The sequence below is a fragment of the Mercenaria mercenaria genome, chromosome 8 (assembly GCF_021730395.1).
Source record: "Mercenaria mercenaria strain notata chromosome 8, MADL_Memer_1, whole genome shotgun sequence".
Taxonomy (NCBI): Eukaryota; Metazoa; Mollusca; class Bivalvia; order Venerida; family Veneridae; genus Mercenaria; species Mercenaria mercenaria.
The window spans coordinates 34,920,550-35,038,420 of NC_069368.1; the positions used below are offsets into that span (position 1 = coordinate 34,920,550).

The 117,871-nt window shown below is 34.7% G+C and overlaps 4 protein-coding genes across 7 annotated transcripts; 1 reads left to right on the forward strand and 3 right to left on the reverse strand.

Annotated features, from left to right (window-relative positions):
* Positions 1–8,328: 8,328 nt before the first annotated feature.
* Positions 8,329–12,277, reverse strand: LOC123566603 (uncharacterized). 2 transcript variants are annotated; one of them, XM_045360870.2, is made up of 2 exons: positions 12,137–12,277; positions 8,329–11,140 (listed from the first exon to the last, which is right to left on the reverse strand). In XM_045360870.2, the coding sequence occupies exons 1-2, from the start codon at positions 12,164–12,166 to the stop codon at positions 10,214–10,216; spliced, it is 957 nt and encodes a 318-aa protein (XP_045216805.1). In that variant the 5' UTR covers positions 12,167–12,277; the 3' UTR covers positions 8,329–10,213. The 2 variants fall into 2 exon arrangements, with proteins under 2 accessions (XP_045216805.1, XP_053405690.1); XM_053549715.1 differs by lacking the exon at positions 12,137–12,277 and adding an exon at positions 11,653–11,691.
* A 4,846-nt stretch (positions 12,278–17,123) lies between these two features.
* On the reverse strand, positions 17,124–50,366 carry LOC123566602 (dual oxidase 2-like). Its single transcript, XM_045360869.2, has 32 exons — positions 50,216–50,366; positions 45,805–45,894; positions 41,882–42,043; positions 41,274–41,467; positions 40,350–40,578; positions 39,316–39,482; positions 38,880–38,976; positions 38,317–38,425; positions 37,607–37,706; positions 37,049–37,151; positions 35,502–35,731; positions 34,391–34,575; positions 33,438–33,559; positions 32,988–33,152; positions 32,475–32,585; positions 31,943–32,157; positions 31,383–31,568; positions 30,899–31,112; positions 30,566–30,659; positions 29,553–29,734; positions 29,210–29,224; positions 28,520–28,586; positions 27,121–27,329; positions 26,007–26,237; positions 25,579–25,672; positions 24,989–25,038; positions 24,430–24,711; positions 23,734–23,963; positions 23,251–23,475; positions 22,317–22,406; positions 21,842–21,970; positions 17,124–20,219 (listed from the first exon to the last, which is right to left on the reverse strand). The coding sequence occupies exons 1-32, from the start codon at positions 50,283–50,285 to the stop codon at positions 20,094–20,096; spliced, it is 4,773 nt and encodes a 1,590-aa protein (XP_045216804.2). The 5' UTR covers positions 50,286–50,366; the 3' UTR covers positions 17,124–20,093.
* An 11,483-nt stretch (positions 50,367–61,849) lies between these two features.
* LOC123566600 (uncharacterized) lies at positions 61,850–89,672 on the reverse strand. Of its 3 annotated transcripts, none has more exons than XM_045360865.2 (22): positions 89,533–89,672; positions 84,884–85,013; positions 83,612–84,286; positions 82,699–82,799; positions 80,511–80,657; positions 78,940–79,089; positions 78,113–78,255; positions 77,503–77,564; positions 76,958–77,140; positions 75,826–75,948; positions 75,083–75,157; positions 74,398–74,522; positions 73,525–73,614; positions 71,499–71,588; positions 70,982–71,083; positions 70,553–70,730; positions 68,935–69,087; positions 68,426–68,511; positions 65,288–65,358; positions 63,135–63,589; positions 62,842–62,986; positions 61,850–62,472 (listed from the first exon to the last, which is right to left on the reverse strand). In XM_045360865.2, exons 1-22 carry the CDS (start codon positions 89,560–89,562, stop codon positions 62,394–62,396), a joined length of 3,393 nt encoding a protein of 1,130 aa, XP_045216800.2. In that variant the 5' UTR covers positions 89,563–89,672; the 3' UTR covers positions 61,850–62,393. The 3 variants fall into 3 exon arrangements, with proteins under 3 accessions (XP_045216800.2, XP_045216799.2, XP_053405691.1); XM_045360864.2 differs by having other exon boundaries at positions 76,958–77,143; XM_053549716.1 differs by lacking the exon at positions 80,511–80,657 and having other exon boundaries at positions 76,958–77,143.
* Positions 89,673–89,756: 84 nt separating this feature from the next.
* Positions 89,757–107,649, forward strand: LOC123566601 (protein rolling stone-like). The gene is made up of 5 exons (XM_045360868.2): positions 89,757–89,876; positions 99,654–99,895; positions 101,343–101,553; positions 102,424–102,540; positions 103,681–107,649. Exons 2-5 carry the CDS (start codon positions 99,686–99,688, stop codon positions 104,061–104,063), a joined length of 921 nt encoding a protein of 306 aa, XP_045216803.2. The 5' UTR covers positions 89,757–89,876; positions 99,654–99,685; the 3' UTR covers positions 104,064–107,649.
* Positions 107,650–117,871: the final 10,222 nt, after the last annotated feature.

Here is a 117,871-nt window from a genome sequence, read left to right on the forward strand (position 1 = left end):
TCTCGAATGAGTTTATCTCCACATAGTAAATGTGTTATAAAGCCTGGAGGAAATGCGGGAAATAGCTTTGAACAAACCAGTCTCTTTTAGATTTTGCTCTAACTTCATTTAAATACTGTGTCCGATGCAACTTTAGTAATTTTCTGGATGACATCTCTACGGACTTAAGGCTCTCCTGTCTTAGTCCAAACGTCAATGTTAATCGAGTTTAACTTTTACGTACTAAATTGAAAACAAAATCTACGCTTGAAATACAATTTATTTTAAAGTGAATGGTGCGTGTTAGTTTAACATGTACAAGACCGAACGTGATTAAGAGTTTCCACATGTTCTGTGACCTTTAAGCATCACTTTTGAATACTTTGCGCAATCCTCAGTTTTAGATATACTATATTCCAATGGTATCTACAAAATACAGTTAGTATGATGATTAAAGGCAACGTAACCATGGTAATAGAAAAGTTACAAATAAAACTGAAAACACTCACATCATTCAAAACATCCTTTGGTATTATGCGTTCCGTTATTTACGGGTCAATCTTGATACTTCATCAATTAATTTACATGTGAATGTTACGGTCAGTACATGCAGATGTGGGCTTGACACTTCAGTTAAGGTATTGGACCCCTAATAGTTATGTTTAAAAATGGTATTTCCTCAAGCTCAAGTAGAGACAAATTGCAAAGTGATGGCCACTGTCCAAAACGTTTGCAGAGAATTCATTATACCATTAATTATATAAATAAAAACACCAAATTATTGGTAAACAATAATAAAACACAAAATGAAACTGTCAATATCATTTTTTTCTAGGGTGCCCCAAATAAACAGATTTAATGAGACAGAATTCTAACTCCAACATTGAAAAATTATGGTAGAGTCCTGTGGGCCTGTTTTAAATTTGGCTCACTTCATTTAAAAATATCTTGGGGCAGAAATAAAACCTACCTATATTTCTTCCACAATATGTAATCTAAAGATTAAAAGCAAAATAGAGACCTTTTACCGCATGTAACTCAGTATTTTTAAAGATGTCTAACTCTGCTCCCTTCTGTTTCAGAGGTAAATTCACTTTGACAGCAAGAAATTGCTTATCAAATGAAAACTTCCTCTTTTGTACAATAAATCAATAAGAAGTCTTGAAAAAATAAAAACTTACTAGAAAAGAAGGAAAATATGCAACAACAAAAATGGTCCCAGTGGGGCTTGAACCTACGCCCCATGAAAAATTTTAGCCAAAGTAGGTTTATTGTAGGAATTGAATACTCTTCAAAAAGGAGATACTCTATAACGGGTCTAATACCTTAATATGCCAGTGCATATATAATAACATATATCTTAAATGGTAATCGGTAAAATGTGAAATACCGCATTAAACTATACTGTCAAATAAAAAAGTGTGTCCTTCCAGAACATGTACTGAGCGTTTACCTTCGGATGTTTACCTTCGGATTGTTTTTGGAAGGCGCTGTCAATAAGCACCTGAGCAACTTGTCGAACCGCAACGTTTGGTACATTATAAACGAAGTCATGACTGGCGTTTGCATTAGGTTTAAAGCTTAAATCTGTATCTGTTACGGCTGGCTGAATGGTGTTGGAAGGTGACCCGCATCAACAGAACGAAAACAATCGATATCGGTAATACTATGCATATCAGTAATACTATATATTTACAAGTAAAACCTACTCGTAGAGATATATGTAGTAGTATGTGTTTGAGTAAATATATGTCAGCCCAAAATAGAGAAAGAATGTCCTTTACATTTTATTAGATACCAAAGTTTATTTAACTTTAAAACGCTCAGTTTATATGAGGTAACAACTTAAAAGGAATATCTTTTACAAAATGGTACCTTAATCATATTTTTGGTGCAGCACATTTTGCCCAGGAAATGCTCATCACGAAATGGCAGCTACAGCTAATCCACTTGTATACGGAAAAGATATTCCTTGTGAGCTGTTGTTGAAGAGAAAACCAGACTATTTTTAAGAGCTGGATAAAAGCAGAGGGAGTCTGAGGCGAACTTATGAAAGATATCAACTTGGTCTACAAAACATGTTAGCAATGCAATTGTAGGCCAAGCAGAAAACCCATTCTCCTCGATCCTCAAAGGATGACCAAAGCGAGAACAAAACTCCGGCTCGTAGTTTTGTTGAGTCAGCCATTTTCTGTCAAGGAAATCCGCTTTCGAATTCCTAGAAATTATGTGAAGTCACTCGAAGGAAATCCTAAATTAAACATTTCAAACATTTTTGTCATAGTCAAAATGTAGCATTCTTAATAAATAAATTATAAACATACAATTTATTGAACTCTAGTTACCCCAGCCACTTGCGGCTACTTATTACCACATACACACACGCAGCACTTGGCTGGAAAATGTGGACGAAAACTTATTTGTAAATTTATATTCAGCCGTTAATGGGTCAGTCACACAACACCGTATAGCGCTAACGGACACCCAACGTATAGAAACATTTCGGCAGAAAGTTATCCGATGACGAAAGGCAACTCCCGCTGCTGCTCGGTGCTCTCGCGATCGGTGTATGGGGCGCATAAAACGCACAATGACCGCAAGATCAACGCACATATATAGGACGAACAACGTTCAATTAACGGATATCATCGTACTAGTAACGAACTTGTACCACGTAAAACGTAAGCGCAATGCTTGAGAAACTTACAAAACGTTCTTGTCAGTTATCGTCTGTTGAACATACGTTACATCCGTTGCATGTCCGGTAGTAGTCCGGCCATGAATCAGATCAACCGGACAAGAACGGATGCGAACCGTACAAGTACAGAATAAGGAACGCACGAGTAACGAACAAAACGCATACCAGCGCATTGCTACCGTACATCTAACGGACAACATTGTCCGTTGGTGTACGTTCTAAATTTTGAACATGCTCAAAACCTTCCACCGGATGGAACGAACATCGCAGGACAAGGAGTGCAGGCGACGCATGAGAAACGAAAAAGAAACGCATGCGAACGGACACGAACGGATTGAAAACAAAAAAAATGTTATACGTTGGATGTCCGTTAACGCTATACGGTGTAGTGTGACTGAGACTTAAACAATGAAACTGTCCACGAACAGTTTCCACGAACGTATATATAACGTATACAGATCATTTCAGCTTTGACATCAAATAGATTCAAGTTACTGCCATTTTTATGCGTTCTGTTAGTTCTAACCTAATTTACTGTGCTAGTATAAACAAAAAATAAATGAATTCTAGCCAGAACCCTATCACTTCATTTCTTCAATAGGCCTTACAAATCAGTAACTATTAACTATTTACTCTAAATCTTTTGACCACTTACTTGTGTGTCGTCGGAGAAGACCTAAGGCTTTCAACTGTCCATCATTCCGTCCGCCACTAAAAGTAGCTTATGCAATAGACGAATTTACACTTGGCCAGTCCCTTAGTAACGGAAGTACAATTTTGCGCATGCACACTCTACATAGGGCAAAAAGATATGCCGAAGAAAGTTAACTACGTTAAAGTGATGTCATATTTCAATCAATTTGGTCCGTATGAGAATGTATAACTTCTTAATTAATAGTGCAGGGCAAAGAAAATACAAACCGCGTCGCAATCAACCGCAAAATAATATCATTAAACGTCGAATTTAGACATGAAAAGTTTAATCAATGGTAAATGATATTGCAGAACGTTCAGATTTTAATACAATCTGACTAAAGTACATCTCCTATTACACTACGCTTTGGATCTGAAGACGAGCTATTGATAGCCTCGTTCTGACGATCCTTCCGCTAGCCAGTCAAAGGCTTACTTACAACAGTTTGCAAGCTTAAAAACCTATATTTAGCCTTGGATTTTGATAATAACAATTGTTATATCGTAAATGGTCAGATAGCCGGTTAGCTCAGTCTGTAGGGAACTTGCTTAGTAAGCGAAGGGTGCTGGGTTCGAGCCCTGGACTGACTGCGCATTTTTCTTACTCTTTGACATTCGAACAAATCGTCTGATTGGTACAAATAAAAATAGATTTGCAAAAATAAAAATAGCAATATTGGAAATCCAAAATATACAGAAGACGAATGTGAATGGGTCATCCTCAGATCTTCGTTTTGGAGATCAAGTACTTTAGTCAGAATGGATTTTAATACTGCCTTGTAACATTAGATATACTTTTACACGCTGGACCATATGACCTATTATCGCGAACCTTTAAGGATTAAATCGCCACTTGTAATGACTATTACAGACCAAAGGCATATCGATCCTTTAAATGACAACAGCCGACCATATCACCTCTTGTAGTGAACGTTCTGAACATATAGTTTTCTAGTAGTGACTGTTATTAAGATATATCTAAGACTTCTTGTAAAGATCTTTGTGGATGATATCGCGTCTGGTAATGACACGTGTTGACCATATCGCCTCTTGTAATTACAATTGCGGACCATATCTTAAATAGTTATAAAATTGTTTTTGTAATGACAGACAAATGTGGACTATGTCATCTCCTGAAATGACTATTGAGAATCATTTCATATCTAGAAATCATTTCATATCTAGAAATGAGCGTTGTGAACCATATTGCCTCATTTATTGACCGCTGTGGACTATATTGCACCTGGTAGTGGAACATATCGTATGAAGCAATGATCGTAGGATGACCATATCTTCTCTTGAAATTGTGACTGTTAAAGATTCTTCTTATGAACACTGTAGACTGTATTGCTTCTTGTAACGAACAATTTTTGCTATTATTACTATAAGATCTTTTCTTTTTTTTTTTTTTCGTTTCAACAAAATGTGCTTGTAAATATTTCTCACAACATTTTGAATGCGCATTTTGAATTCACCTGAAGATGTTCACAAAAACTGAAAATTAAAATCAATATTACGAAATCAATATACAGATCAGCGGCTTATCTATAGCTTTCATTGTCTGTTTTATACTTCTGCTGAATCCCTCGTGTAAACTCATATATTAATTACAAAATGCATTGTTTCCATGCACAGACAGATAAGAATAATAACTACTTTCTTAGCGCCCTAAAATGCAGAATATATGAAATTAAGCTTTTGTTTTTGTCTGAAAGGGCAGGAGGAAGACTATTTCATAAAGCCCGCTCTGGTGTGTTTCATCGGGGTTGCATCGCTGTATTTATGTTATAAACTAACCAGATGAGTTTTGCTACTAACTGTTCAAAAGCGCTGCCCAACAGTGTTTCAATATTTGTTTGTTCTATCATTGTTGTCTGATTGTTGAAGTTTTGTGTCAATGTCAATAATTTACTCCCCATACAAACTTTTACGGACTGACCCTTAAGGTAAATAACATACCTACAAAATGTCAAATATGTATATTGTTGGCAGAATGTTGACTGTTGCTAAACAAAATATTGCTTCAATTTGTTTCTGAAAGTAGTCATTTTCAGGATATTCAGCTGTTAATTTAACAACTGAAATACTAAATTGCAACCAAAGAAATTATTAGTGCATTTTAACATTTTTATGCTGCATCCCGGGAAAAGCTAATTTGCTGGTTATATGTTTATATGAGGTCTTAGACCTCATATAAACATATAACCAGCAAATTAGCTTTTCCCGGGATGCAGCATAAAAATGTTAAAATGCACTAATAATTTCTTGTAATTAAAGTTTCCTGACTGGATATTCAACCTAGAGCGTGATAAAAAAATAGTTGAATGAATCTTCAAAAATATAACTTTCTCCAAAATTCATGTGTATAAACTGTTTCCATCTTTTCAGAATAACTGAAATAGTAAACAAACGGTACCTTTGAAATTTTACGAAGCATATTATCTCCGATCTGATGAATAAAAAATTGGATTTATCACAGGGAAAATATCAACAACGCGTTTATTTTAATACAACACAATGCCATATAATACGCTACATTTAAGGTTCATCTAGGTGTCACCAAAACATAATTGTAGCATAATACAAACCATAAAAACCTTTCTTAAATTCGAGAATATTATTTAGTGGAACAGTTAGAAAGTACAAGAATAATTGTACATGGGAATGTATTATACCATATAAAATAAAAACACACGAATCACAGTTACCTCCCTTGTAAATCAGCGCAAGCAGTCTGTGTGAAAAAGGGACAATAAAAACACCTTAACAACACATCATAGCAGATTCGGGTTGTTGTTTAAGCATAACAGTTAGATTAGTGTGATAAAATTTTGAATCTCGTTTCATGCTGAAACTTTGATGATTATATAATGGACATTTTAGTTGAGTTTATACTAATTTATTTTAGCTCGATTGTGATGAAAGCTTCAAGCTTATTTGACAACTCTCGAGTCCGCTTCCTGGGAAAACAAGTAATGGTGTCATATGAGAAGGCGTCGTCGTGACCCCAGTGGGTCTAGAACGCAGAGTGGCCGACACCTTAGTCACCAGACCACCGCTCCCTTTAATGGTACATGAGATTTATCTGTAACATATTCAGTACAATGGAAACTCAATACAACAAAGGATAAAGAAAAGGTTAATATATAAACTGCCTTTATGATAAAACTTTATACAAATGGTCGTTAAGTACGAATTCCTCCGTAGTGTATTGTCAAGAGTGTGGAAAGTTTTTATTGCCGTGGCAACAAGCTCGATTCAAACATGTTTTGTTACATTTTGAATTGGCATTCTTTAAGAACAAAAACTCCATCGTTCAATTTTATGACCAAACTTCAATTTTAAAGGAAGTTCATTTTAGCCAAACTCTGGAGTCTTGTTTGAACGTCACTTCTAGAAGTAGTTGAATGAAGGCAGTGTTGCCATTTGTGCAAGTCAGACGCTTGTAAACTACCCTTGGCTCTTATCAATATTTTCTAGGACTTGGAATATATTGTCCATACCCGCTTCAGAATATTTCCTAATTCTAAAACTCCATTCCGATACAGTCACCAGACCATTTAAACTGTATTGTGGTCATGCTTGTTTAAGTTATGTATCAGCAGTATAAGTTTGCTGTATCTGATTGTTGGCGTCTTTAAAGGTCCATTACTAAGGGAAAGTGAGTTGGCAATTTTCTTCGTAGCCAGTGCATAGACTTCTGCAAGACACTAAATAATGAAGATTGGCAGGTCAAAATTTACAGAAGGTCTTTGGAACTCAAAGAAATGTATGTGTATTATGTTGAAATTTCAATGAATCGACAGAATGACCCCCCAGGTCTTTTTAACTTTCTTCATACTTCATAGAAAAGTAATTGTACATATACTGCGATTTATTTTGAATTTCTACATACCAACTTTCATTTCCCAATAAAATGAAATAGTTTCTGTGCTTTTTAAAAGAAATTAAAACGTTCACTTTCCTTAGTATTAGACCTTTAACCGAACATTCCTCATATGTCGCAGTAGTATTTTAAAATTGGTGTTCTCAAAATGGTATTAAATAGCTCTCAAAATATCACATGATTATTGTTATGCTAAAGTTTACATAAATAGCACTGCAATCTGGCTCTGGTAGTATATTCCAAATTGAATGCAATATTTTTCAATTTGAAAACATTTCTATCCAAGTTATTCATAAAATGGTTAACATTATGCTGCTTCACCGTGCCTGTAAAATATGCAAACATTGACGCCCATAGTGACAGTGTTAACTAGAATACCTTGAATGTAATCAAACTTGCGATCTAAACCACCCACGCATTAATGCCACAATTGCTCCAGCTGCGCTAAAAGATAACCATACTCTTCTCCCTGTCACATGTACGAACTATTACCTCTTATTGGAGATCATATTTTACCAAAGGCCGTTTTTTCATTTACCAAAGGTTGTATTTACAACGTGCTTTGACTACATTTCAGAATACGCCGATTTGTAACAGTTGATGTACCTATATATGATTCAAAACTTAAATACTATATTTACACAGTTTTTAATATAGAAACATGGTTCATGTAGGTGTTAAAACGTGATTTTTGGCGCCGGTAAAATAGTTTTTGCCACTGACCGTTCCAAGGCGGTGCCTTTTGTGCTCTTTCTTTGTGTATGTTTGTGTCTATGTTATCATTATGTTCGACTGTGTTAATCAATAATGGGTACATGTACTCAGTCGCTGTATATGTGTATACACTTACACCTACCCATATTGCCATGTGGTGTATGTGAGCTGGGTTTTTGGAATGTGGTTTTCCTGTTTGGCTTTTGCTGTTGTCTCTTTTATAGTCATAAACAAAATGTACATACAATAATAAAATAAGAGGCTCAGCTCCTTTCTTCAACGAGTAGTATGCAGTTTAGAATGCAAAAATATGGCTGTGTTTCACTCCACCGACGTTTTAATATGATAAAAGTATTGCTTGTGTTTGGATAATCTCTGTTTTATTTCCATATTTGTTGAATGATAAAAAAGTTTAACATAATGATAACTTGATGCCCTCGTTATTTGCGTGACTTTATGTAATAGTTTCTTTATAGATGTATTTTTCTCATGTTCTTGAATGTAAATACAAATTAAACTGACAGTATGTGAAATCAACTTTAAACCTTAGAATTAAATTTAAATAAATATAAAATGATATCATTGACCGCAGTAACTCAAAAAATAGATGTCATTTAGGTCACCAAACTGGTAATATGTCGGAAAGTTATTAATATTTTTTCTCATAGCGTTTCTCAATTCATATGTACTTGAAAAATAGAAAAAAAAATAATAATAAAAATTTAGTTTTAATTTCATAGCGTTTCTCAATTCATATGTACTTGAACAGTGAAAAAAATCAAAATGTAGTTTTATTTTCATTAAAAGCAGCAATTTTGAGTAAATCAGCAAGACAAGTCACTCAGGGGAGGCGTCTTCATTCTTGAAAATAGACCTTTAATTTAAGCGACGACGCATAAGAACTAGTAAGTAGTAAAGCATTTTTCTGCTTTATAATCCTAAACATTCTAAAATTTATGCTATAAGAATCATTCTAACATGGTTCTAACATGGTCCGATTTGGTTTCCTATGAAACAACGAAGGCTGTGACGTTATTATGAAAACAGTCAGTTTGCACGTAAAAATTATTACATCATAGCGTCAAACATCTTAACGGCAGATGAAAACGAATGAATTCTACTCAAAACAGTCAAATGTTTGGTGATGTCGAGAAAGATGTAGGTATAGTAATCTTGGATACCCTCATAAAATTGAAATAAAATATCTCGTAATATTATTCGTTCGCATCTGAACTCATAACAATGGTTATCCAACAAAAAAATTTTTGGGATATATTGTTTCTAAACAATGATTAAGTTAACAGTGTAAATTTACCTGCCATAAAAGCCGACAATTTTTGCGATTTGCCCGTCACCAAAACCTGTAGTCTTTAAAAGACTAATTACATATCGACATCAAAGATTGCAGGATAGGAAATCCTTATCAAATAATTTTATCGTGACTAAATTCATAAACTAACTGTACTTGTAAATCTACAATGTGCATTTACAATTAAATGTCATGTATAATTGTCATCTGTTAAAAAAATTCAGTTTTAATGAAATTACACATCTGCTTAGCTATACATATATAAGGTGTTTGCTATTTTAAACCTGAATCAAAGTTCCGCTTTTACACACATATATGTTTATTGCATGTTGACTTAGACACTATGAAGTAATTTTCTATATTTCCAATAACTATTTCTTTTAAATGTGGAATTCTTATTCATTTATTATTTAACCTACAAAGTGTATTAGTGGCCAACGTACGCGAATTTCCCCTACTCAGAAAATGTAATGAATTTTATTTAATCATTAATTAATTATCTTACACAATCAGATTTCCTTGATCTGTTATACACTAAATTTAGCTGCATCCTATTTAAAGTTCACACTTACTATGCTGTGAAAAAAACATTCAAAGATTCAAGTGCATGTACTATAACATTACTATAGCTGTAGATGTAAACATAATTTACTTCACATAATATGAAAAACGGACCACTGAGTAGATTCGATATCGAATGTACAGTTTACATCTTTAAAACTTGTTTACCCACATAGAAAATAAATAATGAACATACATTGGAGACCTTTTCAAGTATCTTTAAGTATACCGAACATTTTTTTCTTTATGTACAAGGTCAAATACATTTCTATTCTTTACAGATGCATTTTTCGGTATATCAGTATTTGTGAATGTTTATCCCTTTGTGTTTGTGGCGTCTATAACATTCCCATGTTTGATCAGACCTATCTGGTTATATATCGTCAAAAATTGCACTAAAGTCATCATCGATTTCCTTCTCAATATCTTCAATATCCATTCCTTTTGTAAAATATGCCATTGAAAGAGCTTTTGATACCGGTAGTCGATTTTCCGGTTTAAATGCAAGAAGTCCACGTACAATTTCTAAATAGTCATGTTCAAAGTACAAGAACCGTTCCTCACTTTTTCGTAACTCAAACGATCTAACAGACCGCATTTTCTTTATGTACTTGGCAATTTTTGTCTGGTCCACTTCGCCAAATGGGAAACGTCCGGTTAGCATGATAAACAGAACTATGCCCACACTCCATTCGTCTATTGCCCGGATGTCGTAAGTGTCGTCTGCAGATGCGCAAAAAATCTCCGGCGGTAAATATTCTGGTGTTGTTGCAATATACGCAAAATCGTCATATGTTGCTTCAGAAACTCTAAGAGCTGAACCAAAGTCTATTATCTTGATATCCCCTGTCGTATCGATCAACATGTTTTCAAGTTTAAGATCACAATGAGCGATGTCCTTGTAATGCATATGTTCAACAGCAGAAACAATTTGCTTCGTATACTTGCGCCTAACTTCGGACGGAACTGGCCATTTTCGAATTATAAAATCATGCAGATCGCTTGCTGGTAAACGTTCAATTGCCATGACAACCACTCTGTTGCAGGCTATACAGTCAAAAACTTTCAAAATATTTTGATGTTCAAGTGATCGCAATATTTCATACTCCTTGAGAAGACCATCGCTGTACTTCCCGTCTGTTACTTTACAAGCATTTATTTTTCCATGACATTCCGCTTGGTACACACATGCTGTACCTCCGTGTCCGATTCGTCCATTTATAACATAATTCCCAAGGATCTTTCCGCTCATTCGCTCTTTTCTCCATTTTTTGCCTTTCGGTTTCTGTCGATCATTGTTCTGTAGATATAGATATATTGATCAGTTATTATGCATGTAAAAATCTCACTAAACAAACTTGTATGATCTACTTTTTGCATGAAGACTTATATGAAAAACTTTTGAACTTGAAAAAATGGAAATTACCTAGATTTAAAATGCAGTATTCATTCGAACACGCCTGCTTTAAACTCAGCTGTTATCAAATGTCTGAATACCAGCAAGCGTGTATTGTATGTTAATAAGAATATATTGATGTAGAACAAAACACAAAGCTGTACCAATAGGATTGCGTAACAGGCGCAACAGCCCACTTATGCTCGCCCCAGTGAAGAAGGTAAAGGAACCAAACGAAATTACTAGTGGTGCAGTGTCTCTTTGTTTATATTTTGTTTTTCGTTTGACAATAATATCAAGCTGCGTTTGCTATACTTAAGGATGTACGGAAAAATCGTTCTAATCGAAAAAAATACACACCAGCTTAAAAAAATCATGGAAAGTACGGAGGTAAAGTTTTTCAGTAGTTTAAATACTTTCACTTGAAAGGAAAAAACCATATCTGACAAGAGTCCCGATAAGTTAAATATAGATGTCACATGATAAGCATACTGTCAACGTTGTAACACATTTCAAGTCAAGTGATAACGATGTATACATATTCTTCCGTTTAGTGTGCGGCTTCAACAACCTTCTTCCGGAGTAAATGTAAGATGTACTGCTCCTTAACACAAAATGATTTTATATTTATCCAATAGATAAACATAAAATCTGTGTTTTTTGCCGATGCTTACAACCCTTTTGTTAAGATAAATTGTCTTGCGTGTTATAAAAATTAAAAAACATTCCACCTTTTTCATGTAGTTAAATAACAATTTGAAATTGGTTTCACGGACAACAAGATAAGTGCTTTAACAAACAATTAACACAACTGTCACCTAAAATAATACGAAATTAACTTGAACAGAAATTAAATTAAGTTAATCGTTACAGTTGGTTTTGTCAAAATAGTTTACGTACCAAAAATGTGTTTACATCCTCCAAGTCCATTGTTTACTAAGATATGAATTGTTTCAGTTTTCATCGCGCTAAACTTGACAACTACTTTAGTTACTTCCGGCGACAGGGGTAAGACTTGGTGACGTATATAGTCTATATTAGGAAACAAACTGTTTTGCTGGCTCAGTTCACAAGTACTTCGTAGTCTTGGCATTTTAAGAATGTTGAAACACCAACGCGTATTCTATGACATTGACTATACATGTTTATTTCGCAACAACATGTGCAATTCTATTTTTAAAAATCTATAAGAAGAAGCTTTGGAAGTGTAGAACGCAGCAAAACAAAATAAATGCAGACACGGTTTGAATGAGTCTGTTAAGGAGAGGTATTGAGTTACCCCACATGCCCCCCCCCCCCCCCCACCCCAGCACAGTCTAGGTTATATTCTATCCTATAGTTATATTAAATAGACTCCGTTACCAATGTAACAAGAAATGTTTATAAATCGATTTACTTATATTTTTAATTTCTGCTCATACAAAAAAGGACTTGGCGACTGTTATATTGACTTCGATTTTTTAAATACGGTTCTTGCAATGAGTATATGAGAAAACTGCGTATAAAATGTCACTTCTTTATGGGTATTTCAGTTTTTGATGTTTCCGCAAATATGTACTGATATTTTAGAGTTGTTACATATTTTTGTCCTTTTGCTATCATGGAATACTTCAATATCTCATATATGTACAATTGTGCTTGGGGTTGATTGGTGTTGCATACTTCATTACCTCTCGTACAGACGCTCAAACGAACTTAGTCTGCAACTGTTTTCGTATGTTGTGTGCTTCGAGAGAATCTTTTTACAGGAAAATATGTACTGTGTGTCATTATCTGTGCTGGTCTGTTGGGATAGTGTCATCTATATAACAGAATTAGGCTTATGCCAGGCGGGGTGTTGAATATTTCGTTACCTATCAGGTCCAAGGCAAAGTGTGGTATCAAAATCAAGATTACGTGTAAGTACAAATGAGCCGTGCCATGGGAAAACCAACATAGTGGGTTTGCGACCAGCATGGATCCAGACCAGCCTGCGCATCCGCGCAGTCTGGTCAGGCTCCATGCTGTTCGCTAACAGTTTCTCCAATTCCAATAGGCTTTAAAAGCGAACAGCATGGAGCCTGACCAGACTGCGCGGATGCGCAGGCTGGTCTGGATCCATGCTGGTCGCAAACCCACTATGTTGGTTTTCTCATGGCACGGCTCAAATGTTTATTGAGAAACAAGTATATGTTCATCGATATTTCAAAAGAAACACTGATCAATACAAATGTACACATAGAAAAGTATGATATAATTGCATATATCATAAAAACATAAACAATACATTATTACAAATTAATCAATTACATATAAAAAATGAATTTACGTTGCGTTGTAAATATCTTATATCTTCATTTACGGAATATCTCGTGAGTATTAACTGTTACAAAATAAACATATACTGAGAAAGAAAAAACAGCCAGCCTTATATTTGCTATTTTCTTATAAATTGCTAAGATAAAAGTTTGAAACTTAGCATACCTAAAGACATGTTGATGTTATACTATACGAACATTTCAAAAATATCAAAATACACAAGTATAGGATTTTGTTTATTTATTTGTAAACTCACAAGAATACACTGTGTATTTAAAAACGTGTGAAAAACATTTATAGAAAACAGAGACCAATATATTTATTTTTTAATAGAAAATGGTTGAATATCACACAGATAATATGAAATAAGTCACTGCCTCAGTCGGGAATCGATCCGACTTCAATTCATCCCATAACATTTTAAAAGAACTGTCTAATGACAGCACGAAAGGACACATTTTTTAATTCGATAGTAAATAACTCCTTCGATATATCGCATGTTACCCTAGAGTGGTCGATCCCGATTTTCGTCGCTACGCGTAGGATCGACTCCCTGTCAACTTAAAGGTAGATTTTGGAATAAAAACAACACTGCCCATCTTGTATTGTATTACAGGTAATTTCCGCCTCTTGAATAGCCGCACCCACCGGAGAGGTATATTTATTTATATGGACTTTGCTCACTACGTGCTTTTTTAATTCACAAGTGCACACTACGTGATATCCATATTTATACTGATGTGCAAGACGTTGCGGTTCGGACAAGTTATGTGGACGCTTATTAGGCACAAGGAAAAAACGTATTCTTCCAAAAAAATCCAAAGTCAGACGCACTGTCACGTGCCGGAAGTTCACGTTTTAATTCGATGGTATATATCTCATTCGGTATATCGCGTGTTACCCTAGAGGGATCTATCCCGATTTTCGTCGAGAAATCGATTCCCTATTAAGTGTTTATCTTTTAAAGCTCCATAATGCTTTACATTTTATGCTAAAATGGATGGATCAGGTGTCCAAATAGATTTTATGCATAAATATATCGCTAGAGAAGTGTCACTTTACTTTTCATACTGAACATTAACAGTCCGAGCTATACAGGGACCTAATTGAATAAAGCTTTCTAGCATGTTCATCAATATTTAAACCTTAGACAGATATTAGAGAAAACAATAATTGAAAATTGGAGTTAAGAAGAAATTGATATGTTTTATGTTCGTAACAAAAATTTGGCAGCCACATTTTAAACAATGGTTCTATGAGCCTTTGAGAGACGTTATTTGTTTTTGCTCGCCAGTATGTAAACTCTATACAGTTTAGTGTATGTGACTTTTCAAAAACTGGTTAAGTCGTAAAGTAAATACTAGTACATTTATATGACGGTATGGTTTGAATTTGTTGAAATTTTGAAATTTCATCAACAACATATTGTTCTGAGGATACGATAAATTTTTCAGAAAGTACTTTACGGAATATTCAAGATATTATCAAATTTAAAAAAGAAATGTGTAAGCAACAACAAGCAAACACAGTAAGGAACACAGCGGTGCACCGCTTTTTAAATTTCAGTTGGATATGGTTTACTGCGTGCAAACTCTCTTTTTTTATTCATCCCTGCCATGCTTAAAAGGTAAAGGACAATATAAATAAAGTTGGGCTTTTCAAACTTTGTCGTAAAACACTTGAATTGCAAGTATTGAGAACAGCAGTCTTACAAGTAGAGCATATGAAGTAGTGTGCTTACGCTCCTCATCCTTAAACAAAAATATTATATATAAAGGTCACACGTATGTTTATACAATATATATAACAAGCATACATACAATACACAGAGTTAATTATACGAGAATGACATCACGATTATTAAAGAACAGCATCAGTTAAGGGCATAGTCCGCCTTTTAAGTACATCAAAGTACACAAACACTCAAGATAAAAAAAAGCTTTATATATTGTAAATGGACTCGCAGTTGTAATTCATTCATACACGGGTCTGCATATACATTTTAATTGTACTTGTTATTAGTCCCCTAATGGTTGAAAACCAGTTTCAGGGACTATAGGAATGCGCTTTTTCGTCCGTCATTCCGTCCTTCCGTCGTTCCGTCATTCCGCCCTTCCGTCCGTCCGCAGTTTCTTGTCCGGTCCATAACTCTGTCATCCACGAAGGGATTTTAATATAACTTGGCACAAATGTGCCTCATGATGAGACGACGTGTCATAGGCAAGACCCGGACCCCTAGCCTAAAGGTCAAGGTCACAATTGAAGGTCAAAGGTCAACAGGGCTTTTTTCCTGTCCGGTCCATCCATCCATGAAGGGATTTTTATATTACTTGTCACAAATGTACCTCATAATAAGACGATGTGTCATGCACAACTTTCAGACCCCTAGCTCAAAGGTCTTACTTGGCAGTCAAGTGTGACCATGGCATGAACAGGGTCTGTTTCGTGTCCGGTCCATAACTCTGTCATTCATGAAGGGATTTAAATACCACTTGGCACAAATGTTTCCCATGATGAGATGACCTGTCATGCGGAAATTCCAGACCCCTGGCTTAAAGGTCAATGTCACAATTAGAGGTCAAAGGTCAACAGGTCTTTTTTCCTGTCCGGTCCATAAACCTGCCATCCATGAAGGTATTTTAATATTACTTGTCAGAAATGTTCCTCATGATGAGACGACGTGTCATGCCGAAAACTCAGACCCCTAGTTTAAAGGTCAAGGTCACAGTTTGAGGTCAACGGTCAATAGTATTTTTTCCTGTCCGGTACAGAACTCTGTCATCCATCAAGGGATTTTAATATTACTAGGCATAAATGTTCTCCATGAGGAGACGACGTGTCATGTGCAACACCCAGAACCCTAGCTTAAAGGACAAGGTCACACTTGGGGATCAAAGGTCAATGGGACATTTTTCCTGTCCGGTGTATAACTTTGTCATGAAAAACAGGATTTGATTATTACTTGGCACGGCACAAATGTTCACCACTATGAGACGGAGTGTCATACGCAAGAACCTGGTCCCTAAGTCGAAGGTCAAGGTCACACATAGAAGCCATAGGTCAGATACAAGAATGACTTTGTCTGGAACATTTCTTCTTCATGCATGGAGGGATTTTGATGTAACTTGGCGTAAATGTTCACTATCGTGAGACGGATTGTTATGCGCAAGAACCAGGTCCCTAGTTCTAAGGTCAAGGTCACACTTAGAGGTCAAATGCCAAATTCAAGAATGACTTTTTCCGGAGCATTTCTTCTTCCTGCATGGAGGGATTTTGATGTAACTGGCACAAATGTTCACCAACATGAGGCACCCTTGTTTTTAGAATTATGTCCCTTTGTTTTACTATAAATAGCTTATATTGTAACTTATTTATTACAGACCGTAGGGGAAAATCGAGACCAGTTTTCTGTGGTACAACATGCATGTTACATCCAATTGTTTGGTGTATTTTGACATATCTTTACCTGGTAAAGAGTTTAATGTGGTCTCATATTATATATATCTCATATTAATTTTTGTTTTACTATAAATAACTTATATGATACCTTTTTGATAATTGGCCAAAAAAATGCTATACGAAAACAATATTTTATATATACAAATTTTAATCCAAGTGTTTTATTATAACATATTGTATATATAGTACAATATTGTTTATATATTATTTACAGATATCAGTTCATTATGTTATACTGCAGTCGAGAAAATAAGGTACCTTCCAGTAGGGGACTTTGTATTGCATGGCAATACTCTTCATTCACTTGTTATCGAAAGAAGGCTGTGACATTACAATATGTTACTTCTTATGTTTAAAGCGCACTATATAAAACAAGCTAAATTGTTCAAGATTTGCACACACTTTGATGAAGAAGTTTAAATACACTAGGACGATCATAATAATAACTATCAAACTATCGTTTTCTAACATTTCTATACATTTTACATTTCAAAATTAAGTGAAACTTATCTTCAATAAAATTTGTTCTACAAATTTCACAACGCCTTTCACTTCTTTCAAGTCAATTTTGTCCAGATTTCCCAGTTTCAATGCGCGGTTTATGTGCAGACAGTCTGAACTTTGTTTGCAAAATTTTATATGTCTATACCTTTTAGTTGTCTCTGTACTCAGGTATTCCTCGTATTCAAAGTCTTGCTTCACATTTTTGTAGACAAACAATACACTATTATTAATCAAACCACTGTTCCAGTCTTGTACAAAAGTATCTTTCAACAGTTACTTAAAAAATGGAATAAAAGTGTTCACATCTATGTTTAACGGACATTCCCAAATGTAGCATATAACAGAGTTTTTACATTTTGGGTCCAGTTTTATTTAATTACAGCATATATTGTCTCCATTACAGATTTTTTCGTATTAAGAACTTTAATCCAATATTTAATGATTCTAACAAAGCGATTTATGTATAATGGGAAACGAGCATGTTCACCGTACTTGTAGATCTTATTTTAACATTAAGAATATGTTTATAAAATTTTAAGTGTAATCTTTCAATTTCTTTACACTTTGTATAACCCCATACTTCAGCCGAGTAATTAAGAATGGACAAACAAAATGAATCGAAAACATTACACATGGTTTTAGGTGTAAACTCAAAGGCTTTGGTATTGCATAATAAAGTGCTCATTGCTTTGAGCGATTTATCAATTAACCTTTGCGAATTCAAATCAAAACATCCGTTTGAATTAAAAACTGTGCCAAGATAATTAACGTTATCAACGACTTCTAACCGTACCCCGCCGTCTAAATACCAAAAGCTTAGTTTTATATTGTTCAGCTTTAATCCCCATCGGTCACAATATGTGCGGAGGTCATTCAAACTTTGCTGAAGGTCTTCTATTGAATCAGACATTAAAGCCATATCGAGAGAAAGAATCAAAGTAATGTCTCTGGTAATTATGAAAATAGAAAAAGTGTAAAAACAACAGGTCGCCCAACCCAACATAGACGAAAGTGTTGCAGGTTCGGTTCTTGGACGGTAGTGGAAGTGCAAGCTACCGTCCACGCCTTCTAGTCTCGGGTTGAGCAGAACTCACATTTACACATGTTAAGTACCACAATATAATTTACGACGGTGCACATGAAACCTTCAATGATGCACAGAATGCAATTCCATGAAACGCGGCGTATGGTCCCCAGTTAAACTATTGGCTTCGCCCTAAACGAGAAAACAATGAGCAGAACTAAATCTAAATAAGCTTGAATTTAGACAAGGGGTCTGAGGTTATGGAGCCTGCATATCACAGACGACTTAATAAATGAAAAAAAAGAAGTGTTCCAGATAATTAGATGGTGGTTGCGATTGAAATCTATGTAGTTTTAGAATACATTCATGTTGTCAAGTTATCTTTAATATTTACAGCAACTCTTGCTTCAATATTATTCTATATTATTAGTTTAGAGATTATTTTGATCATATGATTCCCCACAGTGCATACGTTACGATTACTTATGGAGTAGTCAACGTCTTTGCAAACCTAGACAATTTATATATCCGTTCATGGCAAAAATAAAATGAGAAACAAAAAGATATGCCGATCATATGAGAAGATATTACTTTATTTAAATGTTACTAATAAAATTCATCCCCTGTTTACCCCTTCTTTCTTTCTTTGAAACTAAAGTACCTCTCTATCCGGAAATTTGTTTCGGAAATAAATTTGAATTGCGCATCGTGAACTTTATATATACATACATTTATACATATATACATACGTACGGTAGTTTTAGATAAGTATATATCTGCCTTAAATATTTCCTTGTCGAATTAAAAATTAATATGTATGTGTCCGCTAGTTTCTACCGCGCATCTTCTTTTCCTGGTTTCGCTTGATGGTGTGGTTATTATAGCTATAATAACGGCCTATACTCATCAGCGTATTAAGTCAGCAATTTAGACTACCATGTTGGCTATAATTCTGTTCTCTAGATAATCACAGTTTTTTTCCCCAAGAAATAAATTCAAACGTTGAGACATTCTAACATGTTAAGCAGATGGTCAGCTATACGGATCACGGGGACAGGTATCAATCTGACTTCCATATGCTTAAAACATTTGACAATTGTTATTAAATGCTATTTTTCCCTACGACTCTTGTGATGTATATTTTACGCTGGCCACATGCGTTACATTTACATGTCCTAATTTTTGACTTAAGATTTTTATCATGATTGACAAAAGGTGGCAGAAAATCTGATGAAGGGGAGATAACTGTTTAAACTCAAATAAAGATTAATGTTTTCTATTGAGATAGCTTATGTAATAGGTGGCATCCATGTTTAATTTAAGTAAGAAAAAATTGTCTACTTAGTATTTTGATCACGAAGAAGTATAGTTACGTTATTTATTTATTTAATATTTATTTATGTACTTCGCATTAAATGTTTAGAACGGAATGTTGATTTTTAACATCTTGTTTTTGCTTTATCAAACGTATTTTAAAACCATAAGAATGAAAAATGTTCCTATAAAGATTTTGTTCATTTGTTCTGAATCCTCTGCACAGATCTATATCTTGATGTATTATTCTGAGTGCTATTAAAAGTTTTCAAAGTGGTGTGAATATGACGGAAAATTGTCATATTTGTTCATGGCTGAGCAAGCGCGATCAACATTTAAAGTCATCGGCGGAGGCCCACAACTGAACACGCCAACTTGTTTCACCTGAAATAGAAATAATGAAGTTACAGTGCAAGGATGTGTAAATATATCTTTCATAAATGCGATGAATTAATGAGGAATACCCAATTTTTAGCTCACCTGTCACAAAGTGACAAGGTGAGCTTTTGTGATCGCGCAGCGTCCGTCGTCTGTGCGTGCGTCCGTGCGTGCGTCCGTAAACTTTTGCTTGTGACCACTCTAAAGGTCACATTTTCCATGGGATCTTTATGGAAGTTAGTCAGAATGTTTATCTTGATGATATCTAGGTCAAGTTTGAAACTGGGTCATGTGCAGTCCAAAACTAGGTCAGCAGGAGATCTAAAAATAGAAAAACCTTGTGACCTCTCTAGAGGCCATACTTCTCAATGGATCTTCATGAAAATTAGTCAGAATGTTTATCTTGATAATATCTAGGTCAAGTTTGAAACTGGGTCACATGCCGTCAAAAACTAGGTCAGTAGGTCAAATAATATAGAAACCTTGTGACCTCTCTAGAGGCCATATTTTTCCAGGGGTCTGTATGAAAGTTGGTCTGAATGTTCATCTTGATGATATCTAGGTCAAGTTTGAAACTGAATTAACTGCGGACCAAAACTAGGTCAGTAGGTCTAAAAATAGAAAAACCTTGTGACCTCTCTAGAGGCCATACTTTTGCATGGATCTTCATGAAAATTGGTCAGAATATTCACCTTGATGATATCTAGGTTAAGTTCAAAACTGGGTCAAGTGCCACTAAAAACTAGGTCAGTAAGTCAAATAATAAAAAAACCTTGTGACCTCTCTAGAGGCGATATTTTTCAAGAGATCTGTATGAAAGTTGGTCTAAATGTTCATCTTGATAGTATCTAGGTTAAGTTTGAAACTGGGTCAGCTGCGATCAAAAACTAGGTCAGTAGGTCTAAAAATAGAAAATCCTTTTGACCTCTCAAGAGGCCATCTTTGTCAATGGATCTTCATGAAAATTGGTCTGAATGTTCACCTTGATGATATCTAGGTCAAATTCGAAACTGGGTCAACTGCGGTCAAAAACTAGGTCAGTAGGTATAAAAATAGAAAAACCTTGTGACCTCTCTAGAGGCCATATTTTTCATGAGATTTTCATGAAAGTTGTTGAGAATGTTCAACTTGATGATATCTAGGTCAAGTTCAAAACTGGGTCACGTGCTTTTAAAAACTAGGTCATTAGGTCAAATAATAGAAAAACCTTGTGACCTCTCTAGAGGCCATATTTTTCAATGGATCTTCATGCAAATTGGTCAGAAGTTTTATCTTGATGATAACTAGGTCAAGTTCAAAACTGGATCACATTAGCTCAAAAACTAGGTCACTATGTCAAATAATAGAAAAAATGACGTCATACTCAGTTCAAAACTGGGTCATGTGGGGACAGGTGAGCGATTCAGGACCATCATGGCCCTCTTGTTTTAGTTGTTTAAGCTCCGCTTCTCTAACAATGAACGCTTTATCATTTTCTCAAAGCTTTAAGAAGCGATGGAATGGACGTCAACAGTCATACGAAACAAAAAATCTTTAATGAACTTTGAAACGCCAAACTTAAATCCAAGACAAACACTGTATAGATCATCATACCCAGAAACTGAAGAAGTATTCAGAATATCACTTACAGTTGGATGTTCGTAATGGAGAGATTTGAAGAACACCTCAAACTCTGGTCTGCCAAAGTGCGTAGTCGCTCTCAATCCTGTAAATAAACTTTTACCACACACCTTCTGAAAATTGCGCTCACATATGTACTGAAAGTTTAGAAAAAACTTATTTTACGTAGACTGCAAAGAAAGCTTTTTAACTTACAGTAACTACTGACGTCAATATTTCAAACAAACAATTCAACTAAAATGGATCATGTAGTCATATAAATGTTTGCTGCAAATAAAATATCTATTATTGGATTTATGTTCTTTTTAAAAATTTCTAAATTCTCGGACTCATGGTCTATGTATCTACAAGTATAACCTTTCTGCTGCCTTTGAAGTTTACCAAAAGTTAAGTCAGTCACTTAATCGCATAAAGTTCTTGACCATAAACAATAAAATAGATGTTTTATATAAGCATGATACAATGTTTACGAAGTTTGATTACCAGCATAGTTGTTCTCAGGTCAAATTTCTGTTGAAACTGCGTTATAAATATGTGAACATTCACCAATCGTTTCTGGTCATTTTCTTCCACCTGGTTTAAAGCAATGAAAGTTAATCTATGAAGTGATTTTGTTGAGACTTTATTTGCAGAAAAAAAATCATGTTTTTTTTTTCTGTGGTATTTTGCAAATGGCAAACTAGGATCAATTCGTGTAAGACTGCTTTGTTTAAGAAAAAAAGATGACATTTAGTGGGGGTTTATAAGCGTTGCATTGTGCTACTTCCTACAAAATACAGTTGATATATCTACTTTACTATAAAGTTTCTATGGAAAACAAATCTCTATTTATGTGAATTTTAGGGACAATCAAGAATGGACATTTTAAAATCTAGAGTATTATAGAAACTTTAAAATTTTGCTGGCGGTTAAGGAAATTCTGCACGCTTGAAACGGATATTTTCTACAATGTAGAATATTATGAAATTATATGTTTTAAAATGTATCATATTATCAGAAGGAAATTCAACCAATAAAAAGGATAGGATCGTGTACTTGATTCTGTATTACACCGATTTGAAAAATATTGAAAATCCGGTCAATTTTGATAATGGGCTTCTTTGGCAAAATTACTCTTTTAGTGACAATTTCGTGCAATGTAGATTTTGATGAAAGTTTTCCTAGTTGTGTATATAACTAATTTTAATCATAAATTGTATATGTGTGTGCTTATCTATTTTTACACAGTTTGCCACAAATCATTTGGAGTCTTCATATTATTGTTTCTTCTATGTTATAATTTTGAATTATTTTATTGAAAAACCTTTTAATAGTCAAAATTAATACTAAGAAAAACAGTGTCGCTAGCTGTTTTACATTTAATACTCGGGACATAATAGATTCCTTGTAACACTGAAGCTATACATAACAAGTTTACCTCGCGGATGATATCTGTCAGCCATTCGAACTGTTTCTGTGTCCTTGTTACCCATAAAAAATAAACCCTCTCGCATGGAAATTTGACACTAGACTTAGACCTAAACACGATGTCCTTGAGGATGGATGCAAATGGTGTCACACCAATACCCCCACCAACTAGGACGGACACCTTATATCTGTACCAGTCTTGGTGACCTTCGCCAAAAGGGCCATCTATAAAAACCTTTAAAGAAAACTAAACGTTAATTCGTTACATAACATGGAATATCATGTTCTAATTTAAATTTTCTGTAAGATTTAATGTTCAAATGAACTGTATGTTTACTCTCACAAAGAATACAATCGTTTCCGTATTCGTCCACTATCAGGCTAAGCTGTACAAGAATACAGCTAGACAATATCAAAGATATTGCACAGATCATTTTCTTGAGATGAGAAACGAAAACAAATTCATATGATAATATGTTTTAATCGTAAATACCTTAGGGAATTCTTTGCCATCTCTGCTGTTGATATCGTAAGTCTTCCTCATGTTCATGGTCCAAGGTCCTACAGCCCGAATATGAAGACTAAGGTGTTCTTCATGAGGGGCGGAGGTCAAGGTAAACGGATGATATTCCTCTTCGCCTAATTCCAAACAAGCAATACGTACCCATTGGCCAGACTTATATTCGAAGTTCAGTGGTCGTTTAAAAGTTAACCCAAGCACATCTGTTTCATAAAAGTTATATGTGTTAAAGCAACAGGTCCGATACGTGTTAAATAATTCAGCAAAAGCATTTAAGCTAATATGATTTGTAACAATATTCAAGAACGAGATGCTAAGTCAGCTGGAGTAACAAAGTCTTAAAATGCATGTTGCTTTATGCAGTTCGTTTAAATACGGGTTTGAGAACATCATCATTATATTTTGTAAGTTCGGTATAATATGAGTAAAAACGTATAACTATTGTTTCATTTTAGTTAAGCGAAGGTGAGTGGTAAAGGTCTTTGATTTCAAATTACTTGCCCCTCATTGCTGTTGGTTCGGAACCTTGTTTAGGGGTATAAATTTTTTAAAATAATGTCAGGAAAGACACCTAGGGTATTTCTCAGCCAACAAAAACCGGAAAGCTGCGTGTCGGTGTTACATTAAAACCAACAAAAACAGTTGATATAGTAAGAAATACAGATATACCTGAAGGCAAAAGTTCCGCTTTTTCGACAGAAATCTTAACCTTCTTCCTGCTGAAACTGATCAGCTTGTCAATCACGTAAATCACAAGTGGGCCTATCAGAAAGTTCTGAGTCAGCGGAGGCTGCACGAGCCGTCCAGACCCGTGCAAAATCATAAATATATACAGGAGTATGTAGAAACTGTGTGTGAACCAAAATGCGTTGAACAAATGTCTTCTGGCGTATGGCATAGCAAAAACATACATTACGATAACTATTACCGTCAGAAATATGCCTGTAAGACCTACAAAATTAAATCATAAATCTGAAGATGTTTATAAACGTTTTAACAGCATATAAATAGATTGATAAATGACGCAAAATTGACCACTAGTGAACATAAATGCCAAAAGTAACGTTTTCAATAATGAGAAAATCAGGGAACAAAACATAGCCCGACATGAAAATATTTACCTCTTTATAGAATAAAAGTAAGCGATTTCTTCGAATAAAATTAAACGTACTCACACTTATAACAATGTACTTTATAATTATGCAAAATTGTACTCAGTTCTGCAAACCTGTGATTGTTGTCCATGCCCAGTAGTGAAAAGAAGCTAACTTGTCCGTTCTAGAAAGAAAACAAAATATTCGTCGGCATCTCACTGGGTGAGACTTTAACATTTTTTCAAGTTTTGGTTTACGTAAATGATAATAACATTATATACTTATTATTTACAAGGATACAGATGTGTAGATATTGACGGTCAAATATGAAACCGAAATTAAAAGAATAAAGAAGCTATTTTGATTTTGTCATCATTTTCCTGCCATATAACAAAAGCCATAATGTATTTGTATGTATTTTTGTAACTGACTTGAGTCAGTAGAATTATAAAATGATACACAGTATCACCCGATTTTATTTTGATTTTAATATGTCATGTCATTTACAAAATACTTTTCAAAATGCGTGGCAATGATTACCATTAGTTATGAAAGATAGTGTCAAGATATTGAGGGAGCGTTAGATGTTTCGTGACGCCTGTGTAAATATGATGGTTTGTGAACTAGTTTTGTAGCTACACATTCAAAGAACCTAACAAGTAGTATGAATATACGTGACTAATTTTAAGGTGCTTCTTGTATTCTTACAATGTGCTGAACTTACGCTCTAAAATATTCCCTGAAGACACAATTTAGATCTGTGGAAGGCCAGGTTGAGATGTGATACAAATTGAAACCATGTCCTACACAATGTGTAACTGAAAGAAATAAATGGTAAAAAGTCAGACGATTTTGCTGAATTGTTTTGTTTTGTCTCTTGTACTTGCGCAATTTTATGAAAATTACCATAAAACAAACCAGCATAAACACTGAAATATGATGAAAGATTTATTTGAAAAACAAAAAGAAAAACGTGCATTGCTTTAAAAACCTTGCAAAAGTCTATCAGTTTAATTTACAGAATTATTCAAAACCAATGTCCGCTTTGTAATTAATACAACTGATTAGTCAACAGAATCATTTCAAGACCTTTAAACCAAGATACGAGTTGAGCATATTTTCAACTGTTAAGATATGACGAACCACACTTACCTGTGAATATAAGAGCAAGAGCAGCAACAAACTTATGCATGGCATGAAAACTGTCAAATGGTATAAACTGATGTAGAAATGTTTCTCTGAGGAAAGTTATCGTGTTGCGGCTCATTGTTATTAAAAGGCACGAGTATGTCCACATCATACCACTGGCAGCTCCACGTGTCACTGTCACGCCATATCCGGCCAGACGACGCAATCCGGCATGCTCACGCTCAAAAGAATAATCTGACAAAATATCAACTTGGTGAAGCATTAATATCCTCACAGGCATTACAACGCTACATGTGACTGACATAACAAGAACAATCATAAACTTGACAATGAACTTAGCACGAGACCTGCAAAACACTTTCTCGGTCTCTGCTGGGCCCAGTTGTTCGAAACTTTAACAGTTGATTAAGCTAACAACCGATTAACTTTTAAAATAATACTTCAATATTTTAGAAAACTTAGAAAAACAAATGTATGACTTAAGGATTATGAACACTAAAACGTCTTTACAGTAAAATTAAAACATCATACTAGTGTTTCCCACTAAGACTAGTATTTTGAATCAAAATTTAACAGGCAATTAGTTTAACAGTCTGTTAAACTTTCGAACAACTGGACCCTGGTCTCTGCGATATAAGTCATTTAAACAATATTGTGCACTTTTTACACAGGGTTATTATAGAAATAGCTCGATCTTGAATGTTGTTTTTAGCACGACCGGATTTTACCAGGCTTGGATCACATAAGGCGCGAAGACGTCATGTAAGACCCGGCCTGTAAGCATATCTTCGAGAGCCGAATAATTGCCAAAAAAAGCTATTATAAGTTATAATGATCATTTTATTATGTTACTGTACTTATTCCTTGTTTTAATTTAGAAAAGTATCACAGACACAGTCTAATTACACAGTCAGATTTCAACTTTGTGCAATGCGGATTTTTATTTTTAACAGATTATATATATTTGTGATATTCCAGCCGTACTTTTCAAAATTCAAAGCTATATGATACAATAAAATAATCTTCAAGCTGACCACTTTAGATAACACAGTGAATTTACGAAGACTCCATATGGCTATTATTGTATCATTAAAGTAAGCTAAACACATTTACTTACAATATGCTCTTTCCACAAATATGCCAATGGAAATCAAAATATAGAGAGTAACCCAAAAGATTTGCCGTTTGTAATTTTCTACGTATTTGTTAAAACTGTACAGGCGTTTCTGCCATCCAGTCATTGGTTGAGCCTTCTGTTTTGTCTCTATTTTTAATTTTGATTTCTGCCGTTGCAATGTGGGTTGATCATTTTCAGCGCCGTCTTGACTGGGGAAAAGAACAATTCGTTTTATTTACTGAACAATGTAAGTTACGATGAGAATAAAACTGTAGTCTAAAGTATCCGTTTTGACGCAATCAATGAACTGATTGGAGCGAAATCATTTCTAAAGGCATCATTAGATTTTTGTTTGTTTGTTTTGGGTTTAACGCCGTCATTCGATTTTTGGAATTATCTAATTGCAAAAAAATATAACCAGTATTTTAAAATGTTATTAAGATGTACAGGTAAACGCAAATGATACAATATTTATGTTGACGCTGTCTTTCTTCTTTAATTATATTATTTAAAAGCTACATACTATGTTGTATATAAATTGTTTGTTACTACATAAACGTAATATATATCATTATCCCAGTATTAATTTCTTAGTAAATTACTTTCAAAACAAGAGCTGTCAGAAGGACATTGAGACTGTTTGCCAATACAGAAGTTAAGTCGACACGAAAAATATAGGTATACTGACGTATCAAGGGGATCGTGTGTGTAATTCGGTAGGGGGAGAAAGAGAGCAGACTCGATTCAAAGAGGAGAGTGCATGAAGGATGAAAGTTCAAATAATGTAAATAAATGAAAGGGGAAGTATGGATACTATGGAGAAACGCAAGAACGAATGTAATATATGGCAGAATGAAACAAAAAATAACAAAAGCGTGGGGATGTACTGTAATAATAAAGAATTCAAAACTTCAGAAATAGAAAGAAAAAGTGAAAAGCTTTAATAAAATGTCGGAGTGTAATGGTCATAGTGGTAGAAAGTTTATGTGCGGTTAAAAACAAATATTGTAAGATAAGGAAGCGGAAAACAGGTAAACAAAAAATTTAAAAATGCATTTTCATCATTTCGGATTTAATAAGGACAACAAAAAAAGAAATATGCCGCTATGTAAGAAAGTGAAAATGAAAAGCTTCTCTCAAAACTTTAACCAACACTGAAAGTATGTGAACCCATAAACCATAAAATTTGGGATACCTAATCCTAAACCAACATTTGTCAACAAGAATCACAGCGTATAGATGATATAATGGGGGCAGAAAATCAGAAGCTATAGTGGAGAAAGTTGAATCTGAAAGCAAATCAAAACCAACTATAACGTCAGGGCGATTCCAATAACCCTCTTATTCTCCGAATAGTCGAGCTTAAAGGGTTTTGCATTAAACACATGTATCATTTTACCCATAAGTCTCTATAAACGTCTTCCTTCTCATACTGAAGGTTTCTTTAATAGGCTTCTTATTTTGCCCTGAAAGTATACGGTACTAGATCTATATAGGGAATGTCCAAGTGTAACTCGGAATTATCGGAAATAAGTAAAATAACTATTTAAAAAATTCAGTTTTGAAAATTTCATTATGAAAAATTAAACCATATTTTTCTTAGAGATTAAAATACTTCTTTACAAAAATTCTTATGCAATTTTAAAAATACCAGAAAAGTCATTGCATGATATTCATCAACGAAATGAATCAATTTTATTTGCAATATAATATAACTGACCCCAACCGAAACATTTAATCTGTTCAATAAAATGAAGACACATACATTTTATAGAAAACGTCAATATTATATCTGATAGTGTTTATGATCTACTAAATTCAGGGTGTTTGCTTGGCGTCTTTGTAAAGTAAACATGAGTCCAAATTGTCATATACCTTTTGCAGTAACATTGATTAAGTCATATTAACATACGTGTTATTCCAAAGCCTAGGTTATCATACATATAAAATTTGACAAAATGATAAAACCGAAGCAAAATTACCTAATTCAAGTAATGAGCGTTTTGTGAAAGTTAATAAAAAAGAACGATAATGAATTTAGGCTCAACCGGACGCAGAAATAGACAAGATGTATAACTATAATACTTACATTGCGACTTTGCTCCTGTAAGTAAATATTTATTCATAGTTTACAATGTATCTATGAAATATGATTCTTTACATCGTTTTCATTTTTTCTATTTTTATTGGTTTACTTTGCTTAAATCTATATATCTACATCTATGGTGAAAATGAATGTATTTCATGATCCCAAAGGACCAGATAATAACACCGAATCAAAGTACGGGGAGACTTTGTACAGCCGCCACACGGTACTGAGACTGCTGTTGTGAATATAAATTCAATCTGAAAGAATGTCATTTGGAAGCATAAACACAATAATGCAAAATAAAAGCAAACTCTGTTTGGTTGAATAATAAGTTTAAGTGTACCTTTAAGCTGAAGTGTTGCCTGTTCCAAAGTATTTTCATACTCCTCTGAAGCAAAGATCTTTTTAAAAGCAGCAAGAGTCATGTTCTGGCCATGCGTTAGCCCAACTTGTTGGTATAACGTAGACACTAATGTACCGACATCACTATCGTCAAGACTCGAATCTGACAGATCAAGCATTGATCTGTTGTTTCAAACACATAGAAACATGTTGAGAAATTATCAATATCACGATTTCTTGTCTTCATACGGAACATTATTATACATGTACTTTCAAAACAATGAAATTGTTTATCCCTTTAAATAATAAAATATATTCATTTACCATTGATCTCAGTCTCAAGCCCACGAACAATAATTATAAAAAAATGTAGGTTATGAGCTATACAGGCATCAAAGATTTGGGCTTAAAGTGACAAATTAAGAAGAAGAAATCATTGGGTTCTATTAAATTTGATGTGTACTGGAAAACCTGACATAGTATTTTTAAACGAAGAAATTTCGTAATTTTTTTTTAAACTGTCCAAAACTGTTTATCAGAAAGGAATTTTACCCAAAAATAATTCTTAAAAAATATACCAAGGCGCACAGAAATGATGGGGCCTCCATGGCAGAGTGGTTAAGGCTCCTGAATTCTAAACATTTGCATAACTTGCCCCTCACCGATGTTTGTTTGAGCCTAACGTTGTGCGTAGAATTCTATATGTGAGGAAGCCATCCAGCTTCCTTAAGGAAGGTCGATGGCTCTACCCAGGTACCCGCCCGTGATGAAATAGTATCCGGGGGAGTGGGGGGGGGGGCACCTGGGGTCTTCCTCCACCATGAAAAGCTGGAGGGTCGCCATTCGACCTGTAACTGGGTCGGCGTAAACCCAACAAAAGCCTGGGAAGTTGTACGGACAGACATACAGACATATGGCCAAAGTGTAGAACAAAGAGATTATTATAGGACTTCAACAGGGTTTTTCCATTTAATACTAGGTTATGAAAACAAAGTTAAGAAAAGTTCAATTTACTTTATCATTTTCGTGAAAGCTTCTTTGCTGAGAAAGCCTTTCCGTCGGAGGTCGTGCATGTTAAATAACATTTTTGCTTTTTCGTCTGCTCCACCTGTAAGCACAGAAGGGTATCCTCATTTCTTAATATTTCGATTAACAGGAACAGAACTTTTCATATTCATGAATATTCTTTTTATATGATAGTGTGCCATGAGAAAATATATGCACATTGTGAATGCCAAATAAATACCAATCATGCCAGTTCTCCTAAGTATGCGAACCATTTGCAGATATTGTCAATTTATTAATTTTACTGAAACATAACATAAACCATTTTATAAATATACCTACCACTTGCAAGTATCGTAAACATTTCCATGAATTCCTGAAAGCTAACAAGTCCGTTTTTGTCCTTATCCACCATTAGAAACATATTACGTACAAACATAGACGAGGGTTTGAGTCCTAATGCGTCTGCAAACTCTGACCTGGTCAGCTGTATTTTTGACACTGAATTAGCTGTATCTCCGTCAAACTGTGGTACATCTGAGTCTGTCTTGTACGCCTATGGTAGTAATATGTTATAAGACGGACTCCCTTTGATATGGACTTAAAAACGGGCAAGTAACAAAGAATAATAAATGGTTTTCCATAGTATTAAAAATAATCTTATTACAACAGTCAAAATGTAAACATGTAATCATGAATGCATCTGAAGTAAGAACAAGGCTTCGCAAGACGACCCTTGGCATTACTCCTTTAAAAGAAATAGAAAATAGTGGCAGACAAATAATAATTTCTTATATTAAATCGTAAAAATCTTCTAAAACCGCACCTGAAGACACACAACTCTGATGAACTGATCCAGAACTTTCTTCCTCTGGTCTTTGGTGGTTGCATCTTTCATTATCATGTCCTCTTTCATGTCATGTTTGTTTCTGTTTACACCAATCTCAACTAAAAACCGCTCTAGCGACGTGATAAATTCACTTCTGTTCACTTGGGTAGCAAATTTCAGCACCTATTTATTACGTATAATGAAGCACATAAACTTACTGGAAAATCATATGTAAAGATGCCATTCAAAACATTTTATGAACAGACAAACCCTTCAGATGTTGAACTGCCGCAACAATAACAAAGAAAACGTATGTAAAATGAACAATTAAGCAACTATAAATGAAATTTCCCCTACAGTAATAGGAAGAAATAAAAACAGTAGCTGGTAAGAATATATATATAATTTATATATCTTAGCCTAAGGATTAAGACACCAAAGGCCAGACATGAAATGCTGTTAAAAATCCTAAAATGCAAGGTAACGAGGCGTCAGTATCATATATAATAATGAATGCTGTTTAGTTTTACAAGCCCATAAAACGGAACCTAGCTAACCAGATCAATTTCGCTTGGTACTCGAACTGACAACACTGTACATCCTTTGTCTGTAGATAACCGGAAGTGTACGCCCTTTGTTTTGTCAATAAAACGTAGATCGATCAAGCGCAGTGGTTTTCTTCCCCTGTCAGTAACGTGTAACTTCTTGCGCTCTTTATCAAATTTTACTTTGATATTTCGCTCACCATCTTTAAAACCAACCCATTCTACAGCTGAAATACAAACAGCAATGTTGAAGAAAGTAGAACAGTAAATTTGCAATACCATTATTACTTACAAATCTCTTTAATTCCGTATTCCATTCAAATAGCACTTCCTTCCAATAGTTCTATTAGTACACTACACATTCAATGTAGCCACTATATTGAATAACAATGTTTCACCTCTGGTTGCATGTCTTCATCATGCAATACCTTCGGCGTCTTGTCATTTTGGCTCATACACACATCTCGAGTGATATAAACGTGGAACAAACTACTGAGATATATCTTCATCCACTTTTTTTCAGTGTTCCGCCGACAAAAATTACCTAGGTGTGTATTTGGATCCTCCTCTTTCCGTCGTGGAGCCTGTCGTCGTCGGGCTTCAAGCATTTTTCTCTGCTTCATCCTTGCCATCAAAATCATTATCCCGATTGTACCTATAGAATTATATATAAAATGGATAAACACTTTTGCAAATCATAACAATAAGACGTATTTAGAATAAGTATTTCTTCCTTTACATTTTTTCTTTTCCCAAAATAGTGTTGTAACGACAGCAATCGTAATTAAGCCTAGCTTTCATAATAATGTGCAGATGCAATTCAAAGGCTGTCACCGGAGTGAAGACAACAATATATGCTTTGAGGCGGCTATTTGTTTCAAGTTCAGGACGACAAAGTAACAAAACTGACCAACCTGCTACAGAAAATCATTTTCTCATATTCAGATACCAGAGACCTATGTGAATAACTAGTAGAATATAACTGGGCTATGTTGAACCTGTGATGAACGAGAATGAGTAGTTTTACACTGCAATCTCGTAATCTTTAGTGATTTACCTGGTATACACAAGCCGAGAGCAGCAAAGGATAGAGCAAAAGACAGCTCACTGCCGGATAGATAATCGTAATGCTGCAGTGGGGTACATTGCTCTAAAACTGGAATGTCATCAAGTTGCTTCGAGGAATCTGCTTTCAACTGTTCCGGCTGGAAACACGGGTCGCCTGAAAAAGTACAGGAAAAAAGCAATGTACATAGAAAGTCTATGTAGTGCAAAGAAAAATAAATAAATGCATTTGAACGTTGATAGAAACAATAATATTGAAAATCTATGACGTCACTTAGAATGTGAAAATGAATAATTCCATTGTGAAGTGGGAGGTAATGAAGTGTTTAACTATTACATATAATATGCTAAAACAAGTTGTCATAAGTAATAGAAGAGATTAATTTACTCGAACGATAATGAAGGAGGTTTGGCTGACATAAGAGAATTCCATGTTACTTACTTGTACCGTTTATTAAAAACGGGTTAGCATTGATATCAGAAGAAGCTATGTTGGTTACAGCCAGAACAACATCCAAAATGGTAGTGTTCCATACTTCGTCAAATGTTTCATCATCAAATAATCTGTATTGAATTTTAATCAAACGTCTACACGTGTTTTTTAAACAAAATATACTCTTCATAGATCACGATATACAAGGTCGGAAGATAAACACTATGTAATACTTGCAAGTGGTTTTCTAGATTTCAATATGTTTTCTATTTGCATTTTCGTGTTTGTATTCCTTTTTTTTTTTGAGGCCCCAGCTGGGTAACCCGTTTATTTTCCTTTGCATAACATACATATGACATACAACTTCATATACAATGTCAATGATATATATAGTCAAAAAACATGAACTTAACATGTTTCGAATCTAATTCACGTCAGATTCAATACGAATATTATGCAAAGATTTTGTGAAGGTAAGAAAAAAGGAAGGAGAAGGGAGTAGAGAAGAAAAAAAGAGCTATGTCACTTGGGAGTTCTAACTTTTATAAATGAAAAAGTAGATTAAAAATGAGGAATAAGGGATGATCGTTGCCTGGTTTCAGTAGTAAGTACTCAATATGTGTACGAGAGTTTTAGGGATTGTAAAGTTTAGTTTAGTCAGCTATTATAGTTCATCGAACTTTGACCATTTTTCTTCATGTCTATCTAACTTGTTTTGCATCAACGCGATTTCTTTTTCAATTTTTATCCTAGCTTTCAAGTATTGTACAAAGAGTCAAATACTGGAATGTTTTTGCTGTATTTAGATTTAAATATAAAGACTGATCGGCAACAGAATTATTTTATTACTTTCCAAGACTTTTCGACATCCTATCAGATTCTCATAACTCGTTTCATTTTGAAATAGCAGCCTTTTTGATTGTCTTGTAACAAACAGAATAATCGTATTATGATATACTTACTTATTATCTCTATTTTCGAACCAAAATCTGTCCCCATGTCGTATACGGAGAAATTGTTCCAACATAATTTTCTTAAATAGTTCCCCCGGGCCGTCGGGAGTAGATTCCAGAATGCCACCACTGAATAAATCTAGATTGTCTGGGGCAGAAGTATTTCCATATAATATTTTCATTCTTTCAATCGGCTGAAATTATATACAATTATTGTCTTTAAATGAGGTCAATTTAAGAATATATCGACATGGAAAAAAGTGATACCGATCGAGGTTGATGTCGATAATTCCTCATATCGACCGAGCCTAAAAGACAATACTAGTTTTATCATTTAATCCAGCAACTCCAAGATTTCTTAAGAGATGTGTTAAAAAATCAAAGTATGTTCAAGGAAAGTTTATTTTTTCTATGGTGTTTAGTTTTAAATTATGTACGAAGCCACTTTGTTACGAGGTCCAAATATTATGACATCACTGCTACAGGTAATACATGCCTCTCTATGTTGCGCCTCCGAGTCAATGCGACGTTTGAACAATGGAAAAGACTACTAATGTAGTTTTGATAAAAATAAGTAGTTTCCCATATTGTTGATGATACAAACAATTGCATAATAAATATTTAAAAGCACACACTTTATATCGACACATAATTACAAACAAATCACGCTTTTAAAACATACATGTAAAGTCATCAGAGGCGTATTTTATCAACAGTCAAAAGATTATCACTACATTATTATAATTATATCAATTACAAATAAAATGAAATGTCATTCTAACAATGTAGTAGATTATTATAACAACACCAATATTGTATATACAACAGACAAAACATAAGTAACCTTTTATAACATAGAAATGATAGCGAATCTGGTGACATTTTCTGTATCATTTCATAATTATACCAATATACATGTATCAAAACTTAAACCTGCTCAATCGGGTAGCAGTATATATATAATAAAAGGGGAAAATAAAGGTTTCATATTGGTGGTATGCTTCGTTAATCGTAGACATTATGTTTATACCTATTTGTAGCTAGATATTGCTGTGTTGTTGGGATATAACAAGAACACTTTGCACATTTATGCCTTCAGAATTGTATTAGGAAACATTACCTCTCTCATGTACAAGTTATTTGTGTAATTATATACGACTGCATCGTGTGTGTTAGGAAAATCATCAGTAGATACAGTATAGTTATTGATGTCTTCCCAAGATTTCTTCCGTTCAAGTCCATATGCTTCTCTCACAGAATTATAATCCGGAAGTCCGTGGTCACGAGCTCGTTGGATATTTATAGCAACAAGATCGCGGCGGGAGAACTCAAGAGGACCAAACAAATGCTCTGAAAATAAGAGCATTTAGATTTAATATCGTGTTTTATCGTATTTTCTATTAATGTAACAATTATAAGCTAATATCAAAGAGCACAAGAAATAGATTTAAGGTAGTTCTGCACGTTTGATAAACAGGAAGTGATGGCGTAACGTCATTTATCCGGAGCTTGAATTCGGCGTACGGAAATGAAAATTATTTTATGAATTAATTTCAACATGTGAGTAAATTTATTACATTCAATGTCACTATTACTATATTTCTAAAGTCAAAATATGATATTAAAACATATGACACGTTATATAATTCAAAATAATGTCTTAAAATTAGCGTGAAATGTCCAGTTCACTTTAATCATGGTCACATATCTCAAAATAAGCATATGGACCTATAAATTTTATTTTACCGTATTATAGGCCATGTGTTTATTTACAACTGTGAGAAATTTCATCAAAATCTGCATCGTAGAAAATTTCCTATTCGCGAAAATGTTATGAAAGTTATGATTTTCCCATAGACTCCCATTATGAAGTACTGCATGAGGTCCAAATTTTTCAAATCAGTTTAGCACAGAATAAAGCATACGGTCCTATCTTTTTTATTTGCTGATGTTTCTAGTTATATTCTGAAGTTTTGAAAAATCAAAGTTTAATCAAATTCTACATTTTAGAAAAAAGTTTCGATTTAAATGTGCAGAATTAACTTAAGAATTGGTTTGAAGCAGTATTAATTTTGTATTCTCAAAAGCCTCAGTTGAGCTTTCTGAAATAATGATGAAACAGTAGCATTCTGTTTTATTTCTTAAAACATTGCCTACATTTAATATCTTAAATGTAGGCAATGTTTTGGAGAATGTACAGAAAAATAACACTAAAGTAAGAGATTACAAATATTGGCAACCATAGTATTTCGGGGTTATACTGATCATTAAGACATTTAATGCACGCATTAGAATTGTTTGAATATATTCCAATTCTTTATAATAATTGAAAGTGACATTTCTTTATTTTTGAAGTTCTTACTAAAAACATACTCTTGTAAGGGCAGTATTTGCCATGGCAATATCTAAATTAAACGTATATCTCGAAATAAAATAAAAGTTTTAAGAAAATCAAAAAATACTTTGCCATGGCAGAATGAAATTATTTCTTGCCATGGCAAAATAACTTTGCAACGACTTACTTGCCATGGTAAAAGATAGACTTACTATGGCAAGAACGGGTCTGCAATCATGGCAAATGCAATGTGAATACACATCTACAACGATTAGTCTATTTAGTGTTTTACACATATAATGGACATAGGATGTAATTAGTTCTTGATATACCTCTAAGATCAGGAACAACGATATGATCTTCTCTCTCTGCTCTTGTTGTCGCTAAACCCAATAACATATTATCGAATGCGTCTGGGGAAGAATTTAGGAACTCCTGAAAAATAAAAACATTACTTTAAACAGTTTAACCTCTATTACATATACCCTATTTCTCTAAATATTCACAAGAGTGTGCAGTTACTAATAATCCTGTGTTTAATTAAACTGTTTCGATGGTATAAGGGAAGTAATCCAACTCTTTGTTGTTTTATTTCTCTCACTCGTCTTATCTACCTTGTCATTTTTGCTTTCGGAAAGATTTAACGGGCGACTATTGATACTGTTTGTTGAAATGATGCTTTTTACATAACATTTAGTCTAAACCTACTCTTTTAAAGTTTGGTACGCTTATGATTGTTAGACATCAATGATACAGAAATGTGAAATTATGTGTATTTATTTAAGATGTTGTTCTTGCTTGCTTGCATTACATTGTATGATATTGATTTATTTAATGTATGGTGGAGAGGCGCAAGGGGATGAGCAAAATGCACGAGTTTCCATTTATACCTGTGGGTTCCAATATGCATTGCACAATCTGACGGCATGGGCATTGCCACTACTTCCTGGAGTTTTTATTGGTAAAACTTTAAAATTGCATTGCTTGTCTCTGTAAATGAAAACAATCGGTTAAAGTACGTATGTACGTACGTTTTATTTCAGATGGGACTTTTCCAACTTTAACCCAGATGCCCCTCTTGGCATCATTTCAGGCACGGTCGTACCTGTAGATAGAACCACCGGCTTTTCAGCTCAAGAAAAACGATCTTTATACAGAGGTGAGAGGCAAGTGATTCGAAGACATTGACCTTTAGGTAGTTATGTAATGCTGAATCTTGTTATTGCTTGCCGACAAGCATATCTCGGCAAACATATCACTTTCTGACCTCAATAACGTCAGAGACGTGCAGCGATCTTCGTTATCTTATGCTTTCTGTTTGTAATGATGTTTCGATAAGTAAGAAACATTTTAATGATATTTTCATAACATCAAGGTACTTTGGTGTGAATTTTTGTTGTTATTGTTTTTTTACATTATACACATGTTAATAGCTCCAGTGACATTACTTTTAGATCAACCCTCGTATATACAAATATTACGCTAATGTTGAGATGCATATCCTCTGTACAGGTTGAAAATACACCTTTTCGTAACGTAAAATTCGCAATTAAAATATACATCTGACGCATTTACATGGATTCTTTGAACACTATCTTACCTAATCCATGTGCCAGGCGTCACTAACGTGTGACCAAATCTCAGAGCTGCAGTCTGAAACTCCTGTGTAATACCCGGATGTATGTTGGGATCATAACCTTCAAACGGGTCTAAAGTATAATAAATGTTTAGGCATATTACGATACTAGACATACCGTTTATCATATAATGTAAATGTAATTGCAACGCAATCCGCGAAATTCTCGAAGGTAACGTTTAGTTGTAAAGAGGCGCTGCCAAAACATTTACCCGAGAGCTATTTATTCCAATCCGCACCTTCAGTTGTTACCACAGATCATTTTTCTTGGAAAAGGTGTGTTACAGATAACTGAATGAATGAAATAAAACGGATGAGTTTCTTTGCAACACTCTTTTTATTGTTCTACAGAACTTAAACGAAGAGCAGGAAAGTAATGTCCGTAAACCCATCAGGCATATGGGTGTCAAATGTTTTTTGGGTTTTTTTAGGTAAAATTATCTGAAATGGCAGTCCGACAAGTAAAAATGGTTTGATTAACATTGAGAAATACATGCAAATGTAAGACTTCATAAATGAATACTAACTGTTTTCGCTAGATTTATCATATGCAGGCATAACAAAGGGTTTCCCATTCTTGTCTATGTGCAGCCAGGCCGGTAACCAGTCATACATCACTATTTTCTGTAAAAAAAGAAAGATGTAACTAGTAAAAGAGAAGTAGTGCTCCCTCTCTACAACAAAACCCTTTGGAAGACGGAAAATTTGAATGTTGTTCGGAGGGAGTGGTTGTAGAGAGGTAAAATAAAGAACAATTTGCATATTTTGGAGACAGTAGCAAGTGTTGTTGCAAGGAGAGAATTGTTGTTCAGAGGGCCGCTTTAGAGAAGGAGCACTGTAATTACTGATGTCTTTCTCATCTTATCCAAAATATCATTACGTACATTTTGAGGTAGAAATCGTAAACGAAAGTCACAGCGCCAAGTTCCAGTGATGCGATAACGAGTACGAACTATTACTTACCTGGTGGACAGCTATGACTTTCTTCCTTGCAAGATTGAAAACTTGTTCGTCATTCAATTCAGGATGCTGCTTATGAATAGTGTCTGCCACATAATTATGGTAGCGGAACCAAAGAACACCGAACGCCAGCAAAAATGGGTTTTCATTGCCTCGCGGATTTCCAAGACCTGAAAAGTTCATTCAAATTATACACTTTCAAAAACTTGTTCAGGATAATTTGAATCGGCAGCAGCAAAAAAAAATCCCTGCGATTACCTAAAAACCTCTTACGGGTGAATACATGACTAATATGAACACGCAAACATACAGACAGAGTAAAACACGGAGACAGGACAAAAGGAGCAAACAAAGAAATACAATGTGGTACCACCTTAGAGCGGTCAGTGCTAAAACAACTAAAATTTTAATTCTGTATGTTTTAAGTATCATTTACATGTAAAGAAATGGTATCTAAATGCAATATTAATTGGTATCCTGTCTTACTTTTCGTTCTAGGGCAAACAGTTGTGTAAGATTCACACTGTGCTATTTAGTCTGCATGTCACAGATTGTTTTTAAATGGCATTTATCAGCCGATTATGATATTTCTATAACTCTATGTATCTTGTCTGTCACCTACAAAACCCAGTTTGAAATAGAAGCGGGGCTCATGCTTAGTGCTTACAAATCCAGCAAATAAACATTTGGTTAGCTAGGTTTTCACAAGTTTATTATGTGTACTTAAGGAATAAATTATTGTAGTTCTGTAGTAACCCTCTAGATACATGTATAATACACATCCTGAAACCATGAGCAGAGCAACCCACTTTGGTGTAAAATACGCGTGTTTCATATAACGACGTAACACATGTAAACAAGTGTCACATCTGGAATACATCGCCTTTTGGAGTCACAAGTTTAACTGGGTAATTGGGACTTTGGTGTGCTTCAGTAATATATGGTTCCATCTGTAGATATGCATTTAGACCGTAAAAAGAGATAATTACATACGACACATTAAGTGGTCAGAGGTTTCCACAAATGCGAATACTTACGCCAGAATCTCGCTACGGGCTTTAATTCGTGTTCTCTCGGAGGAGGTGGGTTTGCCAATGGCAACCTAATGTCATTGTCTGCAGGAAAACTTTGTGAAATTGGGGTATTCGGGTCTTGAGCCTTCAGCCTTCCGGGAAACTCTTCACTGAGCTCTCGAATAGCGTCTGTCCAAGCTTTGCCTACACCATACATCAATGTGCCGTCTATGAATGGTGTTATCTCATTCAGCTTGACAACGATAGAAATACTGTTAAGACACTAATACACCTTTCGTTAGCTTATGTTTTCATGACACTCTGGAACCAAAACTATGAAAATGTTATAGGCTATCTTCAGTACAACTTAACTTTTTATACCGGGTAGAATTAGCAGGAACATATTTTGTACTATTCTTTTTTTTAAACCTAGATACAAAGGTAAGCCGAATATCAATTCGTGTTTTCTGACTTGTCGTTTTACCTACATTAAACCAAACTACTTGTTACAATGTTACTAATTAACTTTGTTTGTTCATTTAAAGTATACTGAAATTTCAGTCTGATAAAACAAATGTTTTAACAATTTTTCATTTATATTTGTAAAACATTTTCATACACAATATTTACAGTGATAGTTTTTGGGGTGTATAGCGTCTAGTCCTATAGACTTGATCATCGTCTTTCGCAGAGAGCCTGTCTATCTTACTTTCTTCATCAAATACCTACCAAAAATGACAAAAAAAATGGAAAAGAAAATAGTTTTTTTCGTTAAATGCCAGTCTACCACCATCAGTCATAATTATATTGACTTTGTCCGCAATTTTACCCATAGCCGATACACATGTTGTACATGAAATATTTACTTGGGACCTCTCTCACATCACGAAAACATATTTGTAACCTATTTTCTTTATTTTATTCTGCGGTTTGCCAGTTTTATGTTACCTGCTGTCTGGGATTGTTCGGCGAGTACCCAGTGCGCTGATCGTAGCGAGAACGAAATAATGGTAGTTCAATATTTCCTTTACCATCGGGATCAAAGTTTGGCTTCTTTATATCTGGTTTAACTGGAATGTTGAAAAATTCCCTAGGACATCCTGGCCTTTGAGAATCAAGTATCTCCTCAACCACTTGTTGCCCTGAAATTTACAAAAGGTATGGGTAGATTTCCTAAAAGCACAGAGCACCCAAAACACAGCTATAGAGCAATGCATCACCAAGTAAGCCCAAAACAAAAAGAAGCTGTAGCGGAAAAATATTGTAGACTGGTTGTTTCGAAAATCCAATAAGTACATTTTAATAAAACATTTCAAAAATACTCCTTTTCAATTAGCTATAATGTAGGAATAACGCATGTTTTTTCGTGTTATAACGTCTGAAGAATCCCGAGGGAGTGGAGTCGGGTAATCATGTATTATATTTTAACATGCTAGAATTTATGGACTTTCCAGCAAGTACGTGAAAAACTTTACCATTCTATGATTCAAAACTACTAATGTGATGATATAAAGGAAAACAAATCATTTACTTCCGATTACAAAATTGTTACTAACCAAAGTAAACCATGAAGGCGCTCCGATTTCTGAGTGAGCCGAGACCGGGTGGTCCATGATGCCCTGCCAGACTGATTTCAAAAGGGTTCGGCCTGCCTTGACCTGACGGCATGTATACGCCATCACTATAGGCTACTTTACTCTTCCGCAGTAAATGACCATCTGAATATAATATTAAATTTATGTTACAAAAATATTGTACTATTTATTTGAACTGTCAAAACATGTTCCCGGCTTTCATTATATTCTGTTCACACCTATATATAAGAATGTTTTGACAATTAAAATAAATAGTACAATATCATGACGAAAAATTGAGAAATAAAATGTTTTCATAGCTTTGTTCATAAATCAAGTACATTAAACATTAAAACACCTTTGAAGAAAACTGGTTAAAATAATTATTGACTTTGATATACGAGGGTCTCGTATCTATGGAAGCCCTGGAGGGACAATTGATTTCCGTACTTCCCACTTCTGACTTCTAACTTTTGCACTTCTCACTTCCAACTTCTTGACTTCCTACTTCCAACTTCTAACTTCCGCACTTCTGACTTCTAACTTCCACACTTCTGACTTCCAACTTCCCGACTTTCGACTTCTGATTTCCAACTTCCACACTTCTTACTTCCAACTTCTTGACTTCTTACTTCCTTCTTCTAACTTCCGCACTTCTGACTTCTAACTTCCACACTTCTAACTTCCAACTTCCTGACTTTCGACTTCTGATTTCTACCTTCCACACTTCTTACTTCCGACTTTTTGACTTCTTTCTTCCCTCTTCTAACTTCCGCACTTCTGACTTCCACACTTCTGACTTATAACTTCCTGACTTTTGACTACTGATTTCCAACTTCCACACTTCTTACTTCCGACTTCTTAACTTCTTACTTCTCTCTTCTAACTTCCACACTTCTGATTTCTAACTTCCACACTTCTGACTTTTTACTTCCGACTTCCAACTTCCGCACTTCTGACTTCCAGCTTTTCCTCTTTGGAAGTTGGAAGTAAGAAGTGTGGAAGTTGGAAGTCGGAAGTAAGAAGTCAGGAAGTTGGAAGTCAGAAGTGCGGAAGTTAGAAGTCAAAAGTTCGAAAGTTAGAAGAAAGAAGTAAGAAGTCAAGAAGTCGGAAGTAAGAAGTGTGGAAGTTGGAAATCAGAAGTCGGAAGTCAGGAAGTTGGAAGTCAGAAGTGCGGAAGTTAGAAGTCGGAAGTAAAAAGTCAGGAAGTTGGAAGTCAGAAGTGCGGAAGTTAGAAGTCAAAAGTGCGAAAGTTAGAAGAAGGAAGTAAGAAGTCAAGAAGTCGGAAGTAAGAAGTGTGGAAGTTGGAAATCAGAAGTCGGGAAGTTGGAAGTCGGAAGTGTGGAAGTTACAAGTCAGAAGTGTGGAAGTTAGAAGTTGGAAGTAGGAAGTCAAGAAGTTGGAAGTGAGAAGTGCAAAAGTTAGAAGTCAGAAGTGGGAAGTACGGAAATCAATTGTCCCTCCAGGCCTTCCATACGTATCTTATAAACGTATATTTTACACATCCGAGCCAAATCAACTTCGATCTATTATTCAGGTTAACTTTTCAATTTTGTTTGATAAAGAATATATTATGTTTCTTATGCGCTCTGCATGAACGCCGCTCTCGCATATTTATTGCCTTTATTTTGAATGCTCTTTATATATTTACTGTCCTTGAAAATGAAAGAAAGTAATAAAAGCCTGTGCAATCTCTAGTTTATGCACCGTTAATTTTTTTTCAAACTAACCAGGAAGACAAAGTAAAAAAGACAGATATGGTAATGATATTCACGCACTGTCAATTAATAAATGGCACGTTTGAAGTGGCAATAAGTACCACATAATAATTATGTCTATAACACAGATATATTAACACAATATGACAGACATTTATGTTTTAGAAAAACGATAGAAGAATCCTTTTTATACGCCCGTTTGAAAAACGGGACGTATTATGGGAACGCCCCTGGCGGGCGGGCGGCGTCCACAGACATTGTCCGGAGCATATCTTCTACATGCATGAAGGGATTTTGATGAAACTTGGCACAGTTGTTCACCATCATGAGACGGAGTGTCATGCGCAAGAACCAGGTCCCTAGGTCTAAGGTCAAGGTCACACTTAGAGGTCAAAGGTCAAATTCAAGAATGACTTTGTCCGGAGTATATCTTCTTCATGCATAGAGGGATTTTGATGAAAGTTGGCACAATTGTTCATCATCATGAGAAGGAGTGTCATGCGCAAGAATCAGATCCCTAGGTCTAAGGTCAAGGTCACACTTAGAGGTCAAAGGATACAAGAATGAAAACTTTGTCCGGAGCATTTCTTCTTCATGCATAGAGGGATTTTGATATAACTTTGCACAAATGTTCACCACCATGAGGCGGAGTGTAATGCGCAAGAACCAGGTCTCTAGGTCTAAGGTCAAGGTCACACTTAGAGGTCAAAGGATACAAGAATGAAAACCTTGTCCGGAGCATGTCTTCTTCATGCATAGAGGGATTTTGATATAACTTTGCACAAATGTTCACCACCACGAGAAGTAGTGTCATGCGCAAGAGCCAGGTCCCTAGGTCTAAGGTCAAGGTCACACTTAGAGGCCAAAGGTCAGATACAAGAATGACTTTGTCCGAAGCATTTCTTCTTCATGCATGGAGGGATTTTGATGTAACTTGACACAATTATACACCATCATGAGACGAAGTGTCATGCGCAGTTCCCTTCTTTCGAATTACTTCCCTTTGTTGTTACTGTAAATAGCTTATATTGTAACTTTTTCATTACTAGTCATAGGGAAAAATCGAGACCACTTTTCTGTAGTACAATATGCATGCTACATCCAATTTTGAAGTGTATTTTGACCAGTCTCTACCTGGTAAAGATTTTTGTGAGGACTTACAATTTTTTTTTTTTTTTTTTTTTTGATTTTTCTTTTTTTTTTTTTTTTTTAAGATTAACTTCCCTTAGTTGTTACTATAAATAACTTATATTGTAACTTTTTTATAATTGACCGTAGGGAAAAACCAAGACCACTTTTCTGTGGTACAACATAGATGTTACTTTCCTATTTTAGGTGTATTTTAAGGTATCTCTACCTGGTAAGGAGTTTTTTTGTGGACTTAGAAAAACAAAACACTTAGTTATTACTAAACAACCACAAAGTTAAAATTCCATTTGCAAATACAGGTGCTAGAGTAAAGAAATTTGCTCTGACGGGCGTATATTGTGACATTCTTGCACTCTTGTTATCATTGCTTTATAGTAGTTCAAATTTCAGTTTGAAATGGCTTATTTTATTCAATATATTGTATTGGCACACAATCTGAGAGATCAAACAGATCTTCTTTATCAAAGGAAGTGCTCACTGGAGAATCAGACTATATAAATATATATACAATTACATACACTAACGACAATGATTGCCAAGCATAATTATACTGAACTCAGCATTCTGCTTTATCAACATATTTTATGCTCGCACAACACCAGGAAGACAACATATCAGACGTTCAACGACTAGTAAGGAATCAACTTGTGGCCTCCTTGGCCGTGTCATTAAGGTAGCTGACTTCGAATGACTTGCCCCTGCCGCTGCGGGTTCAAAATCTCACATGAGGTAAAGCATTCTATAGAAAGCCATCCAGCTGGTTTAAGGGTGGGCACTCGGGTTCTTCATCCAGCAGGAAAGTCGTCATATGACCTATGAACTGCACGGTATGAAGTGGAACCCAAACCAGAAAAATCCTATACAATTACATAGCTGAGAGAAGTGAAAGTTTAGTGGATTCCAAGACCTTATACTCAGAACTTCTATCCAGTAAATACACGATGGCTTAGTGTTAAGAGAATATTTCTTCTTATAATAGACCTGAACAGGTTAAGATATAGTAGCATACGCAAAATAATGACTACTGGACTGACTTACCTATAGCACCCCAGTCCGGATGTATCAAGTTGTTAAACCAACCATCTTGTGGAGTCAGTTCAAAATGTTCGGCTTTGGCTGTTGCAATATCTGAAAATGACAGTGCCTAAACTAGTTCTATTTAAATCAAATGATCTACAACGGTTAGAAACTTCCAGGTTAGAAGTCGCCGAAGGTACTAAGGTATTGAAGACGACATTAAGAACTATTGCTCTTGGCCTATTGACCACTGGCAATAGTTCTAAAGACTTCCCTACTGCCTTTTGAATTTAGTTTGAATGTTCCCCCAAATGCCCATGAAATAACTGTATGCTGACTTGCATGAGGTTGTAGGGTTATATGTGCACTGTAGTACCGAAAAGCGAACTCCTATATTATGTACATTTATTATGGATGGTACATGTAATAAATCGTCGTTCGACTTCTATATCGATATATGTTTGCTTCTAACTTTTTATGATTTTTAAACCGTTGGATTCGTCGAAGCCGCTATCTCCATGTATGACAGGCAATACTGACATTTAGGTTGCGCCATGTGCTGGAGATGGCATATCTATATCACTAAACACATGGAAAACCAGTGATAATGCACTTTAATAATTATTATGATCATAAGTTTTACTGTTATATGATTATATTAGTCTAGAACTAGAACATGATTAGAAGTTATGTCTAATCTTTCCATATATAAAAAATAGTACACTTTCCACTAAACTGAGCTATGTTCAAACACAAATCCTTCCACTCAAATTCTGAAGGAAAAGAACGTATGTCAGAAACAAATCACATAATCATGGATCATTTACCAGTCATAAGTGACCTTCGTATCCGGCAAATGTGATCTTAGACCAAAGCATTCTCTAGTTATTTGGCAAAAACGTTGTACTATTCCGAGTCACTGTGATTTTGACCTTTGACCTACTGATCTAAATATCAATTTGGGTCATCTGCTGATCATGGTCAACCTCTCTATAAGGTTTCGTAGTCCGTAAAGCCCAAGCGTTCTCAAGTTATCGTCCGAAAATGGTTTGACTGTTCCGGGTCACTGTAACATTGACCTTTGACCTACTGATCTCAGAATCAATAGGAGTCATCTGCTGGTCATGACCGACCTTGATGATCCTAGGCCCAAGCGTTTCCTGAGATATCATCCGGAAACCGACGATTAGTATACGGACCGACTGACCGCCCGACCGACATCCGCAAAAGAATATACCCCTCCTACTTCGAAAGTGTGTGTGTGTGGGGGGGGGGGGGGGGGGTAGGGGCATAAAATTGAACAAAACGAACAATAAAATTTGTCATGTGGTTAAAGTAGTGAAGTAGTGATGTATATATTACAGTAAATTGACTGTGACAAACCATTGTAATCATACGCTAAATTAAAGATCCAGAACAGGATAAACGTTTAAATCTCTTGTGTTTCCATAAGTTGCGTGACACATCTGAGTCATATGAGTATCTACTCTATCTAATTGATATGATATTTAAGAGGACTTCGACCTTAATCTATCTAAAACGTAAATGGAATTAGCAAAGTATTATGTACCATAAATATACTAAATATTCACTGAATAAAAAAGAAGAAAGCGAAGAACGTTATAAAAAATGTAAAACACACGATATAACTCAGGTAGCTAGGCTTTAATATATTCATCCAAATGTCACCATCAGAAAAAAGCTGTATGTTTTGTTGTTGTTGTTTTTGTTGTTGTTGTTGTTTTCTTGGGGGCGGGGTGGGGAAAGCTTGTGAGTAATTAATTCTATTTGAGGATCCTTTGGAGTCACATAATGCAACCAAGGAAAATAATAAAGTCATGGTTTGAATTAGTCTGTCAGAGAGAGGAAACGGAAAGTAACGGAAAGTGAAACTACCCTCCGGTCCCACCTCCCAAACATAATTCTATTACGTATTCCATGATCCAAAAGGACCAGAAAATGTAACAACATTGAATCAAAGTACGCGGTGGCTTTTACGGCCGCACCAAACACTTAAAGATTGCTGTTGTGATAGATGATAAAGTCTATATGAAGATCTATAGAATTGTGTTTGGCAATTTCTAGCTGTATAATCAGAATGACTTGCTGGCAATTAGAAGGTCTTTTACGAGAAATACCGCATATACAATAGGAAAATACACTTTTTTGTGTAAAAGGATTGCTGGTAACAAAACTACCAAAAGCATGTATTCAAGGTTTTTGAATGATTATGTTTACTTCTCGTTATTACAAATATGACATGAACCATATTTGCATATCAATGAAAACTATTTTACAGGAATACATGTTCAAGGATAATAGTTTTATATACTACTATTTTGAGTAGGTAACGTTTTAAACGTGTTGACCTGCTTCCAAAAATGTTTTATGTGAAATATGTGAGATATTATATAAAAGGAACCGCCTGATGCTTCCCAAAATCGTTATTGCGATACATAAAAGTTATCAATAATATAATTTCCATGTCACGGTTTTCGACGAACTTTTTTCTGACGCTCAATTCCAACTAGAGTAAACTTCGGTGCAATCCTGATTGCATTTCAAAAATAAAAATTATGTTCTGAAAGCACGTGTTTTGCAATATTAATACATGATTTTCTTGGAGCACCGCTTTTTATCACTGTAAATGTTATAATAGGATGCAAAAATCTGACTTTTTAAGATTAAACTTATACTAGATCTAAACTTTTACCTAAAAGTCTGAACAATTACTAGTAGTAGTATCAATATAAACATAAAATCAACATTGTTTTTTGTGTGTGTGTGTGTGTAAACAGTGCTGTACAGTGTTACGTGAAAATTAGTGCACGCATAATATATGTTTAGCTAAGAACAGTATAAATGTTTACTATCATTAAAAGAACTTGAAGTTTTCTCAACGAATGACTGTTGTATATGAGATTTAATTGTAAATTTAGGTCTACAGACACCGCTAGTTGATATATTTTATTAAGTTTAATACACCTGATGAGGATTTTCTAAAATGAACTATTTTAGTGTGTGTGTGTGGTGGGGGTGGGGGGAAGGGGAGAGGAATGGGCATTGGATGTGTTTAACTTTGTTTATTCTTTTGTTATTATATATAATTAGCATGATGATACGCCCTCAATATCTAGCATTGTTTAGTTCTCACATAACATTGAAGCCATCTGCAAGATATGTAGAAGACATGTCAAATTAAATAGCGTAATACTGATATCACACCGGTGCTTATTTGTCCATTTTCCAAATCGGTATGCTCATCATTAAAAATGATTTAAAACCAATTGAAAACTACTGTGTACCTAATCAGCTGAAGCATTATTAACTGAGAACCATTTCCCATTTCGTGACTGACAAGTAATGTATCTTGGCTTTGTACATAAAATAGCATCACATAATAGAGGGAGAAACCCGATTATGTTTCAGCTCGTCTGTCGAGTAGTGAAATAAGTGTGATTTGCTTTACATCCTCTATCAAATGTATCGACTTGAAGTGGCGTGACCTCTCATGAAGCTTCTTTTTCCTTGGTCTAATTTTAAAACATTTTTGTTGTGTGTAGTTGACATTAATTTCATAATTTCAATGTGAAAGGACGGATTTTCTCTCTTCCTTTCTTATTATTGTATCTACAACTGAATTTCATTTCAAGGCAAGCTACATATAATAATATTTGTGAAATCATTAATATTTGTAGGCGATTAATTTTCGTGGATTTCGTGGTTGAGTCAATCCACGAAATTTAATCCCAACGAACAAGTAAAATTCCCATTAATTTAATGTTCAAAATTTGAAATCCACGAATTCATATCCCCACGAAATTGCCGTTTTGACTAAAACCACGAAATTTCATGCCAACGAAATTAAATGATTTTACAGTACTACATGTAGCTGTGTCACTGGCAATTTTTTTTGGCAAGCTACAGCATGTGTCGAACCTATGATCCGACCTATGAGTCAGATTACAAGCACGTGTTTTTCGTGTCAAGCATACATTTTCTTGAAGTGAACTTTTTTCATTTTTTTCTTCCATCACAGTCGTGTCAGTTTTAAACAGTGGTTTGATAGTGGGATATTAAAGGAAAATGTAATTTGTTGTTCAAGCCCGTTTAAAAACAGCCGGAACAACAAGAAACTTTCGTTCATATAACTAACTTGTCGACCTTATTATGTCTATGCTGTAAATGTGTTTTACGCATGTATGTATGAGCAAACCTCTTTAATTAATCAGCAATCAGTTTAGTTAATCAAATAATTGATTATGTCTTATTACTACTTATTACTTTAACATTTGAAAAAGAAAATATGTAAATTAAGACAACTTTGTCGAAAATTTCAGTGTGTCTAGTCGCATCGATAATCACATACGATTTTTTTTGTTCAACTTCTATTGAATATACAAAACGAAATACACGATTATATAAGACTTACCTTTTGCAAACGCACAAATAAAGATCCATAGATATACATAACATTTACATTTGTTTTTGATCGCACTCATCTTAAACAACTCTTATTAAATGTCAAAGCGGAGCGCATTTAGTTACGAGCATTTCCGTGCGCAATGAAATAAATCAAGGAAGTTAGTGTATTATATAGTTCCACAGATATTATTGGGTAATTTGAGAGTTTAATGTTATTTGATTTCTTCAAGTATATTCATGTTTTATATATATTAGTTAGAATTAGGTAAAAATACTAGGAGTGGTTGCAGAATTATTTAATTAAAAGTCGTAAGTAACAATGAATTCTTGATGACATAATTTTTAGGTTTTCATAATTTTGTCATTCAGTTTTGTCAGCCGGTTATCATGCCATAAAATATGTAATCCTGAATTATGATACATATATACTTATCGCAAAATAATGAAATTAGAAACAATAAACGAAAAGGTATGTTTAATATTTTGTGGAGGCACTTACTTATAAACAACTGTTTTTCTTCCCACTATTCCTAGTTGTGTTTGCTTTCCATAGGAAATTGCTTTCGTGGTACTTTTAAAATTGTTACATTGTTGAATTTTCTATCTGTATGTGTCTCTCTAAGCGGCCTTTAATCTAGTCAACTTTTTGTTTTAATGTGTTACCACGGCATTACGTCAGTTAGGTTTACTCTTAGATCACAATGCCATGATTAAATTCAAATACTGTGCTTTTCTACATATGTATACACATTATAATGGCCTTTAACAATAAGTTAAATCAAATATTATGTCTCCCATACGGCTCATCGTAATTTAATTGATCCTATGTAAGATAATAATATGGCAATATTTATCAACTACAAAGTGTAATAGTATACCCGTTTACGTTAAACAGCACCCGTTTCATAGAGCTCCATAAAAATTAAATCATTTAGCGATTCTGTAGGGCGTTGTTTGCTACGATTTTTTTTCAAAGTTCATGCGAAATGAACGACAAAATAGGATCCATGAACCGCCCTAGCGTGCGATCCTATTATGTCGTTCATTTCGCATGAACTCTGAAAAATTAAGTTCATAGTTACATTATAATTATTATATTTCCATTTGTAAACAAAGTTTTCTTAAAATTAGCACACATTTTGTTGTATTTAACATTATAATCAGCTTTCCATTTATTCTGCTCACCAGACAGAACAACTACGTCATCTAAGGAACGTTCTCATCGACTCGTCAAAACACCGGCACGTTTTCACTTAGCATCGTTATCTTAACTTCTGTGGTTCATATAAAATAAACGTCATAATTTTCAACAGGACGACAGGGGGAGAATGTAAATAGTTGCGTGGGGCGTCGAGTATAAGAGTTAACTCGGAAATCAATAACCTTCTGTACATCGAGCAGGTCTACACCTGGTAGGTAATTTTCACAAATTCCCGCCTTTTTCGAAGGTAGAGGAAGACCCTCCGATGGCCATCCGGGTATTCCAGGATCAAGTTGGTACCTGTTATAACCACAGGCTGGATGGCTTCGTCGCATGAACGAATGTCACAATCTAAGCGAGGTTTCCAAGTCACAAAGGTGAAGAGCAAGTGAATTATAGTCAGCGACGGATGCTCCCAAGCAAAGATGAACACTAGATATGCGGTATTTGATAGTAGACGGGTAATAACCTTTTAATGAAACCATTTATAATGTTACCAAATATACTAGGAAATCTTAAACCTCCTAATGAAAGTCAACTTATGATATACCTTGTAGCGGAAGTGTCTTAAATTACTATAAATTTGAATACTAAACGTAATAGTAAAATTTAGTCAAATATGCACATAAGTTATGACAATGATTGCGATGGATATAGCGCAAAAATGATAAGCAAACCTCGTTTTATACCGATGACATCCCCCCCCCCCGCCCCACACACACACCTCCACCCCCAACCGGATCTGAGCTGACAAGCTTTGTTGGACGTCCTTTGTTAAACCTTTGTGAGACCTATATATCACATGTCTAATTCTTTCCTCTAAGTACCTCGCCTAAATGATTCGTGTACCAATGATACTCTATAGTATTTAAATTGTGTACCAAATAATTTCATAAAGCAGGCGAAATAGCCGATGTTTCCAAATAACAACAGGTGCGTACCTTGATGATTTTGAACAGTACGCCAGATATGAGCCGCATAGCTACGAACCAAGCAGAAGTGCTGCGAATGTGGGGTAGGTGAGGAAGAGGGTCTCCATCTCCCGGCGGATTGGGTTTTTTGGGGCCTCCCCTTAAAAATGTCGAAAAATGTTCGGCAAGAGATGCGTTCTCTTGCTATATTCCAGTCTTAATATATTTTGTTTGTCACATTTTTACTACATATTACAAAGATACTGTAATCATTTAAATTCATAGTTTATCACACTGCGCATGCTTACTGGCAAGGCTCGTGACAGTGTCTAAAAATGCAACTGGAGCAGTCCCGGATACTTTGAGGAATAACCATTTTTCATATATAGTCCTATGTAACTTTACCCTGGAAAGTGTGTGCTTCAATAGCTCGATCGCTCTGGCACGATACTTGGCCCGTACTAGTATTAATTTCATTAATAATTTTATCTAAGATTTTAAAATGTTTGACATCTATTTCGCAGAATTTTCTTTGAATTACGTCGATACAACATGAATTATGCCAGCCTAATTTTCTTTGAATTACGTCGATACAACATGAATTATGCCAGCCTTAATATGTTGAAAAGTCAGAGGTCTGTGGATTGCTCTAAAAATACAGTCCAGGACAAAACAGCTTTAAATCAACAGTAACAGTAGATATTTAGCTATGTTTCAAAATATTTGCGTATCATTCTATGATATATTTTATTGTGCAACTGCCAAGACCCACGAAAGCATATTGCGTATCGCCATATGGACCTAACAATGTGTCTGTTAGGGTAACTGCACCTAAACTCTTACCTAATCCCAACTGCTACACATGTGATCAAACCGCATACTCGAACCGTGTGTAAAGCTGTTATTATCATTATTTATTATTTAATATCCTCTACAATGTAAAGATTGCATACTTATCAGGCAACGAATGGAACGTTAACGCACACATTAAGAATGTACTTGTTTTGTGTTGTTTTTGTTGTTGTTGTTGTTATCGTTTTTGAAATCTTCGTCAATGTTTAATTTAATGCATGACTTCTGCCTCCGAATTTTGACGGGTTTTTGATTAATGTATCGACCCAGACATTGCAAATTTCTAAGTTTTCTCACGCAAAACGTAACTTTTTTTCTAGTTATTGTAAACAACATCTAGTATTTGCGAACGCAAATTCAAACTGCGTAAATTGCTAAATGTTGTTTCGGCATCTGGATTAGGATATAGGTTGATAGATCTAATTGCAACCATAAAAAAACTTCAATATCACGCCAAAGGTGTTATTTTTAGCGTAACTTTTTTCTTTCTCAACATCGGCTGATAATTTTTGATCTGCTGCTCTTTTGATTTACCAATAAAACACATGTCGTTTGAAATTTGAACAGAAGAGAAAGACGGGTGTCCTGTTTTGTGCTAACAAATTTTCCGATATGTCCAAATTGAGTACATCGATGTTTAATGGATATACATAGTATTATGTTGGTATGTTTGCAGAAACGAAGACTCGGTCGTTGCCGTAGAAACTTGCATGCACAATAGATTTGTTGGGTACAACGACGCACCGACACAAATTTAGGTCATATGGGAACTTTCTAGCTTTGATGGTGGAGGAAGACCCCAGGTGTCCCTCCGTGCATTATTTCATCACGGGCGGCCATCTAGGTAAAACCACCGACCTTCCGTAAGCAAACTGGATGGCTTCCTCACATGATATGCACAACAGAATCTCCTTTTTTTTTACAGAATATCGCAAAATGGTTCCCCTGAAGTGATGCTCTAAATCTAAAACATTCAATTAGTTTACATGTATATTAAATATAAATCATTGACTAGACTTTTTGTACTATAGTCTATAGTTATAAATATTTATACTTTGTTTAGCTAAATATGTATTTTACCGTATTTTAAACCTGTTGCATAGTACTGTTAATTGCATGTTTACATAACCTAAATGTAACCGTAGTAATTGTTCATATTTTCAAATGTAAAATACGGATCTAAAATGCACCTTTGAGATATGGTATGTAGCTTGTATCCGCTCGTGTCTTTGTATGTTTGAAACCCCACACGAGATGTCTAATTTTAATACGAGTAAGCCATCAAGCTGGCTTTGTGAACAATTCATGGCTTTATCCAAGTACCAGTTCATAGCTAATGTTATGTCCAAAGGAGGCACTCGGGGTCTTCCTCCCAACATTAAAACCTGGATTGTTCTTTTGAGACACAAACACGAACTTGTAAAATATTGCAAGTTTATTTTAATTGATCATCTTATATTATCCTTTCTAAAAGTTACATGGTTTACCTGCATATTTTCCATGGCATTAATACACTTGCTTCACTTGCATTGTTCGAATATTTCTACTTAAGTTTGCCACCTGGTTCTTGTGAGACATTTCTAGGCGTTTTTTATTCTATAGAAAACTTTAACCAAGGGATGCCCAATATAAACATATCTGTTCGTTTTTTCCTTGCTGTCAGTTTGTGTACTCGTGCATGCGTGTGTGCGTTTACAACTGTTTCTATTTGTGGCGGCCTATTTGGCGGTCTGTGTCTCTGGCTGTGTTTGCTGTGCTCTATGATTCCATGAAATTTACACTTATCTTTTACGGTTTTTTTCTATATTTGTAACTTGTGATGTTCCATTAGGTTGGAACTTTTATATACATTTAACTGGTGTCTTTGAATCAACAACCGAGTCCTATTCTATGAGAATTCAGCCTATGTTTCCTCAATAAAAATTGCAGCTCCATCCTGATGCTCAGCTCATATAATATTATGCTACTATTTATATATATATATATATATATATATGTTCTTCGCTAATAACACAGAACCGCCTGATTAATTCGCCAAACTATGTCTTGAAACCATTTGTCTCAGCCTATATCCTTCCGCGGCCGTAACGTAATAAAACGTAATTAGCGTCCGATCGCCCTTTCACGTTTTCGTAGAATCAACATTTATAACACGAAGTTCAGTTTGAAAATATTTCTGAAATGTCTAGGTCTGCAGCTTATAAATAAGGAAATATCTTATATCCAGAGCATATAATGGCACTTTCAAACAACATCAAAAAGGACCTTTTGAACGATTTGACGAGGTTACAAAAATCTCCATAACTATACACTTGCTCCGTTACGGACCGCTGTGAGATTTGTGTTTATTCAGAGTTCAAATATTTTTTCGTAGATGAAAAGCTGACAAGTCGTCGTGCTAAATCCCGGGTATTTTCAAATCGTTAAAAAGTTTTGAAAATTGACTCCTTACAAGCAAAAAAATGTCCACGACGGGATGATCGCGCGTTACCTCTGACTATAGAAAAATACGAATGCGACTTTCCTTTTCAAGTTTAGCCTGTTTACTTTCATTTTCTTTACTTCCGGTAGGCAATTCATTAATTCATTCATTCACTCACTCATTCAATCACTCATGCGTTGTCTCTTGAAACGTTTCAGCCTTTTTTCCCCAATTCATTTTTGAATTGATTCATTAACGTATTATAGCTGAAACTGAAACTGAATAATTTGATTTAATGCCTATTTTTATACAATGATTTATTCAATGGCGTTGTAAATAATACTACTACTACTACTAATAATACTAATAATAATAATAATAATAACAATTTTAATATTGACAATAATAACAGCCTTATTGTAACAAACAGTCATGACCGCAACCCTCCCCTTGAGGTCATTTTACCCCTATTGCGACTACCAGTGCTTAAAGCATCACATGGTACGCCCAGACGAGCTGCATATAGAGGTTCAAACCCCCTGGTTAATGATGCTATCATATACTATTTAAAAAGAAATACTACACACTAACCTACCAATAGAGCCTGTACCAACAAGTGCGTTTAATTAAACAAAGCATGGAAATATAAATGTTGAAATGTAAAGCCTTTTACAAAACATTAAGAAATATCACCTGCTGTTTTCGCGTAATAAAACAGTTATCAAAAAAATTAAAACAATGCCGCAAAATCTCTGAAATACAGTGTCTTAAGATTTTTTTGAATGTGTCAAGTGATTTACTTTTGCGTAGTTCTAACGGTAGTTCATTCCAAAATTTTGGACCAATAGTACAGAAACTTCTATCATTGAAAGTTTTTCATTTGTTGTATGGAACAAAATAACAACATTCAGACTTTTCAGACGATCTCAAACCTTGTCTATTCGGAATATACTCTGTAAGCAATTCTGTTAAATACACAGGTGCTCTGCCAGTGTGACAGCTATACATGAAAAAAGTATCTTGAACTCAATTCTTGCTTTCACCGGCAACCAATGTAAGTGATACAATGCTTGTTTAGAACTGTCAAATTTCCTCCTGTTAAGGACAAGTTTTGCGCACATATTTTGAATACGTTGCATCTCACGCACCTCACAGTTAGCTACACCATACAGTATGACATTGCAATAGTCCAGATGTGAAATAACTAGAGACAAATCTAAAATTTCAGCGGCTGCTTTTGTTAAATATTTTCGTATGTTCTTAATTCGTAGGTAATTCAATATGGCTGTACGACATTTGCGATTTACATAATCTTTAAAGGCAAAGGTTTCGTCAAGACATGCACCGAGATATCTATTTGACATTATCACCAGCAAAGTTAATGGAATTTGTAAAACATTTGTTTAATTGAGGTCTGCTACCAAACATAATAAATTCAGTTTTGGAAGTGTTCATTTTCAGTTTGTTTCTATTCATCCAGTCATTGATTATAACTGCGCACCTTTCAAGGTCTCCGATCGCTTGTGATTCTACGGAAACAGATATAGGACGAAAGCTTTTATTTGCTATATGATCATCAGCAAAACCGTAGACTGATATGGATTTTGGAATGACATCAAAAAGAGTTCCAGCATAGGTGAGATACAGTCATGGACCAAGGCAACTGCCTTGGGGCACACTGCATTCAAGATGGCGGTCTGATGAATATACGTTGTTGATATTAATCTTACAAGTACGAGGCCTTAAATAGGAGTCTACCTATATTGAAGAGTTGTATCACAGACGCCATATTGTGCTTTTATGACATCTAGAAGACTATCATGGTCGACAGTGTCAAATGCCGCACTTAAGTCAATCGCAATAAGGGCCGTGACTTCCTTTTTCTTAGCAGAGGTCTAACAAGTGCGTGTTTGTAATTCAAAGGGAAAACACTTTGTTATAATGAGAGATTCACCAATTTAGTGATACTAGAGAGAAGTTCAACTACATGTGATTTCAAAATACGTGTTGGCAAAATATCTAACTTTGAAGACGTAGTATTCTATTCATTCATGAGCTTTTTCACTTCATCTTGAGTCTGTTCGGTAAATTTGTTTAAATTTCGTATATCCTTTACTTGAGGTTCAAAGTTTTGGTATTCACTTAGGGATTGACGTATTTTTGAGATTTTTTTTCATGAAAAAATCAGCAAATTTTTCGGCCAATGAATTATTAGACTCTCCTTGAGGCAGCGGGTTTTCAGATTTGGTACCAGTTAGTTCAGATTCCAATCCATACAGAGTCTTGGAATAACCTTTAGCGTTCTTTATCTTTTCACTGAGTGTGTTTCTCTTAACGTTTGATTTCAAAATTGTATTCATTTCTTACTTGTTTATACGACTCAAACTGATCTGTTTTACCATAACGCATGCATGTACACTCGGACTTTGTGTGTTAGATGTTGCAATTTTTTATTTGGCTATTATCTCTTTTACCAATAATTTAATTTATGGCTTTTCATTCATTCGTGCGTCAATTCAGTCTTCTGTCATTGGTTCAATTACTCATTTTAATAAGTCATTTATAAGCCCATTTATGTATTAAGTTGCAAGATTGTTAGTACCTTATTTTGACAGTGGAACTTATAGACCACGTTATTTCTATATATCGGACGGAATTTAGATACCAGTCAGTTGCATATATATTTCATTTAATTTGACAATTTATCTGCGAGATATATCTTTCCAGATATTTGGTTGGCTCTGAGAAGGGCCGTTTATGGGAAACGACATGCGATTTACATCAAAATAACTCAGTCAGAGTCTGAAGAATAGTCCGAGTCGGAACCAGGTACTATTTCCGCGGACTCGTTGAACAGTTCCCTGCGCAATTCGGCAACTTGGTCTGCTTTGGCATATGCGTAGTCGTAGTACATGTTGTGAGATCTTTCAATGACAGCAAATTTCACACGCAGGTTATAGCGGAAAAAACGGTTGTTGTTTCTTTTAGCCATCTTGTATCTTTTCTGTACACCGACAAGGCGCTGGTTCAACATAACATCGCAAGCTTTTCGTAAAATTCTTCATTGGAGGAAGCCATCCAGCTGGCTTATGAAAGGTTTGTAGTTCTACCAAGGAGCCTGCCCATGTATGAAGCAAAGCCTGAAGGGACACTTCAGAACGCTGGAAAAGTCGCCATATATCCTAAATTGACTGTAAAACAAACTAAACAAGAGGACCATGATGGTCCTGAATCGCTCACCTCTTCCCACATGATCCAGTTTTGGGTATCACGTCATTTTTCTATTATTTGACATAGTGATCTAGTTTTTGAGCTCATGTGACCCAGTTTTGAACTTGACCTAGATATTATCAAGATAAAAATTCTGACCAATTTTCATGAAGATCCATTGAAAAATATGGTCTCTAGAGAGGTCACAAGGTTTTTCTATTATCTGACCTATTGACCTAGTTTTTAAGGCACGTGACCCAGTTTCAAACTTGACCTAGATATCATCAAGGTGAACGTTCTGACCAATTTTCATGAAGATCCATTCAAGGGGATGGCCTCTAGAGAGGTCACAAAGTTTTTCTATTTCAAGACCTACTGACCTAGTTTTGGATCGCAGTTGACCCAGTTTCAAACTTGACCTAGATATCATCAAGATAAACATTCAGACCAACTTTCATACAGATCCCATAAAAAATATGGCCTCTAGAGAGGTCACAACGTTTTTTCATTATTTGACCTACTGACCTACTTTTTGACGGCACGTGACCCACTTTCGAACTTGACCTAGATATTATCAAGATGAACATTCTGACCAATTTTTATGGAGATCCATTCACAAGTATGGCCTCTAGAGAGGTCACAAGGTTTTTCTATTTTTAGACCTACTGACCTAGTTTTTGACCGCACATGACCCTGTTTCGAACTTGACCTAGATATCATTAAGATAAACATTCAGACCAACTTTCATGAAGATCCATTGAAAAATATGGCCTTTAGAGAGGTCACAAGGTTTTTCTATTATTTGACCTACTGACCTAGTTTTTGATGGCACGTGACCCACTTTCGAACTTGACCTAGATATCATCAAGATGAACATTCAGACCAACTTTCATACAGATCCCATGGAAAATATGGCCTCTAGAGAGGTCACAAGGTTTTTCTATTCTTTGACCTACTGACCTAGTTTTTGATGGCACGTGACCCACTTTCAAACTTGACATAGCTATCATCAAGGTGAACATTCTGACCACTTTTTATGAAGATTTCATGAAATATATGGCCTCTAGAGAGGTCACAAGGTTTTTCTATTTCAAGACCTACTGACCTAGTTTTGGATCGCAGTTGACCCAGTTTCAAATTTGACCTAGATATCATCAAGATAAACATTCAGACCAACTTTCATACAGATCCCATGAAAAATATTGCCTCTAGAGAGGTCACAACGTTTTTTCATTATTTGACCTACTGACCTACTTTTTGACGGCACGTGACCCACTTTCGAACTTGACCTAGATATTATCAAGATGAACATTCTGACCAATTTTTATGGAGATCCATTCACAAGTATGGCCTCTAGAGAGGTCACAAGGTTTTTCTATTTTTAGACCTACTGATCTAGTTTTTGACCGCACATGACCCTGTTTCGAACTTGACCTAGATATCATCAAGATAAACATTCAGACCAACTTTCATGAAGATCCATTGAAAAATATGGCCTTTAGAGAGGTCACAAGGTTTTTCTATTATTTGACCTACTGACCTAGTTTTTCACGGCTCGTGACCCACTTTCGAATCTGACCTAGATATCATCAAGATGAACGTTCAGACCAACTTTCATACAGATCCCATAGAAAATATGGCCTCTAGAGAGGTCACAAGGTTTTTCTATTATTTGACCTACTGACCTAGTTTTTGATGGCACGTGACCCACTTTCGAACTTGACATAGATATCATCAAGGTGAACATTCTGACCATTTTTCATGAAGATTTCATGAAATATATGGCCTCTAGAGAGGTCACAAGGTTTTTCTATTTTTAGACCTACTGACCTAGTTTTTGACCGCACTGACCCAGTTTCGAACTTGACCTAGATATCATCAAGATGAACATTCAGACCAACTTTCATACAGATCCCATGAAAAATATGGCCTTTAGAGAGGCCACAAGGTTTTTCTATTATTTGACCTACTGACCTAGTTTTTGATGGCACGTGACCCAGTTTCGAACTTGACCTAGATATCATCAAGGTGAACGTTCTGACCAATTTTCATGAAGATCTTGTGAAATATATGGCCTCTAGAAAGGTCACAAGGTTTTTTCTATTTTTAGACCTACTGACCCAGTTTTTGATGGCACGTAACCCAGTTTCGATCTTGACCTAGATATCATCAAGGTGAACACTCTGACCAATTTTCATGAAGATCTTGTGAAATATATGGCCTCTAGAGAGGTCACAAGGTTTTTCTATTTTTAGACCTCCTGACCTAGTTTTTGATGGCACATGACCCAGTTTCGAAACTGACCTAGATATCATCAAGGTGAACATTCTGACCAATTTTCATGAAGATTTTATGAAATATGTGGCCTCTAGAGAGGTCACAAGGTTTTTCTATTTTTAGATCTACTGACCTAGTTTTTGACCGCACGTGACCCAGTTTCAAACTTGACCTAGATATTATCAAGGTGAACATTCTGACCAATTTTCATGAAGATCCATTGAAAAGTATGGCCTCTAGAGAGGTCACAAGGTTTTTCTATTTTTAGACCTACTGACCTAGTTTTTGACGCCACGTGACCCAGTTTCGAACTTGACCTAGAATTTACCAAGATGAACATTCTGGCCCATTTTCATAAAGATCCCATGAAAAATGTGACCTCTAGAGATGTCACAAGGAAAAGTTTACGCACGCACGGACGCACGGACGACGGACGACGGACACCGCGCGATCACAAAAGCTCACCTTGTCACTTTGTGACAGGTGAGCTAACAAAAATAACAGGCTTTGCGCCATAACACAGCCGCTTTTATTTCGCGAGATATAAAGCAAAAACCCACTTAGCAGCCAGAAAACCTCTATCACATGAACTTTTGGATCAAAACATTCACAGTTTTTGTTACAGCGAAATATTTCTCTCACTTACATGCCATTGTACGTTCCCCGCCCCCTCCTAATTTCTAAATCTGTATTATGCTAGTCTGAAGGTTTGATGGACTACTTTTGTCCTTTCGACAAGGTTGATACGGATTCAGAATAAAACCAAAGTCGATGATGATATAAAATATTGTACGAGTTTGTTCGAGAAATGTATACACATGTAATAAATAAGAAAGTCACATAATATAGACAACATTACCACCAGTATCCTTTGAAAAAATGTCAACAAATCAATCTACTATATTTTCCCAATTGGTTACATTCATACCAAGCATGTTATGCCAAACTGCCTTTGTAAAAAAACTGTAAGAAGATCTTTCGGAAGCGTAGAATGCGACAAAGAAAATAATAGCATATGATTTATATTTCCTTAATAATCACAGTTTAATTACAACTCTTTTCCGCACCAAAGTTAATACAGAATTGAGTAAACAATTCTTGTTACAAATTATCATACAATAAAATCAAGTTTTGCATCCACCGGTAAGTTACACAACGCGATATTAACGTTAGTGTTGAGCAATATGTTCCTAGCACGCATGGAATTTATTTTCAAGGAAATCTAAACACCGTGTCTGTTAAAATGACGTCAACCCATCATGTAAATTTCACACTGGTTAAAGATGAGATGAAGCTTCCTGGCCATTTGTAGTTAGGTATTTCTTACAACGGTATGTTTTTCTTTAGTTTCAATATTGACTTGCTCCATCCTTGGAAACACAACCCGATATCTGAGAAAGATAAATAGTCTTGGATGATAAAGTCCAACATTCATGTAAAGACAAGGATGTTAACAACCTAAAATAGTATTTATTTGAAGGTGAATTTGGTCTATTGTTAACTCCAAACATTTAAAATGGAAATGAAACTAGTGGTTTTAAGAACAAGCGGTCTTTAGCACAGATCTGAAAATGCTATCAAGCATTTCTGTAACTATGTGTTTGTCACGTGAGATCCAAACAAATAAAACAGTTAGAGAACTAACTAATTTAGTAATTTGCTTAATGTGTGTTTTTTGTTGTAGTTTTTTTTTGTAAAAGAATCATTGACCGTGTTTTAAGCTGTGCACTTGTAAAAACTGTAAAAATGTTATAACTTACGGTTTATTATGAAGACGTATAAGCGTGGTCCCTTTAGGGTTCCGTTTGAATCCTGTCTCTATTTTCTCGCTGATATCTGGGGGATATTCTCGCCAAGTGTTCCCATCCTGCCACATCCATTGTACTCTCTTCTCTGTTTCTTGACCTTTGAAACAAATGTACATGTATAGCATACCATATGATAATGAATCGTATTTGAATTACACTCCAATAACATTTTTAAAAAGAAAACAAAGTATAAAAGGAACAGAACATGAAATATTAAGAATATAAAACATTTTAAAAGATCTTACCTGTTTGTTTCAATAAACCTGTTTTTGGTTTTGCACCGGTATATGAAGAATTGCCTTCCATAGCATTTACAAAATTCGTATCTAAATTTGCCTGCAGATTTCCAACAGTTGTCGTATTACTGTTTGCAATATTTCTACGGTTTCGTTCATCTATATCAATGTTTTCACTTCTGGATACAATATTTTCACAACCGTTTTTATTGTCTGAATCCACATTTTGAATTCCTGTTCTTTTCGTTTTATTTAAACTTTCTCCACCATCCCTGTCAGGCTGTTGTCTTAGTGGTTGCGCTGTAGCACCCTCTATTTCCAGCTTCTCTGAATTCTCACTGTCATATATGGATCTGTTCCTCTCATTCATTTTCTGTACTCTCTTTTCTTCCGATTCTTCATCAGCTGGAACTATTTCTTCAACACTAACTTCTTCTTTCTTTATAATTTCTTCGTTATGGCCACTAAAATCAATATTATCTATTAGGTTGAAGAATCAATATTAGTCAATGTAATTGTACGGGTCAGTTTAGTCCTTAGCAAAAATATGACTATCGTAAATTGCCAGTACCTCTCACAGGTGAAACAGGTACAAACGAGAAATATAACCCTTTAACCCTTACCCTGCTGAATTTCTATAATGAACTGGTTCATCTTTGAATTTGGACAGTACCATTAACTGTCAAAAGGGGTACTTTCCAAAAATATACTGACAGAATGGCGAACAGTGTAGATCATGATCAGACTGCACGGATGTGCAGGCTGATCATGATCTACACTGGTTGCAAAGACAGAATCAATCGTGTCCAGCATGATTATGGTTAAAGATATACAATGAACTTGTACTACTGCAACTGACGTATTACACCTCCTGAACATAAACAGTGAACTTTTCTTCGTTTTAAAGATCATGAATAAGAAATGATAACCAACTCGAATCGCAGATATTCCATTGTATAAAACAGCCATAGTGTTATATTCACTATTCCAATTTCCAGGTCAAGTGATCGAATGTCGTTTCAAGAAATGTTACCTAAACTCAAGACGTTGGTAAACGTGCATCAATCATGTTTGTTGCAGGAAGATTTTGACAATGCGTATGAATTGCCATCTTTGCACAATAAATACAAGTATCAATTCAATAATTAGGTTCAATACTATAATAATGAAAATAGTCATACCAGTAAAAGTGATTTTCCCCTTTATATTTATATATAATACTTATAAAGATAGGAAAAAAACTATCATAAACGTGTTATGACTGTTATTAGAATATAACATAACTGGATAAAATTAAATTATTGTGTTTCATTTATATTTTCTTTTCTCTATAGGCTACTACTACAAGTAGAAGCGTGACCACCGCCCTTGAACCTTCGCATTTTTCGTGACAGTTGTATACGGATATACAGAAATTCGAGCGTCAGTAAGGAACAACGAATATCCGTAAACTATGATCGTGTCATCGTTCAAATGAAACATAAACTGATCAGGATGTTCATTTTGTTGGTTTATAAGTTACAAAACGCGTTTGTATGTAACTGTTGGCGTGTTGATTTCACACGCGGTTTCCTTAATCGTAGTCTGTCCGGTATCTGTACTTGACTCTACCGAAATATCTGAATGATGACTGATTTGGTGACGTAATAATTAACGCTTCAATAGTAAAACGATTTTCGATATATGCTGTTTTCACATTTTGTGACGTAATTATTAACGCTTCAATAGATGATTTTGAGACATGCCGATTTCTGTCCTTTTTTAGAGAAATAACTGAATGGTGATTGACTTTTGCGGCAGGAATAAAATTCGATAACGATATTGATAAAGATGAGCTAAATTTTAGAAAAGGATAACAATTTTAAAGAAACGGTAGTTCACAAGTTTGTTATCTACTTCAACATTTAGTAAAATTAGATAGTGTAAATACATACTATTGGTTTTGTATGACATGAATAGCTCACACGTGCGTACCAAATGATCACGCTTCTAGTTTCGCAAATGAAACCGTCAAATTAGAGTATATTTATTAATGTTGATAACAGAATATCAAAATTTTCGCATTCAATGACTATTGCGTTCCTAATATTCTAGAGTATGTGCATACACACTACTATCATACTGTTTATTGTTATGTACTTATCGTTCGGAGATATACTCACACAATTTCCAGATCAAACTTGCCTTCAGCTCCAAATTTGTAAGTGTACTTATCACCGTTATCCCAACGAACCTAAATATAAAGAATATAGATGAGTCACGAGAAATGTATCACATTCTGCGATTAAGCACATATATTAAAAAGCAAACAAGGAATACATATACTTATAATGCCATTTAACTTCAGACAATGAATGAGCAAATAATGGGTACTAGTACATACGCTGACAACGACATTTGATTTCAGGCAATGATTGAGCAAACAAGGAATACATACCCTTAATATGACATTTGATTTCAGGCAATGAATTAACAAACAAGGAATACATACGCTGACTATGACATTTGATTTCAGGCAATGAATGAGCAAACAAGTAATACATACACTTAATATGACATTTTATTTCGGGCAATGAATCAGAAAACGAGGAATACATACACTTACTATGACATTTGACTTCAGGCGATGACTGAGCAAACAAGGGATACATACATTTAATATGACATTTGATATCAGGCAATGAATGAGCAATGAATGCACACACTTACTATGACGTTTGATTTCAGGCATGAATGAGAAAACAGTACTAGTACACACACTGACAATGACATTTGATTTCAGGAAATGAATGGACAAACAAGGAATACATACACTTAATATGTCATTTGATTTCAGGCAATGAATGAGCAAGCAACGGATACTAGTACAAACGCTGACTATGACATTTGATTTCAGGCAATGAATGTGCAAACAGAGGATACATACGCTGATCATGACATTTGATTTCAGGTAATGAATGTGCAAACAGAGGATACATACGCTGACCATGACATTTGATTTCAGGCAATGAATGTGCAAACAGAGTATACATTCGCTGACCATTACATTTGATTTCAGGCAATGAATGAGCAAACAAGGGATAGATACGCTGAACATTTAATTTCAGGCAATAAATGTGCAAACAAGGGATAAATACGCTGACTATGCCATTTGATAACAGGCAATGAATTGGCAAACACGGAATACATAAACTTACTATGACATTTTATTTCAGGCAATGATGAGCAAACAAGAGATACATATACTGACCATGTCATTTTATGATAGGCAATGAATGAGCAAACAAGGAATACATAAATTTACTATGACATTTTATTTCAGGCAATGATGAGCAAACAAGGGATACATATACTGACCATGTCATTTTATGATAGGCAATGAATGAGCAAACAAGGAATACATAAATTTACTATGACATTTTATTTCAGGCAATGATGAGCAAACAAGGGATACATATGCTGACTATGACATTTGATTTCAGGCAATGCAAGAGCAAACAAGGGATACATGTCCTGAACATTTGATTTCAGGCAATGAATGAGCAAACAACGGATACATACGCTGACTATGACATTTGGTTTCAGGCAGTGAATGAGCAAACAGTGGCTACATAGGCTTACTATGACATTTGATTTCAGACAATGAATGAGTAAACGTACGCTGACTATGTCGTTTTGTTTAACGGAATACGTCAGCACAAGAAGTACATACACTGACTATGACATTTAATTAAAGGCAGTAAATAGAAACAAGAGGGCCACGAAGGCCCTGTATCGCTCACCTGACCTATTGACATAAAGATCATCAAGATTAACATTCTGACCAAGTTTCATTAAGATATGCTCATAAATGTGGCCTCTAACGTGTTAATAGCTTTTCCTTTGATTTGACCCGGTGACCTAGTTTTTGACCCGACATGACCCAGATTCGAACATGACCTAAATATCACCAAGAGTAACATTCTGACTAAGTTTCATAAATATACAGTCATAAATGTGGCCTCTACAGTGTTAACAAGCTTTTCCTTTGATTTGACCCGGTGACCTAGTTTTTGACCCGACATGACCCAGATTCGAATCTGACCTAAAGATAACCAAGATTAACATTCTGACTAAGTTTCATGAAGATACAGTCATAAATGTGGCATCTAGAAAGTAAACAAGCTTTTCCTTTGATTTGATCTAGTGACCTAGTTTTTAATCCTACCTGACCCAGATTTGAACTTGGCCTATAGATCATCAAGATTAACATTCTGACCAAGTTTCATTAAGATGTGGTCATAAATGTGGCCTCTACAGTGTAAACTAGCTTTTCCTTTGATTTGATCTGGTGACCTAGTTTTTAACCCTACATGACCCAGATTCAAACTGGACCTTGAGATCATCAACATTAACACTTTGACCAAGTTTCATGAAGACACAGTCATAAATCTGGCCTCTACAGTGTTAACAAGCTTTTCCTATGATTTGACCTGGTGACCTTGTTTTTTGACCCCAGATGACCAAATATCAAACTCATCCAAGATTTTATTGAGGGTAACATTCTGACCAGTTTCATTAAGATTGGGCCAAAATTGTGACCTCTAGAGTGTTAACAAGCTTTTTCTTTGATTTGACCTGGTGACCTAGTTTTTAACCCCAGATGACCCAATATCACAATCAACCAAGATTTTATTGAGGGTAACATTCTGACCAAGTTTCATTAAGATTGGGCCAAAAATGTGACCTCTAGAGTGTTAACAAGCTTTTCCTTTGATTTGCCCTGGTGACCTAGTTTTTAACCCCAGATGACCCAATATCAAACTCCTCCAAGATTTTATTGAGGGTAACATTCTGACCAAGTTTCATTAAGAGTTGGCCAAAAATGTGACCTCTAGAGTGTTAACAAACTTTTCCTTTGATTTGACCTGGTGACCTAGTTTTTAACCCCAGATAACCCAATATCAAACTCGTCCAAGATTTTATTGAGGGTAACATTCTGACCAAGTTTCATTAAGATTGGGCCAAAATAGTGACCTCTAGAGTGTTAACAAACTTTTCCTTTGATTTGACCTGGTGACCTAGTTTTTGACCCCAGATGACCCAATATCGAACTCGTCCAAGATTTTATTGAGGGTAACATTCTGACCAAGTTTCATTAAGATTGGGCCAAAATTGTGACCTCTAGAGTGTTAACAGTCAAACTGTTGACGACGGACGACTGACAGACGGCGGGCGACGACGGACGACGGACACAGGGCGACCACTAAAGCTCACCTTTGAGCACTTCGTGCTCCGGTGAGCTAAAAAGCGATACATACGCTGACTATGCCATTTTGTTTTACGGAATAAACATATCCTAAATTTCCAGCACCTCCGTCCTGATCAGGATATCTCCAGTCTTTCCCTAAACGATACAAATGCTGAAGTATCAAAACATTTATACGAAAATTCATATAAATTAATGTAGTTAGATGACATCAAGCATACAATGCTTTGCAAAATGCACATTTCAGTTTTCCAGAAGGTCCAATTGTTAGGTCAAAAAATACTACCAAGATTTTAATTTTCAGGTTTGCTGACACCAAACTAATTCTTCTGAGACATAATAAATCTTTCCAGGGTAGCATTTTGGCAATGTTTTTGAAGAAATCATGCAAAAAAATGATATAACAGCCAAAAAAAATAATAGCAAAACATTTTGTGAAGGCAATTAGGTATTACTCGTATAGCCCATATATATCTCTTCCTTGTCACATCTGGCACGAAATTTTCATATAGTAAAGAAATCATTCTGTGGAATGAATTGAATATTTCTAATATGTCTAACCTCTTTTCACGCGGCATCCTTCAGCTATCATTTCTTCATGAAGAACACGTGGCTCATCAGTAACAGTGACACTTCTCAGACTATCTTGATACATCATCTTCTCTCTAATGGAACCCTGCGCATTTGGCTGATCCCAGGTGACACCAATATGCCCTATTTAAAAGTGATTATTTTTCTGACATACTTAAATTTGAACCTAACCCTGGTGAAATCTGTTATATATCTACTTGCAGCTAAGCGAAATTACATCAGTATTTTGTTTTTAAAAGACCTATGTATCTCTTCAGTTTTTTTGTGAATAATAGCAAAATGGAGTACATACTAAGTCTTTTATCATTCAAATATAATCGGAATACGGGATATAACGTCATAGCCTAGATATGAAGATATCTGGAGACGGACAATCTAACAGACGGGTTGCTTAAGAGATTCTACCTAAAGGCGGGCCATTAAAGCAGTGATGAAATTCACGTCATATTACACTGTTGAAATACAGCATTAAAAGAGGTACATTATATTTCATGAAAGTCAAGCTCAAGTTTGTTAAATTTATATCCTCTGGAAGAATCGCCCCATCACTTGCTATATTTCCTGGTCAAGTCAATTAGCCTATTTGCTTCAAGGATGCTATCGATTATTATTTGGATTATTAGTCCCATATTGGTTGAAAACAATTTCCAGGGACTACAGGATTGCGCTTTTCCGTCCGCCCGTCTGACATTCCGTCCGTCAGCAATGTCCGTAACACTGTCATCCATTAAGAGATTTTAATATTACTTGACACAAATGTTCCACATAAAGAGACAATATATCAAGTGCAATACCAAGACCCCTAGCTGAAATATCAATGTCACACTTGAAGGTGAAAAGTCAACAATGATCTTTTCTTGACTAGTCTGTAACTATTTTAGAATAAGCTCATGTGTCATAAGGAGTCATGGACCAAATTTAAAACTGTTGTTGGTTACTTTTCATCCGAATTGCTTCGCTTTAATATGATGATTTTTCCCATTTGTTTCCTATTTTCCCATATTTTCAAAATGAGTTATTATCAAAATGAAATTAAATATTTTATAGAGCTTTCTATATATGCTATATCTGTTGGGTTTAACGTAGCACCGACGCAAGTATATGTCATATGGCGACTTTCCAGCTTTTATGGTAGAGAAAGACCCCAAGTGCCCCTCGTGCGTTATTTCATCATGAGCGGGCACCTGGCTAGAACCACCGACCTTCCGTAACCAACCTGGATGGCTTCCTCACATGAAGAGTTCAACGTCCCGGGTGAGGCTCGTACCCACCTCGACGAGAGGCAAGTGATTTGAAGTGAGCGACCTTAATCACTCGGCAAAGGAGACCCCATAGATGTTGTTAGTAATCAAAAACTGTAGCTTTTTATAAATGCAAATTTATAGCCAAACTTTGTGTTATAACAAATTTGTATATGGTACAATATTATTTAGTTATCAGATAATTATGTTATACCGCAGTAGAGAAAATGTGTCGACTTAGAATTACATTGCAATTGTTTTATATGGCAAATTGTATCACTGCTTAAAACATATCGACGATAGATGACTGAAGATAATCCAAAATATAGTTTTTGTAACTCACTCACCATCAGTAAAGTGCTTTGTCACTGTTCCAAGTGCCTGTTTTGACTCCGCCATTATTGTTGCTCCAGGCACGTGAAGACGAATGCGTGACCCTAATGGCGGGAAATCGTCTTCTTCATGGTCTTCTGAGTCTTCGTCATCCTCCTGTCCGTGAGTGCGAATAAACTCTTCCATCTGAAGCTGTTTGTGTGAGACAACATCAGAAATTTAGAATTTTTTAAAATAATGCCATTAAAATTAAATTAATCAATGAAATCAAAATCATTTTGTAGGATTTCAACTGTTCATGATGTAATTAAGCGCAAGAACGTATCAGAGATAACGTTTACTTTTTAGTGTCAGTAACTTCTTCAAACATATTTGGTGGCCTTTAACAACAGATTTGATACTTGCACATAATTTGCAGGAAGAAATGAAATCTGAAGACTTACCTTATCCTCTGGGGAACATTCAATAGCACCTAACATCATACTAGATAATCCGGGTGCAAGAAACTTTGCAAATGGTCCTCCGCAAACTTTAGCTGCAGCTAACTAAAACATAAAAATGTAAAAGTCAGATATAACAAAATGATCACAACTATATGGAAAATTACTCGTAAAATTGACTACTGTTTGATAAACTTTTACTCTGACAAGGTTTTCTTGTTTTCTCTTTGAATATAATAAAATCTGTAAAAAGGTCCTTTGGAAGCAAAGAATGCAACCAAGACGAATAATAGCAGACCTTGTTACAGGTTAGAGACCAAACAGTAGAATACATATCAATAACTGCAAATATGGACATGTGTTCGTACTCACATAACATTTTAAAAAGCATGAAAATACAATAAAACGTTAAAACATCCTTAAGTTCTGTGAACTAATTTTATAGTTTTGTTAACTCACTGTAGTTTTGTTAACCAACTGTTGTTTTCCTAACTAGTGTTCTTGCAAAAAAAAAACTTACGTAATTCTTAAACACTCTTGATTGCAGTCTCCAGTCCTCTGGTGAAATTATTTTCCCTTTTGAAATCTTTACAATATTCTCCAAGATCGACTGCAAAAAAACATGACCTGATCATTGTCTCATTTCTCATAACTAAAATGCACCGAAAACAGACAGAACAGAAAGTTTTAAAAATTGTGGGGTTTATTTGTTGTTGTTGTTGTTTTTTTTTTTTTTAGTAATATAAAAATTTTCTTTACAAATATTTTAACAAACTCCAAGTTTTTAAAACGATAAATAAATACTTAAGTTTTGGTAATATCAAAATATTTCGAATCTGGTCAATACTGATAAGTCTCCAAGACTTGAAGATGATTTTTTATTAAAAGGATGTTCCTTCGAAATGATAAAATTCTAGTTTTAAAACAATATACAAATTTATTCTATATCTATTTTATCTAGTCAATCGCAAACGTTCATTTGCAACACGTGACCGTACAATATATTACGGTATTTGGATGCACGTGCGTACAAAAATCCTGTATTTTCTGTATTTGGACGCACGCGCGTACAATAATCCTGTATTTTCTGTATTTGGACGGTTCAACTGTCCCATGTTAAACATACGATAAAGCCCGAAACGCGTGAAAATGTTCCGAATGTAAATCGGATGAAGTAGGCGCTCTATGTATAGAGCTTGATTATGCGTCTTGAAATCTGGATTTAATTTGAGTTTTTTGTTTACAACACACAAAACGATTCAAGTGTTAATACTGCTATCTGATTTAGATATTAAAACGTTCGTTAATAATCAAAAACTTAAAAATACAGTAAAAAAGATCATCAGATGTTGGAATATTTGAAAAGTCGCTAAAAGAAGCCGTTCCGGGCGAAACCTAGAAATTGGAAGATATCAGCCCTGACTGTCTGAATTTTTTATTTAACGGTTAAGAAACAAAATGGAGAAGATTATGAATGGCAGCGGACGGGCGGTCAGCATTCAAAACATGTCTGCTCTCTAATTCAGTTTTCATCGGATCTTCACCAAACTTGCTGACAATGTTTGTGAGCATAACATCTCGACCAATTTCGATAACCAGTCAAATTGTACCAGGCACTCTTTGATTATAGTCCTTGAATTACTCGAAAAACGGAGAATTTAGCCTTGTCCGCTCTCTTAAGTCGAACAGTTTTCATCCAACTTGCTGACAATGTTTGTGGGCATAATATCTCAGCCAAGTATTATTACCACCCAAATCGCCAAATGGCTGTTGTAGGGAGGTCGCACCATATACTTTTTTAAATAATGATACGCAGAAAAAACAACATTCAATGAATTACGTATATTACGTATGAAGTGAAATAAATATAGAATAAAAAGGTTATTTAAGGCCTAACATTGTCCTGTATAATATATATTTGCACTCATACCAAGCTGGGAAAATCTAGAAAAGGCAGGAATACAATATTCAGTGAAACATTTTTAATTTAAACTATTATTATAGTAAGATAAAATAGATATAGAATAAAAAGGTTATTTAACATTGTACTGTACAATACGAGATATATTTGGACTCGTACCCTGCTGAGAAAACCATATTGAACTCGCCTAGCGGCTCGTCCAATATGGTTTTCTCAGCTGGGTACTCGTCCAATTATATCTCCGTATTGTACAGAACAATGTTAAATAACCTAATAGTATAGAGCTGAACAAACGACGAACAAAAAACAGATATTCTTGATATAGAAAAAAAGAATACTTTTTAAAATCTTTAACCTTTACCCTGCTAAATTCTTAAAATGGATTGGTCAATCATTCAGTTTGGGCAGTTCCACATATTTCTCGAAGGGGTGTTCACTGAAAATTTATTGTCTGAATAGCGAACAGTGCAGACTATGATCAGCATGCACGGAGTTTAGGCTCAACTTGGTCTGTATTGGTCGCAAAGGCAGAATCACTTCCCTCCAGCAAGCTAAAGGTTTGCATATTTTCACTGTTAAGCTTTATGTATCAACCGAAATAAAATGGAAAAAAACACGTTTATACCAAATTGAAATCTCCCACTGGTACCGGATTAAAGGTCACGTGGTATTTATCATGGATCGTCTTTACCACATCCAGTATGGGTAACTGTTCCTGTAATTGAAATACATTTGAGCCGTGCCATGAGAAAACCAACATAGTGGCTTTGCGACCAGCATGGATCCAGACCAGCCTGCGCATCCGCGCAGTCTGGTCAGGCTCCATGCTGTTCGCTTTTAAAGCCTATTGGAATTGGAGAAACTATTAGCGAACAGCATGGATCCTGACCAGACTGCGCGGATGCGCAGGCTGGTCTGGATCCATGCTGGTCGCATACCCACTATGTTGGTTTTCCCATGGCGCGGCACATTTGTTGTCATGAACCTTTGTACATTACTTTTTAGTGTCTACGAACATGGTATCAAAACAAATAATTTCATATTAAAAATTCATCTGTAAATTAAATACTGTGGAGTGATGAAAAAGATTTAAGACTAACGAAACTTGAAAAGTACTATATGTATACACTATGATATAACGTCAAAGGTTGCGACCCATTGGCGGAACATAAAAAACGTCAAAATCATGAAAAATCCAGTTTTACACTTGGAAGAAAATGTGACGTCTGTTTTTTTATTTCACTTCTATATTATTATATTATTATATCATATTATATTATAAATACTCTGCAGACTTACATTAAATGTAACATGAAATAACGACCGCCTTAATGTCTCTTGTGAAAAATATCCTTTTCTCTGATTTTAAAAGATTTACTCATGGTGGTCATTTCAGTATTTATCACACATAGATGTGCCCTTTCAATTCAACAAACCTTAATAATTTGGCCAACAACAACAACCAATGACAAAGAGTAAAGAACAGCACTCAATTTACCTGTAGCAACTGGTCTGGCAAACATTGATCTGGTCCAGCAATCATGCCGACTGGTGTTGCTTTCCCGTCGGTAATCAAAAATACCCGCGGATACATTTTGTATCCATTTGATTTGAATACCATTCCTAAAGAAAGAAGTTCTTAGTTTCCTTAAATAAAATAGGCATATTATAATAGCAGCATGATCTTGGATGCTGTATTCGGCTCGAGCGTACTTTGCTAGATCGGATCGCACGAGGCGCCCGTCCTTGTAAAAATCCACGCGAGCCGAATACAAATCCCAGATCTATCTACTGTTGTAATGACTCTTTTAATATGTACCTCTTGGCAACGGACGAAATCTTTAATGTTTTTTGTGTGTACTATTTATAGAAAATACAGTTCAAAATGTGCAATACGAATTTTTTTCTGCCTGCTCATATATACTTGTGATATACAAGCCGAATGTTCGACAGAATTTATTTATGTATATAATAAAGTAAAATACCAAATATGTAATAAGTTACGTAAAAACCATACAGAGAGCGTACGAAATGTACAAATATTTCAATACACATTAAAAGCAAAACCATCTTTTTACTAAGAAAAAAGCCGCATTATATAAAGGATAAAACGCTAAAGAAAGTTTGACAAATAAAATTAGTTTTGAATAAATTGCAAACAATTTTTAATAAAATGTAACGACCTGCTCCAAGTATAGCGGCATGTACCATCTGTAGACCGGCGTACATCGGGGAAGGACCGCTTGGTTTGAGACGATCTGTTGACAAGAAATAAGGAGAATTTATATAGCTGTACGAGCTATGTAATTCGTATGTCAGAATTACACCGACACTTTATTAAACATCCTATTTTTATATGAATACCAATTTGTTCTTATAGCTTTCCTCATTGGTATTATCAACTGCTTGACTTCTGTTCTGAGTTTTGTTGGGCTTAAAGTCACACAGACAAAATTATAGGTCACATGGTGACTTTTGTGCTTTTGTTAGTTGAGAAAGACCCACTGTGCCCCTCTTGTCATTATTTCAGGAACTGGCGGTTACCTGGGTAGAACTACAGACTTCCGTTGGCCAGCTGGATGGCTTCTTTGCATAAAAGCGAGGTTTTGAATCTACAGCGGTAAGGGGCGGATGATTCGAAATCAGAACTATTTGACTGATAGATTGGTTAACCAGTTGTGATTGTCATTTAAACGGTCTAAACATTAAGCATATTAAATGGCGAATTGTTTTTTAAAAGTCTTAATTCCATTTTTGCAAAATATGTTGATATTTTTCTGCTTAACTTGCATGAATAAACGAACTTGTTACAAGGACACGAGCTAACAAGAAAGGACAAGCAGATATACCTTGCCTTTACATTAACTAACCAACAACTACTACTTTAATATCACAAAAAATCCTGCAGAATATATTATATTCTTACCAAGCTTTCTTATGATTTCCACATAGTCACATGTTAAATGTTGTTGCACTCGTGTTTCGCTGCCAAACGTCACTAAGGCAATGTGTTCATAGGCCGCGTCCATCAACGTCGAGTTCTGAATTCCTAAAGTAGTTGGTCAATAACTTTTACAGCAAAAAAAAGTTTTATCATTTATTTTGTTGCAATATACACTTGTACATGATAACAGCCTAAATTATAATGGTCAAATCAATTTACACTGTCAACACACACAGTTGCTGAGTTACCCAAGACAATTATTATCACTTTCTTAATGCCGAAATGGAAATATAACATAACACTGCTATTAATTCCAATTAACATCATGTACAATGTTATTAATCAAATGTTTTATACTGGTCTTGCTTTATTTGTCCGAAAGACTGTTCGACTCTAAGAGGACAGATAATAAGGCCAATATGAAATAAATTTCAATATTCAACTCCGTGTTGGCCGATACAATTTAACTGATCAAAATGTTGGTATTGCGCCAATCTGCTTCATTTAGTAGGCCCAATTTATCTATAGTGTGTCCAGTATTGTACAGTTAAATTCTAATTCGCTATTTTAATTTCTCCACGTGTTTAAACAAAGGCTAACAAACCTTCGGAATCCACATTTGCAATAACAAGATAATTTCAAAAAAATGTGTTATCAGAATGCCATTGCTGTTTTCATGTACATAAACGGACAGACAACAATCTGATTATAACAGCTATATTTGTTGATGCAGCTCTATCTGTTGATGCGTTAATTTAGAAGAATTGTTCCGAATCATATCAATATGGTAACTGAGACTATAGTATTTGATACGCTAGTCCTAAATCCATCAATATGGATTATCCATGGAAAAATAACTAAACGCAAAAGGCATAACAGCTCCCTATCTTCAGTAGCTGACAGTGACTCTATGTCAATGAACACTGGCCTGCTTCTCTAAAAATGAATTCGGCTCGACCGCGCATGAGTGCTTGACAGCTAAATCAATTGACCTTATAGTACAAAAACAAGAATCAGACGACACTTCCACTTGTGCAAATTATAGTTCGTTCTCGGAGAGAAACGTTAAAAAAAACTTTGCCACAATTAATGAACTCTTAAAGTAGGGTTTTACCTTCAACGAAGTTCTTAATAAACGTAGTAGCCTGTTGCCAAGCAGCGCCTCTCATAGAGTGTGAAAGATCAACACAAATGATACTATCCATTCCCTTTTCACGTACATCCTGTGCCACACGACCCTTCTGGACCTCTTCATTTGCATACTGCGTCCAGAGTGCAGGGTCTATGTCAAGTCGATCTACTGCAAGAAACGACGTTAGAATACTAGCAAATGCTTGTAGGGAACGCGTATATTTCCCAATCGACACAATTTAATTAATCAAAACCATTATATCAAGATTAGTATATATGAAGAATACACTTCAATTACTTTTACGCATATACAATACAATATACCTAGCACATATATCACAATAAAATATATAAAAAGACTGGATTTAGGTAGGGGTTTTACTCAAATGTGTGAAATATACTCTATTTAAAAAAATACTTATCGAAACCACCTAAGTATAACAATATTAAGCGACCACACGCCTATAGTATTGAATAAAACTTCAACAACCGCGTTTGTAATAGAAATTCCAACCGTACTGGTATTACCTTCGGTATTGTTTTCGGTATCATCATCACTGGCCTCCTTCTTACGCTGTAAAACTGGAACGCTGCAACATATTGATAGGTCAGATAAAATTATGTCTTCTTATAACGCGTAACAGGACTGGAACAGGTGATGGACATTTCCAAATAAATTACTAATAAATGGGATTCTAGGGCGTTAGTTTAACAACGTCATCATGTAAATGGATATATCTCAGCGCAGCTGAAGAATGTGCAAACCAACGTCAACCAGGATTTCCATTTGGACTTCGTGCGTTGCGTTTAATTCTTTTAGCCTACCTTTAATCAGCCTTATGAACACAGATTATTTTCAAAGATCTATTAATTCGACAGAATATTTGAAGGACTGCTCTTTTCGTACCAGCTTTTTCATATCTGCATATCTGCGGTATTTTTACTATCATCATTAATATCTGCTCGATTAAACTGAACATGATGTATCACTCAGATGTTCTGCGCTTGAAGACAATATTAACTTTAAATAAGGTATGAATAATAAAAGTGTCCTTTCAAACATTATTCTAGTGTCAGCAACCAGTACAAAGACCCTTGATGAAAGACATAAAAAAATATGCAAATGATATTTACAAACCTAGTTTGAAAGGACGCTTCGTCTTGTTGAGTGTCACTGTCTTCACTTTGGACTTCTGGGCTGTCTGCTGTCTTGCCTTCTAATGCTTTAACAACCACAGACTGGAACTGCTGCAACCCCCCTTTCATAAACGGTTGTGCTTCCTAAATGTATTAAGATTCCATTTTAAATACGTTATGTCGGCGGATAGAAGTGTCTGCGCGTACCAGTTACTGTTAGAATAAAAGTTTCGGCATTAATATCAGTGAGCTCTTTTAATTTTGTCCTGATGTGAGTGCTCAAAGGAATAGAAATGTCAACGTGACACGAAAAGAAGTTTTAAAAAATAGATGCTATGACGGGAGTTATTGATCTTGGTCATGGACATGAGATTTCATACAAATAAATAGATTACATGTAAACTTTATAAAACACAATGAAAAGTCATTTTGAAATACAAGTTAGCTGACTTATACCTCCATAAAAGTCTTGTATGAAAAAGGGCAACCGATTCGTTACTCAATTAAGTTTCACTTAGCGATAATGTACTAGTGCTTTTCGCTTGGTATTTTTGGCGAAAATGTCATTCAAAGAAATGTTCACGTATAGACGTTTGGACGGAGGCCACATGACCCGTTTAGCTCACTTATACACTATAATCCTATGGACCTAGGTGAACTAAATATGTGAAAAAAGTAAGATAGCCAATTCTATAAATAGTTAAGAAAGAAAGATTTTTACCGAAATAGGTGGACAGCGGGACAGAATTCAGGACGAAAAAGGAAGCGAAATGATATACAGTGCGCTCAAACTCGAATGGTTGGGTATATAAAAACAAACGTCCGTACTTTTACACATTTTAACAAGTCCATTTTCCCGTTCTCGTCAAAGAAATTCTTGGAAAGTTCATCTGCAATAAGCCTTTTCTCTCTTTCGCCAATGCTTTGATCAACTTGCCACATCTGCATTATCTTTTCCATAAACTGGTCCTTAGACATCTAAAACGAAAGAAATATGAAATATGATTGGTACTTATTTTTCAAATCAATTTCAATACAAGAACTGTTTGTAAAACTCATATCAATCCCATGAAAAGCATGTCGGAAATAACAGGACATGGCTCATATATCGAGTACATAGCGTGACATACATATATAAACAAAAGCTTGAAGAACGAAAAGGAACTGACAAATTATAAAAGCAATAAAAACTAGTTAGGACGGGTGCCATAGAAGTGTTTATAGCTTTTGTTACTTTTAGAAGATCTCGCGCAAAGCTAAAAAAACAAATGACCGAGTATTGCAGTGGCAATATAGAAGTCTCCTACCTGTAAAAAAATTACTTGACCTTCAATAGTGACCCTGACCTTTGACCAACAAACGTGGATCATGTGCGCGAGACAAAGTCTAATTATGGGAACATTTCTGTGTAGTCATTAAAAATCCTTCAATGCTATTAAAAGAAATGGACCAGAAGACCTTGAACAACGGCTTTGACTTTTAACCTACAAGCATAGATCATGCCTTGGTACATTATCATGGGGAACGTTTGCGTGAAGCAATAAGATAATCCATCAATGCATATAAAAGTTACAGCAGAAATAGTTTTTACTTGACTTTCAATAGTGATCTTGACCTTTGACCTACAAGCATAAGTCATATACGTGCATAATCTACATATTGCCCTACCACGTTTTATGAACCTAGCTTGAATACTTTTTGGAGTTATCGCAGAATCCAGATTTGAGGACATACAGACGAACTAACGGACAGCATTCCTATAGTCCCTCTGGTGTTCCACCGGTAGGGGACTAAAAACACTCACAGAAATTGTAAACGCGAGTGCAGCGTGCACAATTTTAATACACTATACCTTTTGTGGGCCCCTTAAACAAATCATTTTTTATACATTAAAATAGGTCTGTGCACAGCAGTGCGATTTCGTTCCAACCAGTTTTAGAATATTAACTGCAAGGAGTGTGCATATCCTGTTGTCACAATTCGAGGGCTTGGCGCAAAACTATTGTATCTTGTTCTTTATTTATATATACTTACAATAGTTCTGCACCAAGCCCTCGAATTGTGCGAAATATGGAACAGACAGATAAAAAAAGAAACTCATGCATGTTTTTGGATATTTTCCTTGTGGCCAATGCTCTTGTCAATTTCTGTGATACAGTGTACCTAAGAAGACTCTTGTTATAAGACATTCACGACCGTGTGTCCATAAAGCAATCCATTCTGTATAGTTGAGACATTTTTCAGTTTTTTCCCCTCAAGGAGATGAGAGTCTCTGTTTATTTGCCTTATGTTAACCTTCAATCTACCTAGTGATTTAGAGACAAATATAGAACTGAAGTTGTTGAAAGAAGATAAAATGTTTAAGCGTTGAGTTTTAAGCACATATATCATTAAATTACATTGAAAAAGTATCCTATATTAAAGCTCTGCCCTTCCCCAAAGAAGGTATCCGCTACGGTTTCATACATCTGTCGTTTTTGTTCCTCGTCCATACCATGTACATCTGAACATTCGGTTATCATGTTTATCCAGTCAGCCTTGGTTATCTATAAGCAAGAACATAACAGCCAACAATTCCTTTTCTTGAAAAACAGAAAGCAACATGCTGCTTAGATTCGTGCACTTTTAGAAACGAATAACATATAAAACTACATGAACTAAAAACAGAACTTGAAGAAACAGTTTGTCACCAAAAAAGTAAAAGTAGAGTTCGTGGTAGCAAGGCCGTCGCGGACGGTCCGGCCGTGGCCAGACCACTTTTTTGGCCAAGCATGATATCGGGTGTAATCTTCCGGACCAGATTTTTGCATTAACTTTCATCTTTTGCTATTTTAAGTGTCAAAATATTGCCTTGTTAATGTAACTATCCACCAAGAGTGGTATTGGTCATGAATGTCCGAAGGTGTGAAAACAACTTTGACACTTTCCGTGTCAAATTTATCAACCCTGCTTGACTGGATTAATCATAACTAAACAATTTCCTGATGGATCGTTCATCCAGTATGATATAAAGGACGATTTCTTTTATAATCTATAATAATTGTTTAAATAAAAAAAAACATGCCATATGTTTAAAAAATGGAAATCAATTGTGTTTAAAAACACAATTACCGAAAGCTAATTTCTTCTAATTATTACTTTCAAATTATTTATCTTAAATAATGACGACATACAAATCAGCTATAATAAATACATCAACATTTATAGCAATCTGCTAAAATTGGCCAAATGTTGGAAAGTTACCCTTGAAAAATAACATGAAATTGACTGAAAATCTTAACAGAAACTGCTTTCGAGATGCAAGAAAAACGTACTTACTGGCATCCCAAATGTAAAAATTTGTGAATCCCCCCTTAAAATAATGATAGGGTTGGGGTGGGGATCCACATCTCGTGCTCCCCCACCCTCTCCTTCCTTCGGCACTCGCGGGACGCCAATTGGTAATATTTCAAAATATGATTATTTATCTTAAAAACTGCTTTTAATCAAACGAAATGCCGACATACATCTCAACTATAAACGAATACATCAACATTTATAGCGATTTGCTAAAATTGACCAATGTTGGAAAGTTATCCTTGAAAGATATCATGAAATTGATTGAAAATTTTAACAGAAAATGCTTTCAATATGCAAGAAAAACGCACTTATTTGCATCCAAAATCTTGAAATTTTCTTGAGGGAGAACCCCCGAACCTCCGTTAAGAGAAGAGAGAGGATAGGGAAGGAAAAATCCCTATCTCGTGATTTCCCCCTCCCCTGTCTTCAACACTCACGGGACGCCGAAGGCCGGACCACTTTTACGAAGCCGGCGACGGCCCTGGGTAGCACTGGGTATTACAAATATCTATAAACAAGATACATCATTGTACTATAATCAGCATAAGATGTGATAGCTGTAACAATACCTTTCTTGTAGACCAACAAGCAGAACATATCATATGCGATAATTAAAAACATTGCAAACTATAACATTTCGAGCAGTGGTGTTGAACACCGCGCTATTAGCGCATACTCATAACTTAAAATAATTTTTTGCACAATACGTTTACAATCAACTTACTATTGTACAATTCAATCACAAGTTTCATTCATTTTATGAGCAATGTCTTATTTTTTTTAAAACGATCACAAAATACACATTAAATACAAATTCTACGGCAAATATTAATTACAGGGATATAGAAAGTTCACCCCAAAATATATACGGTCAAATATTATTGATACAAGTAAGATTTTTTTTCATATACATGTATGTCATTTGCTTTTGGTACTATTTTTCCTAATGATGAAATTCGCTTACTCATAAATCGTAGACAATTCTGGGTATTTCTGCGATTTAAAAAAAATGAATAAGATTTAGTGGTTTGATATGACTGAAACTGCGATATGTACTCGTATATTGGAATATATATTTCAAAAAGCACGTAAAATTTCAAAAATATTCTTTGAATTTTAAAAATGTTAAGTTTGTTTTATGTAGGTAAATAATGAATTTATATGTAATAGACTACAGTGTACGTGTGTGTTGCTGACCAGCGCAGTATCATTCCGGTACTGAAATTATCAAAATCGAAGTCCCTATACCTGTCCTGTCAGAAGAGGATTGCCTCCCATTTTCATTAGTTCTGATAACATGTCCACCTTCTGCTCGCCTTTCTCTTGTTGTCCCCGAGCTCGGCCCATGTCTATGTAGAATAATGCATTTAAGGTGTATAAAACAATTGTATGAAACAATTCAGACAAGATTAAAACTGGTCTGTACAATACTAAGGTTATTCCAACTCGGGAGACAATCTAAGACTAACATAAATGGATACCGTAAAAACTTTGGAGTGAGGTTAACAAGCAAAACAGGCGTCGTGTTTCCAATTGCACCCGTATCATAATGGATGAAATAAATAATGAATATTACACTTTAGTGTTTTGGCAACTTCAAAACTACATTTTTACGTTGCCGTCAGGCTGGACAATAGAACATCTTCGTACTTTTTTCAGCTAAGGGGTCTTAGGTCACTTTTCCAGATATCAATGTATGAGTACGGTTACTTTTTGTCAGGCTTAAATATTGTACCATTCAACTCACAATTTAATTTGTGTAGGAAGTTATCAAAAATAGTTTCATACATACTGATATTGTGTGGGTACACATATATCTTTCAAATATCGTCAGTTCATATTGTACAAATATTGCAAAAATTGCAAGATCATATAAAACAGGTAGATATTTTGAATTGTTGGAAATTAGAAAGGCGAGCATATGTTTCCATTCAAGGTATAAATATATATCATGCAGAAATAACTGATTACTAGTACTTTAATACATCAAATATAAAAATATTTTAATACATTGTAACTTCCTGAAAATAAGAGATATGCAAATTCAAAACTCAACAGTCTTGTCAAAATATATTTCGCTTTGATTTATAAGCTTCTTCAGTTGACATGCATATGAAAATAACTGACCATATCCGCTAATATTCTGACAGAATTTACTTACTCGTGTTCCGTTGTACCACAGCAATATCAGAATTTGGTTCAGACTGTTTTCGTACAGCCTTCGCTTTCCTTTGCCGTTCATGCTTATCAGGTTGGGTAGCTGTCCTAGACCCCGTTGAGTGACCGTGGCTAGATTTACTAGCTGAAGTACCCCGCCTGTCATTTGTTTTTGGTGTTTTAACAACATTTGTCTCTGGTCCTTGCAATGTCACCTGCTTGCTGCGCTGATTATTTGTGTGAACTGGCGGCTTTGGCACAACCGCATCTTTTGTATCACCAGGGAAAGGTCTTTTACTTTCGTATTCACTGCCGATATTATGGTTCAGTCCAAACTGTAGACATAATCTATTATCCTGGTGCATTTCAACCGCATTTCTTCGTAACTGACTCCCATACATTACATGGTCTACATTTAAGTCTAAGCGTTCTTTGAAACCATAGGAAAGTTTAGATCCTTCCTTGCACACTTTTAAAATACCCTTCGGCTTAATGTTCATATCATCAGTACTGCCTTCTCTTGGGCGTTTTTCAGTGTGTGGTGATTCAGTGTCGAGCTGTTCCTTTACCTCTTTCCTTTCGACTTCAACTACGGCGGCTGTGTCAGTACTTGTTTCACCAGGTGTAAAAGCCACTTTGTCATCTGGTACACTACTTTTGCTCGCATTCTCACCTGACGCTGAAAAATTATCAAAACATGAAATGCATCATCAGTAATATCTACAAAACAAAAATGTTCGCGTTGCCTTGTGAAAAAATACCAAAAAGGCATAAAAAATAACCATGTTCGCAGGTCTTCGGGAGAAGCATGTTCACAGAATGCATATAGGCTAATGTTAGATTATTTATCTAAAAACGCAGATTGTTTCTTCTCCGTACCTTTCCCCCAGCAAAAAGTCAATATATGCAGTTTAAGAATGGTATATAAGGAATATATGTAAAAATGAAAGCTTTTCCCCTTAGTTTTAGGTCGACTGTGAAACATTTTTACAACTTATATTAATCGCTCTCGACACCTCATTCCTGATGGAATCCATCGCCATGACAGTTAGTCAGCTGAGAAGCCAGATTTACTTTTAATGCTGAGCGACAGGCAAGAGAACTGTTGTTGCCATTTCTCATGCAGCCCCGGCCGCGAACAATCTACTACAAGGCTACCGATGCGGTCAAGCTATGGAGTATGTAAACCCTTAACCCGAGTTCCCCGGCCACTGCCAAAGACATGTAGCAAATACTCATTCACTGACAAGTGTATTGTTATTACAAAGATGCTTACCATCCTTGTTTCTTGGCATGTGAGCTTCAGTTTTCTGTTTATTTCTACGCTCTTCTATCAGATCAAGTGCGTTATGGATTTCTCTGTTCAGATCCTTGATATCATCAAGTTTCGCCTTGGTATCTGATAACTAAAACGTAAGGTGGTAAATACATAAATCATAGAAGCACAGTCAATGCGCTAAAAAAGTAGCGCATAATGGCGGATTCAAATAGTTCTCCCTCAGTTTCTCACATTTTTTTTCTTCATTTACTATTCACATGATATATTTACTTAATCACATGATAAGTGTATGCCCGATAGAAATATTATGTTAATAATTTTACTTCTAAATGCATCGTGAAACTGTAACTCTTTGTCAATTTCAACAGACTTTTATGATTGTATACTGTAGCAGAAATGTTCGCGAGGGTTTAATGTTCGCTATATTCGCGAGGCCCTTCATCTCGCGAAAATTAATCCTCGCGTAAATATTCACCATTAGAATAATTCAAATTCAAGTAGGATACCATTTTTACAATTCCGCGAATATTAAACCTCGAAAACATAGGCTACTCAAAATTTCAAATTCGCCAAATTTTGACCCAGCGAAAATTTTGGCAAATAACATATAATTCGATATAAAACTGAGAAATGAATAAACAATCGTTATATCATTATTCTTTGATCCTTTTTGCTGCAGCAAAACAACACTTAGTATCATATTTTTTATAGGATAATTATAACAGTCACGCTCATTCAACACTGAATATGGAGAGATAATAACATGCATCTTACCGGATGACTTTTCATTTTGATATAATGAAATATAAATAGTTATAAAGTAGCATTATATTGCTAACTTTTTTTATTTACAGGTTCTGCATTCAAATGTTTGCACATCCCCAACACTGGAAAATAATTGTAGCAAACTGTCCAGCACTTTGTGACAAAATGTTTTGGCAAATTTTAGGGTTTTAGGTTTGTCATCCAGTCATAGCCAATAACAGACTGAACCCATGGAACCAATGGTCAGTTGTCTACAAACTGGATAAAACTGCTGTCACTGATAAAATTACATTAAAACTTATTATGCATGAGGTACTTCCCAAACTCCAATTTTGTATTAAAAAGCAGGAATCTATGATGAAAACGTTGAGTAATTAAGGCCTTTTAGTTTTCATGTTTTATATAAATTTTAGCCAATTTGAAAAAAATAGGTAGGAAAAAGCCAGGAATTTTAGGGACGCTGTACAGCTTTTCAAACAGGGACGGTATTAAAACACAAAACTGCATTTTGACTCACACACATATATCACACCCTATTACCTGATGTCCACCACGCCGAGGGATGCGGCTGCCACAGAGGTCAGAAATCAATAACGGCGAATAGTGGTGTTAGTCTTTTGAGCTGTATTTTTTCATTTCGTCTTTCCATGAAAATATTCTGGTGCAAGCATACGTGTAAATGCCTTAACATATTATAGAATTAATCCTGGTCGCCAACTTTGCGAAATAAAGAAGTATTCAGCTGTTTAAATTGGACGTTTATTAAAATTGATGCGAAAACCATATTCAACGGCCCAATTCGAAGTGTTCACAAAATATTTTGATCAAATTTACCTCACAAGTCAAACGACCATCATCTGGTGATAATCCTGGCAAGTTTCAAGTCTGTTCGTACGTCTACACCGACGTTATGACCCTTCAAAGGGACCCGGGTACAGTCACGTATGATAAACTTTACCGCAGAGGGCATTTTTAAATGATGCCCATCCCACCGAGGAGTCAAAATATAGGATACCGTTTACGGCAGAGGGGAATTTGGTGTAAAAACGTCTATTTTGGCTGTTTGTTTCGCTTTTAAGTCTTGGGAGGTCATGGAATCATTTGCAGTATGCATTGTTTATATACTTATGTTTAATAATGCCATTGGGCGATTTTCAATGGCGAACACCGCTGTAACACAGTGTTAATCTGTCTAGATTATATTTCTATCTCCGATATTGCATACTTAACTATCTGCTACATGTATAGATTGATTCTGCTGCTGTAAATGTTCATTTTGTAAATTCATTTTTGTTTCAATTTCTTTTATGATGAAATATACAGAAATAATGATATCTTAAGTCCTGATACTTGCGTTTTTGCAGGATTCTGTGTTGAAGTTACGGTTAATATTAGGTATTAAATCATTAAATGCATTTATTATATACAGCTTTCATTTAAATACACATCAGATCATATAGTTTAACACAGTTTGTCGAGTAGTATATTTAAGCATATATATTTGAAATGCATGAGAATTGTTTAAAAAAGCTAAGACGCTGATTTGCAGCTTACGCTAGAGTGATTGACCATTTAAGTACATGGAACTGGATTAAGATGAAAACATTTGGAATGCTGGATATAGGACAGAAAACATATACCGACGTGATTCCAAATGAAGGTGAAATATTCATTTCTAATGACCAACGTGTGGGCATGTATTGAAGTTAAGGGCAAAATATCAAAACTGAATACATCTTTAAAGTTTTCAAGAGAGATCGATCAGAATGAAATCTTCATTTCAGATAGTAACTCGGTAATAACAGATGGTTTAGTTATTTCCATTGCATTTTGATAGATCTCTCTTGACATGACAATTAACTAAATGGTCAATCACTCCAGTGTTAACTTCAAAATCATTGTTACAGTAATAACACGTGTATGCCTTCATCTTTGGTTCTGAAATTGAATACAAAATAAATTGTTTAGAACATTTCTGTAAACGATTAATGAATAACAGCTTTATTTAGAACCGATCACTTGACTTATGCCACTGACCAGAAATATATTTAAATTTTCTAGCCTAACGGATCTTTTATGTAGAACTATGTTACTATTAGTAGCCTCTTAGTATGAAAGCTTGATAATGCAAAATAATTTGATATTTTATATTAACCTATATTCAACACTGAATCCAGCAAGAACGCAAGTACCTGGACTTCAGAATTTCATTGCTGGCAGCAAATGTCTGTAAATTATGATAAAAAAGAAACAAAAATGATTTTACAAAACAAAGACTTTCAGTGGCAAAAGAACACTATACATGTACAGTATCAGATTGTATGCAATGTAGGATATATATCTAGACTGATTGCAAAACGATTTATCATAAACCGTAAATTCAACACTGAATCCAGCAAGAACGCAAGTACCGATACCATCAGGACTTACGATATCGTTATTTCTGTATATTTCATGATAAAAGAAATTGAAACAAAACTGAGTTTACAAAACGAAGACTTATAGTAGCAAAACAACGTCGGAGATAGATAGAAGTTCAATCTAGACTGATTACCACCGTGTTACAGCGGTGTTTGCCATTGAAAATCGCCCATTATTAAACACAAGTATAAACAATGCATACTGCAAATAATTCCATGACCTCCCAGGTCTCAAAAGCAAAACAAACAGCCAAAATAGATATTTTTACACAAAATTTCCCTCTGTCGTAAACGATACCCTATATTTTGATTCCTCGGCGGGATGGGCATCATTTAAAAATGCCCTCTGCGGTAAAGTTTATCATACGTGACTGTACCCGGGTCCCTTTGAAGGGTCATAACGTCGGTGTAGACGTACGGACAGACTTGAAACTTGCCAGGATTATCCCCAGATGATTGATCGTTTGACGTGTGAGGTAAACCCGATCAAATCATTTTGTAAACACTTCGAATTGGGCCGTTGAATATGATTTTCGCATTAATTTTAATAAACGTCCAATTTAAACAGCTAAATACTTCTTTATTTCGCAAAGTTGGCGATCAGGATTAATCATATAATATGTTTAGGCATTTACACATATGCCTGCACCAGAATATCTCCATGGAAAGTCGAAATGAAAAAATACAGCTCCAAAAACTAACACCACTATTCGCCGTTATTGATTTCCTACCTCTGCGGCAGCCGCATCCCTCGGCGTGGTGGACATCAGGTAATAGGGTGTGTATAAAGTGTAATGATTACACTATAAAGTGTATTGATTACACTTCCTTTTTCACATTTTGTTATTCAAGCTAAATGTTGGGAATTCCTGTTTCGAATCAAATGAATATCTATATACGAGACGTAAATTTCTCAAGCATTTTACTTGTAGTAAACATATGTTACTTTTATCGCACTCGCCTCTCGGAATAAAATAGGTCTAGAAGCTTAATGATATATTCTTCCAGTTCCAAAACAAATTCAGAGTTATTACATTTAACAGAAGTTTCTCGTTAATTGTGTTGTATTGCATTTCATCGCTTCTATTCTGTTGTAATTTTTTTACAAAGTCTTTATATCCAACATTTAAAGTAGGCTACCAACGTAAATAAATAAACATGGAAAAAATACACCCGTCCATGGCCTGGTGCATATGAAATAACAGAACTTTAACTACACTTTCGTGTATCATTAACAGCAAAAGAAAGGTTTTTAACAAAAAAAGTATTGACCGTGAGATGTATATAAGTGAGAGAACGAGACAGAAAAAAGGGTTATAGAATCTGGTTTTTAAACCTCAAACTCACCATGCAGCCTGGGGCTAATTCATAACTGAACGTATTTTGGCGTATAACCGAGAGAAACACGTGATGCAAAAGTGTGATGCCAGTTTTAAGAATTTTGTATGTTAATATACTCACCATTTCAATAACTTTCGTTTCATTCTCCATAGTCGTGAAAAAGAAAGTAGTACTTTGTCAAACCGAAAGTAGGAAAACAATATTTTACGTAGGGGGCGTTCGGACTTTTTAGTTTAAAAAAAAAAGTAGATCTAAACGTTTTTAAAAATGCAAAAAAAAAAATTCTAATGAGTTATCCTCAATGATTTAGGTTTTATAAAAGAAATAATATATATATCATACCCCTAATCGCCCGTTTCTGCGGACAGATTTTAAACCTACCAGGAAGCGGAAATGCCTTTTGAGAAGAAGGTCAAGGTCAACTTTGTAATATCGTGAGAATTAGGCAATATGTTTTATTTTTGGTAAGTTCTGCTAGACTCAATGTTTTTTACCAAGTTCTTTATGCTCACTTTAACGACATTTTAATGTGGTGATTATGAATATTTCCCCTCCCAAGTTAGGATAACCACAGGTACGAACCGACGAAAGTGCTCGGACAGTTGAAACATTCAAAAATAAGATTAGACCACCACTGGAATGTATAACTAAGAGACATGGGACACAAGAGGCTTTGCCTAAACCTTAAACTCCCATCAAAAATGTAAATGTAAATTTCGGACCCGGCAGCTGGTGTGAAAAAATGGAAGTGGCTAGGGGTCCAGTAACCGGACCTTTAGAACTGGAGTCTAGAGTTCCGGTCCTCTAGACAATTCATACTGCTCAGGCTCAATATGGTAATAATATGAATACTGAGAATGGTATTTACAAAGAGCTAGGAGACTACTAGTCAAAATAATTGATGTTCAGATTGTTTTATATTTGTGACGGGCAGTCTAAATGTCAAAACTTTGAAGGACCAAAATAATGGAGGATAAATCACGGCAGTGGCTAGAGAACCAGATTTGGTTCCCTAGACAGTGAACTTATTCATCCGGAACCGATTCTCTAAGCAAAATACCGTGCATAGGCTAGGGAACCGGAATTTTATGTCTGTGCATAATGCTGCCGAAATCCACTTGTTTTCTTGGTAAGTGTCATGCACAGGCCTTTTTTTATGCTGATTTTAGGGCAGAAATTCGGCCCCATTCCCCAATCTAAAAAGTATACTTTTTTCCCCACCTTGGCCAAAAATTCCCCATGCAAAAAAAATGAAATTAGATTTGATTTTCAGTCCTGATTTTAACAACTTTTCAGCAAATATATTCCTCCAAACAATGATTTTGCGATGTAAATTTCCCTCCAAAAGGGACCTGGTACCCTTCCCCAAATTTACAAAAAAAGGGCTGATGCATATTATTATCTTAATTAATTTTACCATGCCATTGCATTTATCTGCGTTTACTGTCTCCAAAAGTGTAGCGCCGCATACCATGTCTGCCATATTGTAATGATACAAACTAGTACGAATTACTTTGCTGTTGTTGTTTTTAATTTTTTTTTAATGTTATTTGCTTTAAACATGTACCATGTTTAAATTGTTTAAATATGAAATAATATTGATTTCTATTAGCACCATTACATAGATGTACAAACTAATTTAATTCCCATTAAAACTTCCTGCGGATTCTTTGATCACTTAAAATACTGGTTTGTAACACCTCGGCACATCACGTTTAAAGATATGTGATCAATACAAATTAACAGAAATTACTTAATTCGATTTTAATTGTTTCTTTTATTTTATTGTACCTTTTAAGTTTAAATTCAAGTTTATTTCGGCTTGCTCCAATGCCGACGATTTCCGCATTCATTCATATAGTTTATTTTATCATTCCAATATGGCGGACAGTATGCAGTGAGTACACTTTGGAGACACAGTAAACACAAATAAATGAAAGGGCATATGGCTTGCTGAAATGGTAACCGTAAGATTAATCAAGATAATAACATGCATGATACTTACCAAAAGAAACAAAGTGAATTTCGGCGGCTTTATGCATTGAAATAAAATTCCTGTTCCCTAGCCTATGCACGGTACTTTGGCTAGAGAACCGGTTCCGGGTGAATAAGTTTGCTGTCTAGGGTACCGATTCCGGTTCTCTAGCCACTGCCATAAATCACAGTACACAGTTATGTAAAGTTATTGGTTTTATTGGAATTCCGGACCATTCACTCCCAAGTCTTTTCCTCCCCTGACTTTTCCTCCCCTGACTATTCACTCCCATTTCTATTTTTTTCATTATGACAATTTAACACTATTCAATGTTTAATATCTATTTGATTGATTGCAAGTATGATATATAATATTAAAATTTCATATTTTTAATACAACTGAAACTGAATAATTTGATTAAATGCCTATCTTTATATAATGATATATTCAATAGCATTGTACATAATAATAATTATTATAACAATATTAATATTTGACAATTATAATTGAGCCCCGTCAAGCAAAAAGGGTCCTTATGGTATTTTTTTTATTGTTTTTACTTTCTTCCATTTTCTGAAAAAACGGTTTATTTTGTATCGGAAACCAAAGTTTCGGTTGCCTTTTTTCAGTAATTATGGAAATATGAATTTAATTAAGTTAAGAATTGTTATTACAGCATCTTTGATGATTAAATTAGAGAAGTGATATAAAAAAATATGCATGTTATAATATTTATCAATCGCTCATTGAAAAACTTATTATAATCACCGTTATGTTCCATAGTATATAATCCAAGCATTTTAATTTATTCCAGTCCTGAGTATTATTGTACATGCTGAATTTTATACTTGAGTCATAATTATTTGAAAAGTGATTTATACAATTGTTGGATTATAATTGTAAATTAAATTTCATTAATTATGTCACAGTTAAATTTATGTATTGACTGTAACAGGAAGATTCATACGAGCAATCCCCTGACTATCTTACTTCAAAATTTAACCACAACCAAATATCTGATTGTGAACTTAGATCAAATTAAAACAATGAACTAAAGGTACCGAAAGCAAGAATAGAATTTTTTCGTAAATATTTAAGCTACTCGGGACCCACAATCTGGAATAACATACCTAATCGTATTATGCTCATCTGATACTCTTGCAAATTTTAAAATTCAAACAATCCTATTGTATATATTTATACAGTGGGCCATATTGTAAATTGGCTCCGCCAAATAAAAGTCGTTACTTACTTACTTGGTCAACGGATTTCCCGCTCCATTTTTTGCAGAATCAACATTTAAAAAAAAAAATTAGCTTCCGCTGGTTTCAGTTTTTTTCAGACTGATTTCAAAATATCGAAGCAGGCCTTTTTCACTGTTAACGGGTCCTTTTTCACTGTGAAATGACAGGAATTCTTAAAATCTATCCATTCTAAAATGTTGATCATATTGCCCATCAAAATTATATTTGCGAGTGAATTTCAGTTTCGACAATTTTAAACTTTTTTAGTACACATTTGTAAAATACATGCTTTTGTGTTTATTGAAGTTCAGTTGACCATCCCGCATTCACCTATTTTAAAAGTTGTGTAGAGCAAGAGGCATAAAATATGTTTGTCCTGCTGGGGACTAGCATGCAGATCCATCGCTAATAAAAAATTATTTTTTTTATGTATCTGGAAATAAATGCTATATTTCTTAAGAAGGCTTCAAAACTTAATTATTGTTAAACAATATAGAATCTATTACAGAAACACATGAGAATTTGCTGTTTTTACTACTTTATGATTCCCAGCACGGTCATCTTTTTTTTCGTGATTTGGAATTTTAAAAATATTTTAGAAACAAAAACTCATATTCTGTTGTTTATAATATGACCAAACTTCAATTTTTGAAAGAAAGATGTTTTAGCCAAATCTTTACATTGCTCTTTTACCTTGTTCTTAAAATCTTTCTGGCTTGGCTTAAAGATCTTTTTTTATCATCTCAGAAAAAGTCTCATTTCCTCAAAAATTCCTTAATTTTTTTTATAAAGTTGTTTTCTTTACACGCTATGTTTTGTATTATTTTTGTTGCACTAAAAATGATACTTAAAAAAAAACAGTCTGGGGTAATTATTTATCTTATTTTATATATCTACTTTAGTGAATAAAAGAGAAGTCAATAAATTAATAAATTATTCAGTTTTGTTGTCTCTAAATATAATGAACATACAAGCAATGATTTATCATAACCTAACCTAACATAACATAAATTGTGTTATCTTACGATTAATTTTAACTTTTTAAGACATGAGAAGTATATACAGTTAGCAATTTCTTTATGATATTGATCTGAAAGCTGATGATTAGGCTAGCAACATTCAATCAAGGAATGTTAAACAAACACAAGTGATAAGATAATTGATGACTTTGTTAATATACAACTAATCAAGGAGGTTTATCTCATGGTGATGAGATAATTGGTAGCTATTAAGTATACACAACATCAAAGATGTTTCACAAATTATTTCACAAGATAAAAGGAAATGTAATTAAAATTAAAAAATTATCATGCACAATAATACATGAAAATTTTGACCAAAGGATTAAAAAAATATACACATAGAAATCAAAAGTTATGTAAAAAAAAAAATTGATACAGTGAAGTATGAATTTTGTTAGAATGTTTTCCAGTTACATTTTTAGTCTCTATTTTTAGTTTCTATTAGTCCATTTCAATAAATGCAAACCCAAAAGTTCTCAACAGTTTAAATCATTACATATTTAGGGCATCACAGTAAAGTTTTATTAAGTAAGTATTTTTTTAATATCCTCTTTCTCTTTTTCAATATCTTCATTATTCTGAAAATACTCAAAACAAACTAAACTTGCATTTTCATAATCAATAATATTAATAATTAAACAGTGCATTTTCAGAGTATTAATAATTACATGTCAATAATATACCATAAAATAATAACAAATAATAATAAAAACCTTCATTTATATTTCCAAATTATATTTTCTATGATTGTTACCCCTCTTAGCAAAAAAATAATACTAAAATATTTCACAATACTCAGTATATATAATCTGCATTATAAAAAAGGTACATAAAACATTTCAAAAGCATTTATTGACCTCCCAATAATTAAAATATAATTTCTTGAGAACAAAATAAAAATGGGAGTGAAAAGTCACCTCTTTAAAGAAAATGGGAGTGAATAGTCAGGGGAGGAAATGACTTGGGAGTGAAATGACCTGGGAGTGAAAAGACTTGGGAGTGAAAGAGCTGCGCATATCGTCGTGTAGACACGTGGTAAATGTTAATCGTGTGTAGGACATACATAATTCATAGTTTTGGATATTATTTTATAATTTTTACATAAATCAATGAGGAATTGAGTTCCCTTTCAATAAATGTAAGTTTTATTTGAATTTATGGCCAGTTTGTGAAGGCAGTGGCTAGGTGGCCGGTTCTGGCTACCTAGACATTTAGTCTAGGTAGCCGGCTCTCTACGGTAATACATATCGTATATGAACAAGTAAGTCAAGGTAGCCAGCTCTTTTTAATAAACTGTATTATAAAGGATAATTGTATTAGTTAAATAATTGCATTTCTTGTGATTTATTTACTTTATATGATTTACCTGTTTATTTCGCCATATTTACGCACTCAAATCATATCGGACGATATTTTGTTATGTTATCAACATAAAATCAGAGTGCTGTTATCGACATCGGGGTGTTTAAGTGGCGTGTTTATAAATTCTTAAAGTATTTAATGATTTTGTTGTTTGTTATATATTGAAAAACATGTTAGATTGATGATGTCAGTTGTCAGCGATCCTTTAGATTTAGGTCTTTTGATAAGTAATTATCTTTTACATTTAGTATCCCCTGCCTTAGAATAAAAAGATCATATGTTCAAACAAACAATTAGAAACAATCAAGATTATTGACTAATAACCAAAGTGGCAGAGAAATCATGTAGTAATTAATTAATTAATTAAAGACGCACATAGAGGTGCAAAAGTGATGATCACTGAAAAAAAGAAGTTAACTCCTTGTTTAAAATCAGTTAAAAAAGCGCATGAAACTGAAAGGATCAAACGACGGTATGTTCAGTAGAGCCGCATCATTTAATGTACTTTGATGCTCTTTGTTTTGCCCTTTTATTTTTTTAACTGTTTGACAAAGTTTTGTTTTGTTTTAAGAATGAATCAATTTAACCTGTTTAAGGTATCTCAAATTTGTGTCGAGTTATTTTAAACACACTGTCAGCCGAATGTCAGCCGGTATGATACGAGTACGTAAATACGGCGAAATAAACACGTAAATCGCAAATAGTAAATAATAAATCACAATAAATGTAATTAATTTAACTAATATATTGATCCTTTTTAATACAGATTATTAAATGATAAATGCGGCCACTTTGACTTACTTGTTCATATATGACATGGATATATAGAGCCGGCTACCTAGACTAAAGGCTACGTAGACTTTTGGTCTAGGTAGCCGGAACCAGCTACCTAGCCACTGCCGATCTTGAAATAATCAGCATTTAAACCTATAGCATGTAAAGCGTCGGCAGCGATGAAAATTTCATCGGATATTGCTTCAATTATTTTGGTCTTTCGAGTGTTTTGACGTGAGTGGGGATATTGCCCACATGAAAAAATTATCTCAATATTTCCTAAGATCGCATCAACTTAGTCGGGCTAGGAGACTACAGTCTACATTTTATCTTCGGAAGTGTCTAGGGATACGGATCCGTACCTCTAGTCAAGCCTGTGAGGGGTTTTCTAGGTGTACGGACCTCCATTTTTCTAGAGATTAAGGGTCATTTACATTTCAAATTTTGTTGAAAATGAAATAACAAATAAGACTGCATCAGTATTCACCTTAAACTTAGATCTAATTGGTTTAAAGATACCAGCGTTCACCCGATTTGTTACATTTTCTTTCGAAATGAAAATAACCGAGGAACACCAAATAAATCATAATGATTCGAACTGGCAGAAAAAAAGATATAAAGATTAAACAAAATAATATGAAATATGTTGTAAAAAAAAAATATTTTTAATGATAATTAACCTTTAGGGTAATAATATGCCGAAAGTACCAAACTGCCTTGACAGTTTAATAGTTTATTTATGTCTCATCCATGCATATTTACATATTACAAAACATATAATAAATACATCAATAAAAAGCATGGCCAATCTACTACAGATTTATAGGAGACTATCATTACATAACTTAAAATTACTTATTAAAAACAGTTGATCCATGTTATTGTCAGTGTATATTACTATGTTTATATTTATATCTACAAAAGTCAAATTATATATTCCATCCACAATTACAGTTGATCACATAAGCAATAAATAATATTTACTGATAAGTTACTCAAACAGCATTTGAAAAACTATCTGATCATGTGTACGGTCTTTTCACTGTTAATATATTACTAGTCTATCTTTTTAGAATAGTCTCCATACGAGCACAAGATGTTATTACTTGATGATATTGAACAATGTATATTATTATTTGCTTAGACATGTACATTTATGCACTTTCAAACAATTCTGGTTTATGCAGGTAAATTTATTTCTTTTTTTGCATAGACATGATTGTACACTTTAAAAAATTCTTGTTTATGTAGGTAGATTTATTTCTCCAGCTACGCTTGATATTCTACATGTATGTAAATATCTTTTTTGGCACATAAAATCAATGTTTGTGATGAATGTATGATACTTTGGATGTGGAAATGGAAATAAATTCTAAAAAAAATAAAATAAATATGGACATTGCTTATTAACAGAGCATATTGCACTAAAATCTACTGTTGTTTTCAATGAATGTATGAATGTATGAATGAATGGATGAATGAACGAACAAATGAATGAATGAAAAGAATGAATGGATGGATGGATAGATGGATAGGAGGATGAATGAATGAATGAATATAATGAGCAACAAGACTTATGAATATCTTAAAACAATTAAGGATTAAGATATGTAACCAATTCTAACATAGAAACCATGATAAATTGTGATATTGTAATATATGATGTATGAACAGTAATAATTGCCAGTACTAAATTTTTCGTGTTTAAAAATTAGATTACCATTGCTAATCCATACTTAAGATCTGCCATAAAATAATAAAGATTAAGATACTGAAAAGAGAAAAATTGTGGCACTACTGCGCATAATAAGAAATGTTCTAAAAAACCATTTATCAACCCTGATCAGATCAGAGGTGAACTGATTAGCAATGATTATCTACAATTAACTACAAACATAAAAGTAGTTACCAACAATGATAGAGCATTTATATACAATAAAAGTGATACTATTATTATTATACCAGATTTATATAGCGACCTTTTCATGATCAATTTCATGTTCAAAGGCGCTTTACATAGTTCAAATGCAGCCACACAGGGCGCATAATTCATCCTCTACTAGTACAGACACAGAGCGATCTGACAAAGTGAGACAAAGTCCCCACGACAGAGAGATCAGAAATCAGATACAGGCTTGTCCGGCTAACTTAGCCTAGCTCGTTGCGAATAGACAGCCAGGTTCTTTAACGTGCACAGTGTATAGCACTGATACACGCAAGGATTGCCTGGGTTCCTGACCAGTACTCCTCTAGTTGGGTGGGAAACACTGAAAAGCGTTTCTGAAAATTCCCGAGTAGCTGCCGGGGATCGAACCCCCGACCTCAGGATTGGAAGGCCAGTGTGCAAACCACTGAGCTATCCGTCCATACTACATTTGAATAAAATGCAGATTGGTAAATGTAACCTTACTCATTTTAATGATATAAAGTATCAAAATGTGTAAGAAGTATATTATAGCAGGTTTTGGCAGTTAATTTGGCAATATCGGTGTTTGAGAGTACAAACATACTTTTTTGTTCATCATTCATATTAACAAAATCATCACAAACATGATACACTGCACCCAGGCAGTTGACCTCCCTTCCTGTCAAGATTAAAGAAACTGATAGTGATACTATAGCTGCTTTTATTAACCAATAAATTTTTTTTTTACAACACTTCACAGACTGATTATATAAGATGGTTGATTAGTTAACAAAAAGGAAGTGTCTAGATACGTACCTCTAGACAAGCCTGTTAGGGGTTTTCTAGGGGTATGGACTTCTAGTACGGACCGCCTTTTTCTAGAGATTTAGGGTTATTTATATCTTAAATTTTGTTGAAAATGAAATAACAAATAAGACTTAACCAGTCTTCACTTAAAAGTTGGATCTAATTGGTTTACAGATACCAGCATTCACCCGATTGTTTGCCTTCTCTTTCAAAACCTAAATAACCGAGAAACTCCAAATGAATATACTGTTCCGTGCCGATTAGTTTGTTGTAAAATAAACTGTTGATAACAGCTAGATCAATTATTGAATCTATCTCTTAAATGAATTCTATTTGAAATTCAACAAAAAAAAAATAGGCATAATAATCATGATAATATGCACCTATTTATTTTCTGATTTAACAAGGTATAATGATAATTGGCACGGAACTGATTGTTTAATAATCAATTAAACGACATTAAGTAAAGGAAACTGTTTTTGAAAACGTCCTTTGTATCTCGTAACGGCTAACAAATGTGTGAAAAACATAAATACACTTAATTAGGGTTAATTATCAGTTAAAAATAGTTTTTTCCCAACATATTTAACATTATTTTGTTTAATCTTTAGATCTTTCTTTTTTACCAGTTCCAATCCTCGTAATTTATTTGGTGTTCCTCGGTTATTTACGTTCCGAAAGAAAATGTAACAAATCGGATGAACACTGTTATCTGTAAACCATTTAGACCCAAGTTTTAGGTGAATACCGATGAAGTCTTATTTGTTATTTCATTTTCAACAAAATTTGAAACGTAAATGACCCTTAATCTCTTGAAAAACGGAGGTCCGTACCCCTAGAAAACCTCTAACAGGCTTGTCTAGAGGTATGATCAGATTCTAGAGGTATGGATCCGTACCCCTAGACACTTCCTAACAAAAATGGTGTTAACAACAGAAAAATAAATCTCATTTTTGGACAAATTCCCAAGCTCAGTAAGGATTCCTAGGGTGTTGTGGATTCATTTTTCCCTAAAATTGGGATACCACAGTTTTGAATTGAATACTCACCTCCAGCCCATTACACAAAATACACAAGTATATGCTTTATCGCATTTACAACAAGAGTAATAATTGTGGAAGGCTTTAAAATTCATTGTTGTTTATTTTTAGACAAAATGAGAGGGCAAAGCTAAAGTTCAAGAATGATGATCAAAATATCCTTGCGGCTTGTGAGGGCCACACAAGAGGGTATGGATCTTGCCCAGCGGGCAGTACGTACTTACACTAGATATGCATACTACTCATTCCGTGACAGAAAGGGGAGACAAACAAAAGGCTCCAAGACATCACCAGTAGATGGACCAAGGCACAGTCTAATGTATAGTGAAGTTGAACATTTCTTACTATCTCAGGTAATAAACCTTGCCTAAAACCTTGCATTGAAAATCTGCCTCAGACCAGTAATGTAAGATATTTTCAAGATTCAGACTTCTTTTTTTTATCGCAAAGATATACGAAAACTATATTTGGTACTATATTCAGTTTTTTAGATCATTAGATGCCTGAATGAAACTATGTCGGAATATTACCGAACTTGCAGCATGCTCAGACTTTCTTCACCTGTTGGAAGCAAGTACAGTGAAATCTTTATTAAGCAGCCATCAAATGAAATGACACATTATGGCAACTTAAGGCAGGTGGCTGTTTAAGACAAGTTGAAATAAGAACAAAAACTCAATTTGGAAAGTTAGGTAACTGGCTGCTTACGGTAAGGGGCTGTTTGAAGGTGCCCACTAAGGCAGGTTCAACTTTACTATAGAAATTAGCTGATCAACATAGGAACTAAAAGTAAGTGTTGTCCGCATCAACCTTAATTCTTACTATAAACAATATTTATTTGTTGGAAGCACCATGCCACAGGTATAGAGCATCAAACTCCGAATCTGGACGTCTTAGGTTCAGATCGTAGGAAGAGTGAAGTTGTTTGACAGTGGTCACTTCTGTCCCTTACTAAAGTCCAGTTACATGTCAGAAGTACAGGAAATACATGTCAGTGAGCATTGTTTCACAAATAATCAAGGCCTTTGAGTGGTTTGTTACCTAATTAATCATGTTTCAGAGTTCAGGTGCGCAGGAATTGTACACGAAGGCATTAGCCAGAGTGGCTTAATATCTAAGCATCTGGAAAACTGAAACATGGTAAATTAGACAACAAACCACAAGAAGACCTTGATTGTTTTTTCAAGCCGGCCCGCTTAGCTCAGTAGGTAAGAGCGTTGGTCTACTGATCGCGGGGTCGCGAGTTCGATCCTCGGGCGGGGCGTATGTTCTCCATGACTATTTGATAAACGACATTGTGTCTGAAATCATTAGTCCTCCACCTCTGATTACTTTGGGGAAGTTGGCAGTTACTTGCGGAGAACAGGTTTGTAATGGTACAGAATCCAGGAACACTGGTTAGGTTAACTGCCCGCCATTATATGACTGAAGTACTGTTGAAAAACGGCGTTAAACCCAAAACAAACAAATTGATTGTTTTATTTTTACATGTTCATTGAAAAAATTTGATAAAATTGTGATGGGCTTCATTGATCCAAGTGGCAATGAACTGAACGTCATGTAGCAATATGATGTCATAATTGATGTCATAATGCTCTCTTACCGGTCTGCAGTTCAACCATTGTTTATTGCAGAATATAGAGCTCAGCCTTTTCCTTTGTTTAACTGGCATCAAATTGAGCCCATAGAATGAACTTTCCTACAATCAATGTAAAGTGAATTTTAGGTTTAAAGTATACTTGAATTGGCTTCCACCGCTGTTTTAAAAAAAATAATTCAGACTTATTTGTTTTGTTGCAGTGGAGTGATAACCCTGTACCTTACGCTATATATCGTACCCTGGTGGCAGCATTCTTCTTCCTGATGGTGTTTTACACAGCTATATATGGAGTTCTGGGTGCCAAAATGGTGATAATGCTCACATACTGGTCATTTTACATCCTAGTAGCTTGTCAGATACTGCGGGCAGTGAACTGCTGGTATTACATCTCCCTCAGGAAACAAGGAAAAGGTATGATGTCTGATCTGATTGTATGTTAACCTGTACAGTAAAATAATATAGAAGTGGCCTCATTGGCCATGTAGTTGATGATGCTGGTTTTAAATCTCTTTACCTTGGCCGCTGTGGGTTCAGAGTCTCACTTGGGGTCTAGAATTGTTTGTTTAAGGAAGTCATCCAGTTGGCTTGCCAGTGGTTGGTGTTGATACCTGGGTGTCTGCCCATACCTGAAATAATGCTTAGAAGGACACCTGGGCCATGAAAAGCTGGAAAATCATCATCATGTGTTGGTATGACATTAAACCCAATAAAAAACCATAGAAGTTGAGTGTGCTGGAAACTGAATTAAGTACAAACATATTCACATAAGGATTAATCAATGGTCAAAAGCCCAAATGATGTTTCATGTCAATTCATACTTTTAGAAAAAATTGAAATTAATAAGCAATTTGTATTTTACTATTATACATAAAGCAACATTGCATGCAAATGTTTTCTTGCTGAAAATGGGTTTCCTGTATTTCAGTCATGCAGTTGTGGAAAATTATTCATATTCTAAGGATATCTTTCTCAGAATATGATAATTTGAATACATACATGTACAATTTACAATTAAGGTAGTGGACTCATAGTGACAGTAATTTCCATTAATTTATGTTTTCTCCACATGTAATTTCAACATTCTTTGCTTGTTAAGGAAACCATTCCTCATATAGTAAGCTGTGTTTATTGCCAAAAAATGCTAAAACAACAAACAAAATACAAAATTGCATGGCATAGACAACAGAATTTGACAAGGAATATTTTTGTAAGACATCACATCATTGACCATTTATAGAAAAAATTCTTTAATAGCGTGTGTTATTAACGTGTATATTACAGATGTACGTGCTCATCTACAGAACAAACGGCGCATGAAGTTACAATGGCTGTTACACAATCTAGGAAGTGATGCTGCTCCTTTAGTTTCTGTACTATTCTGGACCATAGCTTATGATGGTAAGATATACCAGCATAGTCTATTAGTTTCTGGGTATATAAACAAGCAAATAAGAGAAATTTAAAAATGTTCCTAACATGTTTGAAAGACATCAAATTCAGGTACATACTAGACATAAAAGCACAATAAAATTAATTTAAGTAAGTATATTCCCACCTCTCTACATTGCTGAAGTAGAGTTATAAGTAGTCATCCCAAATGTTAAATGAGTCCTCCTTTAATGTGATAGTATGCAACCTACATTTTTGACCAATCAGAGCAAGTTATCTTTCAAAAAAGGTGGCTTCTTATTCCTTAAGACCAATGTGACTGTAGCAATAATTTTCAAAGAACAGCTCTACATGCTGAAGAGCATCGATTGAATGCGCATGGGTACCAGTGACCCTTCATCGTATTTCAAAGGAAGCCAACACATTTTTGTTAGTCAAAGGTAGGCGGAAAATCCGACATGACTGACTGCAATTCTGAATGGTCAAACGTAGATTTCACACTATGTCAGATAGAGTCCATGAAAAGAATTCTTTGAGAAAAAGAAACCTCGGTCAGTCACTCCCTATCAGTTTCTTTTTCACAAAGAATTCACTTCATAAATATCTATAACAAAAAGTGTAATGTGGCCGGATTGGAATTCTGCATTGTCATCAAAATGTTTTCAGTAATTTAAGACTAGTAGAGGGTGCAAGCCAGTTCAGTATTAATACTGCAATTGAAATCATTTTCACTACAGCAAGTTCAAATTTTTTTTTTTTTTTTTTTTTTTTTTTTTTGTAGGACTTCTGTACATACATTGTACTTTAATGTACAGTATGTGTACTAGAATTTTGTATCTTTCTCAGTTAATGCAGCAGTCTAGTAAATGTACAATTGTATGTGACCTTTGTGTTTTAACTGCAGTTTTAACACTCCCTCTAATTCTTGGGAATCTTTGTAGTTAAGCGGTTAAGGTCACTGACTTCAAGTCACTTGCTCAACAGTGATATAAAAATCTGACATAATCAAAGTGGACTGGTATTTTTCATAAACTTAAGTGCTGAGAATGGTTGCAAGAAGCTGTGGATTATCACAAGTATTTTAGATGAAATTGGTGCAGAATTACCCAGTTTAATAGCAAACATTAATTTCTCTTTATTTTTTTTCAGGAAGTGGAGTTACGTTAGTCAATTGCACCACACACGGTATCAATGCAGTATTTGTTCTGGTTGACACCCTGATATCACGTACTCCAGTGAGAATGCTGCACCTATATCAGAGCTCCTGTATGGGCCTTATTTACATGTTGTTTAGTTACATGTACCACTTGGCAGGAGGAACCAATCACAAAGGGGAACCATACATCTACAAACCTCTAGATTACACAAATAACTTTAGGGTGGCAATTTCAACAGCTCTAGTATCAATATTTCTTGTAGCACCTCTAATCCATTGTTGGATTTTCTTCCTATATAGATTCAGATTATTTATACATAGGTATCTTAAGGCAGTGGAGAAGAGAGTTGACAACTTGTGTGAGAAAGCACTGTAGACAAATTGAGTACATGTATTAGTGTAATCCAGATAACGGTTTTCTAACACTTACGTTTCTGGTAATTATGTCTCCCACACCACTCTGTGGTGGGAGACATATTGATTTACTCCTTTCTGTGTGTGTGTCTGTCCGTCCGTCTGTCACAAATCTTGTCCACACTCTAAGTCGAACATTTCTCATCCATCTTCACCAAACTTTAACAAAATGTGTTTGCCAGTAAGTCCTCAGCCAAGTTCGATCACTAGTCAAATTGGCCCAGGCACTTTGGAATAATGGCCCTTGAATTACCAAAAATCACTCCGGTCTTGGGGACATGAAGGACCGATATGCTACTAATGTGAATAGTAGTATATAGGTACTTTATGCCCAAAGATTTAATCATGTCAGATTATTAGGTAGTCAAGGTCTTGGTACATGGTTGACTCATAAGACCACCCATGGTTCTTTGTACAACTGGTCTTATTAGCGGTCTGGTCTGATTAGTGGACAAGGCTATACGGGGAAGGTCTGGCAGATAATAACACATTGGAATACAATTAAGACGCAATAATGGCAAACACAGTGTTCAATTTATATGTAGCTTTATTTTCTTACAGATCAAACTGTGTATTAATTAAGGACGCACTTAACTGATAATGATTTGAATTTTGTTCAATTAAAGACAATTACAACAATGTCAAACCTTTTCAGACTTCATTCTCCGCTGAAATCCCAAACGTATTTACATTGATAATAACAAACAAACACCGTTTAGATCTAATTAAATCCGTTTTAATCCAGTCAATTCGATCAGCGGGCATCCGTCTAATTACAAACAAATTAATTATTTCAACAATTTCTTATGTTAAAATAGCAATGTAAAACACCAAACATCTTTAAATAACAATTTCAGACAATCAAACAGTTTGATACATTGTTTTGATAACTATAAAGACTTGTTAGCAATTAACGGATAAATACACAATGTACACGCTTAACGTGTTAACACGGTGTCGTATGTGTTAATTCTCACCGCGATTCGCGATAACATACAGAAACATTTGAGTGGTCGTAATTGCGGTGATTAATTAAGTGTGAAAAAATCAAACAGTTCTGAAATTAGTGGTCGCATTAGTGGATTAGCGGTCTGGTCGCATTTTCGGACAAGCGACCATTGGTTTTAAGAAGGAAATATTTCGTTCTTTGCAAAATCGGTCGTATTAGCTGTGCGGTCGTAATTTCGGCGTGGTCGTAAGTAGGAATTTTACTGTACTACTATTCAGATGCTTAGGCAGTTGTGGGAGACATGCGCTTTTCTCAAAAGTAGCCCTAGTTTAATTGATGCATGTCATATTGCTGCAGCTTTTTTCTTAAACCTGCATTAGCAGCCATCTATATTTAGCGGGTACTTGCCTTAAACAGCCAGTTGGTTTACTTCATCAATTGATATTTTGTTTTTATTTCTACATGTCTGAAGAAGCCACATAATGTCACTTTCATGGCTAGCTGCTTGATACAAATTTTGACTGTATAACAGTTCATATCTAGTCTGGTTCCAGGGTTATAAAACTGAGTTTGGAGCCCAGTCTAAGAATGAAATTTATGCATTGGTCAGTTTCAGCAGCTACATGATTGGAGCTATATGCTGGCTTATTTTAGACTTAACTCCAAAGACAGATTTATAACCTTGAACCCTTTATTTTTCAGGGTGTCTTAGCTTCAGCACACGTTTCTTTCTCACTAATGAGCCATGTATAAACATGTTTAATGAAAGGGTTGATCAAAAATAGAATTTAGGAAACAATGTGTTTTTAACTTTAGGTACCTGACATTAATGTTCTGTTTTGTTTATCTTTGTAACAGAATCTTAACATGTACATGAAATGTTAAGTAATATATGTACATGAAAAAGTGATTGAATCGCTTGTACCCATGTTCTGTAAAATGAGGAAACATTTAAGCACATACTTGTATTTTTTAACTGTAAACTGGATTATTTAATAGTCACTTATAGTATAGATGTATGGCTAAAAGACAGAGGAATATTTTTTTGTAATTGTATTTATTCCAAGTGTACAAATTTGAAAGCTTGCTATGTGTTTTATATAACTGAAATAGTACATTTTTGGACTGTAATGCTTATGTATTTAAATTGCATTCCATGCTGTAGCCCAAGTTGTTAGTCTTATTGTGAATGGAATGTAATTGTAAATTATATACATGTATCAGCCTTTATTATCACAGAAAATGCAAAATTTTACATATTGTTCTTCACTACCTTACAAAATTCACAAAGGATGCACACCAACAATTTATCCAAGTTTTATATATTTCTGATCAGTAAGAAGAATAATCTTCAACTTCAAGTTGGTCTGAGTATTAGTCAAGAACCAGACTGATACAAAAACACTTTAGACAATCAGTGGAACAGTAAAATCTGTTGAATAATCATTTATTTGTAATGTATTTATTTTAGCTATTGTCACTAACTGACAGCATTCACAAAAGAAATTTGTTACAGTTTGCTGTTATTGTGGTTCTTATTGTATTAATAGTCACAAGATGTGCATTACTTTGTGAACTTATTCTTATCTAAAACAACAGTGAATTTTCAGTCTTGTTAAATATTCTTATTTTACCGTTAGCCTTTAGAAGCAAAATTTAATAGACTATTAAATTTTACTATTATAGTATGTAAAGGATAGGATACGTTGTATAGAATGTATAGGATATAAGGTCAGTTGTGTTAGATTACTAGTCATCCTTTCCTTCATGAGTCAGTGTGCTTTCCCAGTTAACTGACAGTAAATTGAGCACATATCTGTGAATCGAAATGTTATGAGCACAGATGAGACATAATATTATGTTCTCCATGACAGAAGATAAGTTGTCCTCGATCTCGAAGTCATACGAGGAACTTGCCAGTAACTTGTGGAGAACAAATGAGTACTGGTGCGGATCCAGGAACGTTGTAACAGTATTAGGTTATCTGGCCGCTGTTACAAACTAAAATACTGTTGAGAAACGGCATTACAACTCCCATGAACAGCATACTGCAAGGAAAGAGACATACATGTAGTTTGAAATGTTATTAATTTAAGTGGGAACATTCCAAAGACAAATCGTGTGTGCCTACCACCAAGTGTCTTAGTTTATTTGATTTAGCTCACGTTTGATGACTTATTGATAGTGATATCTATGTGATATGATGAAAATTTGTACCATCTTATATATTTTCTACACCATCGTATCACACTTGTGTGAATGGCATCCTCACATCAGAGTATTTAGCATTGAACTCCTTTTGCCAAATCTTTATGTTATGAATGTATTTGTCAGCCACCTTTCCCCAAAAATGAAGAAAAATGAGGAGAAAGATTTGCTCTTTTTCAATCTGAAAATATTGGTGATTTTGAAAAATTACTAAAAAGCACTCGAACATGTGCAGATAAGTAGGGATTGGTTAACAATGGTCATTCTGCTTTGAAGAAAAAAGGACCAGTTTTACATTTCAGACATCTCTGTGTATGAAAAGAATTGAAGTTATTACAAATATCTGTACATGAGTACTACTATTTATAGTAATTGTTGCCTATGTAGAAAATATTGATTGGTGCATGGCCATTTCTTTTTTTTTTCACAAATCCATCTTAATTTGTTTATTTCATACAAACTGTGTGTGTTGTGTATGTGTAAAATTGTCTATTTTCACATTTTTCTCACTTAAAGAAGTGGACAAAACTTCTCAAGTTATCATAATGTTAATTAGAATCTCAGTACTTTACAATGCTCAGCATTATACATACTTCTATTGATGTATGTAATGTTCTTATTTGGTTTTCCATTTACTGTGCAATCATTAATAGTTTCGTAGGCATAAAATTTCATGGTTTTGACAAAAATGTCTATTTTTTGTGGATTTCATACTTAAAAGATAAAATTTTTGAGAATTTTATTTATTTGAAGGGATAAAAGTTCTCGGATTGAAGCAACTGCGAAAACCATGAAAATTAACCCCCTCCTTTACCCCTACTCCCACTTACCACCACCACACACAACATGCTCAAGTTATAATGACTTCACAGTATATCATACGGAAGTCTTTTGTTAAGATTTACAAGCTCCTCTCAGTGCTTGATATTTTTTTTTAAATAGTGCTGTTACAGTTGTTGTATAAACAGGTCATGGTGTTTGACAGTCTGTTAAAGGCACTGGCTTTTAGATTTTTTCTTTAAAATCAAAGTTTGGTGATCTTATTAACATTAGAACATGAGGTTTTGTTTCTGAACTGTCTTAAAAATGTCAAATCAAGGAAAAATGAGTCAGAGTTGGGAATCGAACCTGGGTTGCCACAGCAATAAACATTTTCTGTTGGTCTTGACCAATACTCCTTGGAGGAATATGTACTTGACGGTTGTTTAGTATTAGTAAAAACAACTAATTCCTATCTGTTTCCATAACAAATCTGTTGGTAACTAAGTTTCAAGGCCTTGAGAAACAAGCAATAATTATCCAGTAAAACAAGTGGGGTTTTTTTATTGTTGTATAATCAGGAGGTAAGTGCCTTTAACAGTATAACTATACAGTTTTTTATGTAGAACTCTTACATTTACCCTTGAAATTGCATTTACAATTGTCACTAACACAGTTTTATTGTCTGCACTTGTTACTCAACCTTTTTCCGTTTGTTGAAAATAGTAAAAAGAAAAACTGGGCACAAATACATCAAAAGTAAATATGAGCCGTGCCATGAGAAAACCAACATAGTGGGTATGCGACCAGCATGGATCCAGACCAGCCTGCGCATCCGCGCAGTCTGGTCAGGCTCCATGCTGTTCGCTTTTAAAGCCTATTGGAATTGGAGAAACTATTAGCGAACAGCATGGAGCCTGACCAGACTGCGCGGATGCGCAGGCTGGTCTGGATCCATGCTGGTCGCATACCCACTATGTTGGTTTTCCCGTGACACGGCTCATATGTTACCTAGTCTTATTACACAGTAACACTCAAATGCTTTAAAATTGCATGATTCTTTAGGCTCCTAACTTACTGGGAATATTTTATATAAAAAATTTAATTACAATACAATTGTAGACCAGTTACATACAGTTTTTAATGCTTTATTTTGTATTCTTTCATTTCTAAAAAAATGAACTGGATGATTTAGCGGAAAAAGTCATGCTTTTTATCTGTGATGAATTCCAAGTGGTTTGTTAGATAAAAATCCCTTCCGTTACAACTAACGAATTGCACACTTCTCATTTAACAGGTATAGATATTTTTAATGGGATGTGTTTTTCAAAATCAAGGTATAGGTAGGGTGATTTAACAAAATCATAAAGTATTGAAAGCACTGCATTCAAAACATTTTGTATGTTTCAATGGTAAACTTTATTTTTTCTCGTGAACTGTTAAAAATCCCTGTAATTCTAGCCTCATTTTCAAAATGGATAATAATATAGGCTTATGGTCCTTGATAATTGATTAACACCTAAAGTTTAAACTTAAGCTCATATGCACAAATTTATGCGGCATAATAGCTTTAATGTAACTGTTCCATAGGTGTCAACTATTATAAGAAGTTATTTTTACTAATGGATTCTGCTGATCTGCTCTGCATATCTGGTGAAAGTCATTATCCCTATGAATTTTATGTCATTTTGTGACTTTCATTTGAAGTTTTACACAAGTGTGACCTAAAGTGCTAGTCCTCAAACAAAAATTAATAAAGACATGTGCTTTATACTCGAGTTATGTTAGACGTGCTTAATCAAAGCTTTCCTGTGTAGGTTTACCCCGAGCGGTTAATAGAGTCAGATCCAGTAGAATATTTTTACTGACTGGCAAGCTGTTAGGTGTTACAGGACATCATAAATATATTTTCACATACTTAATTTTAAAGTTTTGACTATAGCCTAATTAATATAGACCAGTCATATTACACAACATACTGACTTTTACATGTACAGGGTAGTTAAGTCATGCAATAACACTTTTAAGGATTGATCAGGTAGTCATTCAATAAGAATATACTCATACCTATTCATTTCTGATATATAATCTGTTGGTTGGACATAAACAAGTAATGTATGGAAGATTTTGAATTACAAATACCAGTAAATGTACAAATGTATTCTAATAAAGCATAAGGCAATTTAATGGAGTATGTACAACATCTGCATGACTTGTAATAATGTCTCCTATACCAAAAATAGTTTTTACGGTATCACTGTATCCATTTGCCAAAAAATACAATCGAACAAGCACCCAGGTTAGAAACTGGTATGAAATGAACAAATTTTAGGGAAAGCAGTCATTTTATTTTGCATCACTGTTATGTTGTACCACAATTATAAGTTAGTTGGAAAAGGGTATACATCTTTATAGCTAAAAATCTCAACATTTGTATTAATGTAATATTTTGAAATACAATAAAAATGTATGTTATTATAATTGCTTGTTTTAAAGCAATGACACAAAATAAAAATTATTGAAAATAATCTGCTTTCATCTTTTATTAGCTCATCTGATTTTTTGAAAAAAAATGATGAGTTATTGTCATCACTTGAGCGGTTGTCGGCGTCGGCGTCGGCGTTGCCTGGTTAAGTTTTATGTTTAGGTCAGCTTTTCTCCTAAACTATCAAAGCTATTGCTTTGAAACTTGGAATACTTGTTCACCATCATAAGCTGACCCTGTATAGCAAGAAACATAACTCCATCTTGCTTTTTGCAAGATTTATGGCCCCTTTTGTACTTAGAAAATATCAGATTTCTTGGTTAAGTTTTATGTTTAGGTCAACTTTTCTCCTAAACTATCAAAGCTTTTGCTTTGAAACTTGGAATACTTGTTCACCATCATAAGCAGACCCTGTACATCAAGAAACATAACTCCATCTTGCTTTTTGCAAGAATTATTGCCCCTTTTGGACTTAGAAAATCAGTTTTCTTGGTTAAGTTTTATGTTTAGGTCAGCTTTTATCCTAAACTATCAAAGCTATTCCTTTAAAACTTGCAACACTTGTTCACCATCATAAGCTGACCCTGTACAGCAAGAAACATAACTCCATCCTGCTTTTTGCAAGATTTATGGCCCCTTTTGGACTTAGAAAATATCAGATTTCTTGGTTAAGTTTTATGTTTAGGTCTACTTTTCTCTTAAACTATCAAAGCTATTGCTTTAAAACTTGCAACTCTTGTTCACCATCATAAGCTGACCCTGTACAGCAAGCAACATAACTCCATCCTGCTTTTTGCAATAATTATTGCCCCTTTTGGACTTAGAAAAATCATTTTCTTGGTTGAATATTATGTTTAAAACAACTTTTCTCATAAACTATCAAAGCTATTGCTTTAAAACTTGCAACAGTTTTTCACCATCATAAGTGGACACTGTACATCAAGAAACATAACTCTATCCTGCTTTTTGCAAGAGTGATGGCCCTTTTTAGACTTAGAAAATCATGGGTAGGACAATATTTCTATTATACAAAAAAAATCAGATGAGCGTCAGCACCCGCAAGGCGGTGCTCTTGTTGAATTGTGTAGTACATGTAGACATGTTATCTCCTTAAATGTGCCAGAGTTTTATTTTGTAAAATGTTGTGGTCTGTTATTGTACTTACTTAACATGTCTTAATACAACCAGTATAAAGCAGTTGAACGTCTCCAAGCCTAGAAGAAACTGGAAATTAATCCAGGGCTTCTCCTATAAATCTACCTCCGGTAAAAGGAGGTAATCCCAATGACAAAAAGTATGGTTTTTTCCCAAAGTTGAATTTAAAATTCCCAAATGATTATACCTTTTAGGGTTTTTGCTGTTATTAGATAGTTTTGCTAATTTGTATGTATATTTAGATAAATTATAATACTGTTGAACAATTACTGAAATGCAATTCATTAATATTTCACACAAAAACACATTTATGTAGATTTTGGCAATTTGCAAATTGTCCCAATTAAGATAATTTCCGAGAACATTTTCCCAATTCCACTGGTGTCAGTGGCATTCCCAAATTGATGAAAAAAAGGCCTGTAATCATATGCCCATCTTTTGACCAGTTTGTGTCATGTTTTTCATGTAGCTCACAATAAAGGCTTTTTAGTGTAAAATATTAAAAAATAAAGTAAATAAAGGCTATTTTTGTCAGAATTCTCGTTGAAAACACATAATATATATAGGTATTTACTAAAAAAAAGTTAATTTATATATGGAAACCCACACTCTAAAACCACAGATATCAGAAATAGGCATGTTTGATATTATCTCATACTGTTTGAATTATACATTATGACTGATATACGTTCCTAACTTAATGGATATACCTACTTTCACTGCACATTTATATCACCAATTTTTGTATATGGTTCCTGTTTTATACATTGTAGTGTCTACATCAACTTTGCTCAGAATGCTGTATCTTCACCAGACCTTGTCCGCTTTTACCATAGTGTAAACATCATGTCACCAGACCATTTCAAGCATTCAGCTCCATGGTACCTTATGCTAAATACACGGATCACCCATGCTCTGGTAAACACTACTGCAAACATCTACATGTATGTGGTCTGGTGAACACAACAACATTCTGAAAAACTCAAGATGAAAGATACACAAGCAGTATCCTAATAACAACACTTAAAAAGGGGGGGGGGGGAGAAATATAGTAGTATAACCATTACTTGCTTTAAACTGGCACGGCAAGCAGTCTGAACAAAAATATAGGTTTTGAGTGAAAATTACAGGCTATCTGGCCATTTTAAAGTTTTTATCAGAAGATTTAAAGGTTTACTCTGAAATTTAAGGTTTTTAAAGGTTAAAAAGGTTTGCTCTGAAATTAAAAGTTTTAAAGGTTTCACTAGGAGGCCTGTCACATGAACACAAAGTACCAAAGGGTAAGCTAATTTGATCACCTGTCATCTTTCTACAAACATTAAAAGCTTAGTTCATGAGCAGTATTTAATATGAATCTTGCAGCAGATGTATATAACCACAAGATTTTTGTAAATTAATGTCAATGGGCAAGATTGGTAAAGTATTTTTATTTCAAATCCCGAAATGGTTCTGCTTGACCCCTTTTAGCAACTGCCGGAGATAAAAATAGAAAATAAAAACACATATAAAACAACTTCCCATGAAAAACATGACGAATCTTCACATTACTTGGTCTGTAGCACTCTTATAAGAACTTATTTCAAGATTTTTTACAATTATTATTATACCAGCTTTATATAGCATCATGATAAACACGTTCAGAGGCATTTTACATACAGCAAACGCAGCCATACAAGGAGCAAAATTAATCCTCTACTTGTACAGACACAGAGCGATCTGACCAGGGACAGCACGAGTTAAAGCCCCCAGAATAGATAAAAACAGAAAACTTTTTAGATACAGGCCTGTCTGGCTAACTTAGCCTAGCTCTGCAATTGACAGTCTGGTTCTTTAATGGGCCCGGTGTACGTATAGCACCGATACACCCGAAGTCGTCTTTCCTGGGAAAAACCAGTACAGGTCTCTTAGGTGGGAGACACTCAATAGCATCTCAGAAATTTCTAGTGCTGGGACCGGGATTCGAACCCCAGACCTCTGGACTGAGAATCAAGCGTGTTACCATTAGACCATTAGACCACTGGCCCACATTGATGGTACTGATGGGTCCCTTTTAGGGGTCTCATGAACAGACTCGATCAAACTGAGTTGACAATTTTCACTGTTTGCATTGTTCTTCACCAGGTGCTTCCGAGGGATCTACTTTCCAGATTATATTTACTTCACAACAGCGGGTGTTATTAGTGCTGTGTGGTGGCCGTAAAAAGTCACCCAGACATCATCTCAGTGTTGTTATATTTTCTGGTCCTTTGGGATCATTGATTTCAACCCATTCAAATCTGAAAATTGAATACTGCTTAAGCAAGTGCTAGGGGGCGTGGGCAGTGTTGCATTTTCCATTACTGCTCATGAACAGACTCCATCAAACAGGGTCTGTTTGCATTGTTCTCGGTGCTTCCGAGGGATCTACTTTCCAGATTATATTTACTGTAACTGAAAGTAAAAAAACCTTTAAATATCTCATGAACATCATTATAGGTCTTCACCAAACTTGGTTTCTAGCATTCTTTTTTGGACCTCTCTCAAACTTATTCAATGGTTCTGATTGACCCCTGTATATATATCCTTCAAGGTTTGATGGGAGAGAGGCTATTATATTTACAGTAACAAATCACTTTGTCACAGAATTGACCTTTCTTTCAATATTTCTGAAAGCTATGAATACATTGCATTTGAATTTCAAAACGGGCTTTAAGGATCATAGACAGTTCAAGTTCACACAGCATTATCTCTTGCTCTCCTGAAAATGCAATTTCTTTCAACATTCCTTAATAAACCTATACATGCACTGGATTGAAACTTTACATAAACTTCCCATTATAATGCAGCAATTCACATCAAGTTGAATTAAATAGTTTGACAAATTGAACTCGTTCCTCTTCTTATACTTGAAACTGGAAAATGTGACAAAATCATTTTCCTTGCATTATCCCGAAAACAATGCAGTTATTTTATTGGAACATTATCTTAACCTTCAGCGTCACACGACAAGTTGGCAACAGATGTCTCATAACTCACTTGATTATATGAAGTACGTACTGATGTCTAACCTACTCACCCTGATGTCTGCGTTAAGTCTTTATCTACATCCATACTTTGGTTAAAGTTTTCATGCACTTTCCATTTATCTCTGTTATTTGTAAAAGGGTTTGCTTCAAACTTAGAACAGTTATTTATTTCAAGATAAACAAAATCTGCCTTAAAATAATATTTTGTGCACGTTTTAACTACGGGACTTGAAGATGTCTCTGGAATTATGAGATAAATGATTTTGAGATTTCATGGTTTAACTGTACAGTATTTCAAGTGAAATTATTTCTAATAACTGACCCATAAGTATAAGCGTGATCAATTTAGATATTACTTAATGGGAGAGTGTGGGAGGAGGAATCCCCTCCTCCAGGAAGCCTCCCCGTGGAAATTAAAGAGCAAATATTTTGTGACTTTTCTTACCAAAACTATACTCCTTTAGTTTAGAACATAATATTCACAAATGGCTCGGAATGTAAAGAAAGGTCTATATAAGTTGATAAACGTTACAAATCGGGGTCGGGGAGAGGAGCAACGCTGACATTTTGGAAGGACTTGGACTAGGCAGGTCAGAAATTAACAACATGAGATCTTTTTCCAAACTTATTTGTTCTATACAAAGTTTGCATTCGCTATACATTTTATATGGAAAGACAAATGCGTTAATTTTCATAGAAAACAACGTTAGAGTAATAATATCATGACGACCCTTTCCGCGAGATTGCACGTCATTCACCCAAAAATAATAGAGAGTTTGAGATATCAATATTCGCCTTCCCCTTCAACGTCTCTCATATATATTTGGGGTAACACGTCACCGATATGCGTGTATTTTATTTATATCAGACGTTGCTACTAAGTTTTCCATGTAATATCAAGTAAGCCTAAGACTTCTCCTTATTACTATGTGAAATAAAAAGCTTTGTTTCAGGATATCTGCTTATTAAGTTATTCGATTATCCAGATATATAATTAGTAGGGATGGCAACGAATAGCAATTTTGGTATTCGAATATTCGGTCAACCTTCCGAACGAATATTCGGTCATTAAATGATCAACAAATCAACTCAAAATCTTATGAATTTATCGTACCCTTAGCAGCGATCTGCATTAATTCTACTTTCGTTTACACCAAAAGTAATTCAGACATTGACGAATTAAATTTGACTAATCGTTTTCATCGCTTGTTCATCTTTTGAACATAAAATATTTGTTATTTGTCTTTATTTACATATAATTTATATACTTATTTTTACAAGGATGTATTGTTACCCTCTCTTAAGTAAGGTTCTCTCCACACATATGACACGTAGTCGACTTCCTATCGGATGATCGCTTGAAATACTTTAAAAAGACAGGCGGCATTGCTTGCATTTTGACAGTAGATTCACGTAATAGCATGAACAATATTTTCAATAAAATTAATTAGACTAAATTTGATGCGAAACACCATCAATAAGTATTAGAGTAATAAAGTTTTATATGGCTAATAATTTTAATAAAATACATTGAAATGAACCTGGAAGTATGAAGTTATCAACTGATTTTGAGAAGTATTGAGATTTTGTTCAAACTTTAACTTCCACGACATAATTGTGTACCCACGCGGTATCAATTATACTAGATGGGCATTTTTGTCGTATGAAGTGAAGCTAAAATTGAACGTCCAAAGATGTGATATCACGAAAGTCAAAACTTCAGTCTTTTTTCATCTACTCTGTCCACAATCCACATCAAAGACTGAAATCTGGAAGGAGGCAGATGGCAGGACAGGCATTTTACTAGAAAAATAAATAATTACGCGCGATTATCATTTGGTGGAACTTTTAAAATTCACTTCCACATAAAACAATCCGTTTCTGTCTCTTTACACGACAGTTTCGATTGATTATAACATAAAATGGTACTAGTAAGACGAAAAATTCTTCTGAAGTATCAGACAATTTTAGATCTATGATCTCATGATGCGAGAAGTTTCCTGTTAGCCGCCCCCCCCCCCCCCCCCCCACTGATTTTACATGGAAAATCGGTCTTAAAACTCTGTGTGACTCCATCCCCATCCCCACCCTTGAAATGGGTGACCCGCCTCATTAAAGTCGGTGCCCCTCTAACCGAAATTCCCAGATCTGCACTTGGTTTACTTATAAAACAGTATATATTATTCAAACAAATACACCCCTGCAAAACCAATTCCAATGTTTTTCTCATTCCAAAGAATTTCTTAGGTTTCTTAAGATAATGCAAAGTTTTCCTAGTAAGATTTTTTAATTTAAAGGTCCATTACTAAGGGAAAGTGAGTTGGCAATTTTTTTCATAGCCAGTGCATAGACTTCTGCAAGACACTAAATAATGAAGATTGGCAGGTCAAAATTTACAGAAGGTCTTTGGAACTCAAAGAAATGTATGTGTATTATGTTGAAATTTCAATGAATCGACAGAATGACCCCCCAAGTCTTTTTAACTTTCTTCATACTTCATAGAAAAATAATTGTACATATACTGCGATTTATTTCGAATTTCTACATACCAACTTAAATTCATTTTCCAATAAAATGAAATAGTTTCTGTGCTTTTTAAAAGAAATTAAAATGTTCACTTTCCTTAGTATTGGACCTTTAAATTGCAGCAAAGAATTCATTGAAAATCTTAAGATTTGTTTGGATTATACTTTTGGAATACTATGGAAAACTTTGAAAAAATAATCCAAACAAATCCAATGTTTTCCAAATCAGAAAACTATGGATTACTTTGGACTTATATTTTGCTCTTTCAAATCAGATTTCAGATGTCTTTGGAAATCCTTGGACTTTTGTGTTCTGAGTTTCTAGCATTTGGAAAATATTGGAATAGCTTGGACTTTTAGTGTTAGCTAATAAATTCTTTCAAAAAGGGAAAGTCCACACTTTTGCAATTATTTCACAAGCATTTTTAAGTTTTATTTCCAACTGTAATTACTTTTCTTAGTTTAATGGTCATATAGGTATCCAAATTAATTGAAATGAAACAAGCAATCTAACTAATTAAGATTTAAGTCAATGTTTTCATTTTGTGTATTAAAAAGATGTAAATCAGAATTCTATCATTTTATTAATTGATGTAAAGTACAAGATATATCATTGAAAATAATAAAATTATGTCCCATTATATAAGCTATTTGTTTCTTGGTTATTGAACACCTCAAACAATA

Coding starts and splice junctions, on each gene's coding strand:
- LOC123566603 (XM_045360870.2), bottom strand. CDS start 12,166: ATGGACTTGGAGGATGTAAACACATTTTTG. Junction 11,141..12,136: donor AGGATGTAAACACATTTTTG/GTACGTAAACTA, acceptor CTATATCTACAG/AACAATGATCGACAGAAACC.
- LOC123566601 (XM_045360868.2), top strand. CDS start 99,686: ATGATGATCAAAATATCCTTGCGGCTTGTGAGGGCCACACAAGAGGGT. Junction 99,896..101,342: donor AACATTTCTTACTATCTCAG/GTAATAAACCTT, acceptor GTTTTGTTGCAG/TGGAGTGATAACCCTGTACC. Junction 101,554..102,423: donor CCTCAGGAAACAAGGAAAAG/GTATGATGTCTG, acceptor TGTATATTACAG/ATGTACGTGCTCATCTACAG.
- LOC123566600 (XM_045360864.2), bottom strand. CDS start 89,562: ATGGAGAATGAAACGAAAGTTATTGAAATG. Junction 71,589..73,524: donor CAGTGGGAGATTTCAATTTG/GTATAAACGTGT, acceptor GTTTTTTTGCAG/TCGATCTTGGAGAATATTGT. Junction 69,088..70,552: donor GACAAAGCACTTTACTGATG/GTGAGTGAGTTA, acceptor ACTTTTAAATAG/GGCATATTGGTGTCACCTGG.
- LOC123566602 (XM_045360869.2), bottom strand. CDS start 50,285: ATGAGTGCGATCAAAAACAAATGTAAATGTTATGTATATCTATGGATC. Junction 45,895..50,215: donor TATTTGTGCGTTTGCAAAAG/GTAAGTCTTATA, acceptor TGTCATTTTCAG/ATATTGCAACAGCCAAAGCC. Junction 38,426..38,879: donor TGATAAATCTAGCGAAAACA/GTTAGTATTCAT, acceptor ATTATACTTTAG/ACCCGTTTGAAGGTTATGAT.